The sequence below is a fragment of the Myotis daubentonii genome, chromosome 1 (genome assembly GCF_963259705.1).
Source record: "Myotis daubentonii chromosome 1, mMyoDau2.1, whole genome shotgun sequence".
Classification (NCBI taxonomy): domain Eukaryota; kingdom Metazoa; phylum Chordata; class Mammalia; order Chiroptera; family Vespertilionidae; genus Myotis; species Myotis daubentonii.
Window position 1 is genome coordinate 131,205,874 of NC_081840.1, and position 144,179 is coordinate 131,350,052.

Here is a 144,179-nt window from a genome sequence, read left to right on the forward strand (position 1 = left end):
GCAGGAGCCTCACAGTGTCTGACGGAGAAATCTTTCCCGTGGTGTGGACGTGCCGTCAACAACGGCAGCATTCACTCACAATTCAGCTTCCTCAGTCACACTCAACTACTTGGTCTCAGAATGTGTCCCACTTTCTCTTCCTACCTTGGAGGACCCTTCTGTGTCTTCCATAAACGTCTCACTCTCCTATCCCTGCCTTTCTCCCCTTTCCCTTCTTCGGACCTGTGGGACTCACATCTCCTGTCTCAGTTCATACTGATGCTTGCATAACATTGAGACTGTCAGTTCATCTCGCTCCCCAACAGGCTGAAAGCAGTACTGAGTCCTTGTTCATTATCTCAAATACCTACTACAGCAAGCATGTCAAACTCAAAGGTTAACAAAGGCCAAATAAACAAGGTTTAAGTTTATGTGGGCCACAAAAAAACAAAAGCTTTAATTTTCATAGAAACGTAGGTTTATTTTGATAGAGACATGTTGAATACAAAGGGCTGAAATAAATGAGAAATTGTTAACATAAAATAATAGAACATTTTAATAAAAATTAATATTTTTCTTGAACATTAACTTACCAGACAATAACTGCACAAATTAATAGGCATAATGCAAATAAACTTATTTTTCTTGTTCTCTGAAGTGAAATATTTCCTGTTGTGCACACCAAACAAGTCATTACAAGACTAATGACGTGGCAATCGGCTGCTAAAATATCCACTGCTGGTATTGGTGGAGAGAAATGGTGTGCCTGCATGTAAGGCGGGTACGGGAAATGAATGCACCACGGTTATAGTAATCAGTCATTAGCAAACATTGTAGTTCGTTATTAATAATTATGTATAACAGGATATTGTAAAAATTAAGCTACAACATTTTTATTAAAATGTTTCTTACATACCGTTACATTGGCTGGGCCACGAAAATATTCATTGTGGGCTGCATGCAGCCCACGGGCCATGAGTTTGACATGGTTGTACTACAGTGTCTCAGATACTGAAGGCAGTGGTACGTGTTTAATGACTGACGAAAAGAGGCACCAGCTGACATGATAGAGCGATATCCAATTCACCATCACTCACAAAGGTTTAAGCCTTTGTAAAGTAGGTTATGTCTTTTTATTAAATCATCTGGTTTGAAGGTAAAATAGAGTCCATATAGGTGTTTATATTTATTTCAGGTAATCTGAGACAACGGAATTTATTTCATGCAAATAATTTCAGGAACTGTTTGCTAGTTGCACATAAAGAGATGACTGAATTAGGCATTTTATTAAAACATTTAATATTTGATCACACTTTCTAATACTGCCTCCTATTTCTCTCTTTCAATTTCATTTATTCCAATAATTTTTCTAATCTGTCCTTTTAATCAGCATACTAAAGCTTTTTCTTTGCTCCTTTATTATATTAATTTTAAAGTAAAGTTTAATGTAATTGTATCTGAGGGCTAAGCATAAAGGAAGTGGTTCCTGAGATTACAGAGTAGTCTCTCTCACATCCACGGTGCCGAAAAGTGTTTTCTGTATTTGAAAACTATCTAAAGGGTTGTTTGACTTCTCCATCCCATGCATGCTGCTTGCTGGGTTTCTCACAAAAATATCCCTGTCATTAGTGATAATGTACAGATCAAGCACAAGTGGTCCTCTGCTTTGAGAAGCATAGCCCTGTCTATCATATTGGTTCATGCTGGCCTTGGGCTTGATTCAAAGGTACTGAAGTTGTAAATGTCTAACAGTTGACTAGGAATTTTATTCTTGCAACGTCTCAAGTATTTAGAATCACTGAACTTTAGGAAATGGATGTGGACACTTTGCATGGCATTCTCAAAAAGACAACACAATTTATTTCATGCAGGACTGTCCCCAGAAGATGTCCTCATACTCTTTCTTGGAGAAGGTGGAGTTACTGCCTGTTTGGGGACAGCACCAAGAATAAAGCCCCTCCCTTTCTCTGACAGAGATATAGGCCATAGTGATAAGTAATGAGCATGAGAGAAACATCATATTTTTTATGTACAAAACCCTCTACAGGTGAGGTGTTCAGAGTTAACTATACTGGCTTAGGAAACTGCCTGGTATATAGAATGAGCCACAAGTATGCTTTTCTAAAATGCTTTTACTCATGTATGTCTTTGAATATAGAATGAATATTCTTAGGGATGAAAGTCTTTAACCTGGGTTCATGCTGGGGCCACAGATTATACATAAAGCCAACACTGAGAAGGTTAAACCGCTGTGGAGATTACTAGTATGAGCTGCCTTCCTGGATTCAAACCTAGATCTACCACTCACCAATTTCATGATCTTGGGCAAATCACTTGAACTTGTGCGTTTTCAGATGAACACATCTAAAAAATGGTGGTAATAATATTACCGATATCATAGGGTTGCTATGAAGACTAATTTAGCTACCTCTAAAACACTGAAATGTTTGTGGAATAAAACGCATCACCTGGAAACTTCATGATGATCCAGACATGGTCTGAATACTGAAGAAAAAGTAATTAATGCCATTTTCTCTGTGTGTCTTTAGCAAATTGTTTTAGAATGTCTGTTTTTATATTGCAGGCCCTGCAGAAGTTGAAGGGTGTTTGTATGTGATTGTCTGTCGGTCCTCGTCTTGTGAGGCATGCACGTCCGCTCTTCTTGCCCACTTCCTAATGGGGCTACCACGGCAATGGGCATTTATCCTGGGGTAATGATTTTTCCTTGTATCAAAATGTGCATGGGTATTTAGAACTTTCTCTAATTCTATACAAGAGAATGCATAATAGCATTTTCTTAAGGACATCAGAAAATGCAAAATGGATATTTTACCACAATATTATAAGTATTAATATCCCAACATGTAAATATTATAAAGAGCATACATCTTTGTCGGTGCTAACTTTCACAGTGGTTATAATAATTTATGATTGAGGAATAGACTTTTTACCTACATCTGACTGTGCTGCTGAGAGAGCTGCTGGACCTCACTCCAGAGTCTGCACAAAGGATCACAGAGACATCAGCAGTGATCACCTGCTACTGTTTGTCTCTAGACCAGCGGTTCTCAACCTGTGGGTCGCGATCCCTTTGGGGGTCACCTAAGACCATCAGAAAACACATATATAATTACATATTGTTTTTGTGATTAATCACTATGCTTTAATTATGTTCAATTTGTAACAATGAAATAGGGGGTCACCACAACATGAGGAACTGTATTAAAGGGTGGCGGCATTAGGAAGGTTGAGAACCACTGCCTTAGAGTCACCCTAATCTGGCCTCACACTGACAAGGGTCCCTGCAATTCCCTGAGTCCCCACGGGTCCATGAGCTCCTGTGAACATGAAGGGGAGGACAGCATCCCTGTTTCTCATGTCTTCTCTCACAGCCACAGGCTGTCCTAGAACCTTTTTGGTCCGATGGCCACCATCCTTATTCCCAGCTGACTCTTCACCCTGGTGCGTCTTTAGCCCCTGCCCTGCTGGCCAGCCAGTGGATGATGTCCCTGGAGACACCTCCCCCCCCCCCCCCCCCCCACATGCAGAAGCCGGTGAGCAGGGCTGGAGTCCTCCAGCTCCTGCCACATTCCAGTCCGGTCCACCCCATTCAGCCTGGAGTTTCCCCACCAAACATTCGGGCCTCCAGGGTCCTGTGCGGATTCTCTGACCCACGGCTTCTAGGTCCAGGGAACAGCCGTCCTCTGTCTTCAGCCACAAATCAAAGCTGGTGTCTCCACGCTGTTTACTAGTATAGAGGCTCCACAGCTCTGCAGGGACGTTCCGATGAGTGTGGGCGACACCCGCGGAGACAGTGTCCTGGTGGAGGCGGCTCTCCTCCTCAGGGAGCACCTTCCTGTGGGGGACCCCTGAGGGGATCAGCACGTCTCCCAGGGACAGAGGGCTCTGTGAGACCCCTTCCTGCATCCATCTGGACCTGCCTGCCAAGCCCTGCACCTCCCGGGATGTTCTGCGGCCACGCCTCCCCCCCTGGAGGCTCTGAGGACCCGCCCCGGCCCCGCCCTGCGCAGTGGGTCTCTGGCCAGGAGGTCTTGGCTCTCACCCCCGCCCCGCCAGGTGCCTTCGGAGCTCCCTGCTGAGGCGGCCTGTTCACCTGCGCACCCAGCTCAGGACTAAAGCAGCGAGGAAGAGGCCGCCCCCTGCCCTGCTGGGGACAGCGGGGCGGGGATGGTCCTGGGAAGCCCACAGGTCTGGCCCTTTCCACCCTGCCTGGCACTCACGATGGGGTGGGGACCCCACAGCTCCCGCTGAGGACTCGGTCCTCGGAGAAGCCTGCAGGAGGGTCCCAGGAAACGGAAGCCTCACTGTCCTGATTCAAACTGGGTCTGAGATGTGGAGCAGCTGCAGGGTAGGTCCCTGGTCCTCCAAGGGCACCTGGCAGCCAGGAGCTGGCTTTGAACTTCAGGCCCCAGGGCCTTAGTGCGGCCGCAGTACTGAAAGTCTCCGCCAGGCGCTTCCCATCGCATTCCCAAGTTCATGGCTATTGCTGGCTGACAGCACTCAAGGACCACATCACAGTGACTAGATTCCCCTGCGGAAATGGGGCCCATGAATCTGCGGGGAGAGGGGCGAAGGGCAGCTGCAGCCAGAGGTGTAGCACCGCCAGGAGCAGCAAGGGCCCAGCAGCACCAGCCCTTGTAGTGTTGGCCACAAAAAGCCCCACCCGGAACCCCCATCGCGCCCTAGGCCCTCCCTTTTCAGTTCCTGTGGAGGGCAGGGGCCGCTCCAGGGGCGCCCACTGCTGTCCAGGGGCCTCGGGTTCCCGGCCCGCACCTGGGCTCCTCAGAAGCAGGGGCGGCAGCTGCGGAGCCCCCCTCGCTGACCATGTCTAGTGTTATTAAAAAATATAAGACAAAATTAGCCCTGGCTGGTGTGGCTGGGATGGTTGGAGCATTGTCCTATGTACCAAAAGGTATCTATCAACCTATCTGTCTATCTACCTACCTATCATCTATCTATCATCTATCTCTCTTCCCCCTCTCTAAAATCAATGTTTATCCTGGGACGAGGACTAAAGTGTATCTAAATAAATACAATAAAAAAAATAAGCCGTAGTTGGTTTTGCTCAGTGGATAGAGCATCAGCCTAAGGACTGAAGGGTCCTGGGCTCAAGTCCAGTCAAGGGTACATGCCCCGGGTTGAGGGCTCAATCCCCAGTAGGGGGCGTGCAGGAGGCAGCCCATCAGTGATTCTCTCTCATCATGATGCTTCTAACTCTCCCTCTTCCTTCCTCCCAGAAATCAATAAAAATGTATTAAAAAGAAAAGACAGAATTCAAACATAATGCAATACACATAAGTTTGGAGAAGTATAAATGGAGATAAAGTATTTAAACTTCCTTGTATTATCATTATCCATGAACAAAGAGGAAAAAGTAGCAATGTATAAAACAAACCAACAACAAAAATATCATAACCAAGGTCAGTTTATCTGAGAAACACAAGGTTGGTTTAACAAGAGCAAATAATGTAATTCACATGGACACATTTTTAAAGATTGATTTTAGAGAGAGAATGGGAGAGAGAGAGAAAGCGGGAAAAATAAACCACAACATTGATTAGTTGTTCCACTTATTTATTGGTTGAGTCTTGCATGTGCCCTGACCAAGGATCAAACGCACAACCTGTGGGAAACTGTTTATTGCCTTCACTATCTGATAAGCATAGACAGAGAACTCCCGGAAAACCCCCAAAGGCTGGGTGCCTTTGAAGCCCTAGCAAAGTTCGGAGCTAGGCGCCACCTCTGTTAGTCCAGACAGTGGTAGCTGAAACTACTCCCCCACTTATTATTATGTAAATCCTTGCTGATGGGCTAGTCTGCCTGTTAATGGGGGGTTGCCTGCCTAAGGGCTACTCCAGATCAATAAAAGATTGGAGCAGCCTGAGCATGGGTGGAAGTCCCTCTCCTGGAGTTGGATTTGCCCGCCTGGTCCTCCAATATTGCAAAATTATCTCGTGTTTTTTTCTCTCATTTGTTGTGCGGCTCCTCTTTCAGGTACCGAACCCTACTCCACGCAGGACGTGGAAGGAAACACTCAACACAACCTTCTGACCAACTGAGCTATCTGGCCAGGGCCCACATTAACAAAGTTAGAAAACAATTAATAGATGCAAAATAAGCATCCAGTAAAATTCACCATTCATTCATGGCAAGGCTCAGGGAACTTCACATAATTGTAGCAGACAGACTCAGAAGAGGATGACCTCATCATATCTGCCTTTTGGTGTCTCACCCTTTACAATTCTTTTCCCTTGAGTGTGGGCAGGATCTGCGATTGGCCCCTAGCCATTAGAATGTGCAACTGTAAAGGGATTTTGCAAATGTAATGAATTCGGTTAATTTTGAATTACTCAAAAGGTGGATTATTCTGGTGAGGCTGATTCACTCAGATGAAAACCCTTAAAAGAAGACTGAGGACACCAACCCCAGCCCGGCCAACCGCTCCCCGAGGCCTGAGAGACACAATGGGGCGACCACCCCCAGGCAGCGGGCTGCGTGGGGGCCGGGCGCTGGGGCCCCGCCAGGTGAGTGAGGACATTGCTGGGGAGAAAGCACGGAAGGAAGAAATCAGACCAGGACTCGAGTGGGCGTCGCATGGGGCACCCGCGGGGTGTCACCGCAGAGGCCTCCAGCCCAGGAGGGCCCGCGGAGCCCAGGAAGCGCCAACTGGCCTCAGAGGAAAACCTCCTTCCACCCCCTCTCGAGGCCTGGCCCCGCCCCGAGGACCTTGATCCGGATCCCCTCTTTCTCCGGGACACAGGCGCCCACAACCAGGCACCCTCCCCCAACACCCCGCCCTTTCCAGAGGTAGGGGCTGGGGAGGGGCGACACCCCGTGGCAGAAGGCCTGTTCTTGGGGGCGCGGTGGGCAGACCCCAAGGGGGCGCGGTGGGCAGACCCCGGGAGAGTGGACCCACAAAGGAAGCGCGGGGGCGACATCGGAGGGTGGACGTGGGAGTCAGGAATGGACCTGGACGGCCCTGGGTAAACAAGCGGGGTTCACACCCCACAGACACACAGGGCGGCCCCGCCACGCCCACCACACCCACCGCAAACCCCGCAGGGGCCCCCGCCAGGCCCAGCAGGACCCTCCCCAACTGGAAGGGGAGGCGCAGGCCCAGGTCCTCAAGACACCACTGCATCTTCGCTGGGCCACTCAGAGCCCAAACAGAGGGGCTCCCCAACGCGCTTCCAGGGGGCGGCGGCTGGGGTCCCGGCACCCCAAGGCACCCTCTGGGATTGGCACCCTAAGGCACCCTGTGGGATCAGTACCCCAAGGCACCCTCCGGGATCGGCACCCCAAGACACCCTCTCGGATCGCTGAGAAGCCTTTCATATGGAGGGCGCATCCTCCCCACTCACCGGAACACCCCTCCACTGGCGAAGGCTGGAGAGTTCCGAGGAGCCCGCGGGGCCAGGAAGCTCCATCAGGACCAAGGCAGCACAGGGACACCCCAGCGCCCCGACATGGCCGTCAGGAGGGAGCGCCCGGGCTGCCTGGGCTCCTCCTCTGGCCTCGCTGGGCCTTGTCCACAGTGAACTAAAGAGCCGCCTGCTGCGGGGGCAGCACCGGGAGGACGCAGGACAGAACCCACCACATCCACGGAGGGCAGAGGAGGAACCCGCAGAACCCAGGGCCCACGCCTGTGTCGCTGACTGGCCCCATCCAATCACTCACGTCCAGGCCCCCCTCACGTGAGGGGGAGGGCGCGCCTCCCCTGTCTGGCCAGAGCCCCCTAGACGCCTCCAGGGCACCTGGAAGCAGGGACCCCAGAGGCTCATGGGGAACAGGAACCCGCACCACCAGCTCGGCCTGGGCACTGAGGGACATCCCAGAGTACTCCAGGGGCACCACCAAGGGCCAAGGCCAAGCAGCACCAGCTCATCCAACAGGGAGGCGCGACCGAGGGACGCCCCCACCCGCTGCGGGGAGGGGCGCTCGGGAGGCACAGCGGGAGGCGGGCGGACAGTGCTGGCTGCCTTAGACCAGGGGCCTGTAACCCAGGTGGGGGGGTTCCGCAGCCCTTCCCCTCCACACACCGCCATCCACGGAGGGGAGAGGGCCTGGGGCAGAGCAAGAAGAGGGGTCCCATTCGCCAGGAATGCCCATCCTGTCTGGCGGGGGCCCAGCCCTTCACCACTTGGTCTGCAAGAGGGCATGGGGGCCACCACTGGCAGCCGCCCAGAAGGGAAGCAAGGGAAGGACAACAGAAGGAGCCTGCACTTCAGCCTCGCTGGTTCTGCAGGTCCAGTCTCCCCAGAAAGGACCAGGCACCCACACACCAGCACCACCAGCAGGATCCCCACAATAAAAGCAGCCGCCAGGTGGCTCCCGACAACCATCCAGAACATCAGAGGGACCAATTGGGATCCCAGGCAGCAAGGGCGTCCCATTTGGTCCTGGAGGGCCTGTTGTGTGTGTGTGTGTGGAGGGGAGGGTATGGGGTGTGTGTGTGTGTGGGGGGTCTCCCCTCCGGGCCAGCACAGCTCCACTGACCAGGCAGCAGAAGGGGGGCTAGGAAAATCTTTTTCCCTCCTTGGCCGGAACAGGGGGCCAGCTGGGCCACTCACAAGTGAAAATTCCCAGGAGTTGCTGCTGGCAGGTCCAACATGTCCCAGCCTCCTGTCCTCCCAGCCTTCCTTCCTTCCAGGGAGGACATAACAAAAATCTAAATGCGGCGAGTACTCATGGATCATCTCATTCAATATAATAAAAGCCTAATATGCAAATTGACCAAACTGCACAAAGACTGGTCCCTATGACAAACACTGAACACCAGGGGAAAGACACTCAATGCAGAAGCTGCCCCTGGTGGTCACTGCACTCCCACAGGGTGAGCACTGCTCAGCCAGAAGCTGGACTCACGCCAGCGCAGCTGTGGTGGAGGGAGCCTCTCTCACCTCCCCTGAAGCAGTAAGGAGCAGCAAGCAGGTGAGTGGTAAGGAGTGAGGAGTCCCACACTGCAAGAGGGAAGCCAAACTTCCGGCTTGGGGAGTGGGCCTAAGCCAGCAGTCGGACATCCCCTGAGAGGTCCCGGACTGCAAGAGAGCACAGGCCAGGCTGAGGGCCCCCCAAGTGCACAAATTTTGTGCACCAGGCCTCTAATCTTTTCATTTCTTTCTATCTTTCTTTTTCAATCTCTCTTTCCCTCTCTCTCTTGTTGAATTTATTGAGGAGACACTGGTTTATAAAACCATATGGGTTTTAAAATAAAAAGTGAATAAGTCAAATATTAAAAAAAAAGAAAGAAAGAAAAAGAAGACTGAGCCCACCCTAAAGTGAGATATTCTCCTTGCTGGCCTCATGAAGTAGGCAGCCATGTGTCTAAGCCAGCCGTGGGCAAACTATGGCCCGCGGGCCGGATCCGGCCCTTTTGAAATGAATAAAACTGAAAGAAAAAAAAAGACTGTACCCTTTTATGTAATGATGTTTACTTTGAATTTATATTAGTTCACACAAACACTCCATCCATGCTTTTGTTCCAGCCCTCTGGTCCAGTTTAAGAACCCATTGTGGCCCTCGAGTCAAAAAGTTTGCCCACCCCTGGCTAAGCCCACATGGCCAAGAACTTTGAACAACCTTGATATACACCAAATGCTTGTGTCCTCCCCCTGCCCAAATTCATGTAAATCCTCAGGCCCAATCCTATATAATAAAAGCATAATATGCAAATTGTCCCCTCAAGAGTTCCACCGGGAGTTCCACCACTTGCTATGATGTGCGCTGAACACCAGAGGGCAGCACGGAATTGGCAGCATCTGTGATGTGGTGCTGGCAGTGGACAGCAGTGGAGGTGCTACCAACCCCTTGGGACCCCCGATGAGAGCAGGACCATGGCAGGATGGTGGAGCAGGTGAGTGGGCAGTGCCAGGCTGAGGCAGGTGCAAGTGGGGGCCCAATTGCCCCACAGACGGTGACCATTCTGAAGCTAAAAGAAAGCGGTGGTGGTGCACAGAGGTAACAATGGTGATTAAATATGATTGTAATAGTGATCCAGGTAGATATAATCATCCCCATGTAACCGAAGTTGCTGTCATATTCAAAAAGGAAAATGGAGGACCTCCTTTTGAAAGGGACTTACTTGCTCATTCATTGTAAACCAGATCCCAATACTCCAAATGCCACTGAAATGAAACAAATCAATATCCTGTTTCCTACATTAGATGTAATGATGTATCCTATTCTTTTCCCACATGGTGAAAAAGACTGGGGAATGGATATTGCATTAAGACTCAGAGATGATAGTGTAACTGACAATAATAGTAGATTCAACAGATGATGCTCAAAAGGAAAATTTTCCCATCAAATCTCTTAAAAGTATTACTCCTTCGGTAGTGCTGTGTCATAAATTAGAATTGAAAGTAGGTGCAATCACCATGATAATGAGAAATCTTAATAGTAGATGGGGTCTTGGTAATGGTACTAGATTTATTATCAAAAGATTGTGACCTAACATAATAGAAGCTGAAGTATTAACACAATCTGCAGAAGAGAGGTTGTTCTGATTCCAAGAATTGATTTGTCCCCATCTGACACTGGCCTCTGTGTCAGAATAACTATATCAGTCATTATTTTTATCACTTGTTTTTATATCTTGTTTTTGTTTTTTTATGCCATGTGTTGGTTGTTTTTATATCATGTCTTTGTTGTTATATCATTTTGTTATTTATATTTATTAATCAATTTATATATTCTTTTCACATACATTTTACTAATTTTCTTTTGTCTCTGACACTTCTATTATAAAGGGCAAATAGTGCTATTAAAATATTTCTTCTAATTAATTTCCGTTCAATGTACAATGAATCCATGCACCGGGCCACTAGTGATGTTATAAATATCCAAATGGCCCTTGGCAGAACAGGGGTTCCCCACCCCTGAAACAAAGGTGCTCGCTCGCTTGTGTTCTGGGCTGTCTTGGGACTTGTGCGACTCCTGGCTTGTGGGGCCCTTTTGTTCCATGTGGACCCCCCACAACCTGGACCAATGGACTGTGACTAACCTGACACTGAATGGGACCCAGCTCCAACATGGAAAGGAAACTCTGGGCAATGGCTTCGCTTGCCGCTCCACTGCAACCTCAGCTGTTCTTCTCCTATGACTGGACTAAGGGAAATGGGACTTTGGAAACCCAGGGGTGTAATTCCACAGAAATAAACCTTTCTACCATATCTCATTCTCCCCTGGGGATCTCGAGAAATGCTTCTTCCAGCAGCACCCTAAGAACTCCACTTCCGCTGATAACAGTATGTCATACAGCAAGAGAAACAAACACACTAATAAGGGATGTCTACTTTTAAAACCCTGCTATCTACATAATTACAGAGAGAGATTCTGTTTCTCCTTTGGAATTCCTCAAGACATGATTATCCACTTTTTTGAGACCATTCTTTCAGTGAGAAAGAAAAAGAAAATTCTAAGAACAGGAAAAGAAGAACCAAAACTATAATAATTTATAGATTACTGGTACAAGTCTATTCATATAGAAAATCCAAAAGAATCTGCAGATAAAATATTCACATAAGAAAAAACAAGAGTTTAGCAAGGTACTGAATTCTAGCTCAAAATGCAACATAATTTTATTTCTAAATCTGGCAAGAAAAAGAAAATAGAATTTTAAAATGATATTTATACTAGGATCAAGAGCATTAAATGATTGAGAATAAATCTAAAAAACAAATACAGCATCTCTATGGGAAATATTTTAAACATTGAGAGTTAACCAAACAGACTATTAAATAGTTTGGAAAACTCAGTTTTATAAATGTCTTTTCTCCACAATTTATTTATAGATACAATACAATTCCAGTCAAAATCTTTGTGGTGTATTTGCAGTGCTTGACAAGGTGTTTATAAAAGATTTTTGGAGCACTTCCTGCTTTCTTCCCTTCTCAAACATTCGGTTCTAAGGCATGGGGACAAAATCAGGGAGGTGTGGTGGCCCAGAGTGAGGTGCTGGAGCCTGGATGGAATGATGGGCCGAGCCAGCACAGCCAAGGGTTTGAAAGCCTGAGGGAGGGTGGTAAAGGATGAAGAAATGACAGACACAGAGAATAAGCTGGGTCTAGGTGGATCTTCCTGTGCCTAGCTGAGGTCACAGAGAGAGATCCAAAGGCAAGCTGAGCCTTCATTTTATAGCCAGAGATAAAAAGGTAGTGGTCACCATAGTTACAATGTTCTTGTGAGTTTCACTTGTTTTGGCAGGGTTTGCTGCACTTGCCTCAGCCCATTAGCTACACAGATAAGATCTAGGGATCATCATAAGGTCAAGCCTAATTACGTTAAGAGGACTGTGCCCTCTATGGTGGGACTTGTTTGTGGCTTTGCCAATAGGCCAGACCGAGGCTTAACCCTATAGCCCCATCCTACATCTCACCCTTTTTCATTTTTAAGCTACTATAATGAAAGTAAAACTTAAGCTTCAAGAACAAAACTCCGTCTATTAAAACAATAATAAAACACTGCCAATGCAAAAGCCAAACTACAGAATTTTAAAACTTAAAAATAAAGCTCTGGCTATTAACAAAACAATGCCAATGTGTTCACATTTTTAAAACTAGTAAGAATAACCAAATAATGCCAATGCAAAACAGAAATAAGTGAGTTTCTACTAAATGGAAGTTTCTTTTGCTGATTTACTTAGAGTCCTCAGACTTGGCTGCACAAGACTTTGCAGAAGATCGGCAGCTAACCAACGCTAGCATAGCCAGAAACATGATTGAGGGAGTAGCTTCCACATCTTGTTTTTCTACCATCTGCTGGGCCTCCGTTGTTAATTTCTTCAGCTGACCACATGTTGGCACCTCAGACCCTTGTGTAGCCTTCTTTTTCTTCTTCTTTCTGCTTTGCTGTCATCGGGGCAACTCTGTCTTTTGAGCGAAGGGACAAGGAGCGTCTCTGGGTCCACGTAATGCTCTGGCACCCAAATTGGCTGCGCTGCTCCATCTGGAAAGATACAAACACAACCTCTGCCCCACATCATTACTGGATCTTGACCAAGCCATTGTCTAGTTTGTGCAGCCTTTCACCGGGCTAAGCCTGAGGAAGCTGTTGTACAGGAGGCCCGATGCATTTCAGCTGCTGTAGGACCCTCTGCATCGCAATTCAAAACATTTAAAGTATAAAGAACATGACTGAATTTGTTTTGAGGTGACACAGAACATCTGTCTCCCCTTTCTGTTTTAGTAATTGCATTTTAAGAGTACGATGGGCTCTTTCCACTATTGCTTGACCTTGAGAGTTGTAAGGGATACCGGTTTTATGACAAATTTGATATTGCTGCCAAAAATGCTGAAAAGCAGAACTAGTGTATGCGGGTCCATTGTCTGTTTTCAGCTCTAAGGGAGGACCTAGTACCACAAAGGCAGCTAAGCAATGATTACATGCTTGGCACTTTCCCCTGTTTGGGGAGTCGCAAAGATAAAGCGGGAGCAGGTATCTATATTAACATGTACTCATCTGTGCTTACCAAATTCCGGTATGTGGGTGACATCCATTTGCCCCTAGGACTAACCCCCAGTGATTGTACAGGGCAATGAATTACACACTGAGAGCACTGCTTAACAATTTGACGAGCTTGCTCCTGAGAAATATGGAATTGTTTGCGCAAGGCAGCAGCATTTTGATGATGCAAAGCATGGGAGGACTGAGCAAGAGAAAATGGGGTAACCTCTTGCATTACAGCAAGGAGGCGATCAATAGCATCATTGCCTATAGCTAATGGACCAGGAAGACCTGAATGAGATTGGATATGACCAATAAAGCAGGGAAATTGTCGTTCTCTAATGATTTTTTGAAGGTTGAAAAATAAATGAAAGAGTTCCTCCAAATTAGTGTGCCCTCTAGTAGCCGTTTCAATAATTTTGGCCATACTTACCACATAGGCACTATCACTATATAGGTTAATGGGCTCCGTAGCAAAATCTGTCAAGGCATAGATAAGAGCTTGTATTTCCACCCATTGTGCTGAAATATAAGAGGTTTGAAGGACCTTTGCACCTCTGCTGCAGTAGTATCCAGCCTTTCCAGAACTGGATCCATCTGTAAAAATGCTTAATGCCTGAGGTATAGGTTGTGACTTCACTATCTTTGGGAAGGTAAAGGTAGTAACTGAGAGAAATTGTAAAACCTTATTTGCTGGATAATGGTTACAACCTGTCTGGAGAAATTAGCAAGTGCAATTTGCCAATTTGTTGATTGTTGCCAGAGCCAGTCTTGCTGTATAGCTGTAAATGGCACTACAATAAGGTTAGGGTCTCGGCCCACTCACTGGTCTGTTCAAAGGCGGGCTCGAGCTATTAACTGGGAAACTGAATCATGGACAGGAGTTAATACTTTAGTTGGAGAATGAGCTAAATATAGCCATTCAACAACTCCAGGAGCTTGCCAAATGACCCCAGTGGGTGTATGCGTAGTAGGGAAAATCAAAAACTGTAAAGGAAGGGAGTAATCAGTTCTAGGAAGTTGTGCTGAAGTTTAGGCATCCTCAACTTTATGAAAGGCTGTCTTGGCTTCCTCTGTCAAGCAGCGTGGGGATGATGGGGATGAATCTCCCCTGAGTATATGAAATAAAGGGCTGAAGTCAGCAGTGGTTAATTTTAAAGCAGGTCGAACCCAGTTAATATCTTCTAATAATTTTTGGAAGTCATTTAATGTAAGTAAAGTGTCAGTCTGAATTTGAATTTTCTGAGGTTTTATTGTTTTTCCCTCAATAATGCTGCCAAGATAAGAAAAAGGAAATGTCCTTTGAACTTTTTCAGGTGCTATGCATAATCCAGCACAATGCAGGGAATCCTGTAAATCTGTATAGATATTATTTAGATGCCTTTCATTTTCATGAGCTAAGAGAATGTCACCCATATAGTGAATAATATAAGCCTCAGGATTTTTTCCTTATAGGAAGTATGGCCGAATCCACAAAATCCTGACATAAGACTACTGGCCATGCCCTGAGGCAATACTTTCCATTGGTACCTCTTTATGGGCTCCTTAAAATGTGCTGCAGGGACACTCAATGCGAATCTTTTGCAATCCTCAGGATGGAGAGGAATAGTAAAAAAACAGTCCTTAAAATCTAATACCAATAAACGGTAGTTCAATGGGATACCTGTTGGGGATGGTAACCCTGACTGAAGGGGCACCATAATCTCCATGGTTTTATTAATTGCCCTTAGGTCATGCAGTAGTCTCCATTTACCAGACTTTTTCTTTATTACAAATATGGGCGTGTTCCATGGACTATGAGTGGGTTCAATATGCCCTACCTCAAGCTGTACTCAAACCAATTCTTGTGCCAGCTGTTAACTTCTCTCCTAATAGGGGCCATTGATCAACCCAGATGGGGGTATCTGCAAGCCAGGTAATTTTAGCTGCTGTACGCTGGGTCGGAGAGACAATCAAGGCCCCTGTTGAAAATTCTGGTAACCTAATCCATGCCTCCCCTTTTGAGTGGACATTGGGATAGATAAATGCCTCCCTTGCTGATTCTTTCCTAGTCCTCTTAGGGGGTGAAATCCTCGAGTAAGCATTTGAGACATCACAAGGGAACTGGGACTTGTTATTAAAACTCCCATCTGCTCTAGCATATCTCGGCCCCATAGGTTAACAGGCAAATGTTGCAATACATAAGGTTGAAAATAGCCTGTATTTCCATCTGGATCTTCCCATCGAAGGAGTTGAGCACGCTGCAAGGGTTGAGAACATGCTCTACTCCTTGCAATTCAGAAGCCGGGGGATTTAAAGCCCAGTCCTGCGGCCAATGTCTGAAAGCAATGACTGACACATCAGTTCCAGTATCTGTAACCCCTTTAAAAGGTTTCCCATTAATCCTTAGTTCTAACTCAGGCCGGCCCTGCTTACCTAATCTTGCCCAGTATACCGCGTCGCTGGACCCAAAGCCCTCTGTACCACGGGGCTGACCAGTTGAGGGCCGCCCTTCTGGATAGTAGGGCAGAAGGAGAATTTGTGCTATTTGTGTTTCTGGTAAGATCTGAATTATAGTATTAATTGTGCCATTACTTTAATTTCTCCAGTATAGTCCTGATCTATCACCCCAGGCAGAACTTGAAACCCTTTCAATGTTAAACTACTCCTCCCTAAAATTAGTCCCATCATGCCTGTGCGAAGGGGACCATACACTCCCGTGGCAATGGCCTGAGGCCCCATCTCTGGGGTTAGTACATATCGGGAGGTGGGACTGAGGTCCAATCCTGTGCTTCCTGGGTGGCACAGTAGAGGTTTCAAACAGTTGGTTTTGGGACCGAGCTGGCTGGAAAGGCTGCAGTGGGGTTAAGGATACGGCCCCTACTGTTTGGCGGGGCCGGCAGGGGCTGGCCTCTGAAGTTTCCCTGCCTAGGGGGTATTAAATTAGCATCAGGATCAGTGTTAGAGTGGCATTCATTTACCCAGTGCTGTCCTCTCCTGCATCTTGGACATAGTCCGGATGGCTTGATTCCACTCCCTGTAGTCCTTTGACTTCTATTTCTAGTATTATAGTCTTTAGCAAAATGCCCTAGTTTGTAACAGTTAAAGCATCCCCCTCTCCTTTTCTGCTGACCAGTGAACAACATCTCCTTTAATGTGGCAGCTAATACGGCTCCTTGAATGTAGGCTGGTCCAATGTCAGCACAAACACGGATGAAATCATGTACAGCACCATTCTTCCTGTAGGGACGTAAAGCCTCTTGACATACTCTATTTGCATTTTAACAGCTAATTGTTTCACAAGTATCATTCCAGCCTCAGGGTCAGCCACAACCCTGCCTACGGCTTGAACAAATGATCCACAAAATCCTGATATGGCTCCTCAGGGCCTTGCCTAATTTTGCTTATGTCTAAAGCAGCAGTTCTCAACCTGTGGGTTGTGACCCCTTTAGGGGTCGAACGACCCTTTCACAGGGGTCGCCTAAGACCATCAGAAAACATATATATATAATTACATATCGTTTTTGTGATTAATCACTATGCTTTAATTATGTTCAATTTGTAACAATGAAGTTGGGGGTCACCACAACATGAGGAACTGTATTAAAGGGTCGCGGCATTAAGAAGGTTGAGAACCACTGGTCTAAAGACTTTTCCCCTTTTTTTGGTAGTTGCCTCCAGGCTTTGGTGGTACATATATTTATTTGCTGATAAGGTTGCATGAGGTACACTAACTGAGCCTGCAAAGCCCCATGAGGTCCGGTGCCCATGAGCATATTAATTATAATGGGTACCCCATGACCTTGGTTTCTTTTAGCCTGCTCTGCACTAAGCTCTGCCCAATTAGCTTTCCATAATAAGTAATCTCCAGGTGAGAGACAAGCCTTCGGGACAGTACTCTAGTCACTAGGAGCCATAGCTTCCTCAGATACTATATCTAGTAACCCCAGCACAAAGGGGGAGGTTGGTCCATACATAGAACAAGAAGTCTTCAACCCCTTCAAAGTTTTAAAAGGTATAGACTGATGGCCACAAAGCATCTGACCTGGATTCTGAGGATCAGGCTGCTCAAATACACGATATAAACTGAATCCTGAAATATCTTCTCCAGCCTGCCTGGCCTCATACAGAGTCTGCTGGAGTAGAGACAAAGGCACCATTCTTGTTTCTGCTTGTTTAGGGGGTAAAAAGGAGAGGTGTATGAGCAACAGTAAGCTCCCCAAATGTTTGCATGAGACCCCCATCATCCCAAACCTGCTGGCGCTGTTCTCTTGCTTCCTCCAATCCTCATTCATATTTGGAGGAAGCGCATTGTCCGGAGGGGCTCTCTCCCACAGGAGCTGTAGCCCCAGGGACTGGAGGAGGCAGCAGAGGCACCGATGGTAAAGGTAGAATCGGAAGCTTCTGGTAGCCTTGCCCCTTCTGTCTTGATTCCCCTGCCACATTCATCCACTCCCTTTCTGGAGTGGGCTCTAGGCAGTCCCTAATTAGGGAACACAGACTGAAAGCAGAGGCAGACATTTCCTCCGGACCTTCAGTTATATAATGATCTCTAAGTTGTTTTCCTACCTTCTTCCATGCCTCTATATTTACCTTTCTTTCCTCAGAAAACCAGGGGCAGGTTTTACTTACAAAATCCAACAAATCGAAGAGCTGTTGATACCTCACAGAACAGCCCTGTGCTTGGAGCATAGCCTTCAACATGGATACATATAAATTCTTTTCCTGAGATCCTGAATTTCCCATGTTTTACCCCTAGTTATATCAATGAACTTCACTTCTTACTTTCCTTCTTGTTTTCTGCTTCACTGGAGCATCCTTTCACCTGACAACCGAAGTTCCCCCTAACTCAGGCCCCACGTTGAGTGCCACATGTGCCCAGCCAGCTCATCCTGAGGGAGCGTGGCGAAGGATGAAGAAATGACAGACAGAGAATAAGCTGGGTCTAGAGGTGGATCTTCCTGTGTCTAGCTGAGGCCACAGGGAGAGATCCAGAGGCAAGCTGAGCCTTTATTTTATAGCCAGAGGTAAAAAGGTAGTGGTCACCATAGGTACAATGTTCTTGTGAGTTTCACATGTTTTGGCAGGGCTTGCTGCACTTCCCTCAGCCCATTAGCTACCCAGATAAGATCTAGGGAGCATCATAAGGTCAAGCCTAGTTATGCTAAGAGGACTGTGCCCTCTAAGCTGGGACTTGTTTGTGGCTTTGCCAATAGGCCAGTCTGAGGCTTAACCCTACAGCTGTGCCCTACAGAATGAGGAAGGTGGAAGTCTGGGAGGGGCCCCCTGCATAGTGCTGGAGCTCAAGTCAGAGCATCCTTGAAAGGTAAATGACATAGGATGAGAGATCAAAGCCTGAACAAGTTCAGGAGGCATCCATACAGCGGCAAAAGGACAACCCTGCTTGGATTTTCAGAGCCCGATGGGAGAAATCTTCTGCAGAAGAGGTGTCACAGCGGTCTGGCAAAGGATGGGGTGCAGAGGGCATACAATTGGAAGGGACTGCAGTGGAGACAACCCAATGTGAGGTGTTAAAGTCCAAGTGGGGGTAAAGAGGACATGTGCATAGGGGCAGGGACAACAGAGACTGGTTACAAACAAGAAGATTGAACTATTAATCAAAGATACTGATTATGGGAGACAGCTTACTGTCAGAAAGGAAGTTAAAAATTAAAAGGGAACAACTGGAATGAACATTGTTGGATTAGATTGGAAGTATTGGTAAGAAGTCTTGCTTTTCAATATGTTTTGATACAGAATTAGAGATTAATGTATGCATGTATGCATGTGTATATATGTACACACATGATTCCCTGCTGCTCACTGAGGGCTATGAGCAATGACTACCCCAGTAGCAATATGCACACCTATCACCATTTGTGCCCAGATATTGGTTTCTAAACATCGCTGGCCCCTGAAAGGAATCAGGGCTTTTATGAAAAATGGCTGATTCTAGGACTGGGGAAGAAAACTACAGGATGAGCTTGGAACATCTTGTTGTCCAGAGAGGAAGGAGGTGCCCAAACAATAATGAGGACAGGTCAAAACACATGTACTCACCTTGAAATGCTACCGCTGGCCAAATCAGGGGAAATTAAGCACCAAAATAATAAGCTTTCTCTTTTCCCTCACTTGTTTGTTTGTTTGGTGTTAAGCATTTATCAATGTAGAAGGAATGAAATAATAAGAATATCATTTGGCAAACAACATAATAACAGATTTATGCAAGGATAATCAATGGATGCTAAATCTAGTATGTGAAATTTTGGTGAGTAACAAAATATTCACAGACACTCAGAGTACCTCCACACAAGGTATTTGTGACACACAAAGGTAAATAGTACCTTTACTGTGGACTAATGTGGCAGACACTTTGTAACCACATGATGATAGTCAACACTGGCAGCAATGGAGCCGAGCATGTGCCTGCAAATTTGCTGCATGGGAACAAGTCAGCATTCCTGACATTCCTGCCGACATGGCATAACATGAAGCTACATGAAGAAACTTCAGACAGACCTAAGCAGAAAGTCTACAAATAACTGGCCTATACTCTTCAAACTGTAAATGTCATTCATGAAAAGCAAAGGAAGTCTGCAGAACTGTCCCAGATTAAAAAAAGACTAAGGAAACAGGACATTGGGCATAACACATCATCCTGAATTTACTTGGACTATAAAGGATATTATTGAGATAATAGAAAATATCTGGGTAAGATCCAAGATTAAATATTAATACTGACCCAATTTTAATTCATTGATTTTGATCATTATACTACAACTAGAGGCCCAGTGCACAAAAATTTGTGCACTCGGGAGGGTCCCTCAGCCCGGCCGGTGCCCTCTCGCAGTCTGGGACCCCTCGGGGGATGACCACCTGCTGGCTTAGGCCTGCTCCCTGGGGGATTGGGCCTAAGATGGCAATCAGACATCCCTGTGGCAGCCCAGGAGTCCTTGGGGGATGTCCCCTTGCCAGCAGGGAGCAGGCGTAGCTGCAGTCAGACATCTTTAGCGCTGCTGAGGAGGCGGGAGAGGCTCCCACCACCACCACCACAGTACTGGCAGCCATCAGCCTGGCTTGTGGCTGAGCAGAGTTCTCTCTGTGGAAGCACACTGACCACACTGACCAGGGGGAAGCTCCTGCATTGAGCGTCTGCCCCCTGGTGATCAGTGTGTGTCATAGTTATCAGTGATTCCCAGTCACTCTGCTGTTAGGGTCAATTTGCATATTACCCTTTTATTATATAGGATAGAGGACTGGTGCATGGGTGGAGGCCGGCTGGTTTGCCCTGAAGGGTGTCCTGGATCAGGGTGGGGGTCCCACTGGGGTGCCTGGCCAGCCTGGGTGAGGGGCTGATGGCTGTTTTCAGACTGGCCACAACCCCTTCAGGGTGGGGGGTCCTGCTGTGGTGTCTGGCCAGTCTGGGTGAGGGGCTGATGGATGTTTTCAGGCTGGCCACAACCCCTTCAGGGTGGGGGTCCCCACTGGGGTGCCTGGCCAGCCTGGGTAAGTGGCTGAGGGCCATTTTCAGGCTGGTCACAGCCCCTCAGGGTGGGGGGTCCTGCTGGGATGCCTGGCCAGTCTGGGTGAGGGGCTGATGGCTGTTTGCAGGCTGGCCACAGCCCCCAGCCACCCAAACTCCCAGTGGAGGCTGGCTAGAAACAGGTATCTGGGATTTATTTAACTTATATAATTGAAACTTTGTTGCCTTTTGCAGAGGCCACATTCGGCCAGAGCAGGCTTCCTCCATCTCCGGGGCAATCAAGACTCCTGTTTGCTCCAGCTCTGTGGCTGCCAGCCACAATCTTGGTTAGGTTAATTTGCATATAGTCACTCTGATTGGCTGGAGGGCATGGCATGGGCGTAGCAGAGGTGAGGTCAATTTGCATGTTTCTCTCTTATTAGATTAGATAAGTATTTATTTTAAACTATAATAGTTTTTAAAATTTTTATACAGCACTACTAATAAGATACCAAATGCACTTTTGGACTGCTGTGGTTCTTTTGCTTTAATTAGCATATTTGTCTTTTATTAGTGTCGATTATGTAAGATATTTCTATTTTCTTAGGAAATGCACACTAAAGTATTTAAAAGTAAAGAGGTATCATGTCTGCAACTTACAAATGGTTCATATATTATATCTAACAGACTTACATTTACATTTATTTAGTTAATAGACAAGAAGGGAGAAAGGATAAAGTAAATGTAGTAAAATGTTAACATTTGGGGAATGGTTTTAGGAATTTTTTTGTGCTATTGTTGTAACTTTTCTATAAGACTGAAACTTCTAATACAAAATATTTCTAAAATAAAAATTCTAAAAATAATTTTAACAAATTATAACCCATTATATGAAATAAACCACGAATTCATATTGATAAATGAATAAATTAAAAGTTTAATGAAGAAGAGATATTTACACTGACTCTAAAAATTTCCCTATAAAGCAATAATTGTGAAGTGAAAAAAGAAACATTATAGTGGAGAAACCCAGTAGATACTGCCTTCACTGATCAACATTAACATCACAAAGAATGACAAATCAAAACTGTAGATCACATCACAGGATGCAATGAGAAGAGTATAGGACTACTTCTGTGATGCTCTTGCTAAAAATGTCTGATCTAAATCCTACAGAATAAAAGCCTAAAATGCTAAGTGTCTGGTCATCTGTTCAACCAATCAAAGTGTAATATGCTATGGTAAGGCCAACCACTTGCTATGACATGTACTGACCACCAGGGGGAAGACACTCGACCCAGTAGATTAGCTTGCTGCTTGAGTCTGGCTGATGAAGATGGGCTGGACATGTCCTGGAGCCCTTCTGCGGTCCCTCCCCTGCTGACCAACCTCCCGCATCCCCTCTCTCAATCCAGGACCACTCAGGGGATGTCAGAGAGCTGGTTTTAGCCCAATCCTGCAGGCCAGTCCGAGGGATCCCACTGGTACACAAATTCATGCACCGGGCCTCTAGTATTATCATAAGGAAACATCAGAAAAATCCATGATCTGAAATTGAAGGACGTTCGACATACATTAGTTGAACTTCCTCTTCAAAGGATTCAATGTCATGAAAGTCAAGGAAAGACTAAGGACCTGTTCTAGACTGAAGGAAAAGAATAGACACTACAGCTCAATGGAACCTATGGATCTGAACAGGGTCTTCATGCTATACAGACAAGTGGCAAAATTTGAAAAGGGTGTGAGGATGAAACTATAGAATGCATTAGTGTGAATTTTCTGGTTGTGAAGGTGGTATGGTAGACAGGTGGAATGTACTAAAGCATGGTGGCACAGTGTAACAATTTACTCTCAAATAGTTCAGGGCAACAGAGTTCTTTGAACTAAAACTTGGAACTTTCTGTAATTTTAAGACTCTTTCTAAAAATTCATTCAATAAATGGAAAAGTAGAAAAGCCTTAGGCAAACTTTATTTCCCCCACAAGGAAAAATTTTTAAATCTGTGTTTAAAATCGCATAAGTCCAATGCCACTATAACAATTTTAATATAGCTAAATAGGAGCCATAGCAGCAGATACCAAAATTATCTCTGTCTAAATCTTTAGGACCAAATATTGTGATAAAATTGGAATATGTAAAAAAATCTATCAACTAGCATCACTAAAATATGAATGACAAGTTGTTTGCTTTGATGCTGTTTAAACAGTTGGTATTTGGGCAATTTGAATATGTATAATTCAATAGTGCTGGCTTTCATTTACAAAATCTGCTTAAAACTTACTTAGATGCCCCCAAAATACCCCAGTTTAAAATACTATATAAATTTTCATCAAACATATGATCAAAAAATTTTTTCTTTAATAAAAAGTTCATGTCATGTGTCTAATGGAAAACAAAATGTTATGTAAACAGTACAGTAAATAATTTTTTACTGTTTATGTTTCAGGTCATGTAATGTTTCAGCAAAATCTCTTTATACTCTTTTTGTGCTTTCAAAAGTAAATCTTGACATGAACTTGACTAACTGATCCTACAGATCCTACAGGACAAACTCTGTAGGATTCAGCTTCAAATTTAGCAGCACCTGGAAAGAAAAAGAATTGTATTCTTTAAACTACAACTAAGTATAAGTGTTAAAAACAATAAAGACATCTATATCTGGGTATAATACACAACACAAGAATACTATGAAACATAATTATTAATTCAGTTGTTGCACACTGTATTAATTGGTATCATGGCTAAGTATCAGAGCTTCTGGTTTTCCCCATATTCAACACCATGCACTAAGGTAGTGTGACAAGCACTGGAGTTACAAGATGAAGATGACACAGCCCACCCCTGAATAATCACCTATATATATAAATGGCTAATATGCAAAGTGTCCCTTCAGGAGTTTGACCAGGAGACCAGAAGTTCGAACGCTGCTATGACATGTGTTGACCACCAGGAGGTGGCGCAGAATGAAGCAAGGCCTCGGCCTGGAGCTGGAAGGCCCCAATTGGCCCTGATTGCCAGCCAGGCCTAAGGACCCTACCTTTGCACAAATTCAGGCACCGGGCCTCTAGTTTACTGTAAACTGAAAAAACAACAAATGAGCAGGCAATTTCCACTCAGAGTCACAGAAACCACCAACCAATATAACACAGGGCCCTATTGGAGCACACAGAGGAGACATCCCAGTTTTGTGTCAATATTGTCAGCTTTGTGGTGGAGGTGATATGTAAGTTGATACCTGATGGACCAAAAACAAAGTATGCCAGAAAGAGAAATGAAGCAGATGCCAGAACTAGAAATGAGGAAGAACATTTGTGGAACTGGCTGCTAGAGCAAAGGGGCAGAGTAGCAAAGAGAAGGCTGCATTATTTGGCAACAACTAAATGGATTTCAGTGTTTTTACTCCACACAAAGGGATTTGGAGTTTTTCATGAGGGTAAAAGAATGCCAATTCAATGACTGGAGTTTTGAATATTGCCCCTCAGTTGACAGTTACATGAACTGTAACTGCTTGACAGTATTACTAGATGAGTCTGGTTACTTGGCCTTATATCACTAGTAAAAACACGAGAAGTGATGAAGCCAGTTTTCTGATCATAGTTTCAGTGTGCAGGCCGACAGTCCACGGCAGAGGGAAGGAAGAGAATAGCCAGAAATGAAGAGAGATGCATACGGGTAGACTTTTGAGGTCTTTAAAGAGCTGTTGAACATGGTGATTACATGTGGGATAAGTATATTCTTCCTTATGACTGTTTATATTTCACATTTTTCATTCACATGGAAAAAATAATTAATGTAGTATATGTTATCCAAACATAGAAACAGATGCCATTTCCTATTCTCAGTTTATTTACAAAATCAATGATACCTAATAAATTTTGGCAACATACCTTCTTTTCGTTCTCTAGTTAGGGTTTCTCCATACTCCTGCCATATCTGAAATAGGTCAAATATTATTTTTAGTATTTAAGTTAAATAAGAGACATTATTAGAGGAATGATATATAGCTTATGAAATGTGTCCTTTAAATACTACTTTTAGAGGCTGGAGCATTAGGGATTGCACAAATAGAAAAATAATCACATAAACAAAATTAATTCAGACTCATTTTAATTTTAGATAATAGAGAGCATGCATATATAGTGATATTTAGATAAATCTGATAAAAATACAATTATTATTGGTCCATTGAATAACCATAACTTCAGAAAAGTAATATTTGATACCATTGGTTTAAAGAAGTTTAAACAAGTCATATTTAACACTGAATGCATTACTTTGCGATTCCAAGAAACACTGCTATTTATAAAAATTTAGGTTTTTGTGAGTTTTTTTATTTTTTTTTACTTAAATTGATTTTTCTTTTAAATGATCTTTACAGCCCCCTTTGGGCCAGGTGCTGCTAGCCTACAGCCCCCCTGAGTTGCCTTTCCCTGCTGGGGGGCGGACGGAGAGGGCTGCCCATGGGGGCGCTGAGGGGCCACACAGGGTTCTGTGCCTCGCGGCCATGTTGCTGGGTAGGGGTCTGCTCCTGGTGGCGCTTCAGCTTCGCCTGCCCCTCTTGCCACTCCTTCCTGATCCCCAGGCCCCAGCCCAGTGGTTGGTCCTGGCACAGCCCAGGCCAAAGCAATGGGGACCCTTCCGCGGTGTACCTGGAGCAGAGGCCTTTGTTGGGAAGAGGCGGTGTCTGGTGTCTTCCAGGAAACCGGAAGTGGAGCCCGTGGTGACCCCTGGAGACCCTGTTCCCAGCGCTGGGGATCCAGAGGCAGCCTGACTCGGGCTGTCATGGATATGCTGGTGGAAGTCTGTGTCGTCATTCTAAATCATGAAAAAGCCCATAGGAGAGATAAGTAACTTCGGTCTCAATATATTCAGATGAGTCTGTTGCTTCACATTTTGCCCTTGTCACTGTTTTTTGATGAAGACATCAAAAACGCTTTAAGGATTCAGAGAAAAAAACCCCTTTCCTAAAGAAAAGAGTAAGATTTTCGGAAGAAAAGCTTACAGGCGCTCTATTAGATCAAAAAACATGCTCTGTGGGCCGAGAACAAGTAAATAAGGTTTTATCATGCATGCTGAGAGGTTTGCGTTGATAGAGATAATTTAAAAAGAAAATTGGGTAAAATGAACAAAGACAACCTGAATGTTTAAAAGTATTGAAGGAACAGCAGCAGTCTAAAGAAGCAGAAGTCCTCAGGCTAAGAACAGAGATGGAAACAGTGCAGGTGATAGGGAATTTAAATCCACCTTCATCAAACTGGGAGGTGGAAAAGCTAAGTTGTGACCTGAAGATCCATGGCTTGGAACAAGAACTAGAACCGATGAAAAAAGAATGTAACTCTCTCAGAATAGAGCCTCAACGAGCCAAACAAACACATCCGTCTCAGGAAGACAATCTGCAGAGCAGAGCTCTCCAAAGACTAAGCATTTTAAGTGATGATACCCAAAATGTATACTGGGAGCTGAAGGGACAAATATCTAATTTGCATCTGGTGACTCAAGTACAGATTGAACTGAAAACCCCAACTGCAATCAAGAAAGCCTGTGCCCCGTAGGATTCCCGTAAGACCATGGCAAAGACAGCACAAAACTGCACTTGACAAATTTCACTGCAACAAACAAAAGACACCCCCCTCTCTCACCAAATGGCAAACTCTTTGTCATACCACAGCTTCCCCTTTACCAGGAGATGGAAAGGTTTTATCAGAGAAAGCAGTTCCCCATCATGCACAGATAATGAGAGACCCATTCCTCATGACTGCACAAACTCTCAGGAGCATTACTCACATGGCAGAAATACCCTGGAAGATAATCCCCAAGCCCTCCTAAATCAAGTGAGACAGCATTTGGGGAGACTAAAAATGAAACGTTGCCTTTACCCATCCTGCCACCACCGCATGACTTGGATCAACATAATCAAAACTGCCTTTATAAGAATGAATTCTGAAGAGATCTGTGACTTGGTCATGAGGTTGCTGCACCTCCCCCAAGGGCACTCTTGGGAAATTCTTTAATAAACTGAAAGCGGGATTTGCTTAAACTTTTGCCAAGTTCCTCAATGTACACTTTGCACATACTGTAACGTATTATGTAGTTGATTTGCCAGTAGGAGAGAGCAAACTTTCATCTTCACATTCTGTCTAACAATCATATATATATATATTACTAACAAATTAATAAACTTGTTTCAAAAAGAAAAAAATAATAAAAAAATGAGCTTTCTATTCTTATACTTTTAGAAAATTAAAAGCTTAAGATATGTTCTATGCTATTAATTTTTCAATCTAAAATTACAAAAGTGGTACTGTCATAAGGTCACATGAAAATTCTACTGGCAAAAAATAACTGAAACTATGCTACTGTATGTATTATGACTGAGACATTTCTTTATTCATATGGACAACAAATGTTTTAGAAAATCTTTGATTTGAGGAATAAAAAAATCAATATATGGCTGGGTCACGTACCAGGGTCGCAGGTTTGCTCCCCGCCCCCAGTAGGGTTGCATGAGGGAAGCAACCATTAGATATTTCTATCTCTCATGGATGTTTCTCTTTCTCTCTCCCTCTCCTCCCTCCCTGCCACTCTCTCTGAAAAGCAATGGAAAAAGTATCCTCAGGTGTGGATAAACAACAGTAACAAAAATCAATATATAATCCTATAATTGTAATAACCTTGTTTTCTTTCTAAAAATTAGAGCTAAATTTGGAAACAAACGATTATAATTATAGTCTACTTAATAATGAAATGTGTGGGAATACTTCCAATTATATTAAAGGGGTCCTGATCTAAAGTGTTCTTAATAAACTTCTTCTTAAAAAAGGTATCTTTTCACTCAATGCCTGAAACAGGGTTGAAAATAGTATACTGAGCATTAAACACTGTGGTGATCATTATCATGTGATACCCAATGCCAAATTTCAGGTGTGAAGACAAATTTGATGACTAACATGTTCCCCAGTATTTTTGGAGGCTGTATCTATTAACACTTATGACAATAGCATGATAGACAGGCTTTATTAAATGGATAATGTGGCAACATTACTAGACAGACTTTGTAAAATAAATAGGTTGATACTAGATAAAGACCAAGGCCTTTATTTAATCAATTTTATGTCACCATTAATAAAATAGGTATTATATGAATCACACTTTTACACAACTTGAATTAAGAAACTACCCATGGAACATTATTATCTGTTCCCACAAAAGCTCCTTTCCTAAATATTTACTTCTGTGATGTTTATGCTTATTTCTAGGTGAGGATTGTGTCTAGACGGTGGAAGGAGCTTGAAGTTCCAACATTAATAAGGAGAACACATCTGCCATTTTATTCCTATTGTGTCATTTTCAACAATATAAAAAGGTGGGAAAAGTATACACATTAAAACAATGTATCAGCAACATTCAATTCAAAGGATTTGTCATTAGACGGATTTTTCTCAGAACTGGTAGTTCCCAAACTCCCATAGGAATCTGTTTCTCCTGTGGACACCTGCAAGATTGCAGAGCTTCAGAGTCTCCATCCCCCCTTAGTTAGGCAGCTCGATTTGTCTGTATTATATAAAACATTTCACGCAAATTCTAAAAATAAAAGTTCTAGTCTAAAAAAATATTTAAGGTATGAAAATCACTGATTTGTTTTTTTAATTTTTTATCAAGCATATATATGTCATATTTCATGAAAAGTTCCATAGATTTCTGCTTTCATACAAAAAGCATAGTGAAGGTAAACATGAACAAACTGGAAGAAACCAAGATGGCGGCATAGGTAAACACCAGAAATTGCTGCCTCGCACAACCACTTCAAAATTATTTTGATGATGTCCAACAAAAATGGACATCATCCAGAACCACAGGAAGGCTGGCTGAGTGGAAATTCTACAACTAGAAGGAAAGAGAAAAGCACACTGAGACTCAGAGGAGGTGTGGAAGTAAAGTGCAGAGGTAAGGAGGCGCACTCGTAAAGGGCTGGCAACTGAGGACACGGTTGTCTTTTTCAATTGGGAGGGAGTCTCAAGTTCCTGACTGCTCTGAACTCCAGTTCTGGGTGAGTCTCTGGGGACCCGGATTCATACAGGGAGAAACTGGACTGTCTGGCATCGGTTGGAACTCGAGGGCGGCTTTCTTGGAGAGGTGCTTGCAGCGATTACCTCAGGACACTGAGATGCGGGGCCTCTTAGGGTAGGACTGAGGAGCAGCCATAGCTGCTTGCTCTGCCCTGTTGATCCCCTGAGACCCCGCCCCACCCAAGCTGTGCGCAGAGGCTTTAGCATATGAAAGGCCTGGCCCTTTGCAATCTGAAAATTACCTAACGAACTGCAGCTGGGTCAGAGAGACTCAGAACTTCCAAAAGAAGGCCCAAGGCTCCACAGCAGCTTGCATTGCTTCACAGCTGGGCCTCATCTGGGCACCTCCAAACCACAAACAAAGAAGAGGAATATGCAGATCTCTCCATAGCTCCTGCTGGGTAGCCTCTGGCAGAGGCTAAATTAGCACCTCCTTAGAGATCCAAGAGCCAGTGTACCCATTGGTCAGATTTGGACCATCCAGATTACAACTTCTCAGATTCATAAGGGACACACTCAGGGTGCAGACTCAGTGAGCACCAAAGCCCCACTGAAGCAAGGTTTGCCCCAGAAGGGTGTCTCCAGCACAGAAATTCTCCCACTGCAGACACTGTTGATTCTCACAGCCAACTGGCCTAGAGGTCAATTCCTCCCAGTGATACCTACAACAATCAAGGCTTAACTACAACAAGACTGTGCACAAAGCCCACAAAGGTGTGCACCAAGAGTGTCCACCTCAGGTAACTGGAGAGGCTGAGCCACTGGGCCCTATAGAACACCTAGCACAGAAAGCCACTCTATCAGCACAGGGAAGCAGCCAAAACACAGAGACAAAGAAACAGGTCACAAAAAGAAAAAAGAATCCAAAAATATCAAGATAGTGTAAGGAGCCTCTGGGACAAATTCAAGCATACCAACATCCGAATTATAGGGGGGCCAGAAGAGAGAGAGGAAGATATTGAAAACCTATTTGAAGAAATAATGACAGAAAACTTCCCCTACCTGGTGAAAGAAATAGACTTACAACTCCAGGAAGCACAGAGAACCCCAAACAAAAGGAATCAAAGAGGACCACACCAAGACACATCATAATTAAAATGCCAAGAGCAAAAGACAAAGAGAGAATCCTAAAAGCAGCAAGAGAAAAACAGTCAGTTACCTACAAGGGAGTACCCATATGACCGTCAGCTGATTTCTCAACAGAAACTTTGCAGGCCAGAAGGGAGTGGCAAGAAATATTCAAAGTGATGAATAGCAAGAACCTAGAACCAAGATTACTTTACCCAGCAAAACTATCATTCAGAATTGAAGGTCAGATAAAGAGCTTCACAGAGAATAAAAAGCTAAAGGAGTTCATACCACTAAACCAGTATTATATGAAATGCTGAAAGGTATTCTTTAAGAAGAGGAAGAAGAAGAAAAAGGTAAAGATACAAATTATGCACAACAAATACACATCTATCAACAAGTGAATCTAAAAATCAAGTGAATAAATATTCTGATGAACAGAATAAACTGGTGAATATAATAGAATCAGGGGCATAGAAAGGGAGTGGACTGACTATTCTCGGGGGGGTGGGGAGGCGGGGTTTGCAGGAAGAGAATGGACAAAAATTGTACACCTATGGATGTGGACAGTGTGGTGGGTAAGGGCAGAGAGTGGGGTGGGAACTGGGTGGAGGAGAGCTAATGGGGGAAAAAGAGGAACTACTGTAATAATCTGAACAATAAAGATTTATTTAAAAAATATATTGTAATAATTATGTATGGTGCCAGGGGGTGCCGGACTTATGGGGTGATCACATTGTAAGTTATATAAATGTCTAATCACTATGTTGTACACCTGAAACAAATGTAATATTGAATGTCAACTGTAATTGAAAAAGAAAATTACAAATATATCAAAAATAAGTATGAACAGAGACCTCTGAGCCCAGAGGGTCGGAGGGAGACCGCGTGGCAGACAGCCGGGTCCCTTGGGACAGGCACAGCCCCTGACGAGGGAAAGGAGAACCTCGGGATTCCTGGCGCCGCCAGGGAAATTGAGAGCTGGGTTCTGTGATCACGGAGGACTGAGCCTAAAGGGGGCAGCCTGAAGAGCTGACCTGACCATGCAGTCCCGGTAAGAGAAGAAGCTTACAGAAACCAAGCCTTCCCCGTTTCCGTGGCAGGAGTTTGTTTGTTTGTTTTCACTGAATCCTGTTCATGGGACATTTCGGATACAGACACTCACCTGTGCTGAAGAGAGGGAGAGTGTGCTGAGGAGTGGAATCTGGGGAGAGACTGGGGAGAGAGCGGGAGCCGGGAGAGGTGGCAGCGAATTGAGTGCTGAGACACCCCTGAGCCCAAGACTGGGGCAGCCACTCTCTCCAGAGAGTGAGACTCCTTCCCCCAGCCCCCAGGCAAGGAGCACAGCCACACCCAGATTCCACCCTGTACGAGATCAAGGATTAAAATAACCTTATCAGTCCCTGGGAGTTAACAGGGTCTGGCCTATAGAGGGATTTTCAATCCCAGCAACAACACAGCACCAGTAACTAACTATTACGCAGTCAGCTCTGGGCAGTGAACTTCCACTGGACAGAGAGGCCCTATAGCCTCAGAGGCCAACCCCAGAACACTGCCACCCAGAGGCTGACCCACAAACTGACTCTGCAAAACACAAAATAAGGCAGTCTGGGAAATAAATGCGGCCTGCTTTACAATAAGGACTGTGGTTTACAACACAGAGGAACAGTATATCGCAGGGAAACTCAACACTCTCCTGAATACCTGGCAGGTCTAAGGCGAGCCACACTGAAGAATAGAAGAACCGAAGGACCTTCACTACTGCAATTTTTTTTTTCTATTTTCACCTTTTAATTAAGAAACCAATTTTTTTTCTTTTTCTTTTCTTTTTTTTTTCTTCTTTTTCCATCAACTGATTTTACCCTTTTAATTACTACCTTCTTATTTTTAACCAGTATTATTACTGCTACCATTTTACCATTTTTTAAAGTGCCATTTTATTTTCTCTTTATTTTATTTTGGGATTAGTGTTCTCCATTCTATTTTCATCGTTATATTATTGGTTGTTCCTAGTTTGCATTCATCTCTAGGGAACTGTTGCTGGAATTTGTTGGGATTAATGGCTGTTCTATAGGAGTATTCTCCTCATATAAAAAGTCTCTTCCCTTCTTCCACTTCATTCTCTCTTTTCGCTCTATTTTTTTTTCTTTTCTTTTCTTTTCTGGCTTTTATTTCCCACCCTCCTTTTTCCCAATTTTATTTTTGCACTCCTCTTTTTGGACCCTACTTTCCTTTTCTTTTTTCTCTTTTATCTTTTTCTCTCCCTTCTTCCTTACCCCCTAATTCTCTTAATTCGGGTGGTCACCTTCATTTGGGATTATTAATATCGTGAATATATTTGTGTATAGTGCCTGGTACGTGGTGCCTTGTTGTGTTGTATTTTGTGCCTTTAAATCAACGCAGCAGATCCAAGCAACAGCAACCTCCTGAACACCACATCCTCTGCTGAGGAACAGCAGCTGTAAGTGAAACCTCGCCCCACCAGCCAGAAGAGCCACCACAGCTGTGAACAGCACCCTCCAGAGGAGCTGCTGCCAACTGAAGAGCAGCTGCTACCGCAACCGCCCGAAGAGCAACCACAGACCAAGGAGTCACTGCCACCAAGGGAGCAACCCCTGAACGACTCAACGTCTAGATATGTCAGTGAGATCAAACATGGGTAGACAAAGAAACCCCCAAAGGAAAGAGAAGGAGGACTCTCCAGAAAAGCAGCTAAGTAATACAGAGGCATGCAATATGACAGAAAAAGAATTCAGAATAAGGATCCTAGAGTGCATAAACCGGATGGAGGAAAAAATCAACAACCTCCACAAGAAGCAGGAAGAAACAGATGAAAAAATCGACAACCTCTGCAAGAAGCAAGAAGAAACATGAAAAAATCGATAACATATGGAAGAAGCTAGAAGAAACAGATGAAAAAATCAACAACTTAAGTAAGACCCAAGAAGAAATGAAGAGTAATATAGCTGCAATGAAAAACTCCATTGAAAGTATCAACAGTAGACTAGGAGAAGCGGAGGACCGAATTAGTGAATTAGAAGACAAGGAAGCAAAACACACCCAAAATGTACTGCAATTGGAGAAAAAAATTAAAAGACAGGAGGAGAGCCTAAGGGAGCTTTGGGACAACATGAAACGAAACAACATACGAATAATAGGAGTACCAGAACAACAGAAGGATGAACAAGGATTAGAAAACCTAATAGAAGAAATAATATCAGAAAACTTCCCTGAGGTGGGGAAGAAAAAAGTCACACAAGCCCAGAGAGTCCCAAACAAGGTGAACCTGAAAAGACCCACACCAAGACACATCATAATTACCATGGCAAATGTTCAGGACAAAGAGAGAATCTTACAGGCTGCAAGAGAGAGACAGAAAGTCACATACAAGGGATCTCCCATTAGATTGTCTAACGATTTCTCAACAGAAACACATCAGGCCAGAAAAGAATGGACTGAAATTTACAAAGTGATGCAAAGCAAAGGACTGAATCCAAGAATACTCTATCCAGCAAGGCTATCATTCAAACTTGAAGGGGAAATAAGAAGCTTCACAGACAAAAAAGGCTAAGGGAGTTTATCACCACCAAGCCAGCAATGCAAGGAATGCTAAAGGGACTGGTATAAAAAGAAGAAATAAAAAGCTCAGAAAGAAAACAGCCACACACACACACAAAAAAGAAATGGCTACAAACAAGTACCTTTCAATAATAACTTTAAACGTAAATGGACTAAATGCTCCAACCAAAAGACATCGAGTGGCTGAATGGATAAAAAAACATGACCCATACATCTGCTGTCTACAAGAAACCCACCTCATTAGAAGGGACTCACACAGACTGAAAGTGAAAGGATGGAAAAATATCTTTCAGGCAAATGGAAAGGAAAAGAAAGCTGGGGTAGCAATACTTATATCAGACAAAATAGACCTCAAAGTGAAGGCCTTAACAAGAGATAAGGAAGGCCACTTCATAATACTAAAGGGATCAATACAACAAGAAGATATAACCCTGGTAAACATATATGCACCCAATGTAGGAGCACCCAAATTCATAAAAAAACTCCTGGAAGATATCAAAGGAGAGATCGACAACAATACAATCATAGTAGGGGACTTTAATTCACAATTGACAGCACTGGATAAGTCCTATAGACAAACAATCAGCAAAGATACAGCAATCCTAAATGACTCACTAGATCAGATGGACTTAATAGACATCTTCAGAACACTTCACCCCAAAGCCAGGGAGAATACGTTCTTCTCAGGTGCTCATGGGACATCTTCAAAAATAGACCATATATTGGGTCACAAGCAAAGTATCCCCAAATTCAAGAAGATTGAAATCATAAAAAGCGTCTTCGCAGACCACGATGGCATAATATTAGAAATAAACTACAATAAAAACAACCCAAAATACTCAAAAACCTGGAAGCTGAATAGCATGCTATTAAATATTGATTGGGTTACCAATGAGATCAAAGAAGAAATTAAAAACATCCTGGAAACTAATGACAATGAAAACACAACAATCCAAAACCTATGGGATGCAATGAAAGCAGTCCTGAGAGGGAAGTTTATAGCTCTACAGGCCTATCTCAAAAAACAAGAAAAAATGGTAATAAATCATCTAACTCTACAACTCAAAGAATTAGAAAGAGAGCAACAAGAAAACCCCAGAGTGGGCAGAAGGAAGGAGATAATAAAGCTTAGAGCAGAAATAAATGACATAGAGACCAAAACAACAATACAGAAAATCAATGAAACCAAGAGCTGGTTCTTTGAAAGGATAAACAAGATTGACAAACCTCTAGCCAGACTCACCAAGAATCAGAGAGAGAGGACCCAAATAAACAAAATCAGAAACGATAGAGGCGAAATAACAACAGACCCCACAGAAATACAAATGATTGTTAAAAAATACTATGGACAGCTCTACTCCAACAAACTAGACAACCTGGAGGAAATGAACAAATTCCTAGAAAAATACAATATTCCAAAACTCAATCAGGAAGAATCTAAAAATCTCAACAGGCCAATAACCATGGAAGAAATTGAAGCAGTCATCAAAAAGCTTCCATCAAACAAAAGCCCAGGACCAGACGGCTTCACAGGGGAGTTTTACCAAACATTCAAAGAAGAACTAAAACCTATCCTCCTCAGACTACTACAAAAAATTCAAGAGGAAGGAACACTTCCAAGCTCATTCTATGAAGCCAGCATCACCCTAATACCAAAACCAGGTAAAGACAACACAATGAAAGAGAATTACAGGCCAATATCCCTCATGAACATAGATGCCAAAATCCTCAACAAAATCTTAGCAAATCGGATCCAGCAGTACATCAGAAAGATCATACACCATTACCAAGTAGGATTTCTCCCAGGGATGCAAGGATGGTACAATATCCGCAAATCAATAAACGTGATACATCACATAAACAAATTGAAAGAAAAAAACCACATGGTCTTATCAATTGATGCAGAAAAAGCATTTGACAAAATTCAACACCCATTTTTGATAAAAACCCTCACCAAGGTGGGAGTAGAAGGATCATACCTCAACATAATAAAAGCCATATATGACAGGCCCCCAGCCAACATCATACTCAATGGACAAAAACTAACACCATTTCCCCTAAGAACAGGAACAAGACAGGGATGCCCCCTCTCACCACTCCTGTTCAACATAGTACTGGAAGTGTTAGCCATTGCAATTCGGCAAGAAGAAGAAATAAAAGGCATCCAAATTGGAAAAGAGGAAGTAAAACTGTCCTTATTTGCAGATGACATGATATTATACATACAAAACCCTAGAGATTCCATCAAAAAGCTACTAGACTTAATACATGAATTTGGCAATGTAGCAGGATACAAAATTAACCCCAAGAAATCTGAGGCATTTCTATACACCAATAATGAACTTTCAGAAAGAGAGATTATAAAAACAATCCCATTTACCATTGCACCGAAAAAATTAAGCTACCTAGGAATAAACTTAACTAAAGAGGTAAAAGACCTCTACTCAGAAAACTACAGGACGTTGAAAAAAGATATAGAGGAAGACATAAACAGATGGAAGAACATACCGTGTTCATGGATTGGTAGAATCAACATCATTAAAATGGCCATACTACCCAAAGCAATCTATAAATTCAACACACTACCCATTAAAATACCAACAGCATACTTCAGAGATCTAGAACGCACTTTCCAAAAATTCATCTGGAATAAAAAAAGACCTCGAATAGCTGCAGCAATCCTGAAAAAGAACAAAGTAGGTGGGATCTCAATACCAGATATCAAGTTGTATTACAAAGCCACTGTTCTCAAAACTGCCTGGTACTGGCACAAGAATAGGCATATAGATCAATGGAATAGAATAGAGAGCCCAGAAATCGGCCCGAACCAATATGCTCAATTAATATTTGACAAAGGAGGCAAGAACATACAATGGAGCCAAGATAGTCTCTTCAACAAATGGTGTTGGGAAAATTGGACAGATATATGCAAGAAAATGAAACTAGACCACCAACTTACACCATACACAAAAATAAACTCAAAATGGATAAAGGAGTTAAATGTACGACAGGAAACCATAAAAATTCTAGAAGAATCCAAAGGCAACAAAATCTCAGACATATGCCGAAGCAATTTCTTCACTGATACAGCTCCGAGGGCACTTGAAACTAAAGAAAAAATGAACAAATGGGACTACATCAAAATAAAAAGCTCCTGCACAGCAAAAGAAACCATCAACAAAACAACGAGAAAACCCACTCTGTGGGAAAACATATTTGCCAATGTCATATCTGATAAGGGCCTAATCTCCAAAATTTATAGGGAACTCATACAACTTAACAAAAGGAAGATAAACAATCCAATCAAAAAATGGGCACAGGACCTAAATAGACACCTTTCAAAAGAGGACATTCAGAAAGCCAAGAGACATATGAAAACATGCTCAAAGTCACTAATCATCCGAGAGATGCAAATCAAAACAACAATGAGGTACCATCTCACACCTGTCAGACTGGCTATCATCAAGAAATCAACAAACGACAAGTGCTGGAGAGGATGTGGAGAAAAAGGAACACTTGTGCACTGCTGGTGGGAATGCAGACTGGTGCAGCCACTATGGAAGACAGTATGGAGTTTCCTTAAAAAACTGAAAATGGAACTCCCATTTGACCCTGTGATCCCACTTCTAGGAATATATCCCAAGAAACCGGAAACACCAATCAGAAAGGATATATGCACCCCTATGTTCATAGCAGCACAATTCACCATAGCTAAGATCTGGAAACAGCCTAAGTGCCCATCAGTAGATGAATGGATTAGAAAACTGTGGTACATCTACACGATGGAATACTATGCTGCTGTAAAAAGGAAGGAACTCGTACCATTTGCAACGTCATGGATGGAACTGGAGAGCATTATGCTAAGTGAAATAAGCCAGTCAATAAAGGAAAAATACCACATGATCTCACTCATTCATGGACAATAGAGACCATTATAAACTTTTGAACAATAATAGATACAGAGGCAGAGCTGCCTCAAACAGATTGTCAAACTGCAGCGGGAAGGCCGGGGAGGGTTGGGGGGCAGGAGGTAGGGGGGTAAGAGATCAACTAAAGGACTTGTATGCATGCATATAAGCATAACCAATGGACATAAGACACTGGGGAATAGGGGAGGCTAGGGGACTGTCTAGGGCTGGGGGATAAAATGGACACATATGTAATACCCTTTGTAATACTTTAAGCAATAAAAAAAAAAAATCTAAGGGGGAGTTGGGGGAGTGGGAAAAGATTGACCAAAGAACTTATATGCATACTAGTAACCCAGTGCATGGATTTGTACACATTGCAAGGAAATTAATTAGAAGGTGGCCAGCGGGGTGGGACTGGGTGAGACGGGCCAGACACACCCTGGAGCCAACCTCCCTCGGTCCCTCCCTGGTGTCTGGAGAGAAAAAAAAAAATAAAAAAAAATAAGTATGAACAAAGTGCTAGGATTTGGAATTGGTATATCTTCCTTCATGCTCTATTTCTTTCTTGTATTCCTTGCTAATGTCAATTTGTCTATCATTAGCAGCCAGTCTTTCCTACCTCCCCTTAATTGTCATTTCTAATATGTTAGTAATTGAGAAACCAGATAAACAAACTTTGAAACTTTGTCTCCAAATACACAATTCTGCTTGAAGGGTTTAATGTCCCCTGAATAAACTGCACAATATTTAATGTTTTTATTTCGTGGCAGCTCTTTTGGTTACTCAGAGTTTCATTTACTTTCTGGGTCCTGTCTCTCTTTTGGATAGTGGAGGACTTGTTGTAGGCGTATAAGCATAACCACTGAAAATCACTTAGTCCAAGTTCCTAATTTGTCCTAAGAGGCAACAAAAGCTCAGAGAGATTACAGGTTGCCTGAGGTCAGAAAACCAATTAGCTGCAGGCCCAAAGAGGGCTCTAAGGCCTAAGGTTCTGAGCCAGCTCCTTCCTCATATTCATGGAAAAATAAACAAAACTTTAACTATAACTCAGAGAAAATGAATCTGTAAAACTGTCATGTAGCTCAATAATGTTTTAGCATGAGACACAAAATAATAGCGTTGTAACTCAATTATCGATTTTTAAGCAATGAGTAAAAATATAGGAACAGAAACTAATATCATAAATCCTATTTGTAGCAGTCATGACACTCAATTTATAAAGCACAGATTATTTAGCCACAGGACAAGAAACATGAAGGAGACAATCTTTAGTTAAACTAAGAAAATTCTTCCTTAAAGGAACTATCCATTCCCTCCAAATAAAACTTGGTTTACCAAAATTAACCAACAAATGAATTATCTGTGTTGGGGGTTATCTATAGCAAAATTTAAAACACAGAACAGATTTCTCTTTACTCTTTGGCATACTTCTGCCCAAGCTCTTTCATCCTTAGTTGGTCTGTACACAAGACATGAACTGAATTTCCATTATGACTTAACCCCATCAGAAATCATAGGAACACCTTCACTTCTCTGCCTTTCAGTCTCCACATGAGGCCTTAGGCTCTCTCTACCTTCCTCAAGAGGGGACAGAAGAGTTATCTGATGTGTGCACTTGAGAGAAGGAACTGAAGATGCTTGCTTAGCCCCAAACACTTCTTTGAAAAGACATGGCTGCCCACAGTCACATGACCTTGGGCCTGCTCTCATCTCTTCAGGGAGCTGCCTGCCCAGGGACAGGTGTCAGGTATTTCTTCCCTCCACTCACAACTGGGTGTGAAACTGCCTGATTTGGGATGAGTGTTCAGAGGTCCTGTGACCCCACATCTAAACCACATTTTCCAGTTCCTTACTATGTGTGAGTAACCAAGCTGGTAAGTCCATTTCCATCTGCCTGACTCTATGATCTAATCTCAAAAGGGAAACAGGGCTGTCATTTGCCATCTACCCCAGCACAGCTCCAACAAGAAAGATGACCACGCTACACTTACAGAAATGTCTTCTCCTTCCTTGACTTTACACTTAATGTACATTGTTCAAACATCCCCCGTTTTAAGGAGGGGAGTTACATTTTTGAAAGAAAAATGCAGAGAAGCCAACAGCAACAGCAAAACACAAAAAATGCAAATATATGTTCATTCATTTAACACTAATTTATTGATAGGCTACCATTCTATTACATTTGATATTACAGGTTGAAAAATAATGTTGCCTTCTCTTTTTGAGACCAATTGATACACATATACAAACAACAGACACATCTACATTCCCATGTGTGATATATGGTCAGTAACTAATGATATTTATATATATATATACTAGGGGCCCGGTGCACAAAAATTTATGCACTCGGGGGGAAAGGGGGATCCCTCAGTCCGGCCTGTGCCCTCTTGCAGTCTGGGATCCCTTGGTAGATAACGACCTGCTGGCTTACGCCTGCTCCCGGGTGGCAGAGGGCAGGCCCAATCCCTAGGTGCAACCCCAGGTCAGGCTCAGAGCAGGGCTGATTGGGGAGTTGGGACGTCACCCCCTGTTATGCACAGAGCAGGGCGGATTGGGAGGTTGCGATGCCACCCTCAGTCACGCTCAGGGTAGGGCTGATTGGGGGGTTGGGGCACCGCCCCCTGTCACACTCAAGGCAGGGTCGTTGGGGAGGTTGCAGTGCCACCCCGTCACGCACAGAGCATGGCCCATAAGGGGGGTTGGGGATCCGTACCCTGTCATGCACAGAGCAGGGTCGATCAGGGGGTTGGGGAGCTCCCCGCTGTCAAGCACAGAGCAGGGCCCATCAGGGGGTTGGGGAGATTCCCCTGTCACGCACAGAGTAGGGCTGATCAGGGGGTTGGGGAGCTCCCCCCTGTCACTCACAGACTAGGGCCGATAGGGGAGTTGGGGCACCGCCCTCTGTCACACACAGAGCGGGGTGGATCAGGGGATTGGGGTGCTGCACCCTGTCACACTCAGGGCAGGGCCGATGGGGAGATTATGCCTCTACCCCGTCACACACAGAGCAGGGCCCATGGGAGGTAGGGGGTGGTTGGGGCGCCGCACCCTGTCACACACAGAGCCACAGGGCAAACAGGGGGTTGGGGAGCTCCCCCCTATCAGGCACAGAGCAGGTCTGATCAGGGGGTTGGGGTGTCCTCCCCTGTCATGAACAGAGCAGGGTGGATAAGGAGGTTATGGCCCCGCCCCCTGTCACACACAGAGCCGCAGGACGATCAGGGGGTTTGGGCGCTGCCCTCTGTCACGCTGATCCCGGTGCCAGGAGGCCTCGCAGCTCCCCTGATCCTGGTGCTGGGAGGCATATTACCCTTTTACTATATAGAATAGAGGCCTGGTGCATGGGTGGGGGCCGGATGGTTTGCCCTGAAGGGTGTCCTGGATCAGGGTGGGGGTCCCCACTGGGGTGCCTGACCAGTCTGGGTGAGGGGCTGAGAACTGTTTTCAGGCTGGCGGGTGACTAAAGCTCCCAACTGCTCCTTTTTTTCTTTTTTCTTTTTTTATTCTGGGCCAGCTTTAGCTCTGACTCCAGCTCTGAGGCCTCTGTTGCTGAAAGCAGGTATCTGGTTTGTTTGTGTTCTATAATCAAAACAATGTATCAACTCCAGCTCTGAGATCCCAGCTCGCTGCAAGCAGGTTTCTGGGGTTTTGTTTACCTTCTTTATTTCTTACAATGTTTCAAACTGCAGGCTCAGAGGCCGGCAAGGCAGGCGAGGAATGTTGGTTTCCTCCGTCACTGAAGCAAGCAAGCCTCATGTTAGGTTCAAGCTGCCTGGCTGCCGGCCGCCATCTTGGCTGGCAGTTAATTTGCATATCTTGCTGATTAGCCAATGGGAAGGGTAGTGGTCGTATGCTAATTACCATGTTTCTCTTTTATTAGATAGGATATTTTATTGATTTTTTAACAGAGAGGACGGGAGAGGGATAGAGAGGTAGAAACACCGATGAGAGAGAAACATTGATCAGTTGCCTCCTGCACACCCCACACCAGAGATGTGCCTGCAACCAAAGCACATGCCCTTGACCAGAATCGAACCTGGGACCCCTCAGTCCACAGGCAGATGCTCTATCCACTAAGCCAAACTGGTCAGGGCTGATATTTTTAAGTTAAATTTTGATATCATCCTTATTTTAAATGTTATAAAAATAAGTGTAATTTAAACACAATAAAATCAAGTACATTTGCACATTTAAACTATAGCAATTCATTATCTAATTGTAAACAGGTTAATGTGAGAAGGAAATACATTATCAGTTTGTAAATATCAAAAACATGTTTTTTATTGCAGAAAAAAACTGAGGAAAAATTTGCTGATCAAGGAGCTGAAACATTAAGTAGAGAGAAAAATGAATGAAAAAATGCATAGGAAGAAGTTGAGCAATTATCTGTTGCCTTTAAAAGATAAAATGACTACAGGGCAATTGTCTAAGTGGAAAAAATAAAGTGAAGACATGAGGAATCATATAGAGCATATAATTCATGTGATAAACAAGTTTGTTAAGCTCTGTTTCTGCCTTCTGAGAAACCAGCATCACCACTGTGAGAGTTTGAAAAGAAGTAAAATTCAGAGTAGAAAGGCACTGCCTTGTTGATGTAAACACGTGGTCTGTGTTTCATGGGGAAGCACTGAGACTCAACATTTTGTGGAGACACAATGTTCTGTCTGCCATGTGCAAAGCTAAAGTCTTAGGAATAGTAACTGTTTTAGTTTTTATGTATTTGTATAGCAAGAGTTGTTAACTGAATACACATTTGAGAAATAGAAAAAATTATTTACATAAATTATTAGAGTTCTAATGTTTTCTGAAAGTCTTAGAAATGAGCTGAAAGTCCAAAATCAATCAATGTAAAATTGAGCCTCCCTATTTAACACAGATTGTAAGGATAATGAGGAACTATGTGACATGCATTGTGTTAGGAACACAAATATTGAAAAACAGTTGAATATAAAAAATTTTGAAATCAGAGAAATTCTATCCGTTATAAAATTATCAGGAATAAATTTTTAAGTTTTCAGTTCTAAGAAAACAATTCCAAGTGCAAGAAAATGTAGTAATATGTATGTTCAAGCTAATTTTAACTTTTGTAACTTATCATAATAAACTAAATAACACAGTTATATAAAACTGTGAAATCACTTCTGATGTATTGGACAAACATCCAGAATTAAACTAGAATTTGAAAACTGATGGTAAGAATTAACAAATCAGATATGTAGCAATCTATACCAGTACAATGGAATGAATTGGGCAAGGCTCACCTCCATGTAATGACGCCAAAGGCAACAAACCTAAATATCATGAACGTGAAGAGAACTGAAATCACAAATTGGAGCAGTACTTTGGGTCGGGTGGCGGGGGCTGGCAGCCTGGGGGGAACCTCAGCTCGACCTGCACCCTCTCCAATCTGGGATCCCTCAGGGGAGCCCTCTCTAATCCGGGAGTTTCTGTCTGTCTTTGCAATCATATGAGCGAATTGTCTGAGACCCCCAACCCAGTTTGGTTTGTTGCTCACAGATTAATAGAGGCATTTTTTTTTCTTTGCTTCATTGGTGGAGACTTCCAGGAAGTTTTAGGATATCTTCCCTTTAATTTTTCCTAGACACTCTGATTTTACTTATGTCTCTCGCCTTTGCTTTACCTCCATCCCCAGCCTCAACAGTAACTTGGTCCAGGCTCACTTTGCTCTAGTGCAGCAGTTCTCAACCTGTGGGTTGCGACCCCTTTGGTGGTCGAACGACCCTTTCACAGGGGTCGCCTAAGGCCATCCTGCATATCAGATATTTGCATTACAATTCATAACAGTAGCAACATTACAGTTATGAAGTAGCAAAGAAAATAATTTTGTGGTTGAGTCACAACATGAGGAACTGTATTTAAAGGGCCAGAAGGTTGAGAACTAATGCTCTAGTCTCTAGAAGAATTAGGATTCCTAGCATTCTTGGTGCTCCCTGCCCTCTGGGCTTCCACTTCTGGTCCTGAGGCTGCCATCAGAACTACAGTTCCCAGCATTCCCGGTGCTTCCCTTGCTCTGGGCTTCCACTTCAGGTCCTGGGGCTGCCTCCAAAACTACTATTCCCAGAATTCCTGGTGCTTCCCAGGCTCTTGGTTTTCCCCAACTGAGGGAGCCACGTCCCCCCAAGCTGCCAGCTCTCCCACTCTGTTCTGTGTATGCAAATTACGCGCCATCTTTATCAGGTTAATTTGCATACTAACTCCTCATTGGCTGGTGGGCATGGCTGCTGATTGTGGATTGTGAGCATGGCTTTAGCATAGCGGAGGGATGACTAATTTGCATGTTTCTCTTTTATTAGAGTAGATTGTGCTTAAAGTTAGAAAAACAATGCCGGAAAAGACAGAGCACTACAGTAGGAATAGTTCAAAATGTTTAAACTTTGCAAATAAAGGGGATTGATAAACACATTCAATATTGATGTATTTGTAACATTTATTCTTTAGAATCATAGTTCAATAATCTTTAGAAGTCTGTTGTTTTATAATGCCCCATCCCAAAACCCACCCCTTTCTATTATTTTAGACATGTTACCATCTCTCATAGAATTAGTTGTTTTCCTAATGGCAGTAATTACCTTCCCAGTGACTCTACAAAGCACCTTCTTTCCACAAGTCTAAGAATTTTGTAAACCCCAACTGCTATAGAAATTTGGTGACCTATCTCTATATCTTGATAGATTGGTGCTTCAGACTCTCTCTTCCTGAGTCCAGCATGATTTGGTGAACCAATGCCCCACAAGGAAACTATGTATACCTTGAAAATACAATGTTAAGTTTAAAATCAACTATTTTTTTCAATTTATATAGAAATACTAAGAGTAAGCACCTCATTCCTCCCAAAATATTAATTAAACAAAAACATTTCCACAAATATCTTCCCTTGCATTGCTTCTGCATTAACATTCTTTTACCTCTCCATTTTGCAAAATGAGACATTTCCTGATTTTCTGGTGAGGACATTTCAAGTCTGCATCATAGTTTTGCTTAACAATTTACAAAAGCATTTGATTTTTTTGTACCAGTAGCCCAGTTTTACAAATTTGTAACAATTGAGACTGTATTTGGCCTAAAGGCTGTTTAGAAATTCTTAGCTTTGCTCTTCTATGTTGTGTTATGATGAAGCAAACTGAGAAAAAGAGGTTGAAGTCTCATTTAGCACAGGCCTGTGCTACCTTTCCCTGCATGGAAAACACCATAAAAACATAATTAAAACCATAAACCATCGTGCATTGATTGAAATGGGTATTTCAGTGTGTGACGTCAGCATCATGACAAAGTGTGTCTCCTCTTAAATCTACAACAAGTGGAACACCTAGAACCCAACAAAGGCACCTCTACTCACCTCGATAGTGGGCGTCTTGGGATGTGCAGGAGAGGCAGGATGGAGAGAGGAGCAGGGACAGGCCCCTCCTGCAGTTCTCCAAGGACAAGGCTGAACTTACAGCCCTAGCAAACACAGTACTGGTGGGGGAGGCAGGGTGCTGTGCCCACACCACTGCCCAGTAGAAGTCCCTCCTCCACCCCAAATCCAGATCCCTCCCCAGTTGCAGCTGTGCTCACACCATCACAGACCAGTAGCAGCAGCAGAGCCAAGTCTCCAGCCTCCAGGCCACAGAACAATGCTGTCAGTGGCCAAAGGGAAGGAGGCAGCAGCTCAGTGGGCTCACAAACGGGCTCCCCTCAACTGGCCGCACCCACACCTCCCCCCATGGGGTGCCCTGAGGCCCAGGCGACCAGGATACAGCATTGGCACCCACCACCCTAGTTACCCAGGCTGCCACTCCCATGTCCAAGGGTAAGCCTCATACACCTTGACTCACTGCACACCCTCCCCAAGCTTCAGTAGTACAGGTAAGAGAAAAGATAAACTGCGCTATACCACCATCTACTGGAAAACAAAAGAAAGACCTGAAATTATCAACCTGCTGAACTGTGAAAATCACAACTTTCCTAAGAAAAGTGTTTCAGCACTTCAAATGTGCCAGCAGAGGAAAAACCCATCAAGCAGCCTGGACCACCATAGTAACACTAACACAGAAAGAAAATGATAATTCTCCAGAAGGAAACTCAGAATACTGGATGATTATGATCTAAATGAACAGAGAAATCAAAATAGCAGTCATGAAGGAACTCAGCGAGATACAAGCAAACTCAAAAGTCAGTTCAACGAGCTCAGGAATGAAATGAATGAACAGAAGGAGTACTTTACCAAAGAGATGAGAAGTATAAAAAAGAACCAAACAGAAATTCTGCTGCTGAAGAAGTCAATAATAAGATGAAGGAGGAATATTTTAATAGCACTGATACACAATGAAAGCTAGTTGCTATTTCAAGACTCCCTATCATTACCTTCTTAGTCATCAATTATTCTAGTGCTGTCCAGATAAACAGACATAAGTACACATCATTTAAAAATTTAAATATTAATACATAAATTTAAAAATAAAAATTCAAATATTTGCTAAATTTAACTATTTTATGAATGTACAGCTGCTCAGCAAGACATTTTATAACAATTGGAATAAAAATGCTGAAGTAAATAGCAATTAACACTGTCCTTTGACCTAAGAAGATGACAAACATTTTCACTTAAAGAGAGAAATTTAACCTTTTAGTGCTACAAGTTTATTTAATTCATTAAAATGATTTATCTCCATTTCATTTAAGTAGCAAACATCCATAAATGGTTAAATATTTAGATGTTAATCATTCACTTATGCGTAGGGGTGGAAAAGTTGGGGTTCAGCAAAACTTAAAAATGGTTATGAGCCATCACCAATTTAAAATCAATTAGAAAGTAAGCCAAAGCATCTCCAAGTACACCACTGGTTATTAGACAAGAATATATAATTTCTAAAATCAAACTGACATGCAGCTTTTTAAGAAGTTTAAAATGTGTCACTTTAGGCATATTAATTGAATAAAGTTAATGATAGGTATCTCTTGCAAATTAGAGATCCAGGGACTTAAAAGTGATTGTAAAATTTCTGTCTCCTTTCTACATTAGCACAATAATTAAGACTTTTTATTAGTGTATACTAGTCAATTAAGAAACTCGGAATTTCACCAAATGAAACACAAGAATTATATCAGAAATCTGAAACCCAAGAGGAAAAAAGAGAATATAACTAACCTGTGGTAAGTTGAAGTGCATGGACTTGAGGTAGGAATCCCCAGGCTTTCTCTTGGAATAAAATTTCTCTTGCTGAGCTCTTTCTCCCAGAAAAGTTTGTTGCTAACTTCTGCTAGCTTCTCCTTAGTCCTAGGAAAACTGTAAACAACAAATGCTTAGTATTTATTTTTCTCTAAGTGACTTGCAATTTTTTTAAGTCGCCAGGATAGTAAATGGAATTGCCCATTAAATAGCATTTTAGCAATGAAAACGTGTCAGAACAGATCTGCTCTATTCAAGTATAGGTTCTTAATTTTTCTAAAAAAGTACTTATGTTTCCAGGCAGTGGGGGGAGGGGGTTCCTAACTAAGTACTTAATCCAAAGTGGGGAGGCTATCAGTGATGCAGACGGCTTATCAGGTAATACTTGCTGCCTCTGGAAGGGCTGTACTTACAAGACCTTTTAAGGTGCCCTTGGACATATTTAGTAGCAACTTCAGAGATTTAAAAAAAAAGTCCTCAAAGACATTCTCAAACATTTGCCTTCACCACCCTTGTACAATACACTCATTACCTTGGAGATATTAATCATTTAACACCCAGGCATTATTTAGAACAACAACCTGTAAGGGAGAACAGATATCCTGGCTGGTGATCAAATGAATGAAAACAGCTCCAGCGGCCATCTATCTATGTTATAAAAGGCCCGTGGCCATAATGCTGGAACGCCAGAACAGCCAAACAACCTGTCACCAGGAGGTGCATGGAGCACCTCTCACTCCCTCCCCCCAGCCTGCCAGTCACTTGGCACAGAGTCGGGGTCTGCGGCCTGCGCGGCGGAGGCAGCGAGCTACTCTCACACGGCGGGCCTGGGGTCTTGCCGGTATGGTGGGTCTGGGTTTTGTGTGATTTTGCTTGCTGGGCCTCTAGTTATGCAAAGCGTCTCCTTGGGAGTTCAACTGAAGACTGGGCATTTGATCACTTGCTATGATGAGTGCTGACCACCAGGGGGTGGTGAGGAATTAAGGGAGGCCCAGGCTGGAAGCCCAAAAGCCTGATAGGCCCTGATCGCTCTGGCCAGGCCTAGGGACCCGATCTGTGCACCAATTTCATGCACTGGGCCTCTAGTCTATTGATAATAACAAAGTTCACAAATCAAGAAAGTAAATATACCAAGTACCAGAATGTGTTGGAGTAACATAACCCTTTGTGTTTTAGTTTTTACCTTAGCTATTTCTATTTAGGGGACTTCTGACAAGCAATTATACTAACAAATAGTAATATGCTAATTAGACCGGAGACCTTCTGAAGACCTTCTGACAAAGCCAGAGGCTTGGCTAGCCTGCAAACCACCCCAGCCACTCACCCAGGCTGGCCACGCCCCCCAAGGTGACCCACATCGTGATTTGAGATCCCCTTCAGGGCAGACCAACCAGCCCTCACCCATGCACCAGGCCTCATTCTACATTAATAAGAGGGTAATATGCTAATTAGACCAGGAGACCTTCTGGATGTCTGTCCGGACAGAGTCATAGTGGTGGGGCCAAGACAGAGGTGGTTAGGGGCAATCAGGCCAAAAGGGGAGGGCAGTTGGGGTTATCAGGCTGGTGGGGAGGGGCAGCTGAGGGCGAGCAGGCCGGTAGACAGAGTGGTTAGGAGCTATCAGTCAGGCAGGCAGGTGAGCAGTTAGGAGTCAGCGGTTCCAGATTGTGAGAGAGTTATCTGACTGCCGGTTTAGGCCTGATCCCTGTGGGGATTTCCCACAGGGATCGGGCCTAAACTGGCAGTCGGACATCCCTCAAAGGGTTCCCAGATTGGAGAGGGTGCAGGCTGGGCTGAGGGATAACCCCTCCTCCCCTGTGCACCAATTTCGTGCACTGGGCCACTCGTTTTATAATAATATCGCTGTTTAAATTTTAGAGCTTCAAGAGACTCAGCTTAAAGACTAGTAGCAGACCCAGATAACTACATGGAAATATTAAGTGGGGAAAATAAAGGCAGGTAAAAGCAAAAAAAGGGGGAGAGATGAAACTGTCTTAGAGGGACATTTGAAAGGTAAGTTTATTTACTAACATCACTTTCCAAAGTTAAACGACCTAGTTGGCTTTCCCGCCCTACTAATCTATGAACCTGGCCCAATAGTAACTATGTGTAAAATTTAGAGGCTAATTAATGAGTTAAATTTATTTTCTCTGATTCTGCATTTGACTTAGTCAGTTAGCTGATTTTCCAGTAACTTTCTGCCTTCCAATTCTTCTTGGCAGAGTCGCACATATTTCTCCAATTCTCTTTCGATATCATCTTGAGAAGTTTGCACTTTAGAGATTTCTGATTCCAGTTCTTTATTTCTGAGTTCCAAGTGACTTGTTGAAGCCTGATCATTTATCATCTGCTCTGACATTTCTTGAGATGCTCTTTGTCTCTACAGCAAATAAAAAAGATACATTCTTAAAGTAATTATAAGCTGAACACTTATATTTGTTTTCTTTAGCTTTGAGTCATCAACTCAGAGATCAGCTTTAAGTGTGAAAAAAGCTGAAATTTAAAATAGTTGTCATCAATGTCCACTGAATTAAATCTGAGTTATAAAGTTAATCATTCTTCTATTAGTACGCATGTAATCTGATAATTCAAAGAATAATAGAATCAGTGTAAGATATTAAAAGTTAAAAAATATAACTTAATTCAAGAGTATGGTACAATTTTAAAATCATGTTTTTTACCTTTTCTTCCTAATAGTCTTATTTTACATCAACTGGTCTTAAAACTAAAATGAAGGATCATTTGGAAAGATCAATTTAGTGATAATGTTGGAAACTAAAATAATGAAAAGGAAAAACAAATGCCACCTTCCTTCCAGAAATCTACAAAATAAATTGCTATTAAAGGGAGTAAAGGAAAGGCAAAAATACTGTATTTATCCGAAAGGTAATTTGCAGTGAAATGAATTAAAGCAAAATAAATAAAAAAATTAACCTGTAAAAGTGAATTGACTTTTTCTGCTTTGTCTTCTACATCCCGCCTTGCTCTTTCTTCAAGCTTCTTTTTATAGTCTTCTAATTCACAGATTTCTACCATATTCGTTTCTATATTTCTGAGGTTTACTCTTTCTTGTTTCGCCTTCTTTACTCTATCCTTCAGTTCTTCACGTCTCTTTAGAAGTGCTTCCATTGATAACTCCTGTTGAGGTGTCTTTTCCTCATCAAGACATATGCATTTTGAAGATGACGGTTGCAGTTTTGCTATAAGCTCATCATTCTGCATGAATAAAAGAATATAGTTTGGTTATGAAGGTGTGGACACCAGTATGAAATTTTGCAATGAATTCAGTGGCAATAAAATGTTACCTATACTCTGGTAGGGTCTTAGAATGTGAAACCTTCAATTACTCAGAATCAAGACCAAAGTTAAAACAACCAGGAGTCACAAAAATGTATTTACTGTTGTCATCTTTGCCACACAACATCTCTTCTGCCCTTGATTTTATACTCTTTTTTTCTATGACTGTTTCATGTCTTTCCTCCACAAAATGACTATGCATTGCTCCTGAATAGAAAGTCTCATATCTCTTCCCCCATCTTAACACTTCATAATCTTACACAAAAGTTTTAGGGATATGGTATTCAGATATTCAGGACTGAGTCAACAAATGCCTCACAAAATAAGACTTTCGAAATGAGACTAATTAATTAATCTTATAAATATAGACTCTAATGTCATATGTCTTTTATTGAACTATGAACGTTTGATGCTAATTTGAATTGCATTCCAAAAAGAAATTATTCCCTGCATTACTGAGAAATTACATCTCTCACTGTAAAAGTTTAGCGAGATGAGCCCTACATTTTTTAGAATAAAAAAAAAATGGGGATGGGGGCTTGATCCAATAGTGCTATCTTGAAATTCTTTGTTACTTCCCATACAATAAGAGAACATATTAAGCAAACACAATATCATCAACAAAAACAAACTTGCTGGAATGTCTGTGATCATGACTTGGGAAGAACTACTTTCCTTCAAATACAATGATTATTTGGTAAGACAAGGTGAGGGATGTCGAGTTTTTGAAGCACGTCTCCAGATTCTCTGGCACTTGTCCATGAAATAGGTGCTGGCCTCAGTGCTACCTGGGTTCTGGTGAATAGGAGATGGTGACTGCTGTGTGACTGCTATGTCTGGGTGCCATCGGACTCTCTCCCCAGGGAAGCTCACCCTGGGAACCCAGCCACCATGTTGTGAAGAACGAAGCAGCCCAAGCCACATGGTCATCCTCACACAGGTGTCCAGCTGAGACTGCCCCAGCGAGCGTCCCAGCCAAAAGCCCGCTGCACCTGAGAAACCCGTGAATGAACAAGCCTTTGATGTTTCCACTTCCCAGCTTCAAGTCATCCCAGCTGAAGGCAAGTGGAAAAGCAATGAGCTGGCCTCACTGCCGATTTGTGAACAAGTAAATGCTGCTTTAAGACACGAGGTTTGGAGGTGGTTACTAAGCAGCAATAAGTAACTGGCACAGATACTGACATTAAAAATAGAGTGCTGGTACTAAAAAAGAAACACACACATATGGGAGCACCTCTAAACAGGGACAGGTGGAACCTGACATAATGTAGAGAAGCATGAGCATGAAAACCAAAAGGGCCTCCAAGAAAGGATGAGTGGAGGCCTGATGGCCCCTGAGGAGGCTGACAGCAAGGGCTTCTGGGCAAGTGAACACAATGACACTGAAAGGAAGATGACAGGGATTCTCGCTAGGAAGCAGCTGAAAGTGAAATCGATGAGAAACATAAGCTAAAAATAGACAAATAAATATAAAAGGACCCCATTTACCGGTTTAAAAATATCTATTTCCCGTTTATACCTTCTCCCACATGTCCAATTGTCAAATAATCCTAAAATAAAGAAATGGCTTGTGGGCTAACATCAAATCCAGGGTGTCCAGAAAACATGTTCGAAGGATGAAGCCAAGACTTATAAAACCCTTAAGAGCGAAGAAATATTTATGTGGTGCTTCAAAGGATTTTCAGAATGTAAGAATTTTAACGGCACTGTCCTACAACACCTTCAGGAAGCCCAGGTGAAGAGCTGATCTGAAAACAAGTGGTGAGGTGGCTTTTCTAATGCCATGAACCCCAATAAAATTAACTGGACAGACACTCGAAGTTCCTAAGAGAATGCTAGCTTGGCCTCCTGAAGGGAGACAGAGACAGTACACAATCAAAAGAGCCTGTGGGCCTCAGATGTTCCGCAGGGAGGAAGCAGGCTGTAAAAAGAGCTGCAAGCACAGGCCATTTCTTATGAAAAGGACAGAGCAAGTCTCAGAGGGAACAGCCAAGGGCCACAGAGAAGCACTCCAAGGTCAGGACTAAGCTTTCCTTTCCTCAGTGAGGAGACAGAGAGGATTATGAAATCATTTTAAATCTCAGTGGCAAAACAACTGCAATGCCTTTTGGCACCATTTAAATACAATATCTCTAGCTTACTTCAAGCTTGCTTGTATGTTACACCACAGTGTTTCTCCATAGGAAACAAATTGGCTTTAAACTTTTGAGATTTCAGCCCTAGCTGGTTTGGGTCAGTGGATGGAGCAGCAGCCTGCAGACTGAAGGGTCATGGGTTCCATTCAGGCCAAGGGCACATAACTGGGCTGTGGGCTCAATCCCCAGTAGGGGGCACTTAGGAGACAGCCGATCAATGATTCTCATCACTGATGTCTCTCTCTCTCTCTCTCTCTTTCTCTCTCTCTCTCTCCCCCCTTCCTCTCTGAAATAAATAAATAAATAAATAAATAAATAAATGTGTGTGTGTGTGTGTGTGTGTGAATATATATATATATATATATATATATATATATATATATATATATATATATATATTTTAAAATAAAATAAAATTTGAGACTTCAAGTCAGGCATTTCTAAAGAGGAAAGGCGACAGTCCAGATTTTAATCTTCTCCTCCCCAGGCAGTGACACCTACCAGCGTCTATGAATTATGAGTTAAACACAATGAAGGAAATGGCTAAGTCAGCAGATCCTGTTACTAGGATTTCATGGAAATGGAAGTGAAGTGGGAGGCACTGGGTTAGACGTTGAAGGTTTGAATGCAGAAAATAAAGGAATGGGTGTTATCTTTGTAAGCCTACTTTCCCATCATGTCACAGAGTCAGCAAAACATAAGCTGGCCATAAGCTTTATCAAGAAACAAGAAATCTCCATAAAAGTACAGGTAAAAACATTCCACTACACTGACTTTTTTTTTATTACATAAAACAGCTGGTACTATGCAAGATGACTGGGAAAGATACTCTTAAAATTTGATTTGGTACTGGCATAAGGACAGACTTATTCATCAGTGAAGTAGAAGGGAGAATCCAAACCTTAATCCAATTTCTGGCCAACTGCTTTTTGACAAGGGTGCCAAACAAATAAATCAGATATGAATAGTTTTTTTAGCAAATTGTCCAGGGACAGCTGGATATCCACATGCAAATGAATAAAATTTGACCTCTATCTCAGACCATACATAATAGTTAACTTAAAATGTAAATGCTAAGACTATAAAAGACTTAGAAGAAAACATAGGTGTATATCTTCATGACTGGATTTGGCACCGTTTAAATACAATGTCCCCTCTGCCTTACTTCAAGTTTAGATGTGAAACAAAAAGACAAAAATAGAATAACTGGACTTCATCAAAATCAAAATCGTCTGTGCTATCAGGAAACTCAAAGGGTGAGCTACTGAATGGAAGAAATATCTGGAAATCCTTTATCTAATAAGGGATTTGTATGTAGGACATTTAAAGCACTCTTGTATTCAATAATACAAAAACAATTCAATTAAAAATGGGCAAAGGAATTGAATAGTTTTTCAAAGAATATATACATGTCAAAAGATGGTGAATATCACTAGTCATTAGAAAATTGCAAATCAAAACCAATAATAAGATGCCACTTCACACCCACTATAATGGCCACAATAATAAAAAAAAAAAGTAATGACGAGTGTTGGCAAGAATGTGGAGAAATTGGAACCCTCATACACCATCAATTAAATGCAAATGGTGCAGCCACTGTGGAAAACAATCAGGCAGTTTCTCAAAAGGTTAAAGATCTGATCAATCAATTCCATTTATAATTATATTCCCAAGAGAATGAAAACAATATGTTCACATAAAAAGTTGGACATGAATGTTCATAGCAGAATTAGTAACACCACCAAAAAGTGGAAGTAACCCAAAGGTTCATCAAATGATGAATAGATTTTAAGAAATGTGGTCGCTTCATGCAATGAAACGCTATTCAGCAATAAACCGGCATGAAGTACTGGTGATACGTGCAACAAAAGAGATGTGCCTTGAAAACATTACGCTACATAAAAAAGGCAGTCACAAAGGAGCACCTACTGTGTGATTCCACTGATATGTAATGTGCAGAACAGACAAATCTAGAGAGACTGAGAGGACAGTAGTGTTCCTGAGCGCCAGGAAGAGGGGGGAAGTGGAAGCTGGCACAGGGTGGTTGGTGAAGGGCACTGGGCTACTTCTTAGGGGGATGAAAATTTCCCCAAACTGACTGTGATGATGACTGTGTAACTCTTTGAATACAGAAAAAGGCACTGAACTGCACACTTTATTTATTTTTTAAATATATTTTATTGATTTTTTGCAGAGAGGAAGGGAGACGGATAGAGAGTTAGAAACATCGATGAGAGAGAAACATCGATCAGCTGCCTCCTGCACACACCCTACAAGGTACATGCCCTTGACCAGAATCAAACCTGGGACTCTTCAGTCTGTAAGCCTACGCTCTATCCACTGAGCCAAACCAGTCAAGGCTGAACTGTACACTTTAAATGAGTGAACTGCATGGTATGTTCATTATGACTCAGTAAAGCTGCCACCAAAAATTTTTTGGACTTGGTGCTGGTGCCAGGGTTCAAGACATAGAGCAGTGGTTCTCAACCTTCTGGCCCTTAAAATACAGTTCCTCATGTTGTGACCCAACCATAAAATTATTTTCATTGCTACTTCATAACTATAATGTTGCTACTGTTATGAATCATAATGTAAATATCTGATATGCAGAATGGTCTCAGGCGAACCCTGTGAAAGGGTCGTTCAATTACCAAAGGGGTTGAGAATTGCTGACATAGAGAGTTAACAGTAGGCCCTTTTTATAGAAAAGTGACAAAGAAAAAGCTGATACCAAGTCTATAAAATTAACAGAAAAACCTATATTTCACTACTTAAAGCATTGAATGATATCTATTTCCCCAAATTAGGTGAATTTTAGGTCACAAAACTGATTTAAAATTACCTTCTGTTTTGGCTTTTCAGACTGAATTTCCATGTCAGCTGGACTTGGTTTTGAATCTCCAGGGAAACTAAGGTCTTCATGATCACATTCATTTAATTTCTTTTTTATAACTTTTAAATGTTCCTTAATTCTGAAGAAATACACAAAATGGGTATGTCAAATTCTTTAAGAATAAATATTTAATTATTATTTAAACAGATATTATGTTTATAAAATCATATAAAATAAGCAAATCTATAAATTATGATGCTATCATTTGTTCTAATCTAATATTGGCTGAAAGCATACTAGCTAAATTATAATCTTCTGTAAATAAAATGAAAAAAGTCATGACATATGTGATATGGATATATAGTTAATATTGTAACTATATAGAGTCCTTATAAATAAGTTATTAATATTCATTTGACTATGTTAATATAAAACATTAATCTATTATTAAAGATCAACTAGGAACCAGAAATCAGTATCCAAGGTGAAAAAGAAAACCATAATTACATGTGAATGTTTTGAAAAGACACAAAAATACCTTTTGGTACCTACTGACAATAGTCTACAAGGAGGAAGAAAATTACCAACATCAAGGATATCATTCAAAACAGAAGGAGAAGCAGGAAAGAAGAATCTCTGAAGTGTAAGTGGAACGGGAAACCAGAAAGAGGTAGGGGTTTAGAAGAAGGGAAATCAGAGAGATAATGTGAAATAGTCTCTTCAAGACTGTTTTAAGAAGAGATCTTTGCTAGCACAATGTTAAGAAAATGAAAGGGTTATAATATAGAGAAAGACAGTAAAGTGAGAGGAAACACACTGAGAGAATCAAGGAGCAAACTTAAGAATTCAGCCAATAAGCAGAAAGGAAGCCAGGTGGGGGCTCCCCAGACATGGGAAAGATGCCATTGTGTTTCTATGAGTGATAAACACAGGATTACCCAGCTTCTTCTTTAAATCATACAAACATTTTGTATTTGTGATATCTCTTATAACTAAAAAAAGAGAAAGAAACATAAGCCAAATCAAGATAATTACTGGCATCATTAAACAGTGACACAGATAGGCTTAGTTATTAAATTACTAGAGGTATGGTGCACGAATTCGTGCACAGGTGGCATCACTCGGCCTGGCCAGTGATTGGGGCTGATTTTGGCCATCTTGCCCAGTCCCAATTGGGGCCGATAGGAGCTGGCCAAGGGGAGGGACTGTGGGAGATAGGCCAGCAGCGGGAGGTTGGCCGTGGGAGTGCACTGACCACCAGGGGGCAGCTCCTGCATTGAGCATCTGCCCCTTGGTGGTCAGTGGGTATCATAGCAACCAGTGGACCAGTTGTTCAGACAACCAGTAGTAACAGTCACTTAGGCTTTTATATATACACTAGGGGCCCGGTGCACGAAATTCGTGCACTGGGTGTGTGTGTAGGGGTTAGTGTCCCTCAGCCCAGCTTGCCCCCTCTCACATACTGGGAGCCCTCAGGTGTTGACCCCCATCACCCTCCAATCGCAGGATCGGCCCCTTGCCCAGGCCTGACGCCTCTGGCCTAGGCGTCGGGCCCGGGCAGCGGGGACCTGCAGTGGCAGCGGGGGGCGCTGTGATCGCGCGGGCTCTGCCCCTGCCCCTGCAGGATGCCTCTGTCTGAGGCGTCCGGCCCGGGCAGCGGGGACCCGCAGCTGCAGCGGCCCCACGATCGTGGGCTCTGCTTTAGGCCCAGGCAAGGGACCCCTAGCTCCTGGGACTGCCAGCTTTGACCTTGCCCAGCTCCCATCGCAGGCTCCACCCCTACTTCCTGCTATCAATGGCCAGGGCGGAAAAGGCACCTGATTCTCCGATCATGGCTGGGGGGCAGGGCAAACGTGGCCCCAGGGCTGCCTTTGCCCTGCCCCCCAGCTCTTAGCTCCCCCCTGGGTTTCCGATCACTGTCAGTGGCAGGGGGGTTCTTCCTGCTTTCCCTTTCGCCTCCCTGCATTGTGCCTACATATGCAAATTAACCGCCATCTTGTTGGCAGTTAACTGCCAATCTTAGTTGGCAGTTAACTGCCAATCTTAGTTGGCAGTTAATTTGCATATAGCCCTGATTAGCCAATGAAAAGGGTATCGTCATACACCAATTACCATTTTTCTCTTTTATTACTGTTGATAGATTTGAGTGCAGAAGGGATGCATACTATGAGAAGAAGGGAATATCACCAGAGAGAGCAGATATGTTGCAGAATTAAAAATTCAAGGTAGATATGAAAAGAACAATTGACAGGATATGCAAAGGCATCCTCATTATGGTTTTAGGAATCATAAAAGAGTAAGTACAATATCATGGCCCTCAATGAAGTTTCAGATTGTGCTGTGTGTTTCTCCAGTAAGTTTTTAAATAGGATAATTTAATTATAGAAATTACAGAGGAAATAAATTTGTATTTCAGTTTTAATAATGTAAAATGACAGTTAAATCTTAATTCATGGCAGAAATGCTCTGAAATATTAAAATCTTACCCGGTAATCTCTTTTTCTAAATCACCAATTTCATTTTCTTCTTGCTGCAACCTCTGTTGCAGAAATATGTTTAAGTCAATATATTTCTTTAACTCTTCTTTTTTGTGCTGAAACTTTGAAAAATATTTGAAAGAAAATTATTTTTAAAAATCTAGAGACTTATTCTTCTTTTTAAAAAAATATGATTTCTAATGAATTCATGAATAACATGCGTAGACAAGTTTATAAAAGGTAGTAGACAGGTTTATAAAATCTAGTTTATAAACTTGATGCCAATAGGACAGATTTCAAAAATAATGACTTCTTACAGCACCTTAAATTGATTTTGCATTTTCACCACTTTCTTTCTGGAAATTAAATTGCCAAAGTTGGTGAAAACAGAGGTTTTGATATAAAAAATACTAAGGGCTAAAATATATTTTAAGGCTACATTGACCTTTTAGTTTCTAAAGATGCCCTAGATACATTTTCATCAATAGTTCAAGATATTCCAGGTTCAATTAAATCACATCTTACTAAGGTAATCTTTGAAAACTTCCCATGCAGTCCCCATTACCTTATGGTGGTAATCTGACTTTAGGATGAGGTAGAATCTCATTCTCTGTAAGCTTTCTTTCATAGGTTTCATTTTCTACTTTTGTATTAAACACTTTCCTCTTTAAATAAAATGTCTTCTCTATATTACATAAAAACATAACTTTTACTTGATTTTTGTAGCTTTTTCTGTCATCCTGTTGTCCCCATCCATTAAAATATAACATTTTTTAATGCAAGGTCTCACCCACATATCCATATTTTCACCATTCAATCTTATTTATTTTTTTTTACATAAGAAGCTGACTTTCAATCCCATAATTTCACTAAATTTTTTTGAGAGTCATCTTATTTTAGTCCTTTAATGCTTCACTTCTCAGCAGCGACTGATAACAGTGATCACATACCCACTGTCCCTACAGTCCCTCAACTGCACTTCATTTCTAAACAGTAAACATGATGTACAGTCTTCTACTCTGTTTATTGCTTTTTTATTCATTTATTTTTGTTGGTTTTGGGGGGGAAGGAAGTGGTACCATGTTTATTTTTCTTCACCCTGCTGAATGCCACAGACTAGAACTACATTGAGGTTGAAGGGAGATGTAACAAGTTTAAGAAACTCAATACCTGGTTTTATAACTTGATGACCTTTGTTTTGAATACTTAAGCTAAAGATAAGGACTAGAGATTATGTACTTAGCATAAGAAAATAAGTATATAATCAATACAACCAAAATTATGAGGAATTTCAAAAGGACAGAAAGATAATAGCATCTAACAAAGAATCCCTAAAAGACCGAAAGCTGATAGGATCAAATCCCAGACATACACAGAAGAGGAATACTCTGAAGAATAAATTAGGGGAGCTCCAGTCCAGCAGTGGATAGAGACAGTGGTCACCAAAGACAATGGGGTGTTTTTTTCACCTTTTAGTATGGAAAATTTCTAACAAACAAAAGAAGGTAAGATATTATATTGGCCTCCCATAGGTTCAGCGCCCAGGTTCACAATTTTATTTTTAATTTCTTTTCTACCTTCTTTTTTATTTTCTTTCCATCACGATGTATCCCCACTATGGCCTTTTCCATCTCCACCCAATTCCATCACACACCTGGAAATCACCAGTTGTCCATGTCCATGAGTTCTAATTTTTTCTCTTTTTGCTCCATCCCTACACCATCCCCCAACACCACCACCATGAGCAGCAGACAAGTACCATATGATTTCACTCATACATGGAATTTAATGAACAAAGTGAACTACCAAGCAAAATAGAAACAGACTTCCAGAAAGCAGTCTATTCCCTTCTTAAAATTCTCTCAGAGATCCTTCAATCTCAACACTTCAAACCAGATTCCCTAATCAACATTTTCAGCCTTAACCCCGTTACTGAGATCATCTGTACTTTTCTTTCTCCCTTCTTGCTCCTCATAAACAATATCCTCAACCACACACTCATAAACCATGAGTGACCTGGATTGCCCTTGTAGATTGCTAAGCTTGTACGTTTTATGTTGATTCTTATTGGCGTTACTTTGAGTGTACTACTGCTGTGTTCTGAGTTTGGGGGCACCTTCACCGTTAGGATGTTGACCAGTATTTTCTGTCTTGTTTGCCTCTTATAATGCAAATGTTTGTTTGCAAGTGGCAGATGATCAATTATTTGCCTTTAAAAATAATAAATTCTTATTTCATAAAGACCTGACCAATAAAAGTCTGAAGTTCTTTTCACATGTTATCTCAATTATATTGTTTGAAGGCTTGGGAAAGCTAGAGCTATCTTCTTCTTGCCAATGCAGACTCTTTACCTCAACACTGTGTTGAACAAATATCTGGGTTTGAATTCCAAGACTGCCAGTGATATAAAGTATTTAGTTGTATCTTAAAAATAGTTAAGCTCCAATGTGTTCAATTTATACAAAGATAGGTACACTTATATCAAATAATATCCCCCACAGACAAATTAAGACATAGAAAGATAAGATTATCTCTTGGGAAGAAAATTAAGACAATGAAAAATTCAGGGCTAAAGCATTCCGCACAAATGAGATGACAAGTGCAGAAATGAATGAGGTCAGTGAGAGTTGAAACAGAGAATGCTTCATGGAGGGGAGATTGGGAGCCAGGTCCGAATAGATATAGGATGAGGCAGGAGGGAAAGAAACTGAAAAGACAGAATGGACAGCATGAGTAAAGGCTGAGAGATGCTGAAATCAGCCCAGTTATCTCAGAGGATAAAAATCTGATGAAAAGAAGAGAAAAACCTATGTTTACACAATGACTTGTACAATAGTGCTCATAGTTGAATTACTAACAGCCCAAAAGTGAAAACAATACAAATTTCCATCAATTGATAAATGGATAAGTGGAAGAGCCACGTGATGAAGTATTGTTTGGCAATAAAAAGAAATAAATAAAATATTGTTATGTGCCATAATATGGACATACTTTTAAAATATGACATTAAGGGAAAGAAGCCAGTCCAAAGGACTACAGCTTCTGTGATTGCATATATATGAAATATCCAGAATAAGCTAATCAATAGAGACAGAAATGAGACTGGTTTTTGCGAGGAACTGGTAGTTACTGCTAAGTGGTGTGGAGTTTGTTTCTGGAGTGATAAAAATATTATATAATTGACTGAGGTGATAGATGCGCAACTCTCTGAATATGTTTAAAATATTGAGTCATATAATTTAAATAGGCAAATTATACAATGTGTGAATTATATCAATATTTCTAAAATATCCATTAGTGGACCTAGATTTAATTTTTTTAGTTGTCATTTGTGGATGTACATATTACAATGATCTGAACATTTTCAGGCTTTCATAATATTTCCAAGTGAGAGAAAATGAAAGATATGCCTACTTCAACTGGTATGTAGAATGACCTTCCCGTACAAAACCATTCATCTCTTGCTCTCTGGAAAGTAAGTTGTAGGTCTTCTTTTGATGTCTGACAACGCTCATGATCCTGTTCAGCGGTAGCCAGTCCAGACCGGTATGATTCAACTTCTGCTTCCAGTCTTCCTCTCTTTTGTTGTTCATCCTCCAGTTTACTGTTTAGCACAGTATTCTCAGCTCTCAGAACTTCAAGCTGCTTATTGTGTTGAAATACTGTTTTTCTTAATGTCTTTTTAAGACGGTCATTCTTTACTTTGACAATTGAAATTTCCTCAAAACATTTTTTCCCCATTTCCTGGACCTGATTTTCTGCTGTGTCTATTTCTAGTCTTAGCTTGGCATTGTCATCCCGCAACATGCAATTTTCATGCAATAGACTTTCTTCTTTGTTAGAACTCTCAGAAACCTAAATAACACAAAGGAGACTTTTAGCTACAACATTGAAAAACATGCCATGGTAGCTTCTGAAATTAAAGAATAACTATGATTATAATTTTAAAAATTGCAATAAGTAGGTATCCCTTGGAAAAAATAGAGTTAGATCCAATTCTCTTTTTCCAAGCACATCATCTCTAAATTTCAAAAATTTAATATACAATTATGAATTTTTAAAATGAAAAATATCACAAGAGAATTATAAGAGTCTCAAATTGGAAAGGGTTTTCCTGAATCACCACAAATCCAGAATGCATTAATTGATTACTAACTCTTTCTACACTTAAAAATTGAGATTACAGTCTGAACACACAGCTGCTCCAAGGTAAGAGTATTAACCCTCCATATATTAGGATAAACTAAATTTCCTAAAATTTTTCCCCCAATATTATCCCATAGATATTCTATTTTTCTAATACATTCCTAGACAGTTATAAAGACTACCTCCATGAACAACTGATAACCAAGCATTTTCCTAAGCACTTCTACATCCATCAATGACCTCATTCAGTTATCACAATCTGGAATGGAGGGGTTAAAAAGATAAACAAGTTCAGGATTTTCCCCAGGTTTTCAGACTCCACAATTCGTGCTCTTGCACCAGTCCATAGTTCCTCTCCAGTGTGGATATAAAAACACAAAAGAAGCCTATGTTTCAAAAAACAAATGATGAATAAGGTAAAATGTACAGAGTCGTCTTAGAAAATCATGAGTTTTTTGTTGCTGCAATAACTTTCATTTCTTATTCATGATGTTTAAAGTAGTATTAAATGTGAAATGTGTGTAGGGGGGTGGTGGGAAGGAATACACTGAACTACTTTACTAGGAATAAGATACTTATCAATAAGTTGTCACTAAGTATATATTACAGCATGCCATTCTCTTCAGAAGTCCCTTGTATTAAAATGGGATACTACTTAGAACAAATTGTTACTTTTCTCAAAAGTAGAAGAATGACATCTAAAATATCATCTTTGAACTGGTTATACCCTCCTCCATTCCATCAGTGGAAGTGAAAACTAACCTCTCTATTGATATATCAAGGAAATAAAATCACTGCCCAAATTTGGAACATCTGTTGTTAGTAACAATATCTTTGAGATCATGACAACACATTGATTCCTACGGAAAATATTAGAAGCCTCCCCTTAAGATGAGGCCATTGTGAAGTCACTGCTTGACCGTTGGAGACAAGTGGATTTTAATTAACAATATCATTTTATCTAATGGACCCAAAATGTCACCCCTGTCTCACACACACACACACACACACACACACACACACACACACACACGCACACACACACAGACACACTTTCTAAATCCTCCTTAGTTTTCATATGTACAGTATTGTTTTTTTAAAATATATACACACCCATGCATACTCACACACATTTAAAAATGACTAAATAAACTATCTCAGAATTCATTTTCTTATAAGCTATTTCTATCTCCTTTGGTTTGCAAAGGTGTTTGGTCAGAATTCCATCTTGTAATATTCTGGCATTCTGTTCTTGAGAAAGTTGGCTCTGAGTGTAATCTCACTCTTCTACGACCCAAGGACACATTTCATTGAGTTTTTGGTCTCATACCATTAAAATATAACCTAAGCTTAAGAGCAGTACCTTAAACAAACTGTGAAAAGGAAGTAGCCTGTTTTAGACAGTGATTTTTCCTCTCCATGAAAAAGTCAAATTTTAAGTGATTGCCAGATTTGTCATAGAGCAAACATACAGTATTCTGAAATAAAATTTCTTTATGAACATTTGAATAGTTCCATCACAGTCTCAAGCAATTTAGCCTGTATGTTAACATTTTTTAAAAGCCAAGGTTAACATTTATGTTAATGAATAAGCTCAATTTATTTTCCATTTCTTCATTCAGAAAACATACACAGAGCATCTGTTACATGCCATGACTAGTAATAAAATAATAATTTTAGTCATAAATGTCAAAGTTCAGATTTTGAATGAGATGACATTTTTTGATTTGCTTTAAACATAATAATATACATTAAAATTAAAGGGATATAAATATTGATGAAGTACTGTTAGAAATAAGAGATTTTTTCCCAAAGATAATTTTACCTCATTCTCTGTTATAATCTCCAGTGTGATGTTTTGTGTTCTAATAGTGGTTTCAAGTTGTGGGTTCATTTCAACTTTTTTAATAGAGTGCTCTTCCTTTCTTGACTGCACCCTATTTTTTTCACATAACAGATCAGCTTCTCGCCTCCTCCCTTTTTCTTCTCTTATGGTAGATCTGCAGGTAAATATAAGCAAAGCTGTGACCATCATAAGAGAGCCTGTCACATTTACACCAGAGGCAAGAAGCACAAACTCTTGCAAGGGGCTCAGCCCTCGCAGCCCACGGCTTCCTCCGGAAGGTCGTCTGGACGGTCATTCTGCTATTTGGTCTAATTAGCATGTTAGCTCTTTATTATAGAGGATGATGTCTGCGTAAACCTCATGGTAACCACAGAGCCAAACCTCCAGCAGATTCACAAAAGATAAAGAGCAGAAATCAAACCACACTATGGAAAATCTTCAGTTCACAGAGCAAGGCTTCAAGAGAGGAAGAATGGAACAATGGAACTACAAAACAGCCAGAAAACAACAAGATAGCATTGTAAGTCATTACCTGTCAATAATTACTTTGTAAATGGATTGACTTCTCCAATCAAAAGGCAGAGGATGACTTGGGGTAATGAACACACAATGCAGTGGACAGAGAGTGTGCTATAGAACTGCATAACTGAAACCTGTATAATGTTGTTAACCAAAGGCACCTCAATAAATTCAATAAAGAAAAAAGGCATAAAATGTCTATATGGATTATAATAAGAACCAACTATATGCTGCCTACAAGAGACTCAATTCATTCATTTTTTTTAAAACCTTTTAATCCTCACCCGAGGTTATGCTCATTGGTTTTAGAAAGAGGAGAATGGAAAGAGAGACAGACAGACAGACAGACAGACAGGGAAACATCAATGTGAAGCAGCCAATGTATTCATTGGCTGCCTACCATTCATATCCAGACCAGATATCAAACTTGACTGGAAATCTACCTATAAACTTTTGGTATAATGGATGACCCACCAATCAACCTAGCCACACAGACCAGGGCTCAATTCATTCTTAAAGATACTTAAAGGCTCAACACGAAGAGATGGAAAGGATATTCCTTGCAAATGGGAACAGTTGTAATTATACCGGTATCAGACAAAACAGAATTTAAGCCAAAAACTGGAACAAGAGACAAAGAAGGTCTTTTATAAGGGGGTTACTTCATAAAGAAGACATAACAATTGTAAATATGTATGTACTCAACATTGGTTACCCTAAAATATTAAACAAATACTAACAGAACTAAAGGTAGAAATAAACAATACAATAATAGTAGGGGGAATCAATACTCTACTTTCAGCAATGAAAGATCATCTAGACACAAAATCAACAAGGAAATGTTAAACTTGAACAAAACTTTAGACCAAATGGACATAACAAACATTTATAGAACAGTCATACATATTTTATCACTGTCTCAAAGAGATAGCTGCACTCCCATGTTCACTGCAACCTTATTCACAATAGCAAAATTTATAAATTAAGTGTTCACCAATACATGAACAAATAAAGAGGATGTGGTATGTATGTATATATGTTTGTATGTATGTGTGTATTATATATATGAATATTCATGTATATGCATATATAATATATGTGTGTATACATACACACAAATATATGTACACACACACACACACACACACACATATATACAAAGGCATGAGAAAGAAGGAAATCCTACTGGTAAGGGCAGAAATAGAATAGTGGAAAATAATTATAATTATAACAAATATTAATCATGCTCTATTAACCGTGATTGTTTTGTTCTGATTAAAGACAGCATATTATCATCTGTCTGGGAATTCCCCCCAGCTCCCTTAGACTTGAGAGTTAACCTGGAAATGTGGTCCATCTTCCTTAACTGCCTATTATCATGGAAAGATTATTAACCTTGTTGGTGAAACTGGAGTCCCAGCCTGCATTGGTGTAATCTGTAACCATTATATCCAATTTTATTTCTTTTGCCTACTTCCCCATGCCTGTAATATCCGTTTTTATTGTTTTTGAATCATACCCATTCTTATTTTTTTTTTTGCCTCCTTAACCATGTAATCTTTGTCTTACTACCACATATAAGTTGGCTTTAGGTGTGGGAGTTGCAAAGCAGATTTTCTTGGATGATCTGCTGCTCTCTCATATTGCCAGCATTATTGGAATAAATGTCATATATCTTCATATATGATTAAACCCTGCCTGATGTAGAGCATAGTGATTATAGTTAACAATACTGTATTATATACTTGAAAGTTGCTAAGGGAGTAGATCTAAAGATTTTGACCACAAATAAAGAATTGGTAACTATGTGATGTAATGGAAATGTGAACAAAGAATCCTGTGGTAATCATCATCTACACTAATAAAAGAGAAAAATGGTAATTGGTGTAGGACGCTACCCTTTTCATTGGCTAATCAGGGCTATATGCAAATTAACTGCCAACTAAGATTGGCAGTTAACTGCCAACAAGATGGCCGCTAATTTGCATATGTAGGCACAATGCAGGGAGGCGAAAGGGAAAGCAGGAAGAACCCCCCTGCCACTGACAGTGATCGGAAACCCAGGGGGGAGCTAAGAGCTGGGGGGCAGGGCAAAGGCGGCCCTGGGGCCACCTTTGCCCTGCCCTCCAGCCATGATCGGAGAATCAGGCGCCTTTGCCGCCCTGGCCAGTGATAGCAGGAAGTAGGGGTGGAGCCAGCGATGGGAGCTGGGCATGGTCAAAGCTGGCAGTCCTGGGAGCTAGGGGCCCCTTGCCTGGGCCTAAAGCGGAGCCCACGATCGCGGGGCCGCTACAGCTGAGGGTCCCCGCTGCCCGGGCTGGACGCCTCAGCCAGAGGCATCCTGCAGGGGCAGGGGCGGAGCCCACGCGATCGCGGCCCCCCCGCTGCCACTGCGGGTCCCCGCTGCCCGGGCCGGACGCCTAGGCCAGAGGCGTTAGGCCTGGGCAGGGGCGGAGCCTGCAACCGCAGGGAGCTGGGGGTCCCCTGCCCAGGCCTGACACCTCTGCCGGAGGCCTCAGTCCTGGTCAAAGGGCCGATGCAGTGATTGGTGATCAGAGGGTGATGAGGATCAACTCCTCTGGCTGAGGCATCAGGCCTGGGCGGGGGCCTGGGGGTCCCCTGCCCAGGCCTGATGCCTGGGCCAGAGGCATCAGGCCTGGGTGGGGGGCGGAGCCAGGGATTGGGGGGGTATGATGGTCCCCTTGCCCAGGCCTGAAGCCTGGGTCAGAGGCGTCAGGCTTGGGCGGGGGGTGGAGCAAGCGATCAGAGGGAGATGGGGGTCCCCTGCCCAGGCATGATTCTTGGGCCAGAGGCCTCAGGCCTGGGCGGGGGTTAGAGCCAGTGATCAGGGGGAGATGGGGGTCCCCTGTCCAAGCCTTACACCTCTGGCGGAGGCGTCATGCCTGGGCAAGGGGCCAATCAGGCGATCGGAGGGTGATGGGGGTCTACGCCTCTGGCCGAGGCATCAGGCCTGGGCAAGGGGCAGAGCCAGCAATCGGAGGGGTCTGGGGGTCCCCTGCCCAGGCCTGACGCCTGGGCCAGAGGCATCAGGCCTGGGCTGGGGGCAGAACCAGTGATGGGGGGAAATGAGGGTCCCCTGCCCAGGCCTGACGCCTCTGTTAGAGGCGTCAGGCCTGGGCAAGGGGCCTATCCTGCAATTGGAGGTTGATGGGGGTCAACGCCTGAGGGCTCCCAGTATGTGAGAGGGGGCAGGCTGGGCTGAGGGACACTCCCCTCCTCCCCACACCCAGTGCACAAATTTCGTGCACCGGGCCCCTAGTCCTATCTAATAATAGACAAACATGGTAATTAACCATACCTCTGACACGCTGCCCATTGGCTAATCAGGGCGATATGCAAATTAACTGCCAACCAAGATGGCGGATGGCAGCCAGGCAGCTGAAGCGAACAGGAGGCTTGCTTGCTCCAGTGATAGAGGAGCAAGGGGCCTGCCACTGCCGGCCTCTGAGCTGCACTCTAAAAAACAAGGTTGCTATTATAGAAGCTAAACAAACCCCAGAAACCTGCTTTCAGCCAGCTGGGCCTCAGAGCTAGAGCTGCAACAGTGTTTCAATTATAGAAGCCAAATAAACCCAGATCCCTGCTTTCAGCAGCCGAGGTCTCAGAGCTGGAGCCGAGCCACAGAACTAAATCTGGCTCTCAGTTCCAGTGACAGCCATAGAAGGAAAATAAATCCCAGAATAAAAAAATAAAAATAAAAAAAGGAGAGGTTGGAAGCTTCAGTCCCCTGCCAGCCTGAAAACAGCCCTCAGCCCCTCACCCAGATTGGCCAGGCACCCCAGTGGGGACCCCCACCCTGAAGCGGGTGTGACCAGCTGCAAACAGCCATCATCCCCCTCACCCAGGCTGGCCAGGAACCCAAGCGGGTCCCCCACCCTGATCCAGGACACCCTTCAGGGCAAACCAGCCGGCCCACACCCATGCACAAGGCCTCTATCCTATATAGTAAAAGGGTAATATGCAAACTGACCCTAACAGCAGAAGGACTGGGAATGACTGGTCACTATGACACACACTGACCACCAGGGGACAGACACTCAATGCAGGAGCTGCTCTCTGATGGTCAGGGTGCTCTCACATGGGAGGAGGTCTGCTCAGCCACAAGCCAGGCTGATGGCTGCCAGTACAGCAGTGGTGGTGGGAGCCTCTCCTGCCTCCTCAGCAGCACTAAGGATGTCCGACTGCAGCTTAGGTCTGCTCCCTGCTGGCATGTGGACATCCCCCGAGGGCTTCCTGGCTGCCAGAGGGATGTCTGATTCCCATCTTAAGCCCAATCCCCCAGGGAGCGGGCCTAAGCCAGCAGGTGGTCATCCCCTGAGTGGTCCCAGACTGCTAGAGAGCACAGGCCGGGATGAGGGACCCCCTCTCCCCCCCAAGTGCCAAAATTTTTGTGCACCGGGCCTCTAGTCCTATCTAATAATAGACAAACATGGTAATTAACCATACCTCTGACACACTTCCCATTGGCTAATCAGAGCGATATGCAAATTAACTACCAACCAAGATGGTGGCCGGCAGCCAGGCAGCTGAAGTGAACAGGAGGCTTGCTTGCTCCAGTGATGGAGGAAGCCAAGGTTCCCCACCTGCCACTGTCGGCCTCTGAGCTGCACTTTAAGAAGCAATGTTGCAATTATAGAAGCTAAACAAACTCCAGAAACCTGCTTTCAGCCAGCCGGGTTTCAGCCGGCAGGACTGCAACAGTGTTTCAATTATAGAAGCCAAACAAACCCAGATCCCTGCTTTGAGCAGCTGATGTCTCAGAGCTGGAGCCGAGCCTCAGAGTTAAAGCCAGCTATCAGCTCCAGTGACAGCCATAGAAGGTAAATAAATCCCAGAATAAAAAAAAAGAAGAAAAGGAGAGGTTGGGAGCTTCAGTTGCCCGCCAGCCTGAAAAGGACCCTCAGCCCCTCACCCAAACTGGCCAGGCACCCCAGTGGGGACCCCCACCCTGATGCAACAAGATGACGACTAATTTGCATACTGATGGCGGGCAGCAGCGGGCAAGGTGCCTGTGAGATGACAGTGAGAGGGCGGAGTGGTGATGCCCTGTTCCCACGGAGGTCAGTGCAGCTATGAGATCACCTCTGGGGGATTAATGCAGGTGCTGAGGCAGGAGCAAGTGCAGACAGACACACCTGGTGGGCACGGGTGGCCCTCTCTGAGATGTCTTCGGTCAGCGTTCAAGATCAAGAACCCAGAGGCGGAGAGGAATTCCATCCTCTCAGTGAAACAGTGGGATAGTCGGGGCGACTGTAGAGGAGGAATGTGCACTTTGGGTTCCAGCACCCATGAGTGAAGGCTGCCCTGACTGAGCCTCAGATGCTTTGGGCCTAGCGCACTCCTACCGGGCAGTGGGTGACAGGACGTGCTTTTCTGAATTAATGAGAGAACACGTTGATTCTCCTGCTGCCCACGAAGGTGGAAAGTGAAGTGGGGAGACGTGGGGAGTGAGCGAGGTTCCCTGTCTGGGGGTTCCAAATCTGCTGTTGGTTTCTTTCACCGCTGACTAGAGATATACAGGGTGTCCCCCCAAAATGTATACACACATTGAATACCTACTAATTCCAATGGTTTTAAGCATAAGAAAGAAACAACAATGGAGCTGTCATCTGCTAAAAGTGTGGGCACAAACAGGTAGTTCGATATTCCCTGAGGGGTCTCAGATTGGAGAGGGCGAAGGCCAGACTGAGGGCCCCCTTCCCCCCTACCCCAGTGCAAGAATTTTGTGCACTGGGCTATTAGTAATATATAAAATGCCAGGGACATCACGACCAAACAACTGGATGGACAACCGAACAGGAGGCTGCATGGGGCGACCAGGCTGGCAGGAGGATTAGTAAGGGATGGCCAAACATCCGAAGAGCAGGCTGTGGGGGGCAACCAGGTTGGCAGGGGTGTTAGTGAGGGACGACCAAACAACTGAACAGCAGGCTGTGTGGGGCAACCAGGCCCACAGAGGGGGCAGTGAGCAGCAACCAGGCCAGCCAGGGGCCACCAGGTCAGCAAAGGCAGGCACTTGGGGGTGACCAGGCCTGCAGGCAGGGCAGTAAGGGGCGATCAGGCTGGAGGGCAGTCAGTTAGGGGCAACCAAGCCGGCAGGGGAGACAGTAAAGGGCAACCAGGCCTGTGGGAGGGGGAGCTGGGGGTGACCAGGTTGGGAAGGAAGGCAGTTAGTGGCGATCAGGCTGGCAGGCAGAGGCAATTAGGGGTGTTCAGCCTGGCAGGCAGGGCACTTAGGTGTGGTCAGGCAGGCAGGCAGGTGAGCGGTTAGGAGCCAGCAGTCCCAGATTGTGAGGGGGATGTCTGACTGCCAGTTTAGGCCTGATCCCAGGGATCCCGGATTGAAGTGGGTGCAGGCTGGGCTGAATGGACCCCCTTCCCATGCATGATTTTCATGCACTGGGCCTCTAGTCCTATTTAAGAAAGAGGTAATATGCAAATGGTCATCATGCCCCGATGCCCTCATGCCCTCTTGCCATTGCACCAGAGCTGTTCAGACACTGAACACTCGGGAGAGAGGAATGGGAACCACCCAGTCACAAATGAGCTTGGGAGAGAGGAATGAGGACCAGCCAGGCACAAATGAGCTTGGGAGAGAGGAATGGGGACCAGCCAGGCACAAATGAGCTCACAAGAGAAAAATGGGGACCAGCCAGGTTGGGGGTCTGGGAGAGTGACAAGCTGCCCTCCTCATGGTCCGAGGCGCCCGTGGCTGCCTCCCAGGCAAGGCCACCTGCCTACAGTCCCCTATGGCTGCAGCCAGCCTGGGTGAAACCAGCCCCGTTCCTGGGTGCCTGTGGCCAGTCAGAGGAAGGGAATTCTGGGTCCCAAGTGCCTACAACTGGCCAGATGAGGGAATCCTGGGTCCTGGGTGCGGGGACAAGGCAGAGGTGGTTAGGGGTGAACAGGGCAGCAGGAGAGCAGTTAGGGGCGATCAAGCATGCAGGCAGAGGTGGTTAGGGGTGATCAGGCTGGCAGGCAGAGGGGTTAGGAGTGATCAGGCAGGCAGGCAGGTGAGTGGTTAGGAGCCAGTGGTCCCAGATTGCCAGAGGCAGTTGGACATCTTCCAAGGGGTCCCGGATTGGGGAGAGTGCAGGCTGGGCTGATGGACCCTTCTCCCCTCCCCCGTGTATGAATTTCATGCACTGGGCCTCTAGTCTAACCACCTAAAAGTGTATAAAATGAACAGAATTGTATGCTTTCAACATATACAATGATATCTGTCAATTATATCTCAATAAAACTGGAAAAAATTAGAAATTGGAAAAAATAAAATAATCACATATCATTTGATATATATACTAGAGTCCTAGTACACGAATTCATGCACCAGAGGGGTCCCTCAGCCTGGCTTGCGTGAGCGGGCCAAAACCGGCTCTCCAACATCCCTTAAGGGGTCCCGGATTGCAAGAGGGCGGAGGCCAGGCCGAGGGACCCCCACCGGTGCACGATTGGAAATGTGAGAGAGACATGGGAAGTTGGCCAGCCAGAGAGGAATTGTGGGAGGGCTCCAGGGCATGTCTGGCCCATGTCACTCAGTCCCAATTGGCTGGACCCCAACAGCAATCTAACCTATCGGTTGGAGCTTCTGCCCCCCGGTGGTCAGTGCATGTCATAGTGAGCAGTTGAATGGCCTTAGCATGTCATTAGCATAGTATGCTTTGATTGGTTGAACAGATGACCAGTTGACCAGACACTTAGCATATTAGGCTTTTATTATATAGGTTAGTTAGAAAATGGTGATAATCCAATTAGTTATGATTTTCTTTGAAAAATAAATTATTTGGTAACTTTTAGGCTAGTATCTAATCCTATATAATAAAAACCTAATATGCTAAGTGTTCGGTCATCCAGAGACCTGTCAACTGTCAACTGCTCCAGACACACCCTGGAGCCCTCCCGCGGTCTCTTCTCAGCCAGCTGGCCCTGATGGGACTGGGCCAGACAGGTCCGGACCTGCCCTGGAGCCCTCCTACAGTCCCTCCCCGGCCCCATCATGCACTGGTGGGGTCCCTCAGCCTGGCCATGCCCTCTTGAAATTTGGGAACCCTCAGGGGGTGAAGGGAGACCCAGTTTCAGCTAGATCCCACAGGCCACACCCCTCAGGAGGGTGCCAGATGCAGGACTCATGGCTGCTGAGTGCTGCTGCAGCAGAGCAAGCCTCTCCCAATTGGGACTGATTGGACGTGAGCCCGCAGCAGGCACAGTGGGGCCGGGATGAGTGGGAGCAGCAGGTAGGAGCTGCAGGCAGCATTAGATTGCGGGTTTTGGCTGAATCCTGCAGACCACCCAGAAGGGCCCCACCCATGCACGAAATCGTGCCCTGGGCCTCTAGTTAGTATGTATTAGATAATACAAGTCATGAGAAATAGGATCATGGACTGAGTGCTGGGACACCTGGATGTGTAAAAGGTGGGAGATGAGGAGAAACCAAACAGACTAAGAAGGACAGACTAGGAAGGGCAAGGGGGAAACTGAGTTCGTCTGTTTGAACCCCCTGAAAACTCAACGTCCTGAAAGCCGAATGAAAAAAGAGTTTTCCTTTGGTTCAAATACTGCTGATAGGTAAGGTAAGGCCAGGTCTAAAACATTATCCCTAGATTTATTAGAGGAAAATAAGTACTAACCTTGAGAAAAACAATTTTGCAGAAGAAGTGGGACTAAAAATTATGAGAGTGGGTTCAAGAGTGCGTGGAAGGGAAATTAGAATCAGTGCGTACAGACCTTTTCTTTTTTCAGGACTTTGTAGCTAAATGGCACAATCTTGGATGATCTCATCATCTTCATGTTTAGCTGTCACTTTCAATCCTTTCATAGTGACTATGAAGCATTTTTGTAATACTTAAAAATTTTTTCATTACATACCTGTGGCACTATCTGGTCTAAAACATGCCAGGCTAAGTATTAAAAAAGAAATTCACAAAATTATACAACTAAAAGATCCCATGAAATGTTGCTAGGTATATAATATTATATAACCTGATTATCATGTTTCTTGCGTTTACAAAGACGACAGAAGGATTTCTTGCTAGATGAAAATCATCCAATCCTAGGACATGTTACACTACTCAAATGTACATAGTACACTGTAGTTAGTCATCTTAAAATCGTGTAACAGAAATAAAGGGGGAACATGCAGGTAATATTTTTACTTTACAAACTGAATTTTTGTCAATTGTGTATTATGATGTCCCTGTTGATAAATTGTGTGTGGTGCATACTGAAATGCGTTCTCCTTAAAAAGGAAGGATAAAAGTATGCATGCATACCTTCAAAAAGAATATTCACTACATTAGGAGCACCTTGGTTTATAATGCAAAGGTCAAAAAACGAATGCCTGCAGGCCAAATCCAGCCCAGAGCCTGTGTTTGTAAATAAAGTTTTATTGGAACACAGCCAATCCCACTCCTTTACCTAATGTCTATGACAGATTTCAGAGACCAGATGGGTCATAGAGCCTGTATTACAGACTATCTGGCCCTTTACAGAAAAGGTCTGCCAACCCCTTGTCTAGCAGATTAGCCTCTTGATGTGTTTTAATAGGTTTTACTCAATATACCGAAATCCTATATAATAAAGGCTAATATGCAAATTGACTGAACGGCCAAACGACTAGTCATTATGACATGAACTGACCACCAGGGGGCAGATGCTCAATGCATGAGCCTCCCCCTGGTGGTCAGTGAGCTCCCACGGGGGAGTGCCTCTCAGCCAGAAGCATGGCACATGCTGGTGAGCACAGCGGTGGTGGCAGGAACCTCTCCCTCCTCCGCTGCCGGGATAAGGATGTCCAACTGATGGCTTAGGCCTGCTCCCCATAGACGCAGGCCAGGCTGAGGGATCCCCCCAATCTGAGTGCATGATTTTCATGCACCAGGCCTCTACTTTGTAGATAAGACATGGAACAAACTGCCTTGTGAAATCCTTGGGCTTTCATATTAATTTGAGTGTCCAATATTTGAGCACTCAGGTATTAGGAACAAAACACAAAAAACCAGTCACTAGCAATTTAGGTAGAAACAAAGTAGAGTGACAGTGTTGCATATGACTTCCTTTTATACCTGAGCAGATATTAAAAGTATTCTCAAAAATTTGCTTAAGACATGATATAAACCCAATGCTTTAAATACATTTCAATTGTGAAACAATTATACTGTAGACCAGAACTACTTTCATTTTTTCCAATGGCTGCACACTACATTATTTTGTGGGTATAATAATGCATTTCCTTATAGATAGGTATTTTCACTATCTGCAACTTTTTGGTATGCAATGTTGTCAGAAATATCCTTAGCATACATACATATATTTGTAGCATTTATACACATATCCTTAATGTGTGTGTATATTATATATCTTTAACATCTATGTCATATTATATATATATGTATATATATATATTACAATGTCCTACTGTATGTTTTATATACATAATAATATATAATTAATGTCCTTTGAATGTGTATGTGTGTGTTTATACAAGTCATGTTTTCCTGTAGGATCTAGTTCTGGAAGTGAATCTATTGGGATAAAGGAATGAAATACTTGAAATTTCAAAACTAGTTCAATTTCCCTTAAAAAAAAAAAGTGCCAATTTCATCTACCGAGAGTGCATGAGAATGCCTTTTCCTCCCACGTGCCAATTCTGGTTTTCATTTTCTTTAATAAAATAATTATCATTATTAGTTCAAAAAAAGGTATCTCATTGTTCGTTGATTTGCATCTTTCTGATTACCAAGCAAGGTTCACTCTCTCTAGTAAAAATAAAAAATATGGTAATCAGGAATATTAGCTCAAGTTGGAATTTGTTTATAGGAAAAGAATAATTCCCTACTGTTAAGTACTGCTGTAGGCTTACCTGTCAGAATCTTGATCCTCCATAATAGAAACCTGCTGCTTATCAGTTTGTTCACTGTTGCTCTGCTGACTCAATCCACCATTGTCACTATCACCAGCACCATTATACATGTTTCTGGATGTTTCCTTTTTACTGCCTTTCTGCTCCTTTTTTTCTTCAACCTTTGATGAAAGTTTGATATTAAGGATATTGTTATTACTTTATTAATTAAAAAGACTTCATTAATTTGATCAATGGAATCTTAGTTTATTTGCTATGACTTGAATCAATAAAAATATTTTGTATGTTTAATTTTATCATTAAAATTGTTATAAATTCTGCTTCATTTCTTTTTCAATAAAGAAGCAGACTTTTTCAAGTTTTCTCAAAGGGCTTTTTTAATTTTGTGCTCCTATTCACATCATATCATTTCAAAACGTACCTCAAAACTCAGTTTTCTCACCCCAAATAGCTGCAGCAATCTTGAGAAAGAAGCACAAATTTGGAGGGATCACAATACCAAATATCAAGCTACATTACAAAGCCACTGTTCTCAACACTGCCACGTGCTGGCACAAGACCAAACATATAGACCAGTGGAATGGAACAGAGGATCCATAAATCAACCCAAGCCATTATGCTCAATGAATATTTGACAAAGGAGGCAAGAGCATACAATGGAGTCAAGGCAGTCTCTTCAATACATGGTGTTGGGAAAATTGGACAGATACATGCTAGACCTCCACATTATAGCATACACAAAAATAAACTCAAAATGAAAAAAGGAGTTAAACATCCAATGGGAAACCTTAAAAATCGTAGAGGAACCCACTGGCAGCAAAATATCAGGCATATGTCAAAGCAATATCTTTACCGACACAGCTCTTAGAACAATGGAAACTAAGGGGAAAATAAAGAAATGGGACTACATCAAAATAAAAAGCTTCTGCATAGCAAAAGAAACCATTAACAAAACAACACGAGAGCCCACTGCATGGGAGAACATATTTGCCAATGTTATATACGATAAGGGTTTAAACTCCAAAATTTATAAGGAACTCATACAACTTAACAAAAGGAAAACAAACAATCCAATCAAAAACTGGGCACAGGACCTAAATAGATACTTTTCGAAAGTGGACATACAGAGGCCAAGAGACATGAAAACATGCTTAAAGCCACTAATTATCTGAGAGATGCAAATCAAAACAACAATGAGGTAACATCTCACAACTGTCAGAATGGCTACCATCAACAAATCAAATGACAAGTGCTGGTGAAGATGCGGAGAAAGAGAAATCATCTTGCACTGCTGGTGGGATGCAGACTGGAGCAGCCACTGTGGAAAACAGTATGGAGTTTCCTCAAAAAACAAAAAATGGAACTCCCATTTGACTCAGTGATCCCACTTCTAGGAATATATCCCAAGAAATCAGAAACGCCAATCAAAAAGGATATATGGCCCAACCCAGTTTGGCTCAGTGGATAGAGCATCAGCCTTTGGACCAAATGGTCCTGGGTTCAATTCCAATCAAGGGCACGTACCTTAATTGCAGTATCCTCCCCGGCCTCGGCCCTGGTCAGGGCTTGTGCAGGAGGCAACCAATCAATGTGTTTCTCTCACATTGATGTTTTTTCTTTCTTTCCCTCTCTCTTCCACTCTCCCTAAAAATCAATGGAAAAATATCCTCAAGTGAAAAACAAGAAAGGATATATGCACCCCTATGATCATAACAGCACAATTTACAATAGCTAAGATTGGGAAACAGCCTAAGTGCCCAGCAGCAGATGAGTGGATTAAAAAACTGTGGCATATCTACACAATGGATTCCTATATAATAAAGAGCTAATATCCTAATTAGACCAAACAGCAGAATGTCGGTCTGGACAACCTTCCGGACAAAGGTGGGACTGTGAGGACTGAACCCCTTGCATGAATTCCGTGCATTGGACCTAATTCTATTTATATTTCTATAAAGCCTAAGTGACCAAACCACTAGTTGCTATGATGCACACTGATCACCAGGGGGCAGACACTCAATGCAGGAGCTGCCCCCTGGTGGTCAGTACACTCCCAGAGCCAACCTCTTGTGGTCCCTCCCTTCCTGCCCCACCATGGGCCGGCCTCCATTGGGGCTGGATGGCCAACCTACTGTGTCCCTCTTCTCCACCCCCAGCCAGCCAATCACCTGTGCCCCTACCCCACTGCCAGTGGCCACGATCGGCCCCTATCTCTGGCTGACCAACCTCCACAATACCACCCTCCCTCTCCACCCCCCCCCCCCCCCACACACACAGATGGCCCCAATTGCCCTGATTGGTACTGGGAAAGACAGCTCCAGTCAGCCGGCCAGGCTGAGGGACCCCATTGTGCATGAATTCATGCACCAGGCCTCTAGTGATGCTATAAAAAAGAAGGAACTTTTGCCATTTGCAACAGCATAGATGCACCTGGAGAGCATTATGCTAAGTGAAATAAGCCAGTCAGAGAAATATAAATATTACGTGATCTCACTCCTTTGTGGAATATAATGAACAACATAAACTTATGAACAAAAATAGATCCACAGACAGAGAAGCATCAAACAGACAGTATGACCTCAGAGGGAAGGCAGGGGAGGTGTGGGGGGGAAGGTAAGAGAGCAACCAAAGGACTTATATGTATGCATATAAGCATAACCCATGGCTACAGACAGTAGGGGGGTGAGGGTATGTGCTGGGGGGCTTGGGAGCAGCCCAGTAGAAGTCAATGGGGGGAAAAGGAGACATTTGTAATACTTAAAACTATTAAGAATTTAAATTAAAAAACCAACTCCGTTTTCTTTTCTCAGTTTTTTTTAGAGACAAATATTAAGTTTATTGCAAATAATATATGTGACCTATATGTTTATCTAACAGAGACAAAGAAATAAAAAGACAAAACATGCAAAATTTGCCCCTTTTGTCTTTCTCACTTGGGTCTTACATTACCCACTAGATTTAGAGGATATGACATTGTGCATCAGTAACAAATAGGAAGAAATCCTCTTTTTTCAGGATGCTATTCCTTCCCCCATTGCCTTTTAAAACTAATTTTTCTAAGATCTTTGAGGGTATCAAAAAGTGGTGGTATTCAAAACATATATGAACCAAAGTTTACCATAACACTGGAGGAGAGTAAAATCAATGAATTGTTAGTTAATGTACAATTCTGGAAAATAAGTAATTCTTTCATAATTTCACATACAATCACCATAAAATCTTATAGCTACAGGATATACAAGTAGATATCTACTTATGTTAGCCCCATATTTACTGATAACTGAAATGAAACAAAGGTTTAATGATCTGTCCAAAGTTCTTAAAGGTGCATTACCTAGAATTTTATGGCACCAAAAGAAAGGATATAATTCTATAATGCTGAATCAGATAAATAAACATAAAATCTCATCAAATATATCACATAAATTAAGTATAACTTTTGAAAAGTAATTTAATGCTTAGTGTAATGAGAGGTGGCATCCACTTTTCCTTATAAGGAGCATAATATCTCAATCTTTTTCCAACTCAAAACTCAGTTTTCTTCTTTAGAGACAAATATTGAATTTATTAGAGGCCCGGTGCACAAAAATATGTGCACTGGGGGGGGGGGGGAGTTCCCTCAGCCCGGCATGTGCACTCTCGCAGTCTCGGATCCCTTGGGGGATGTCCACCTGCTGGTCTAGGCCTCCTCCCCAGGTATCAGGCCTAAGCTGGCATTCGGACATCCCTCTGGCAGCTTGGGAGCCCTCGGGGGATGTCCACTTGCCGGGGGGAGCAGGCCTAGCTGCAGTCGGACATCCTTAGTGCTGCTGAGGAGGCGGGATAGGCTCCCACCACCACCGCTGTGCTGGCAGCCATCAGTCTGGCTTGTGGCTGAGCAGAGCTCTCCCTGTGGGAGCACACTGACCACCAGAGGGCAGTTCCTGCATTGAGCGTCTTCCCCCTGGTGGTCAGTGTGTATCATATTGACCAGTGATACCCAGTCATTCTGCTGTTAGGGTAAATTTGCATATTACCCTTTTATTATATAGGATAGAGGCCTGGTGCATAGGTGGGGGCCAGCTGGTTTGCCCTGAAGGGTGTCCCAGATCAGGGTGGGGGTCCCGCTGGGGTGCCTAGCCAGCCTGGGTGAGGGGCTGAGGGCTGTTTTCAGGCTGGCCACACCCCTTTCAATGTCAGGGTCCCCATTGGGGTTCCTGGCCAGCCTGGGTGAGGGGCTGATGGCTGTTTGCAGGCTTTCCAAGCCCCCCCGAGGGGACCCGCACCCCATGGGGTTGTGGCCAGCCTGGGTGAGGGGCTGAGGGCTGTTTTCAGGCTGGCCATGCCCCCCAGCGACCCAAGCTCTCAGCCTCTCCTTTTTTCTTTTTTTTTTCCAGCAGATATCTGGGTTTTATTTATCTTCTGTAATTGAAACTTTGTAGACTTGAGTAGAGCCCAGGCCTGGCCACGGAAGTCTGGAAGCTTGGCTTCCTCCATTGCCGGGCAACCCAAACCTCCTGCTCACTCCAGCTCCATGGCCACCCGCTGCCATCTTTGTGACGTAGTGACAGAAAGATGGTTAATTTGCATACTACTCTTTTATTAGATACTAGAGAACCAGCGCATGAAATTCATGCGCAGGTACAGTCCCAAGGCCTGGCCTATGATCCGGGCCATCTTCCCCAGCTGCCCGCAGTCGGCCACACCCCCCACCGCCACCCACTCCCGGTTCCCCGTTCACCATCAGGTGATTAGTGCCTGATGGCTGGGGGAAGGGACTGAGAGGTCAGCTGTTCCTGCCTGCTCGCCAGCCCCGCCCCTTCTGTGGGTGGCCATCAGGCAATTGGAGCCTGCTGGCCAGGGAAAGAGAACAAAAGGTGGTCAGTGTGCCTCATAGTGACTGGTCCAGCGGTCATTCTGGTTGTTCTGCTGTTAGGGTGAATTTGCATTTTACCCATTTATTATATAGGAGGATTGCAAATAATTTATGTGACCTATCTATATATATAAAAGCCTAAGTGACCTAATGACTGAATGACCGAACGACCAGTCAACCGGTCACTATGATGTGCACTGACCAACAGGAGGCAGACACTCAATGCAGGAACTTCCCCTTGGTGGTCAGTGTGCTCCCACAGCCAACCTCCCATGGCTGGCCAACCTCCCATGGTCCCTACCCCCTGGCCAGCCAAACTCCCATGGTCCCTCCCCCTGGATGGCCAACCTCCTGTGGCCCCTCCCATGCCAGCCAACCTCCCACATCCCTCCCCAGCCCTCATCATGCACTGGAGGGGTCCTTCGGCCTGGCCTGTGCCCTCTCAAAATCTGGGACCCCTCAAGAGATCTCGAAGATCTGGCTTCAGCTTGATCCTGCAGGCCAGGCCAAGAGACCCTATTGGTGCATGAATTCATGTACTGGGTTTCTAGTATGACAATAACATACATGTCAAAATGATAACTGCTCAAAGTGGGAATAGAGGGATCATACCACAACATAATAAAAGCCTTATATGACAAACCTACAGCCAACATCATATTCAATGGGCAAAAACTAAATACATTTTCCCTAAGAACAGGAACAAGACAGGGATGCCCGCTTTCACTACTCCTGTTCGACATAGTATGGAAGTACTCGCCATAGCGATCAGACAAGAAGAAGAAATAAAAGGCACCCAAATTGGAAAAAAAGAACTAAAATTGTCATTATTTGCAGATGACATAATATTTTACATAGAAAAAACCCTAAAGACTCCATCAAATAATTATTACACTTAATAAATGATTTCAGCAATGTAGCAAGAAACAAAATTAATGCCAAGAAATCTATGGCATTTTTATACACGAATAGTGAATTTTCAGAAAGAGAGATTAAAAAAAAGAATCTCATTTACCATTGCACCAAAAAAATTAAGATACCTAGGAATAAACTTTACTAAGGAGGTAAAAGACCTCTACTCAGAAAACTACAGGACACTGAAAAAAGTGATAGAGGAAGACATAAACAGATGGAAGAACATATCATGTTCTTGGATTGGTAGAATCAACATTAAAATGTCCATACTACCCAAAGCAATCTATAGATTCAATGCACCCCCCTCTTAAAATACCAACAGCATATTTCACAGAACTAGAACAAACTCTCTAAAATTTCATCTGGAATAAAAAAAGACCTCAAATAGCTGCAGCAATCCTTAGAAAAAAGAACAAAGTTGGAGGGATCTCAATACCAGATATCAAGCTGTATTACAAATCCACTATTCTCAACACTTCCTGGTACTGGCATAAGAACAGACATATAGACCAATGGAAGAGAATAGAGAACCCAGAAATCGACCCAAACCACTATGCTCAATGAATATTTGACAAAGGAGGCAAGAGCATACAATGGAGTCAAGATAGTCTCTTCAATAAATGGTGTTAGAAAAATTGGAAAGATACATGCAAAAAAATGAAACTAGACCACCAACTTACACTACACACAAAAATAATCTCAAAATGGATAAAGGACTTATGTAAAAATAAGATAGGAAACCGTAAAAATCTTAAGAGGAATACACAGGCAGCAAAATATCAGACATATACCGAAGCAATATCTTCACCTATATAGCTCCTATGGCAATTGGAACTAAAGAAGAAATAAAGAAATGGGACTACATCAAAATAAAAAGCTTCTGCACAGCAAAAGAAACCATCAACAAAACAACAGGAAAGCCCACTGCATGGGAGAACATATTTGCCAACATTATGGTTGAATCTCCAACATTTACAGGGAACTCATACAACTTAACAAAAGGAAGATAAACAATCCAATCAAAAAATGGGAAACAGACCTAAATAAATACTTTTTTTAAAGAGGACATACAGAAGGCCAAGAGACATGGAAACATGCTCAAATCATCGGAGAGATGCAAATCAAAATGACCATCTCACACCTGTCAGAATGGCTATCATCAACAAATCAACAAATGACAAATGCTGGAGAGAATGTGGAGAAAAAGGAACCCTCCTTCATTGCTGGTGGGAATGCAGGCTGGTGCAGCCACTGTGGAGAATAGTACGGAGTTTTCTCAACAAACAAAATGGAACTGCCATTTGACCCAGTGACCCCACTTCTAGGAATATATCCCAAGAAACTAGAAACACCACCAGAACCGGTTTGGCTCAGTGGATAGAGCATCAGCCTGCGGACTCTGGGGTCCCAGTTCAATTCCAGTCAGGGGCATGTACCTTGGTTGCAGGCACATCCCCAGTGGGGGGCGTGCAGGAGGCAGCTGACCAATATTTCTCTCTCATCGATGTTTCTGGCTCTCTATCCCTCTTCCTTCCTCTCTGTGAAAAATCAATAAAATATATTTTTTAAAAAAGAAACTAGAAACACTAATTAGAAAGGATATATGTACCCCTATGTTCATAGCAGCACAGTTTATAATAGCTAAGATTGGGAAACAGCCTAAGTGCTCATCAGCAGATGAGTGGATTAAAAAACTGGTACATCTACACAATGGAATACTATGCTGCTGTAAAAAGGAAGGAACTCCTACCATTTGTAACCACATGAATGGAGCTGGAGAACATTAGGATAAACCAAATAAGTCAGACAGAGAAAGATAAATATCACATGATCTCACTCATTTGTGGATTATTATGAACAAAATAAACTGATGAACAAAAACAGATCCAGAGACAGAGAAGCATTGATCAGATGCTCAAACCTCAGGAGGAAGCAATGGGAGGGTGGGGAGAAAGGGGAGAAATCAACCAAAGGACTTGTATGCATGCATATAAGCATAACCAATGGACACAGACACCAGGGGGGGTGAGGGCACGAGCATTGTGGGGGGGATGAAGGAATAAGGACATATATGTAATACCTTAATCAATAAAGAAATATAAATAGTATTTTTTAAAAATAATAATTGCTATGCTTTTATTTTGGAAGGTATTCTATGGTTGATGTTCTATGGTTTTATATATTTTAATCTTTCCATTACAATTCACATTCAACATTATTTGTATTAGTTTTAGTTGTACAGCATAATAGTTAGACAATCAGATACTTTACAAAGTAATCCTCCTGATATTTCAATACTCATCTGACACCATTCATGCTTATTACAATATGATTGACTATATTCTCTATGCTGTACTTGGCATCCCTGTGACTATTCTTTAACTACCAATTTGTACTTGTTGACCTCTTTACTTTTGACCCAGTCCACTGACCTCCTTCCCACTGGCATCCATCAGTTAGATCTCTGTTACCCATGAGTCTGTTTTAAGTTTCTTAGATCATCTATTCTACTCTTTACATTCCACATATACTAGTAAGTGAAATCAGATGGAACTTTGCTGGAGACCAAGATCAACAGTAATTGATATAACTGTGAGGAGTCTGGCAGAAGGCTGACCAGGACTCCTTTTGATATTCACGGGATGAATATCTACATTTTGTTACCTGCTGCTGACTCAATGGCCTAAAGCAAAATCCCCCCAAACCTGACAATCTTACTGTTTAATAACCAATTACCATTGATATGTCTGTTTGCATTCCTAAAAGCAATTGTGTATTCTAGCTAATAAAAGCAGCTGGGTAAGGAGCAACAGGGAGAACTTGACTGCTATGGTTAAGTTGTCCTCTGGTTCCCCCAATATTAAAAATATATTTCATCTTGTGTATCATTTGTGCGTCAGCTCTTCCTCCAAGCCTTTGAACCCGGGAAAGCCACACTGGCCATGGACTCTCGCAGAACTTATCTTTCTCTGTATGATTTATTTCACTTAGCATAATACCTTCTAGGCCCATCCATGCTGTCACAATGGTAAGGTTTTGTTTTTTTATGACAGTATGATACTTTATTAAACAACATAAAGGTTTTACTCAACAAACACATCTGAGAGTGGTGATAACAAATATACATGAAAGTATATATGTTTGTTATTAAAATATCTCAATAATATTCCAATGATTAGGTACAGTGCAGGTGGGTACTTCAAATTTGGGGGGACTGTGATGCAAAGTATATGAATAACCACTATGCTGTACATGTGAAACTAATACAAAATAATATTGAACATAAACAATAACTAAAAAGTAAAGTAAAAAAAAATATCTTGACGTGTTCATATTGGAATTCTAAGTTCCAAGGTTTTCAGTAAACCATAGAAGATTGCACACACTATAGCACAAAAATAGGTGAGTTTAGCTGGGGCTATTTGCTTATATCCCTTCTCTCAGTCATAGCTTCCTTCCATTTTATTGTTTCTGGGATGCAATTTATGGGTGTTTTTTAAGTTGATTTTGAAGAGAGCAGAAGGGAGAGGGATAGAAACATCGATGAGAGATAAACATTGATTGGCTGCCTCCTGCACACCCCCTACTGCAAATCCAGCTATAACACAGGCATGTGTCTTGACCCTGAATCCAGACAGGAACCTCTTGGTTCATGGGTCAATGCTCAACCACTGAGTCACACCAGCCAGGCTATGGGATATAATTTATATTTAAGCCAATGGACTTAAAACAAAACAAAACCCTAGTGCTTATTACATTTTTTTCCAGCAATCTCCTTTATACTTTCGCTGGTTCAGAAGGTCACATGTACATAACTAACTTAGTTTCCCAATTCATAGGGAAGACTGACAGAGAGATATAATTAAAAAACAAACTTGAGAATGTTTTCCTAAACTATTATTTAGTTGATAGAATCTACTTAAATATACAATTACATATTTAGACAAACTCATTTTATACACAAACTTTTTTTAGAAGTGGAAAATGAGAATGGATCAGAGAATTGGTAAAAAGAACAAAAGCAAGTGAAATTCTACTTCTTTTTGAAGTTGAACTTTCTCTTTTTTCCAAGCCAGGCTCTCTACTTTTACCATGTCTATGTCATTCTTAAGCCTTTGTATATCTTGCTGTAGTTCTTCATTTACATACCAGAGGCTTAGTGCAAGAAAATCGTGCATGGGGGTGGGGATCCCTCAGCCTGACCTGCAACCTCTCACAATCCAAGACCCCTCAGGAGATGTCCGACTGCCTCATTGCCCCTAACCATTCTGCCTACCTGCCTCATCACCCCTAACACCTCTGCCTGCCTGCCTGATTGCCCCTAACCATTTGCCTGCCTGCCTGACCACCCCTAACCCCTCTGCCTGCCTGCCTGCCTGATTGCCGTTAACCACTTGCCTGCCTGTCTCATTGCCCCTAACCACTCTACCTGCCTGCCTGATCACCCTGAACTGCTCATCTGCCTGCCGGTTCACCCCTAATTGCTAGCCTGCCTGCCTCATCGCCCCTAACCACTCTGAATGCCTGCCTCATCGTCCCTAACTGCTCACCTGCCTGCCTCATTGCCCCTAACCACCTCTTCCTTGGCCCACGCTGCTGCAGCTTCATCTGGAAGGACATCCAGAATGACATTCAGAAGGTTGTTTGGCTGTCCGGTGTAATTAGCATATTATGCTTTTATTATTATAGGTACTCCAGGTGTTCTGTCATTGTGCAATGCAGAGGAACTCTCATCTTTTGATTTAGAGTCCATGCTTTTACAATAATTAGCACTGCAATTATCTGCACATAATGGCTTGTGGAACAAGTTGTGATTTGGCTTTGTTTCCTTGTAAGTATTTGTAACAGCAGACATACCATGGCTTTTTAATTGAATCATTGCCACAGACAAGCTACAAATGAAGATTGCTTTTCAGATCACTAGACTGAGGTGTAGGTACAATGCCCAATTACCATGAACAGGCCAACAGCAATGAAAACTCTACCAAGGCAGGCTCACCTAACACAATAACACATACAAGTGACATTCCAGGAGCACCTAGCTCAGGTGATCAGAAAGAATATGCCAATGAGCCTCACAAGACACCTAATACATAAGGCCATTATTCCAAGAATGAGATGCAAAGCAGATCTACCCAATACACAGAAACAAGTACAGTGAGGCAGCTAAAATGGGGATAAAAAGAAACATAACCCAAATGAAAACAAAACAAAACAAACAAAAAACAGAGAAATCTTCAGAAAAAAAAAAAACCAAGCTAAATAAAAGGAGGAAAGATGTGCACCAGATACAGAGTTCAAGAACATGGTTACAACGATGATCAAGGAATGTAGTGAGAACTTCAACAAAGAGATAGCAAGTATATAAAAGGACAAAGAAACCATATAAAATAACCACTCAGAATTAAAGTATATAATATCTGAAATGAAAAATACACTAGAAGGAATCAGTAGCAGATTAGATTAGATGAAGCAGAAAAGAGAATCTTTTTAAAAAAATACATTGGATTGATTTCAGAGAGAAAGGGATAGGAAGAAAGAGATAAAAACATCAATGATGAGCCCTAGCCTGTTTGGCTCAGTGGATAGAGCTTTGACTGAGGGTCCTGGGTTTGATTCCAGTCCATCCTCAGTAGGGGATGTGCAGGAGGCATCCAACCAATGATTTTCTCTCATCATTGATGTTTCTGCCTCTCACTCCCTCTACCTTCCTCTCTAAAATCAATAAAAATATTAAAAAAACAACCATCAATGATGAGAGAGAATCATTGATCATCTGCCTCCTGCATGCCCCACATGCCTAATTTCCAATCCATGGTATTTGGGGTCATATTTTTTGTCATCTGCATAGCAAAGTCTTGGTCTCCTTTTACTTCAGACATAACTACTGGGGTCCTTACTTTTTTATTTTCTGTATCATTATAAAAACTCTCCTCATTTTTGTTTAAAACATGTTCACAGCCTGCAGCCCTGGCATAGATCCTGACTTGGATTGAACCATGACCTCCTGGTTCAAAGTTTGACACTCAACCACTGAGCCATGCCAGCTGGGTGAAAATAGAATCTTTGATTTAGAAGACAAGGTAATATCCCATTAGTGCAGGAAAAAAATATTTTTAAATGAGGCTAGTTTCAAAGACTTCTGTGACAACACAAAGTATAGCAACATCCACATTATAGGAGCACCAGAAGGAGGAGCGAGGGAGGAAACAGGAGATAGTGTTGACCCAGGAAACAAGAGGTCGCTGGTTTGATTCCTTTTCAGGGCACATGCCCATGTTGTGGGCCCAATCCCCTGCAGGGAACATGAAAGAGTCAGAGGATTGATGTTTCTCTCTCATCAATGTTTATATCTCTCTGTCCCTCTCCCTTCCTCTCTCTCTAAAATCATTTTCTTCAACCACAATGGTACCAAACTAGAAATCAATTACCAAATTAACGCTGAAAACACACAAACACATGGAGGGTAAATAACCTGTTACTAAAAAGTGAATGGGTTAACAATGAGATCAAGGAGGAAATCAAAAGATACCTAGAGACAAATGAAATGAGAATATGACAACCCAAAATCTATGGGACATATGAAAGCAACCTTAAGAGGGAAATTCACAACAGTATAGGCCTACCTCAAGAAACAGGAAAAATCTCAAATTAACAATGTAACCTTTCACCAGGAAACATGTTTTAAATGAGTCTATTGGATTGTTTTAAAAGGGGTAACATGATCTTCATTTGACTGATTGATTGATTATGACAGTATTCTTTTTTAGTGATTAAAGTTCACCAAACATAAAGTAAACCAGTAAAAAATTCATTAGCATTTGTCACATGTACCATGCTATGCAATGATCACCTCTATTTAGTTCCAAAACCTTTCAATCTCTCCAGAAGGGAACCTCATTCCCATGAAATAGAGACTCCCCATTCCCCCTACCCAAGTCTCTGACAACCACCTGTTTGATTGATTTGTGTCTCTATGGACCCACCCTTTTGTGGACATTGTATATAAAAAGAACCACGCAATAAAATAAATATATTTTCCACTCTGGCCTGTGGGGCTTGGTGGTTGGAGTGTTGTCCCATGCTTGGAAGGGTCACGGGTTCAATTCCCAGTCAAGGCATATACACAGATTGTCAGTTCATTCCCATGATTGGCCATGCAGGAGAAAGCCAGTCAATGTTTATCTCTCACATCAATGTTTCTCTTTCTCTCTCTCTCCCAGTCCATTCCTCTCTCTATATATAATCAATTCAAAACATATTTCCTCACTGAAGGATTTAACAATAATATGACTAATTTTGCCTTACAAACATAAAACAGTGATAGGGAAGCCACTAGGAAACTTTAAGAGTAGGTGATACACATAATTCAATTCAGAACAGGAAAATTAATTTCACAAGAGATCACTTTACCTTCAAGTCTTTATGGTCTGATGTAGGGCATGAATCAATAATGCGAGATTTGTAGTAAAATATACAACACAAATGAGTGAATCCATTTCTTTGAAAAAACAACAAAACAATTTAAGTGAAAAGTCAGCTATCTATATATCAAATGAAGATTCTTAATATAATTAACACTGGGCCTTAGTGGGTTTTTTTTTTTTTAAATACTTTTATCTATTTCTGCTGCTACCTCTCCCAACCTGTGAGCTATTTAATGAAGACACACTCTGCCTGAGACTAATTTGTTTTCACCAATTAATGGCAGACATAACCTTTATTTCCTAAACTGGAACACATCTGATGGCCTAAGTCAAGGTAGGAAGATACACTGTCCCTTCCTCATCATCTGTCTCTGGTTCAAAGACTAAACGATATCAGTCAAAAATGGCAGTCTTGCTTCTTTAGCATGGAAACCACCTATTAAGGAGAACCCATTCCTTCCTTTTACCTTAAAACTATACAGGAAGTTCCTGAAATGGTTGAATGTTATATGTCCAAATGTCAAAAAACAAATGCTTATGTTGCTACCTTCCCACTCCCAGATCACCCTTCTGCAGGCTCCAGAACATTTACATCTTCAGCTTATGAGGGCACAGACTCCTGAAACAAGGGTGGGAGCCCAGCGTGGGGTTGAGGCCACATGCTCCTCAGGGGGACCATTGCCCTGAGACTTGCCTCTCAGCCACCACACGTGGATGTGAGGCCAGCCCTTTTGGAATCTCTGTCCTTCCTGCCAGTGTAGCTGAGGCATCTTCTGCAGATCCTTGGCTATAAGACTAATGTTGAGCTAGTCTTCAGGTTGGTAGTTATATGATTTAGTTGTCATTCCAATTTGGCCCAGGGAGGAGGTGAGTGTGACTTTCACCTCTTTTGCCTCCATCTTGGAGCACCCCTAACAAATTCTGCACTTTAGGGGCTCACTGCTAGGATATGGTGAGGTGAAATATTTTAAGTGAGGAAGGAAGCATCTGTAATGTTAAAATTCAGCTAGTAATTTAATTTTGATAGATTTGACACCTAATAAATTATGTAATTCCAATAGTGCCAAAATTAGGTGTGAGGGTTCATATTTTCATTTTTATTTAGACCAAGGCAAGTTATTATTATTCTTGACTTCTTAGTTTCAATCCTGTGATTGGAAGTAACTAATCATAGATTAAGAATCCTAACAGTTAAATTTTAATTATATTCTAACTTATCTTTGTCCATACTTGATTACTCATGGATAAAATATTTCAAAAACACATACCCCAACAGCAAAGACATCTGAAAATCAAAGCAAGCAGATTCATCTTCCACCTTTGCATTTAGAAAAAATGTCTCAAGAATCACAAATAAATAGGGCATGTGACAAAGAGGATACATCTGCATATTCAGGACACCCTTCTGTGCAAAAGGATGAGGAAATGTGCATCAAACAAGGCACATCAGAGCAGAGGAAGAATTTACAACTTTCCAAAGATGAGTCACTGCATAGGTCACATGAATTTTCTGTAAAATTCAAAATGGCTGAGTGCCCTGAGGAAGAGCCACTACGTGATAACTCTAAAGAAAGAGCAAGCTTAAGACAAATGCCTTCTAATTTGACAGGTATAACGCTTGATTGTGAGGGGAAAGATGCATTTGGAAAGTCTGTCTCTGCAACATTACAAACATTTCCTGAAGGAGAAGAAGCCTCTCTCAAAATTGTTCCTCCATCTCAAGCAGACCCTGGGTCCCTGGTAGACTCTCCCTGGTCATCTTCTGAAAACGATCACAATGCCCTGGAACCAGAGCCTGGAAGAGGAGCTCACAGGGCATCTGGCTGTGAAAATCAGCGGGGCTTCTGCCCTCCCGGATGAGGTGGGAGTCTGCTAGGAACCCAGGAGCCCTCTGAAAGGTCCGGTACACAAGGTCCCACCACTCACCCTGGGCCTGTGAAGAAAGGGTGGCTCAGAGGGCACTGGGAGTCATGTGAGGAGAGACTGCTTGGTGTGGCTCTGGGAGAGAGCTGAGGGGATGGCTTCTGGGTGCCCTCCCTGTGCTGGGTCCCTCTCCCAGATGCCATCACCCCTGGGTCAAGCCCTCCCTTCCTTATCGCCTCAGCCCAGGGAACGTACATCCGGAATCCTTGTCCCCGACCCTGTAAGCTATACAGGGCACAGGAGCCAGCTGCCAGGGCCCATGGTGTAGCCAGAGGTCCTCAAACTTTTTAAACAGGGACCAGTTCACTGTCCCTCAGACATTCCACACATGCGCACTGCAGGCCCGGGGCGAGTCGGCTGCTAAGCAGGACAGGCAGCGGCGGCAAAAACACCCGGCCTGGCCGGATAAATGTTTTCAGCGGCCGCATGTGGCCCGCGGGCCGTAGTTTGAGGATGCCTGGTGTAGACTTTCATGGAGGTCTCTTAAGGAGGTCAGGATGGACTCAGGGGGTGTCAGAGACTGAGTTGGGTGACTTTGGTTTGGGGCTTTCATTCCCTTGCTGGTCTAACTGAGGTCACCATTCCAGTGCTGAGCCCTCTCTTCACACAGCCAAATCTTGATACCTGGGGCCTGATGAATTCTGCTGGCCCACCCTAATGACTCCCTGAGGCCCATCAAACACAAAGGTCCACAGGTACCTGGTGGGTGATGACTGGCATTTGTGTACCCTGGGACTTTTGCTGACTGGCCTCACACCGAAAAATGAAGCCAAGTTTGAATCTGCAACAACATGGTAAACACCACTGGCACCTACCTGATGACTCACTTACCTCATGCAACTCACATACCAACAGGAGCTCTTTCAGTGACTGACCCCAACAGAAAGCTGGTAGGTGGAGGTGGATCTCGGAGTGACTTGGGCTTTTTGCTCAGCTGCCCCATGGGCTTGGTGCTGGTAGAAGGAGGCATTGCTCTGCAGCTTGGTCCTTCCCAGGCGCACCCAGGCCCAGCAGAGGCAGTCACAAGCTGGATCGCTTTGTTGTTCCACACAGGTAGCCCAGGGGAAATCACAGGCAGAGACTGACATTGACTTGCAAGAGAGTCCCGCCCAAGAGACCCCAGAACCAACACACTCAGTGGGGGGCTTCAGAGCATGACCCAATTAGAACAAGCAGAACACCCAAACAGAAATCTGGGCAGGCACCCCACCCAGCTGGAATGAATTACTTGACATGGGGTCAGCCTTTGAACAGCAGCTTGTATACTGTGTGTAGCAGCATGAGGATCAACCCTAATTAGCTGATGTGCTTCCCATGTACACAGAGTGTTGGGCAGGGGAAGGACTAGATGATGTCACATCAGTAATGGAGTTGGGTAACACGCCTATGTAGTGAGTGGATCACTCAGACTCCATTTAGTTTGTTTGCCAGGGAAATAGAGAGCTCCTTTTATTTATTTATTTTTTTTCTCCATTTGAGCCCACCCTAGGACTCAAGGGTACCTAAGTCCCACTCTCTGAGTCAGAGTTCAGGTTGATGAGACCACAGTCCTATTTGTGATCAAAAGAATCTTTCCAGTGGCTCCAATGTTTTAAATATCTTTGTAAAGAAACCTTGAATGGTGCTATTTCCTTCTATTAAACAAACAAATAGAAGAGTAGCAATCTCTTCAGGACTTCCTTGAGCCTCATGTTTTAGTCTGCCTTTCTAGAGAACTCCCAACATCCTATGGCCTTCCTTATTAAAACTTACCTTTAACTTGTCACAAACCCCAATATTCTCATCTTCAATCCCAACCTAGTGTCGTTCCTCTTGAAACTTGGGATTCTCCAGCTAATTCCATTTTTACCCTCTATTGACTGTGTTCACTACCACTCCCCATATTTCTATTATGAAACTCTCCTACAGATTGACAAAGAAGGTAGCATATTACACTTAGCAACCTGAGTTTATAAGTCAGTTTCACCACCTTATATATCCCAATGAGTCACTTTAATCTCTTTTCATTTCCAGTATTCTATGCCAACAATCAGTTAGCCATGATATTAAACACAGGTTGAATAGCTACAGGCAGTTTTGTTTAATTAATTACTAGGCTTCCTTAAACTACTGAAATTCTATGTGCCTTTGATCCTGTCTATAGAAAAATGGAGAACACCATAGCTGGCAGCATTGGAAAAGAAAAAAACACAATGAAAGAAACACTAAAAAAATCAGAGAATAAAATAAAATAAATCAAGAACTCATGGAAGAGGGAAAAAGACTATAGGATCAAGGAAAATACCTCATACAACTAGGCAAAGGTCGTTGCCTAAAGAGAAAGCCAGACTGGGAAGTCAGTAAATAGAGGAATCAATTAGAAATATCCTCTAAATACACGCTAAATTTAATTTCTATAACATGAACTATACATAGATATTCTTTACTACTTACAGATAAGTACAGTGGGGCCTTGACTTATGGGTGTCCCGACTAATGAGTTTTTCGAGATACGAGCCGTCTCTTGGCAGATCTTTTGCTTTGAGTTGCGAGCTAAAATTCGGGTTACGAGCCAGCTTCAGATACCCCCACTGCTAGTTGGCGCAGCGAATGTCAGAGTGAACACCACAGTGAACGCCACAACATCAGCCCAGCATCACGTGTCTCACTCGTTCACAATTGATTTGACATACGAGTAATTTGAGTTACGAGCTCCGTCATGGAACGAATTAAACTCGTAAGTCAAGGCCCCACTGTAATTCATTCCAAGAAGAATAGATATCATTTTACCTAACAACGCTTGACTGATGAGGCCTTGCTTAGGTACAACCTTTGTTTCTGTGGCCATAGCTAACTGAGAAGGGCCCTAAAAGCTTTGGTAGGAAGAGCAAGGTCCTATTTACCACTACAATTGTCAAGGAGAGTAAGATAAATGCTCAGATTAATTAAGCCTCTTAGAAAATCTCTAAATCAGAGTTAGCACACAATCAGACTTCACTTTCTGAGTTGGTCTGATTCACATTTATATCTCAATGCCAGCGCTACATAGGAACTTATCAGTGTATGTTGAGGGACAGCAGAATAGATTGGGGAGTCCAGCAGGTTGACAGTCAAATCATGGGTTGGCCACTTGCTAACTATAGAATCATGGGTCAATTCATCCACCTCCCTGAATTATAGTTGCCTCATTAATAAAAAGTAGGCTACAATACACAGCTACATTGACAGCTATTGTGATGATTATATAACACTGGTTATATATAATATAGGGTCTAGCACACAGTAGAACACTCTAGAACGTTTAGTTTCTTTTCTCTGCTTTCCCTTAGGTAATGTATAGTTTTTAAAATCCCATAAAATCCTACCTGCATAAAGAGTCTTCTTCAGAGAGCTCATGCACTATTAAGGAAAAAAGTAAAATACATTTTAAAACAATAGAAAAATACAAGACACTAAAAGTATCAGAGTAATGCTTTGTTATAAAGTATTCCTTTAGGACCACACACAAAGACTATACCAGAGGGACTATTAATCATATTATTGGTAGGCCATTAACAACACTTACTTTCTCCTTTTAAATATATCAAATCCAAGAATAAAAGAGAATGGGCTCTTTCAACATTTGATATCTACCTATCAACTGCTATTTACAATGAACATAATCCCAATAAAATCCCATAAGGCTGACAGAAAATGGCAACATTAGTAGAAGCAGAATCCTATATAATAAAACCTAACATGCTAAGTGTCTGGTAGTTCGGTCAACTGTTCAACCAATCAAAGCATAATATGCCAATGATATGCTAATGCAGCTCAACTGCTTGCTATGACATGCACTGACCACCAGGGGGCAGACACTCTGACCAATAGGTAGCTTGCTTCAGGGGTCCGGCCTGTTAGGAATGAGTGAGATGGGCCAGACACACCCTGGAGCCCTCCCGAGGTCCCTCCCAGCCCTGATTATGTACCTGTGGGGTCTCTTGGCCTGGCCTGCGCCCTCTCATAATCCGGGACCTCTTAGGGGATGTTAGAGAGGCAGTTTCGACCCAATCCTGCAGGCCACTCCACTCAGGAGGGCACCAGATGCAGGGCTCAGGGGTGGCAAGCACTGCTGTTGGAGTACGAGCCTCTCTGGATAGGGAATAACTGGGCCCAAGCCCACGGCTGGCACAGTGGGGCAGTATGAGCGGGAGTGGCAGGTAGGAGCTATAGGCAGAGTTGGACTGCGGGTTTCAGCCTGATCCCCGCAGGCCACCCAAAGGAACTCCTCCTGTGCAAGAATATGTGCATGGGGCCTCTAGTCATAGAATAACAATGTCAAACTTAAATAGCATTAGTTTTCAGGACTCATTCCCTTAGGAGCAGTTACATGAGAGTATACTTATTTTGGGTAACACAGTATGACTTATCCAGCTCTTCAGTGAAAACAGCCAGTTTAGAATGGAATACTCCATCAAAAGGAAGCTTGGTCACTAGACACTACACTTTCCAGCACAGCAAAACATAGGAAGCAGACTCTTTCTGGCTCCATTTCCAATCTATAATAATAAAAGCGTATTATGCTAATTAGACTGGACATCCAGACGTACTTCCAGATGACCTTCCGGATGAAGCCGTGGGGGCTGTGGCCGAGGCAGAGGCAGCTGTTGTGGTGGGCGGGGGCCGAGGCAGCCTCCACAGCGGCGGGAGCCGGACCCATTGCACCAATTTCATGCATCGAGACTCTAGTTGCAAGATAAGTAAGAGAGACTTTGTGAGTCCAATTTGATAAAGTAGAACCCATGAGACTATTTCCTTCCATTGCTACAGTGTATCTGTCCCCAGCTCATAGAGCAGGGTGGTGCAGACAGTCAGTGCTCTGCAGTAGAGCGTGAGGTCATTTTTCTCAACCTTCAACATTAGGTGGCAAATGCCTACAGAAATCATTCTCTTTCAGCTTGTACCGCAGATGTCATCATAGCCTATGCTGATGAACAACAACAACAAACCACAAAGTTCAAAGAACATCTTGGATAACTACATCCAGTTACATTAGCATTTTAATTTTTTAATCAAAAAGATACCCACTGCATAATTCCTGCTATACAACACTCAGGAAAATACAAAACTATGGACACAGTAAAAAAAAAAAAAAAAAAAAAGAAAAGAAAAGAAAAGAAAAAGTTCAGTGGTTTCCAAGGGTTAGGGAGAAGGTAGGAATGAATAAGCAGAGCAGGGAGAATTTTTAGGACAATGAAACAATTCTATACGATACTCTTGACTGTGGATATATGTCATCATACATTTGTCAAAGCCCATAGAATGTACAACACCAAGTGTGAATCTTCAGGTAAACTATGGGCTTTCGTTGATAATGATGTGTCAATGCACGTCCATCCGTTGTAATAAATGTTCCTCTCTGGTGCAGGATGTCAAAAATGAGCAAGGCTGTGTGTGTAGGGGCTGTGGGGTTGATGGGAACTCTGTACATTCAGCTCAATGTTGCTGTGCATCTAAAACAGCTCAAAAAATAAGGCTTATTAATTTTTCTTTAAAAAATGTATCCGCTGAATCTGCTATTAATATATATCAACATATTAATGCTATTGTCAAGACACAGTCACCTTAGAAATTAACATAAAGATCAGAATATGGGTATTATCCCAAATTGAGTGAAGCATATGGAAAGACATAAATAAAGCCAGTAATCTTAATTGTAAACTAGGACAAGAAAATAATTGGTAAGTATACCAATCTTACTTGATAATTATAAGTGGGGATTTAGTGCAACACAAATAAAAAGTGATTTTTTATTTGTAATTAAAAGGCACTTTTTATTTGAATTTTAAATCAGAAATTATTGCCGAAACCGGTTTGGCTCAGTGGATAGAGCGTCGGCCTGCAGACTGAGAGGTCCCAGGTTCGATTCCCGTCAAGGGCATGTACCTGCGTTGCGGGCACATCCCCAGTAGGAGATGAGCAGGAGGCAGCTGATCGATGTTTCTCTCTCATCGATGTTTCTAACTCTCTATCTCTCTCCCTTTCTCTCTGTAAAAAATCAATAAAATATATTTTTTAAAAAATCAGAAATTATTATGCTGATTTTATCTAAAAATTATCTTGAAACGGTAATTGGATAAAAAGAAAAGTTTATCATTCCCTAATATTGCAATAGTAATTTATGTACAAATACCTGTTAAATACTCACCAAGAGTCACAAATGTAATCAGCATTGCAGGCAATTATGGATGATGCGACTGAAACTAGTGCCATGTTATATTACTTGCTTTTAAAATAAAATTGTAGGTGAGAGCCAAAGATTCAGTCAGGGCTACACCTGCTGTGCAGAAACATTTCATGCAGCAGGCTCAAGTCTGCTATCCTTAGAAAGTCCTGCTTACACGCATCGCCTTCAGTTGGTGTCTGAAAACCTGAATCTGAGCAGGGTTTTCACATTTTCTAAACTGATACTAGAGGCTCCCTGTGCCTAAACACTTTGTACAACCAATGGTGTTCATGCTGAACACTGGCTTTCCTTTTGGAAATCTGGAATTTTGGTACATGCTGTGGGGAAGATGCCTATGTGGTTAGCATGACATAAAAACCTTGGCACTGAGTCTAACCAGACTGGTAGATGGCACAGTTCACGTGTGTTGTCAGAATTTGACCCTGGAGTAATGAAGACGTCCTGGTAACTCCACAGGGAGAGGACTCTTGGAAGCTTGTGCCTGGTGTCCTCTACCCTTTGTCACACACACACCAATTCTCTTTGCTGATTTTACTTTGGACTTTCACTGTAATAAATCTCAGGTATGAGCACAACTATATGCTGGGTCCTATAAATCTCTCTAGTGAATAAGCAAACTTAGGTGTGGGTTTAGGATCTTTAACAAAATTGCATTATGTGAAATTGTTATTATTTGATTTGAGGTATTATACATAATTACAGTCAGAAGCTGGTTGCACAGAATACCTGTCTTTGATTTTGTTTTGCTCAGTGCTTGTTTTGGAGATTCCTGTAGATCTGTAACTATTGGAAAAGAGGTATAGAAAGGGATAAATAAAACAATGATGTAAGAAAACAATGTGAAACAAGCAACAACCCTATTTACTCAGAATAGAAAATACAGAGCCTTAATGATTGGCAACATGTTCTATAACATGGAAGTTCCGCTCAAGAAAAGGAAAACATCACACTGACAATTTTCTTCAACTAAGCAGGGCTTAATTTCTTTTTAGAATAGTTATGAATCAATCAAGTAACTGTGATAACTACAGAAAAACAATAATTACCATATTAGTATAATAGCATCCTTGTGCTTACAGAATTCTTTCCTAATTTGTTCCTAATTTCTTATAAAACTAAAATCATGGTTCACCTATTTAAGGCAGTTATTGGCAGGCCAAGTCAAAGTCAAAGAAATTGTATCCAAAATGTAGGGATATCCATGGATATTCCACCAAACTCAGCATGTATGGAAACTTACTGCTCTTTCCAGTTGAACTGTTGCTCTTTCCTGCTCACAGGGAAAGTCCTAGTCTTCATGTCCGACCTAAATGCCAGTGCACTGCCTGGAAACCTGTCAGTCACCTTAGATTTCTTTCTCCTCACCATTTTTTACATGCAATCACCAGGAAATCGTATGAACTTAGCCTCCTACTGTCTTCACTTACTTTGCTACTGTCAACTGCTCTAGTCAAACATGGGCTCTTAAGAAATGGCTCTCATAGGGAGGGAAATACCACCAACTATTATTGTTCCATCTTAAATTAATAAGATTTTTTAAGCAGAAAAAGAGAGAAAGACATAGACCTAGAAAAAAAACCAACATTTCAAATGGAGTAAATATAGCTTCCTGACTCATTTCTGCATGGATGGGTGAAAACTTCATAATGGACTGATGCTAGTCCAAGGAGGCAAAATCTTCCCTTGTCTCCACGTTTCTTTATGTGGTTTCCTTCTATGAACCCACTACATGTGGGGTCAGTCAGCAAAGGAGTGCTCACAGGCCAAATACAAGCTGCCGTCTGGTTTTACAAATAAAGTCTCACTGGAACACAGCCATGCCTGTTCACTTACAGGTTCTCTAGGACTGTCCTCACACCACAATGGCAGACTTGAGTAGATATGGCAGAACACATGGCCTAAAATCAGGCCCTTTACAGAAAATGCCTGCTGATCCCTCCGTCCTATCACAACCAGAGGGCCATAATTAAGTCTAATCTTGTTCCTCTTCTGCTCAAAACTCCCATGAATCCCTGCAGTAAGCAGTGCTGGTTCCCCACCTCAGTCTTCATTCTTGCTGGACAACTACAACTGTATTCGGACATTTACTGTCCTGATACACAAAGAAGGTGGTGTCTCCCCAGCTCCAAAAAGGGAAATGATTATACTAAGCTCATCACAGTACCTAGTTGATCAATAACTGGTTTAGGAATGAGCACGTGATGTAACTCAGGCCTATAAAACTTTACTCTAAAGTGGTTCTCAACTTGTGGGTCACGACCCCTTTGGGGTCAAATGACCCTTTCACAGGGGTCGCCTAAGACCATCAGAAAACACATATATAATTACATATTGTTTTTGTGATTAATCACTATGCTTTAATTATGTTCAATTTATAACAATGAAAATACATCCTGCATATCAGATATTTACATTATGATTCATTACAGTAGAGAAATTACGGTTATGAAGTAGCAACGAAAATAATTTTATGGTTGGAGGTCATCACAACATGAGGAACTGTATTAAAGGATCGCGGCATCAGGAAGGTTGAGAACCACTGCTAGAGGAAGTCAACTGAAAGTCTGTCCATTTTCTCCCTATTTACAAGAAACACATAGTCCAGGCCAGTGAGGTTCAGAGGCTTGAGCATTGTCCCATGCACCAAGAGGTCGCTGGTTCTATTCCCACTCAGGCCACATGGGTTGCAGGCCTGATACCCAGAAGGGGTGGGCAGATTGCTATTTCCATCTCTCTCTCCCTTTCCTATCCTCTCTCACTAAATATCAATAACACCATACTGTTTTTGATGTGTAAACTAATTTCTCAAAACATTTTTAATCACATAAAGAGTTCAATTACATTTCAATCTTGGTTATTATTCTTTTTTAAAAATTTGTTTTATTGCCTAAAGTATTACAAAGAGTATTACATATGTCTCTTCCCCCCCCCCTTGACTTTCCCCCAGCCTCCCCTACCCCCCAGTGTCTTGTGTCCGTTGGTTATGCTTATATGCATGCATACAAGTCCTTTGGTTGATCTCTTACACCCTCCACCTCCAAACCTCCCCGGTCTTCCTGCTGTAGTTTGACAGTCTGTTCGTATTTTTTTTTAAGTTAAAGAAAGCACATATCTCAGCATCACTAACCAGGGATATGCAGATGAAAGCCTTAATGAAGTACCAGCTCACTCCTCTCAAAATGGCTGTCATCAAGCATAAATAACTAACAAGTTTTGGCGAGAATATGGAGAAAAGAGAAAGCCTCGTGCACTGTTCAAGTGATTGTAAATTGGCACAGTCACTGTGGAAAGCAGCGTGGACACTCCTCAAAAAACTGGAAATAGAACTGCCATTCCACTTCGGGGTATGTATCCAACAGAAACGTGAGCACGAATTTGAAAAGATATTCACACCCTTAGTCACTGCAGCAAGATTTACAATAGCCAGGATATGGAAGCAGCATAGATGTTCTTCCATAGATAAATGAATAAAGAAGGTGCAATATATATACATATATATGATTATATATGTGTGTATATACATGTATACTATTACTCAGACATAAAAAAGAATGAAATCTTGCCATTTAGGACAACATGCATGGACCAAAAGGGTGTTTATGCTAAGTGAAATAAGATAAAGAAAGACAAATACTGTTTGATCTCACTTACCTGTGCAATCTAAAACAACAAAACAAACAAAACAGAAACACACCCTGTAGCTACAGAGAACAAATGGATGGTTGCCAGAGGATAGTTGAGGAGAGGGATGAAATAAAGAATATGAATAAGAAGTGCAAACTTCCAGTTATAAAATATGTAAGCCACTGGGATCTAGTGCACAATACAGAGAATGTGTTAATTATTGTAATAACTTTGTTCGGTGACAGATGGTTACTAGACTTTTCATTGTGAACCCATCATAAGATATGTAAACGTCAAACCACTATGTCATACACCTGAAAGTAATATATTGTGTGCCAAGTAGACTTTAAAAAATTTAAAAATGAACAAAGCAGTGCTTTGGCCTTCACATATTGCCATGTGAGAATAGGATGCTTTGGAGCCATAGCCAATTACTGACCAGGAAAGCAGGCATAAACACTGACAACCTCACAGCTGCATAAGGGACAACACCTGGGATCCTTATGTCATCACTGAGCCACCCAAACAATCCTGGTTCCTATTGTTTCAGCTTCTTAATTAGGCCACCTATTATTATCTGAAGCTAACAGCATTCTACCTGATAAGTTCCCAAGATCTACAAGATAAGATCTAGTCCTTTCTGTAGAAAGGGTTTCATAAGCCTGCCTTAGCTAAGCACTCACCTCATTCCCAACCATTCCCGTAGCGCACATTTTCACATTGAAACGGCACTGCTCGTGAACCCCATAAACTTCACGTGTACATCTTAGTTCTTGCCCTGCTATTCCTGCTGCCTAACGTGTAATCGCAATACCTGTTTCCCCCGCCAAACATAACCCCTCTGCCCCTTTACCTGGCAAACTTCTCCTCCATCTGCATGCTTACTTTAAATCCCACCCACATTTTTATTTGTTTTAATTTTTGTAGTGTGTGTGTGAACTTTAGAGGACATTTATTAAAGTTGGGGATAGTGAAACAAGAAAGGGATGGGGAAATGAGCCTAGGCTCACTAAGTGGTCAGACAAAAGAGGGTCTTGGGGACAGGTTTAGAGGGTTTGCCCGGGATAAATTGCCACTGACCATTGTTGCTCTGGCTGTAAGCCTCCTGGGGTCCCTCAGAGTTTAGGAGATGCATCCCTGTGGGAAAAGAAAGGGAGGAAGGCTTGGGCGTCCAAGCACGCCTTTATTTTTCTTTGATTTTTAACTACTTACAAAAAATTGATTAGAGAGAGAAAAGGAGAGAACTTTGATTTGTTGTTCCACTTATTTATGCATTCATTGGTTGGTTCTGGTGCGTACCATGACCAGGGATGAAACCCACAACTTTGGCATATTGGTAACAAAGCTTTAAGAACTGATGTACAGGGCCAAGGCCTCACCCACGTTTTTAAAACTAATTATCATCATGGACTTAAAGAGGCTAGCACATACTACACATCAATAAAAAAAAATGATGATAATTATAAAGTCCTAGTGCATTCTACCACCTGGTAAGCACTGAATAAAGTATAGTAAGTAATAGGAATGATAATGACAATAACAAATTCTTAGAGGGCAGGGACTGTGTTTTTAAAATATTTCAATTCTGCAATATAAGAATAGCATTCAGTACCTAAAAGGAAGCTGAGAGTTAAATAGTAGACCAGTAAGCAAACAAATTAATAATTAAATTTTTGGGGGAAAAATTGAAAATTCTGATGGAAAAACACACACAAAAAACCCCAGAAATAAACCAGGGACAGCACTCTCATATTATGAGAAACTTCAAGGTCAAAACATCATTTCATCCTTGTATTTCCTAAAAATTGCAAAACCAGCCTACACAAGTCCTCTGATGAAGGTCTACCAAGTCCAAGGTGTCCTCATACATTTCTGATTGCACAATGAACTAGGTGCCACATCTGGGTAGCACTATGGCATTTTTGTCATTGTGAAACACTTTTGTATTTTAATGTAATTTGTAGAGTTCTGAATTGGGTTATTTGAATACTTATTATGATTACCTTCTGACCAATGGTAACAGAGCATCTTGTTCTAAAGAAATTACAGTGTCCTGACAATTATCCAACAAACAGAAGGAAACATCTTGTTCTAATGAATCATCATATCTCATTCTGTTTTGACCTCTGAGGAATGAAGGTGATAATAGTGAGATCTTGTTGTCATTATATATAAAATACTCCATGATTCTCAACAGGTTTGGCCTTTCTGACTTCTGTGCTATTGGTAGGTATCTTTGAAAAATAACCTCATTGGGCCCTGCCAGCACAGCTCAGTGGTTGATCACTGACCTATGAAACTGGAGATCAAAGTTCGGGTCATGGTCAGGGCACAGGCCGCTTTTGCAGGCTCGATCCCCAGTGTGGGGTGTGCAGGAGGCAGCCAATCAATGAATCTCTCTCATCATTGATGTTCCTATGCCTCTCCCTTGCCCTTCCTCTCTGAAATCAAGAAAAACATTCTCATCGAGATTGTCGCACACTAAGTGCTGCAGTTCTTATTGTTTGCCATTTGTTTGTGGTACCAGGAAAGTATTGTTGAGTTTCCAGTTTTAGTGACTTTTTTAGTGAGACAAATCACTATGTAAAAACAGGTTTTCACTTACTAAATGTAATCCACTGGCTGTAAAAACTAAACAAAAGATTCATTTTTAAAACAAGTCCAATTAGTTAGAATGTGAATATAGAGGAAACATACAACAACATAACTTAAAGTCATTTTTCTTTTTTACATAAAGATATCATATAGGATTTTAGGGTTCGGGACTAAATAAATGAACCTCTTTTCAAACACTATTGCCCCAGGTTTTAGAATTACCTATAATTAACTGTTTCAATAATACTGAATACTATTCTATTAAGGAAGAGATTAAGAAAAACTATACATGCAACTTACACATTGTTTGGTGGGTTTTTTTTATTGCTCTTTCATTAGCAAAACTTACTCTTAATTCATCCATGGTAGGACCACCAAGAGTAATTCAATATCAGAAGTCTTACCAAGATTGCTACCGTCAGAAGATCTTATAGGTCTATCTTCTTTATATTTAGAAGTTAGTTTTTTGCTATCAATAAAAAAATGGTGATAAATAATATTACTATGTTAATACAAACATAAAAATATTTCCCTAATATTGTAAATTCTTAGAGTTTTTCAGTTAACATCAGAGTCAAGAGTAAAACTTTAAATCTACTATACACTTCAAACTTGTAAGTTCTGCAAACTTCTTATGAAGCATGTAATTTTTTTTTTTAAAGCACGAAACAGTCATGATTTGAGGGTAATATAGTTTGGTGAATTAATTAGGGTTAGCTTGACATAATGGCAAGTCTCTTGAACTCAGACATCCCTGTTCTATAACCAACAGCTATTTGTTCTCAAACAAGTCACTTTTCTGTGGCTCAAGGTCCTCCTCTACAAAATACCAGTTTTACTGCCTTATTCTCGAAGGTTGTTTCGAGAATTAAATTAAATACTGCAGCAAAAAGAGATGCTTGGAGAAACAGCAAGGCAAGGGAAAAATCTCTTCATGAGCTTTATTTTTTGAAACTATTTTAGAATCCCAATGAAATCTCAATGTGGGTTTTTCATAGTTTCTAACATTCAAATGTTGCAGTTCTCAGAAAATATTAACTAGAAGCCCGGTGCATGAAATTCATGCACTCGGGGCAGGGGGTCCCTCAGCCTGGCCTGTGCCCTCTCACAGTCCAGGAGCCCTCGGGGGATGTCCGACTGCCAGCTTAGGCCCACTCCCAAGCTGGCAGTCGGACATCCTTAGTGCGGAGGTGGGAGAGGCTCCCGCCACTGCCACTGTGCTTGCTAGTCATGAGCCCATCTCAGGGCTTCTGGCTGAGTGGAACTCCCCCTGTGAGAGTGCACTGACTACCAGGGGGAAGCTCCTGTGTTAAGCTTATGCCCCCTGATGGTCAGTGTGCATCTTAGCATTCGGTCATTCCACCATTCAGTTGATTTGCCTTTTAGCCATTTATTATATAGGATGGAACTAATTGACAGTCAATGTGCCCCACTGAGGGAGGGTGCAGGGCCAGGCAGAGGGACCCCACTGGTGCACAATCGGAGCCGGGGAGGGAAGCAGGAGTTTGGCCAGCCAGGGAAGAACCACAGGAGAGCTCCAGGGCATGTCCTGCCCATCTCTCTCAGTCCCAATTGGCTGGACCCCAGCAGCAAGCTAACCTACCAGTTGGAGCATCTGCCCCCTGGTGGTCAGTGCACATCATAGTGAGCGGTTGAGCGGCCTTAGTGTATCATTAGCATATTATGCTTTGATTGGTTGAATGGATGACCAGACAACCAGACATTTAGCATATTAGGCTTTTATTATATAGGATTTTGGTTATTATTCTTTCTTTGTGGTTTGTAATTCAGGGTGTTTTAACTACTATATAACTTGCAACTAAATGTATGTACAAATACATTACCTCATGAAGTCAGATAACACAATGCTCCCTTATTATTGTTGTGAATCATGCCAACCGCAGAAAACTAATAGAAGTCAGGACGTGGCCTGAACCACTACTATCTTTTCCCTATCTACTCACACTGTGAGCCAGCAGATCTTTATGAGAATGATGCTTAATATCCCTGTCCACACCCAATTGGCTTGGATGACAGAATCCTACTTGTCACTAATGGATACTGATGAGTCATGATGGGGTCTTAGCAATTGTAAGGACCCTTAACCTACTCTTGAGTCAGAGCTTTCTAACTGGCTTCCATGTGAGGCATAATTTAAAATATTTTGAAACCTGAGGTAAATTCAACTCACTTGGGAATGTTTCATTCTTATGGCAAAGAGGTCCTTTGAGGGGCCAACCTCAATTATGGAGTCTCAGGCAAGCTGCTGCCTACTTCTCTGGGAAAGGTGACATGGGACCTTCCAATGCCTAAACAAAGATGTTCTAGTGTCCTTGGGGGGGGGGGGGGGGAGGGACAGATCTGGTAACAAAGGAGAAAATCTGGTCTTCTCCTGCAGCTTTATTTCAATCTCTCTGGCAGCTTAGAATAGTTCCAACTAAGCCCTTCATTATTTCACTGGCCCTAGCTTTAATAAATGTACCCTCCAAATATAAAACAAGGAATGAGCAATTGTACCTTTCCATGTGATTGATTTTTGAAGCTCTAGTTACTAAAAATTCCACCATTTTCTCTTTGTTTTCATATTTAGCAAGTGAAAATGGTGTGAAGTCATCCTGTATAAACAGAAAAACAGTTTATAATTTATTAAATTATATATATATATATATATATATATATATATATATATATATATACAAACTGAACATTAAAACTTATGAACTTACACATATAATATAGAAAGTAAATAAAAAGTAGCCCCTTTTGCCCTGCCTGGTGTTCTCACTGGTTAGAGCATTGGCCTGCTCATGGAAGGATCCAGGTTTGATTCCCATTCCAGAGATTGCACCTGAGTTGCAGATTTGGTCCCCAGCCCTGGTCTGGGCCTATGCAGGAGGCACCCACACATTAATGTTTCTCTCTTTCACCCCTCATCCTTCTCTACCTTCCACTTTCTCTAAAATCAATGGGGGGGGGGGGAAATCCTCTGGTGAGGAGGAAAAATAAATAAAAGGATCCCCTATCTTCTCACCCCTGTGCAGTCACTGACTGTTCTTCCCTTTAATATGTCCTCCACTGCCTCTTCAACAGATTAACTGCAGCATCCTTCTCGAAATCTCACTTCCAACATTTACAGTACGGGTTCCCAGAATCTGTGTTCCTATCGTGGTATCCTGTTGTTATTTTGTTGCCTGTGGACTGGGGCTTCCTCTTCCCTCTTCCATTCACCCAGGTCCCCTTGCTGGGTACTAGGCCTCCTCCTCCCACCCATCCCCAGCAGCACCATTTCCTAAGCCCCTGGCAGCACAGCAGCCAGTCCCCAGCATCACTTCACTCCCCAAGGCCTTCAGCCTTAGTGGGTTCTGAGCCTATCTCCCACTCCCAGGCACTAACAGGAAGTTCTTTCTTCTGGGATGGAAGGGTAGCTGGAGACGGAGCTTCACCCCCTACCATGGACACTACATTTCTCCAGCCCCGACTGGGCTTTGGAGTGTTTCCATGGTGATAGGGCCTGATCTATTGTATTCAGTGTATGCATTTGAGAAAGAAAATCTTTGTGTGGAAGGAAGGAAGGAAGGAAGGAAGGAAGGAAGGAAGGAAGGAAGGAAGGGAGGGAGGGAGGGGGGAGGGAGGGGGGAGGGAGGGGGGAGGGAGGGGGGAGGGAGGGGGGGAGGGAGGGAGGGAGGAAGGAAGAAGAAAGAAAGAAAGTTCTTGTGCCCAGCTGGTGTGGCTCAGTGGTTGAGTGCTGACCCTTGAACCAGGAGGTCAGGGCACATGTCCAGTTTGTGGGATGAATCCCCAGACGGGATGGGCAGGAGGCTGCCAATGGATAATTCTTTCTCATCACTGATGTTTCTATCTCTCTCTCCCTCTCCTTTCCTTTCTCTTTAAAATTAATAGAACATACAATTTTTAAAAGGCTTGAAACTAAAGTGAAAACATGTATTTCAAATATTTTGTAAATAGAGTTACTTGATCTATACCTTATTTCTTGCTTCCATATTTGCCATACAGGAAAGTAGCTTTTCCACTATCACTGTATTGTGGCCAAGGACAGCATAGTGAAGAGGAGTGTTGCCGTGGATGTCCATTACATTTGGATCGGCACCATGGTCTAGAAGAATGGTTGCACATTCCTCTTGGTCATATTGTATGGCCTGTCAGTATTATGCCAAGAAATAGATTATAAGTTCTAGGAATTCAAAGTAAATATTCCACAAGTTTCACCAATGGCTTCTCGTTAAATGAGATAAACTCATTTTTATTCTAAGTAATTCAATTAAACCCCTCTCATGTTGACATAGTTGGCTAATACATACGTGAATGAGAGCCGTTTTGTTGTCAATGTCACAGAGGTTCAATAGGCAATGTCTACGTGTTAGCAGTCTCACCACTCTCGGATGGCCCTTGCCACAGGCCACATGCAGAGCAGTCCTATGAAAGTGAGAGGACTGCTTAGAGAATTAGAGGGCACCAGATGAAAGCCTACAATATCCACGTAATTGTAAACATTTCTCTCTATGCCTTCAAAGCAAATATTTAATTTTCTTCTGGAGACAGTACAATATTTATTAGTTTTTGTTACTCACCACATTAGTGAAGGAAAAGCCTGTTTGAATACAGAGAGGATGACCTGGGAATTCAGCTTAACTTGGTTCTGATCCTATTTTAATTGTCACTTATTAGCTGTCACTTGGCCTTTATGGGCTTCCATTTCCTCATCAACAAAATGGGGATAAAAATAATAGGCATCTCACAGGACACCACTGTTTGTTTTAATGAGAATCTATGCAAAGTGTTTACTGCAGTAACTTGCACATAAAAACAGCTTAATAATTATGATATTAGTATCATTATTACTATTACCACCACTTTACAAAGACAACATATCAATTAGCAAACTGATATCATTATACCTACTTTGCACATGTGTTTTAAGGATTAGGAAGAACACAGTATTTCAATTATTCTAAAATGCTTATATTCTCTCACTTTAACATCTCTGACATTGGAATCCAATTTTTAATTCAGAATGTCTTACAGAAGGCCAAGAGACATATGTAAAGATGCTCTAAGTCACTGATCACCCGAGAGATGCAAATTAAAATGAAAATCAGGTACCATCTCACACCTGTCAGAATGGCTATCATCAACAAATCAATAAACAACAAGTGCTGGCGAGGATGTGGAGAACTAGGAATACTTGTGCACTGCTGGTGGGAGTGCAGACTGCTGCCGCCACTGTGGAAAACAGTATCGAGTTTTCTGAAAAAATTAAAAATGGATCTTCCATTTGACCCAGCAATCCCACTTCTAGGAATGTATCCCAAGAAATAAGAAACACCAATCAGAAAGAATATACGCACCCCTATGTTCATAGCAGCACAATTTACAATAGCTAAAATTTGGAAACAGCCTAAGTGCCCAGCAGCAGATGAGTGGATTAAAAACCAGTGGTATACCTACACAATGGAATACTATCTATCTATACTAATAAAAGGGTAATATGTTAACTAGACCAGATAGACCAGACATCTTCCGATGTCCTTCCAGATGTCCTTCTAGACAAAGCCATGGTGGCAGAGGCAGAGGTGGTTAGGGATGATCAGGCTGTCAGGGGAGAGCAGTTAGGGGCCATCAGGCAGACAGGCAGAGGTAGTTAGGGGCAATCAGGCAGGCAGGCAGGTGAGCGGTTAGTAGCCAGTGGTCCCAGATTGTGAGAAGGATATCCAACTGCCGGTTTAGGCCTGATCTGTGCCGGTTTAGGCCCCATCCCACAGAGCCTAAACCAGCAGTCAGACATCCCCTGAGGGATCCCAGATTGGAGAGGGTGCAGGCTGGGCTGAGGGACCAACCCCCATGGACAAATTTCATGCACTAGGCCTCTAGTCCTATATAATAAAGAGATAATATGCAAATTGACCCTCACTCCATCAGGCCACCACAAGATGGCTGTGCCCACAGCAGAGGCAGGGTTCCCGTAACAAGCGGTAATGAGCGACCATCAGGGACCTGCGGCTGCGTGGTGCTGGGTCTGGGTGGGGGACCTGAGGCTGTGCCACCCGCCTGGTGGGGCTTGACAGGGGACCTTAGGCCGCACCCCCCGCCTGACAGGGGTAGATGGGGGACCTCAGGCCATGCCCCCTGCCCTGATGCCAGGCCTGGAGGGGCTTGATGGTGGTGGGGCTGGCTGGGTCTGGATCTTGCCCAGTGGGGGTGGGGCTGGCCGGGTCTGGGTCTCATGCAATTTCGAGGTGCAGTGGGTGGCTGGGAACTTGACTCTGGGTCCCACGGTGTGCTCCAGACTCTGACAGGAGGAAAATTTTCATATACATTTTACTAATTTTCTTTCAGCTCTGACACTTCTATTATAGAGAAAGGGCAAATAGCAATATTAAAATATTTCCTCTAATTAATTCCCTTTTAATGTGTACAAATTTTGTGCCCTGGGCCACTAGTCTATATTATAAAAAAGCCAGTGGACGTAATGCCTTCACACCATAATGACCAAATGACCAGTCACCAGGAGGTGCATGGAGCACCTCTCAGTCCCTCCCCTGCAGCCCACAAGCTTCGATTGGACCAAGGCTGACGGCCAGCGGGTGGCTGGGCGGTGGGCGGGTGGTTGTGGAAAGGTAGGCTCGGTGAGGCGGGCACAGTGAGGTTCACGCGGGTGGGTGGGGCATGTGCCGATTAGTGGAGTGCACGTGAGTGGGCAGGGCCATGCAATTTTGTGCACTGGCCTCTAGTATAAACATAAAAGCCTATGCGACTGCTCGACCAGTAACTATGATGTGAACTGACCACCAGGGGCAGACGCTCATCACAGGAGCTGCCCCTGGTTGTCAGTGTGCTCCCACAGCGGGAGCGTGGCTCAGCTGATGGACAGGCGCCAGATACAAGGCTTACGGCTGGCCGCCACAGCCCCGAGACTGCAGCAGAGCAGCAGGAACAGTGGTGGGGGCAAGTGCAGTGGGGCTGGGATGAGCAAAAGTGGCAGGCAGGAGCGGCAGGTGGTGTTGGACTGCCTGTTTCGGCCGATCCCCACAGGCCATGGTTCGCCTATATTTTCTATTTTATTACTTTTTTAAAGAAAAAAACCCAGTTAGAGAAAGAAAAACATCACATGATCTCATATGTGTAATCTAATGAAGAAAACATACTGATGAACAAAATATGTCCAGAGGTTTGGATGCATGGAATAGGTCAACAGATACCAGGGTGGTAGTGGAAGGACAGGAAGAGATCAACCAAAGAACAGATGTGCATAACCCATGGACGCAGAAAATAATATGGGAAAGTCACCTGGTGGGGTGGGGTTTGGGTGGAGGGAGGACAAAAAAGGAAAAAATGGGAGACATCTGTAATACTGTCAACAATAAAACAAAAAGAACATTTTTAAATGTTTTTTAAAAATTATTTTTAGTTAATTTGAGAGCGGGAAGGAGAGTTAGAGAGTGAGAGAAACACCGAGGTAAAGGAGAAGCATCAATTGGTTGCCTCCCATAGGCACCCCACCCAAGCAGTGATCAAACCAGAAACCTGGATAGGAGCCCTGACTTGAAAAGAACCTGAGACCTTTCAGTGTACAGGAGGGATACCAGCCGATGCTCCCACCAACTGATCCATACTAGTCAGGGCACTATTTTGAATTTTTCATTTTTATAACCACACAACTAAAAAGATTAAGCTATAATCATTTACATATTATATGTAATAAAGCTATATGAAGTAAAACACATATGGTGTGCTTACAGGCATAGGTGACAAACAACTCAAGTGCCCATCAGTAGATAAGCAGATGAAAAAGATGTCGTACATTTACACCATGGAATACTCGCTGCTATAAAAGGAAGGCGCTCTTATACCCTTTGCATGGATGGATCTGGAGGTTATTATAGTAAATGAAATAAGCCAGTCAGAGACAGACAAATACCATATGATCTCACTTACATGTGGAATCTAACAAACAAAATAAACTGACAAACAAAATAAGAGCAGAGGCATGGATACATGGGCCAGACTGACAGATCTCAGAGGGAGGGGGCGGGGGAACTGGAAGAGATTCGCCGGAGAACATATGTGCATATGTGCACAGCCCATGGACACAGACAGCAATGCGTGAAGGCTGAAGGGCGCTGGGTGGAAGGGCACTGAGGAGGTGAAATGGGGGACATCTGTAACAGTGTCAACAGTAAAAGTAAACATAAAAATAAAAATATTCTCTTTACTTCTGAAGAGGCCAATAGTTGTCAGAAGATACCAAGCCTCAAAACATTTTCCAAAAAATTCCCATAAACAGAAAGTGAGAAATCAATTCATATTACTAGAATGTCTGTATATGTTCATTAAAGAAATTATATTTTTTTAAAAAGGAAATGTTCATTCATAATACAAATGCCCAGAAATAAATTTTCTCACATTTTGCACATATTTTTTCCATAACAAACGATCATAGTCTGCTTGTATGTATAACCAAACTGAGTCTTTCTTATTAATACACTGCTATTTTAAGAAGTGCTGAGTAAAACAAATTGTGTAATTTATCTAATTATTTCATAATGATATTTTAGTATAAATAGAATTGATGGGTAGAGGGAATACATATGCTAAGTGTGGTGCTCAGCATCAAATTTCCTATTTCAAAATCAAAAGCAACTTAAACTTGAAGTAGGAATATAAAGACAATCGCTGGTCAACTTCACAAAGTTTTTGGATGGAAAATACTATTTAACTCCTCTTTTAACTTATTCCTTTCTTACCAGGACACTAAATATTTTTCCCTTTGTATGCTGGTCACTTATACTTATGCAAAAAGCACTTTGTCCGCTTTCAAATGAGAGTTTTTTCTTGTTGATTTTATGTATTTTTATTTTTATTTTTTTAATATATTTTATTGATTTTTTACAGAGAAGAAGGGAGAGGGATAGAGAGTTAGAAACATCGATGAGAGAGATTGATCAGCTGCCTCCTGCACGCCCCCCACTGGGGATGTGCCCGCAACCAGGGTACATGCCCTTGACCAGAATCGAACCTGGGACCCTTGAGTCCGCAGGCGGACGCTCTATCCACTGAGCCAAACCGGTTCGGCTCTTGTTGATTTTAAAGACTTCTCTGTAAAAGGAAGACATACTTTTCCCTCTGATACACATACATTGCAAATATTTTGCAAGCACATTTTCTTTGATTTTGATAATATTATTTTCTGATACACAGTGGGTTTGAATTTTTTATATTGCTCAGTCAATCTCCTGAAATCTTGCTCTTGAAGTCTTGGTCAACATTTTTAAAAAAATGTATAAATAATTTTTTGTGTTTTCTTCTGGTACTGTTCTCATTTTCTATATTTAAAATTTTTAATCGGGAATTTATTTTAATCTAGTCATTTTTCTCCAAATACTTAACAGAAAATTTCCACCATTTTTAACTGACCCTTTTCTACAAATATGAAATGTCATCAGTATCAATTTCTAAAGTCTTACATATATTTGGGGTGTTTGGAATTTCCCATTCTGTTCCAATCATTTATCTGTAAATAAATACTTTCTGAAAGTTTATAGCACCTGATGATAGCTAGAAGGGTAAACCTGTGTCTACTATACAAAATTTTCTTAATTTCATCACAACAATGAAAGATAGCATGTAACTGAAACAATTTTAAAACATAATTACTTGGTTGTAAAATTGATAAACATAGGAAGGCACACATTTTGAGAAAGTGAGTCTTCCTAATCAGGACCACAGCCATCTTCCCACTCAAAGTTCCTTCTGAGGTCCCGCCATTAGGAACATAGGTGCACACGGATATAAAGCGGTTATTGGATTTTATCCAAAGAACTTTTAGCTCAGAGGGTGATCGATTATGGGAATTATTTCTCTCATTATTCATTTTTCTATAGCATGTGACATTATAGTGTAAAAATGTGTACATCCTATGTAATAGAAACCTTATATGCAAATCGACCGAACAGCAGAATGCCCAGTCGCTATGATATCACTGACCACCAGGGGGAAGACGCTCAACGCAGGAGCTAGCCCCTGGTGGTGAGTGTGCCCCCACAGGGGGAGTTCAACTCAGCCGGAAGCTGTGTTCAAAGTTGGTGAGGGCAGCGGCAGTGGCAGCAGCCTCTCCTGCCTCTGCGGCAGCACTAAGGAGCAGTGAGCAGGCTGGAGGTAAGGAGCGAGGGGTCCTGGACTGTGAGAGGGTGCAGGCCTGGCTGAGGGACTCCCCCCATTCCCTCAGCGCTTGAATTCTGTGCACCAGGTCTCTAATCTAGTACAAAATGCTGTATATACTTAATTTTGTTTCCATTATTGATATGCAGTTACATCACTCAAAAGTTGTCAGTACAGTGTTCTGTAAGAGGCACTGTGAGCGGGTCCTTATGGTGTTGTCTTTGCTCATGAAGTTGGTCTGAGGGCTAGACCCCAGGCCAGGTGTCCACCAGGGAGGAGCTGCAGCGCCCTGGCTGACAGGAGGCTGCTCCCACCTGCTGAGACCCGCAAGGGGCGTCTCTCCCAAGTCCACCCGCCTCCTCCCAGTGGACCCCGGGCCCCCAGCCGCCCAGTCCCCATCACCTGCTCATCCTGTCCCTATCGTTCAGGCCACTTTTCCTGAACAATAGGATTTTTTTCACTTTCCGCACGTTGCCCACGCTGGCAGCTTTGTGGATCGCTCCCATATCTGTGTCTCGAAAGAGAGGCCTTCGGGCTCCCACGCCACTGCTCCCAGGATTGGTGGGGGAGTCCATGGCCGCCACCCTGGGACTTTTCAGAAAAGAAAACACCTTCTTCATGGCGGAGAGTCAGGGCTTCAGAGAAGCCGCACCTTCCCTCCGCTTTTCTCGCCTCCTGAGCTCAATACTAGCTCTCTAGCCAACCACCTCACGCCACAGCATTCAAGCAGGGCAGTTTGGCAGTTTAGCATCTCTCCCCTCGGAATCACAGTAACCAGGCAACGGCCTCTGACATCACGAGGCATGTGCAGAGGGCCTTGTGGTCAAGGGCAGCCAGAGCCCATGTGCAAAGCCCAAGTAACTCAAATCGCGGAGACTGCCTGGTGGATGTGTCTCCCTGGTTAGAGCTTCTGCCTGAGCACCAGAGGGTGGCGGGTTCCATAACTGGTCACGGGCATGAACCTAGGTTGCAGATTAGATCCCTGGTTCCATCAGGTGCGTTCGGGAGGAAGTCAACCAAAGTCTCCTTCACATCGGTGTTTCTCTCTCTGCCACCCCCACCCCTCCTCCTTCCCTTCCTTCCACAAAGAAACAATTAATGGAATAATATACTCTGCGAGGATTAACAAAAATTAAAATTAAAAAAAAATCTCAGTGATTGCCTGTGGGCAGGTCTGGGTTCAGTTCAAACATCCCTGGCAGTTGGCCAGGTGTGTCCAGAAGCTTGCAATAGTTACCCCGTGAAAAAGCAGTCTTTGCTTACGACCAGGGCTAGGGTGGTGTGGAACTTCAGGATGCTCAAGGTCTGGTCCCTGAGAAAACTCACGTTAAAAACACCTCTACATCTCCCAGTGCCCCAGTTTATATCTGTTCCACATCCCTCTGGCCCCAGCCAACCTCTAGGGAATTTAGCAGATGCAACAACAGAAGGATGTTTTCATGGTTTCAGAGATTGTGGCAATATGTGTCTGCAGGTGCAAATTTAATGAGAAACCAGTGCCCGTTCTCCAGATGAAAGCACCTTTCCGCAGGCCTCTTAATCCTCCCCCTTTGGCCTACCTCTTACATTTAATTTGTGTAAGAGGTGGGCCAAATAAATCTTTAATCAATCCAAGATTTATTTTGGAGCATGGTGTTCACATTTAAGAACTTCCTTAAAAAATGGCTATTCACCTGTCCCAAACCAGCTTTTCTCGTCTAGTTTTAAATGTCACTTTACTGTGCATTAAACTCTCAGATTATGTTTTTTTGTTTTGGGGTGGTCTGTTTTATCCATTGAACTGTCTGCTTCTTTTTGCATCAGCACTGCACTATTTTAACTTCTTTATAAAACGTATTGTAGTGTTTTACAGTTTCAATGTTCCCCCTCTTTATTATTCTTTTTCAGTCTCCTCCTGGCAATGTTTACCTTAAAGTTATTTGAAATGAAGTTCTAATCAGTATTCCAAGTTTTAAAAGAAATCTTAGTGAAGTTTTAATTAGCTTGAGAATTAATTTTAACTGACAATCTCTTAAATCAGTATATGCTGATACATATGATGTCTCTCAATTTATTTAAGTCCTATTATATGTTCCTCTTAGCTTTTGGTAGTTATTTTTTAAACAAATCTTTAAAAATATTCTTATTTATTTAGACAGAAAGAAATATCTGTTGTTCCACTTATTTATTCTTTCTTGGTTGCTTCTTATATGTGCCCGAACTGGGATTCAAACACACAACCTTGGCATACCTGGACCATGCTCTAACCAACTGAGCTCCTAGGCAGGGCGATACTTTCATTTTTGGAGTTTTGGTTTGTTCTTGTTGTTGACACGATTAGCGATGTGGTAGTATTTTTTGCTTATGTAAATCCTGCCCACTTTAGACATATCAGGGATTTTTCATTCTTTATTGTGATGGAATATTTTCCATTATAATTATAAATGATTATTATATTAATATCTTTACAGTGACAATCAGACTGAAGAAGTTTCCAAGATGTACTTTTGTAACTGGTGAAGGAGTTGACAGTTTATGGCAGGTTCGCAGGGAAGGCAAACTGGACGGTAAAGATTTCACCGGAAAGATGTCATATTGAGGAAATTTTTTGATGCAGATGAAAAAGCAAGAAAAGTAAAATGCAAGCAAGAGAGGTTGTTTTTATTGAAGGGTAAAATTTTTTTTTAAAATGACATACAATACCTATTTTTTCCTCAAATCCCTTTAGCCAAATTTTTCAGTAATTTGCTTACTGCGCTTATCATCTTCACCAGTATGAAGCCTTTTGTGCTCCATACATGTTCCATATTCTTTAAGATTTACAAACTTAAAATCGAAATACTCATTTCCCCTTGCTTTCATCTTTCTCTATCAGCAACTCCTGTCTTTTCATCTTTATTCTATTTCTTAGGAAGGTAAAATAGGTTGACTCCATACTCCACAGTAACTGGTATAAACATGTGAGCACCAAGAGAGACTCCTTTTAGTGTATTTCTTGATCCAGCAACTCCAATAGGACCAAGCCTGCTATGGTGGGTGAAACGCACAGGAGCAGGAGCAGGCCCAAGGCAACAGCTAACACAAAACCAGCTAACTCAGAGCTCACCACATTCCTACTACATTTGCTAATGATTTCAGGAGCTAGCCAAAATGAAGAGTAACAGAAACCAACACTGCATAAAACGCACCAGGAAAATGTGAAAGTTGGGTACACAAATCTTACAGCAAGACAAACACATAGATTTTAATTTAGGGAGTTATTCTTCTGAGGCCATTTATTGCCATTTTGTTCTTTGGTTCAATAGTTCGCAAAATTGCTTGGAAATGGAAACCCAGAAGCTGAATGCCTGGGCCTTCCACAAAAATTGCTGCTGGTGAAGGGGTCCCTGCTGAGGGACAAGTGCCTTCATTGGTAAAAGAACAATTAACCAAATCAACAACAAAAAATTCTCAAGATGACTCAGCTTAGCTAGACCAACTGGTTTTTGGGCATGGGAATGGTTTCAACGATGATGACCAAGCATTTGCCTCCTTCAGCAGCCCAATTAGAAAATGATCTATTGTACCCTGTTTGCTCCTCAGATTTACAGGAGAGGCTCTCTGTAGTGACATGTGACGAGAAGGCTCTGACATTCCTGATTCAGCCTGCATTGAGGATCAAAGACATGACCCGGCTGCAGAGAGGTAGGAACCAGTCACCAGGACTCCAGGTCAGTGGACCCTGGAGTTTCTCTGTGGACCAGAGATAGAGTAAACGTTAGGCCAACTCTGAGTGTCTGCGTTTCCTTGGACAAACAAGCAATTGGAATTAAAAATTTCCCATTCCTAGATTTTTGTAAAACTAATTTTGTACCCAGAGCAGATGCCCTGTAGTAAGGAATTGCTTGGGATCCTCATGCCTATCTAAGACTCAAATAATGCCCTGGTTCTGCTTTCCTGCACACTCATTTAAGTTATGCTAATGGAATTAATAATGTGTAGACTAGTATTTATTTTGTAATGAAAAATGACTGAGAGATGGATGCCTTACCAAATCCCTTAGCAAACATTTTCCAATTCCAGTTCAAAGGCTGTCATTAATGTGTTTTCTCTGTAAGAGTAACCAAGAAACATGTGGAACACTCTTCCACAACTGATTCATTTGTTCTCTGGGATTTGCAAAACCAGGGGAGACTTGAAAATGACCTGAACTTTGAATGTCCTTGTGAGCCAACACACAGATCCATCAGCAGGTGGAAGTCCTAACTGAAGAGGTGTAAAGAGAACTTTGGTCCAATCTTTGGCTAAATGCTAAGCAATGCAGACCCAGTAGCAAATCTTAGGAAGCAAGATTTAAACATTTTATAAATGGACAGACACGAATGTCTGCACACTCCAAAAGGGACAAACTTCACAAATTTGCTGGAGGAAACTTATTAAACAAAACAAGGACAACCCTTTAAAAAGAAAATCAACTCCCAGGGATTAAAAATGGTGGCAGAGTAAGAGGATGGTGCATGGACATGCTCCCAGGAACAAACTGGAATTGTAACTAAAATACAAAAAAACTTCCTGAATAATCAACAGAAGACTTGCAGGAAAGAACCCTGATACCTAAGGACCGAAAGTGGAGACTGCATAGAGACTGGTAGGAGGGGCAGAGGTGGGAAAGGGCTGGTTGGATGCCTACAGATAGCAAATGAAGTTGCAGAGATATCTCAGCTGTGGCTCCGGGAGCGGAGGGGGGAGGGAAGGGATGCTGGGGGTGCCACTAAGAACTCTGGAATCTAATCCCCAAGCTGGGCCCCTCAGCAGAGAGCAACAAAACTGAAGAGGGTACCCACATACCATCTGGCTGTGAAAAGCAGCCAGGTTGCTGTCTGCCAGGGAGTGACAGCTGACAATTCAGGCTGTTTTCCTATTGGAAAACATCATACCCTGAGGCCACTTAAGAGACAAAAAAACAAAAACAATTAGCCTCCAGGCAGAAGCAACTGCCCCACCCTGTTGAAAAAATCTCTCACCACACCTGAGGATGATTGCCTGGAGGCAATCCAAGTCTACCAGTCTCTAGGTCAGTGATTCTCAACCTTCCTAATGCAGCGACCCTTTAATACAGTTCCTCATATTGTGGTGACCCCCAACCATAAAATTATTTTCGTTGCTAGTTCATAACTGTAATTTTACTACTGTAAACAATATGTAATTATATGTGTGTTTTCCGATGGTCTTGGGCGACCCCTGTGAAGGGGTCACTTGACCCCCAAAGGGGTCGCGACCCACAGGTTGAGAACCGCTATTCTAGGCAGAGGCAGTCTCTGGAGGCTTGGATTCTACCTGGTCTACTTAATCAGAAACAGCCTTTAACAGTGTTCTGCACCAGAGACTGAGAGGCATAGTTACAAACTCAGACAGACAGCCAGAATGAGGAAACAAAGAAACAACCCCCACATGAAAGAACTAGAGAATCATCTAGGAGAAGAGATAAATAAAGCAGAGATAAGAAATTTATCTGAAACAGAGTTCAGAGTGATGATGGTAAAGATGCTCAACAGCATGAAAAAAGATATAGTAACTATGAAAAAAGAACAGTCGGAAATAAAGAATGACATAACATAAATAAAGAACACATTGGAAGAAATACAAAGCAGATTAGGGGAAACTGAAGATCAAATCAGTGAATTAGAAGACAGGGTTGAAAAAATTCACTCAATCAGAGAACAACAACAATAACAAAGCATTAAAAAACAGGACAGTTTAAGGGAGTTGTGGGACAACATAGAATGTAACGATTTTAGAATTGCAGGTGTACCAGAAGAGGCAGAAAGGGAGAAAAGAATAGAGAACATGTTTGAAGAAATAATGGCAGAAAACTACCCTAACCTGGTAAAGGAAAAAGGCACATAAGTTCAGGAGGTATAGAGAACCCCAAGTAAGAAGAAACCAAACAGGCCCATCCCTAGACACATCATAATTAAAATGCCAAAATTTAGACACAAAGAGAGAATCCTAAAGGCAGCAAGAGAAAAGCAAACTGTTACCAAAGAGATCCCATAATGCTGACACCTGATTTCTCATCAGAAACCCTTTAAGCCAGATGGAAATGACATGAAATACTCAAGGTAATCGAAAACAAGGATCTGAAACAAGATTACTATATCCAGCAAGGCTATCATTCAATATAGATGGTCAAATAAAGAACTTCTCAGACCAAAAAAAGGCTAAGAAGTACATCACCACCAAGCCAGCATTAAAATAAATGCTAAAGGAACTGCTGTAAAGAGAAGGAGAAACACAGAGAGAAACCTAGGCATACGGAATTAAAATGGCAATAAATAAGTACTTATCAATAATAACCCTAAATGTAAGTGGGTTAAATGCTCCAGTGAAAAGGCATAGGGTACCTGAATGGATACAAAAAAACAAAGGATTAAAAAAAAAAACACCTAAATAATCCCTGTGAGTCCAAAGAAGCTGGCAGCAATTGGAACCTGAGAAACACTACAGTACAGAAGACTGGGATCTTAAGCCAGCCAAAGGAACACTTCACTTTTTTATTTTTATGTTTTTTAATTTTTATTATTTTGTTATCTATTTTTTTCTTTGTTTTCCTGTTTTTGTTTGTTGCTTTATTTTCTATTTCTTTTCACATTATTAGAAATAAACTACAATAAAAACAATCCAAAACACTCAAACACTTGGAAGCTGAATAGCATGTTATTAAATATTGATTGGGTTACCAATGAGAACAAAGAAGAAATTAAAAACATCCTAGAAACTAATGACAATGAAAACACAACAATCTAAAACCTATGGGACACAATGAAAGCAGTCCTGAGAGGGACGTTTATAGCTCTACCGGCTTAACTCAAAAAACAAGAAAAAATGGTAGAAAATCATCTAACTCTACAATTCAAAGAATTAGAAAGAGAGCAACAAGAAAAGCCCAAAGTGAGAAGAAGGAAGGAAATAATAAAGATTAGAGCAAAAATAAATGACATAGAGACCAAAAACACAATACAACATATCAATGAAACCAAGAGATGGTTCTTTGAAAGGATAAACAAGATTGACAAACCTCTAGCCAGACTCACCAAGAAGCAAAGAGAGAGGACCCAAATAAACAAAATCAGAAATGATAGAGGTGAAATAACAACAGACCCCACAGAAATACAAATGATTGTTTAAAAATACTATGAACAACTCTACTCCAACAAACTAGACAACCTGGAGGAAATGGACATATTCCTAGAAAAATACAACCTTCCAAAACTCAATCAGGAAGAATCTAAAAATCTCAATAGGCCAATAAATATGGAAGAAATTGAAGCAGTCATCAAAAAGCTTTCCACAAACAAAATCCTGAGGCCAGACAGCATCACAGGGGAGTTTTACCAAACATTCAAGGAAGAAGTAAAGCCTATCCTCCTCAGACTATTCAAAAAAATTCAAGAGGAAGGAACACTTCTAAGCGCATTCTATGAAGCCAGCATCACCCTAATACCAAAACCAGATAAAGACAACAATGATGAGAATCCTTGATCGGCTGCCTCCGCCACGCCCCACACTGGGGATCGAGTCCGCAACCCAGGCATGTGCCCTTGGCCGGAATCGAACCCTTGACCCTTTAGTCTGCAGACCGATGCTCTATCCATTGAGCCAAACCAGCTAGGGCTAATCTTTTACAATTTATGATTACAAGCTAAGAGAACTGCAGGAAAGTCATTAAATCTATTAGAATTCATAATGATAGACCAGTGAATTAGTAAGGAATGTTTATAAACCACTTGAAATACATGTAAATAGAGCCTTCATATGTACAGGGCAGTATTAATAAATGTGAATTAACGTTCCAAAATCTTCGGAATGGGTTGGAGAATGTTTACATTTGTAATTCCACATGAATGAGTTAGTGTTTTGGAAAGAATGTGTTTTAAAGTTTAAAATATCCTGTTTTAAAAACCAATAATACATTAAAGAAGTGTTCCCAACAGAATTCACAAGGATATGAGGGAAATGATTAAAAAAGTGATTGAAAACCCTAGCATAAACGAAAATAGACACTTAATATCTGTAAGGTCATGTTAAAACATTAGGATTTTGCCTTCAATCGGTGGTGCAATGGGTAGTATAGTGTTTTACATACATAATTCAGGCTCAGTGAGTTGGCGTTTTTGGAAGAATGTGGTTAAAATAACTTGAAATTCACTATAATAAACCAGTAAAATAGTATGAATGTGTATGAACCATTTGGAATACATATAAATAGAGCCTTAATATCTGAAGGACAGTGTAAAGTCCCTGAGAATTCATGTTCAAACAGCTGTCAAATGAGTAGAATAGTGTTAACATTCATAATTCCTGCTCAGTTAATAGGCAGTTTTTTAAAAAGGTGGTTTAATCTTTTAAAATTTATGATTATAAGCTCAGAGAACTGCCCGAAAGTCATTTAATCGATTAGAATTCACAATGATAGACCAATGAATTAGTAAGGCCTGTGTATGAACCACTTGTAACACATGTAAATAGAACCTTCATATGTGTATGGCAATATTAAATCAATGAGAATTAGTGTTCCAACAGCTTTGAGATGGTTTGGAGAGTGTTTACATTCGTAATTCCCCATGAATGAGTTAGTGTTTTGGGAAGAATGTGTTTTAAAGTTTAAAATATCCTGTTTTTAAAACCAATAATACATTAAAGAAGTGTTCTCAACAGAATTCACAAGGATATGAGGGAAATGATTAAAAAAGTGATTGAAAACCCTAGCATAAACGAAAATAGACACTTAATATCTGTAAGGTCATGTTAAAACATTAGGATTTTGCCTTCAATCGGTGGTGCAATGGGTAGTATAGTGTTTTACATACATAATTCAGGCTCAGTGAGTTGGCGTTTTTGGAAGAATGTGGTTAAAATAACTTGAAATTCACTATAATAAACCAGTAAAATAGTATGAATGTGTATGAACCATTTGGAATACATATAAATAGAGCCTTAATATCTGAAGGACAGTGTAAAGTCCCTGAGAATTCATGTTCAAACAGCTGTCAAATGAGTAGAATAGTGTTAACATTCATAATTCCTGCTCAGTTAATAGGCAGTTTTTTAAAAAGGTGGTTTAATCTTTTAAAATTTATGATTATAAGCTCAGAGAACTGCCCGAAAGTCATTTAATTGATTAGAATTCACAATGATAGACCAATGAATTAGTAAGGCCTGTGTATGAACCACTTGTAACACATGTAAATAGAACCTTCATATGTGTATGGCAATATTAAATCAATGAGAATTAGTGTTCCAACAGCTTTGAGATGGTTTGGAGAGTGTTTACATTTGTAATTCCCCATGAATGAGTTAGTGTTTTGGGAAGAATTTGTTTTACAATTATCAAGAATTTCTGTTTGAAAACCAAGGAAATTATAAAGAAGTGCTTCCACCAGAATTCACAAGGATAGATGAGGGAAATGATTAGAAAAGTGGTTGAAAAAGCTAGCATAAATGTCAATAGAGCCTTCAAACAGTTGTGCAATGGGTAGGATAGTGTTTTAAATTCCTAATTCCTGCTCAATGAATTGACGTTTTTGAAAGAGTGTGGTGAAAATAACTTGAAATTCACTATAATAAACCAGCCTAATTGTATGAATGTTCATGAAGCACTTGTTATACATATAAATAGAGCCTTAATATCTGTAGGAAAGTGTGAAATCACTGAGAATTCAGGTTCAAACTGCTGTGAAATGAGTATAATAGTGTTAACATTCATAATTACTGCTCAGTTAATGAGCATTTTTTTTTAAAAAGTTGGTTTAATCTTTAAAAATTTATGATTATAAGGTTTGAGAACTGCCCGAAAGACATTAAATAGATTAGAATTCACAATGATAGACCAGTGAATTAGTAAGGCATGTGTATGAACCACTTGGAATACATGTAAATAGAGACTTACTGTCATTGGGCCATGTTCAAATACTGTAAACTGACTTTAAACAGCTGTGAAATGAGGAATATACATTTATATTTATAATTCCGGTTAAATCAGTTAGCTTTTTAAAGGAAACCTACTTAAAACCCTTAAAAATTCAAATCTATAGACATCATAACAGTGTAACTTAGACTCAAGCTCTTAGAAATCAAAATGATAGATCCTGGAATTGTACAGGAAGGTATCTGAAACACTAGGACTACATAAAAATAGAGCCTAACAATCTGAGGGGCCGTGTTCAAACATGACAAATATACTGTTTACATTTATAATTCCAGTTCAATCAGTTGGTTTTTTTAAAAGAATCCTACTTAAAACCCTTAACATTCAAATCTTTAGACCTCAAAACACTATGTTAGTTAGACTGAAACACGTAGATATAAAAATGATTGAATCCGGAATTGTATAGGAAGGGATCTGAAACTCTAGGAATACATGTAAATACACCCTAACTGTCAATGCAGCCGTGTTCAAACTATGAAAACTGACTTTCCAATAGCTGTGAAATGATGAGTATACTGTTTACATTTATATATTCGTTTCAATGACTTGACATTTCTATAGGAACGTGTTTAAAAACCATAAGAATTCAAGTCTATAGACCAGGGGCCCTCAAAATATGGACCGCGGAACACATGCAAATCCAAATATTGTATTTGTTCCCTTTTAGTAATTTTACTTCAAAATAATATATGTGCTGTGTGCATAGGAATTTGTTCATAGTTTTTTTTTAAAACTATACTCCAGCCCTGCAATGGTCTGAGGGACAGTGAACTGGCCCCCTGTTTAAAAAGTTTGAGGAGCCTGCTATAGACCTAAGAACCCTATGTTGGTTCGACTGAAACACTTAGGGTCAAAATGATAGAAACCGGAATTGTTTAAGATTGGATCTGAAACGCTAGAAATACATGTATATAGAGCCTTACTCTCTGTGGGGCCGTGTTCAAACACTGAAAGCTCTTGTATAAAGAGCTGTGAAGTCACAAGGACACTGATTACATTTCTATTTCCTGTTCATGGAGTTGGCATTTTCAAAAAACGCGGCATAAAAGCCTTAAAAACTCAAGGCTATAGAGCTCAGAACACTATCTTAGTTAGAAGAAAACTCTTAGATATCAAATGAGAGGACCTAGAATTGTATAGGAATGTATCTGAAATGCTAGGAAATCTGTAAATACAGCCTTCCTGTCTGCGGGACCGTGTTCAGACACTGAAAACTGACTTTTAAAAAGCTGTGAAATGACGACTATTCTGTTTACATTTATAATTCTGGTTCAATCCATTCGCTTTTTCAAAGAACCCTGGTTACAATCATTTAAAATTCACATCTATAGACCTCGGAATACGATGGGATTTAGACTGAACCTGTAAGAAATCAAAACGGTAATACTTGGAATTCTATAGGAAGGTATCTGAAATGCTAGAATACATGTAAATAGAGCCTTCCTCTCTGCGGGGCCGTGTTCAAACACTGAAACCAGTCATAGAAACAGCTGTTGGGTCACGAGGATACTGACCACATTTCTATTTCCGGTACAGGAACTTGGCGTTGTTAAAATACCCGGCATAAAAGCCATAAAAATTCAAGGCTATAAAACTCAGAACACAAAGTTACTTAGACTAAAACTCTTAGAAATCAAAATGAGAGGACCTAGAGTAGTACGGGAATGTATCTGAAACTCTCCTAGAAATATAGCCAAAACAAATATATAAATATGTAACAAGACTGATAGTGCTAAATACCGTGAAGAAATATAAAGGATTGCTTCTTGGCCTTTTGACTAAGATCAAGTATAGACATATAAAGGCGATAGGAGAAAAGGAAATCTTGGCGAGGTCCGCACATGCCTTCAGAATGCACACAATAGCGGACATGTTTCAGCTCATGATAGGTTTGGGGGAACTTTGTTTCTCTAACATAACTTTGTTTCTGACATCATGGTGGGAAGATAGCAGGAATCTCTAATAGGACCTATATGTACAAAAGCCATTTCATGCTCTGACTCTATCTCCCCTTTGACTCCCTCACTCCCTTCCAAAGCACCCTCTCAAATCTATGGTCCATCATCAACAAAATCTGCTTCATCTCTAAATGTTTTCTTCATCTCTTGTTCTAACAGAAACCCAGATCTGCCCCGAGGACCTCCCTACTCCAGCAATCCTCACATTGTGACTATTTCCGTCTCATAGTTTCTGACCACAGAGTCGGATGGCGGCCCCTACTTCTTTACCATTTGCAAATCAAGGCCTGGCCCATTGTAGGAACTCTACCAAAACTGTTTTGGAACACATGACTGCCTTAAACTCTTTCCCTTCAGGTCAGAAGAAGGGATGTGGAGCATCTGAACCAGCCCCTTGGTTACAACTACAGGGGGCCTTGACTTACGAATGTCCCGACTAATGAGTTTTTCGAGATATGAGCGGTTTCTTGGCCGATTTTTTGCTTTGAGTTGCGAGCTAAAATTCGGGTTACAAGCCAGCTTCAGATACCCCACCACTAGTTGGCACAGCAAACGTCACAGTGAATGCCACAACATCAGCCCAGCATCACGTGTCTCACTCGTTCACTTCTTGACTTGACATACGAGTAATTTGAGTTACGAGCTCCATCACGGAACAAATTAAACTCATAAGTCAAGGCCCCACTGTAATTGGATTGAATCATGCACCTCCCTGAGCCAGAGCAATTGGATTTCTCTCTTAGGAGAGACAACCATTTGCAACGTGGAGCCAAGCTGGGAGGTCATGTGGACTTTCAGTTGTGTAGACTACCATTTGGATGCAGCTTTGTGTAAGCAAATGAATGAGCAGAGAGATGCTCTGTGGAGGAAAAAAAAAAAAAAAGAGGCAGAAGCAAATTAGAGATAAGAGACTCTGAAGGAAGAAGGAGGAGGAAAATAAAGGCTTGATGACTATCCATTTTACAGAAGGACTACAATTCAGTTCCCTGAATCTTAGGATTCCCATATCCTGAGGGAACAATGATGCTGTTTCACCCCTTTATTTTTGCTGTCTTGAATGGTTTTTGTTCTTTGTAACTGACCTACACTTGCTTGTGTGGTGGCTCTGCACACCAGCATTTATAGCAGCTTATGTTAATAGATGGAAGGCTTCAGTTTCCCCAAGCTCTGCGTAAATAATCTTATTATAATGTCATCTATGGCACCTAATCTTTAAGCCTGTACCCTCATTTTTCTCTAGAGATCCTGCCCTTTCTTATAGGAGTCAACAAACTCTGTCTGTAAATGGCCAGATAGTATAATTTTTAATTAAGACTTTGCAGACTATTCTGTCAGTTCCAACTCAGTTCTGCTATTGTAGCATGAAAGCATCTAGAAATAACGTGTAAACAAATGGAATTGATTGTGTTCCAATAAAACTTTATTTATGGCCATTGAAATTTAATTTCAGATAATGTTCATGTGTCATAAAACATTATTCTTCATTTACTTTCAACCACTTAAAAATGTATAAAAAATGTTTAGCTCACAGGCCTTACAAAAACAAGTGGCGGTTTGGACTTGAGTTATGGGCTGTAGTTTGCCAATCTCTGTGATCTATAGAACATGCAATACAAGATTATTATGATCAATTTTTACCGCCTTCTAATTGCATCTGTACAAGCTGTTCTTTTGTATTCTTCTAACCCTTTTGAAATAACTTTAAAAAATATTTAGGTGGCAACATCGTATTGTGGATAAGAGCAAGTGCTTGGAGTCAGGCTACCTGAGTTCAAAGGCTGAGTCCACTATTAATTAGCCATGTGATCGATGCAAAAGTAGTGACCTTCTCTAATATCTTCAGTTTCTTCATCAGTAAAGTGAGGATAATAATAGTAGCCATCTTATAGGATCATTGTGAAGTTTAAATGTAATAATGGTGGTAGAGTCCCTGGAATATTGCTAATACAGACGTTAAACATTCTACATTTCTTTCCTTGCCAACTTTTTTTTATTATTATTCCTTTACTAATTCTAGTGCATCCTTCCCAGAAGCATTTGTTTCTTAACCTATGAATAAGAGACTGAAAGTGCTTCATGGTCAAGTCAGATTGGAAATTTCTGGACTAAATGATGTTCAATCATACCCTTCTCTGTGCTTTTGGTTTGAGGAGAAATACATCAGAATTTCTCCATTATCTAAATGATGTTTATGTTAAAGCAGCAAAAGGAGAATATAATAACAAATGTTCCCAAACTTATTTGGACATGGAACTCTAAACCTGAGTATCTCAAAACATACTTTGGGAAAAGCTGTCCCAATAGTTCATGGACAATACTTGTCACTTTAATAGTGGTGTGCTGATCTTTCCGGCATTCCTCACCTTGACATTTGACAGTTTCTTGTTTCTTGTTTCCCGAAGCTCTCTTCTCTTTGCCTGTGTCCTGTTAGAGCAGCGGTTCCCAACCTGTGGGTCGCGACCCCTTTGGGGGTCGAACGACCCTTTCACAGGGGTCGCCTAAGACCATCAGAAAACACAAATATAATTACATATTGTTTTTGTGATTAATCACTATGCTTTAATTATGTTCAATTTGTCACAATGAAAATACATCCTGCATATCAGATATTTACTTTACGATTCATAACAGTAGCAAAATTACAGTTATGAAGTAGCAATGAAAATAATTTTATGGTTGGGGGTCATCACAACATGAAGAACTGTATTAAAGGGTCGCAGCGTCAGAAAGGTTGAGAACCACTGTGTTAGAGCATGCCCTCGTGATTCTTCCAATGTCCAACATTGCTTCTCAAGTTTCTTTGATGAGTTTTCTACCTCTGTGCACCCTTCAAAGTCTTTCCCTTGCCCATCTTTTCCTCAATGATTTCATTCACTCTCAGAGTTCTAACCTGTATTAAGCCTCCCACATCCATATTTCTAGACCAGACTTTTCTCCTGATCCTAAACCATATAGTTAGCTGACTGCTGATAGATGTTCATGCATTCAAAGCTAAACTCAATATTTTTGGCCAAGGACTTGTCTATCTCTGTTAATATCCTATATAATAAAAGCCTAATATGCTAAGTGTCTGGTCCTTTGGTTGTCCGTTCAACCAATTAAAACGTAATATGCTAGTGATATGCTAAGGCTGCTCAACCACTCGCTATGACATACACTGACCACCAGGGGGTAGACAGTCGACTGGTCAACCAGTAGCTTTCATGTGCATTGACCACCAGGGAGCAGATGCTTAACGCCAGAGCTGCCATCTGGTGGTCAGTGCACTCCCACAGGGGGAGCGCCACTCAGCCAGAAGCCAGGCTCACAGCTGGCAAGCACAGTGGTGGTGGTGGGAGCCTCTCCCGCCTCCGCAGCAGCACTAAGGATGTCTGACTGCCAGCTTAGGCCCCACTCCCCATGGGTTAGCCATCCCCTGTGGGCTCTCGGACTGGGAGAGGGTGCAGGCTGAGTGGAGGGACCCTCCTCTCAGTACACGAATTTCATGCACTGGTCCTCTAGTCACTAATAAAGCACAACTATAATAGTAATCCCTACACAGTCACTTCTAATTCAACCCACACATTTTAATAAATATATCTTCCTGCCTATTCTATCTCCTTAACTGTTTTCTGAGTTCTCCTTTCCTTTCTCTTCTATATCTGTACCTACTTGCCACTTTTACCTCTGTTTTTCACCTCCAGTTTTATAGCCCTAAAATCCATTCATCATTCTATTGGCTGGTTGATCTCTATAAATGCAAATCTGATCTTGCTACTTCTTCAGTAGCTCCAGGTTTGTCACATGATTCAGCCCAAGCTACTCAGCATGGTACACAAGGTTCTTAATTATCTCACTCTCAACCTATCACTACACTCCTACCACCCAACATGACTCTCCATATATCCTGTACAGTTTTTATAGTGCACCATAATTCTGTCCCATTTTCTAGATTGATCACCTCACCTGTCCCCAGAATAGTTTCTTAGTTTGTGTTCTCTCAGAAGCAGACTCTCAGACAAGAGTTCTTATTGTTGGAAACAATTATAAAAGTCTATGAAATGGAAAACAAACAAAAAGACTACTGAGTACCCTATCTAACCCTCCCAGTTATCTCTACTTTTTCATTGTCTTTGAGCTATTTCACAACTCTAAGTTGTAGAAAACTATTACCCATGAAAATACTTTCCACACACACATAAATTATGCCCAGTGGAATGTAATTGATTGTTGTCCTATAGATATTGACCAGTTCTTCCAGTTTTACACCTACTTGTAAATTTATTTCACAACATTCCTTATCTGACATCTATATATAGTAGTTTGAGTGCTCCTTTGAATAGGGTTGTTATATTTAGCAAATCAAACTAACAAGAAACCCAGTTACATTTGAATTTCAAATAAATAGTTATTTCTTAGCATAAGTATGGTCCCGTTCAAAAATGTAGACATATTTACACTTTAAAAATTTATCTAAAACTCAAATTTAACATCCTACATTTTATCTGGTAATTCTACCTTTCTTTCAGTTGTGACATTCTTCATTTTTCTCATTAAATAGTAAGTTAAATAAAACCATTGGTATGTATTTATTTTACAATTGTATGAAAGTCTTGATTTTACTTTTAAAAATCATCTCATAACAGCTTACAAGTAATTTATTTGGGTAGCAGGGAAATAAGGAAGTGAGACAAGGTAGGGAAGCCAGCTTATAAATACACATTATGAAGCCATTTACTACTGTGGGTAACTGCAGGTAACTCTCCCGGGGGCACTCCCAGTCAGTATGGCACACATTCCTCAGAGTTATCTCAGCCCTGGGTAAGGAAGGTGAGCTATTTATCCAACAACCGCTATACTTAACACTCCATCCCAGACCTTTCTTTTGAGCCTAGACCATTTACCTATGATGGAGGGCTGCTTGTGAGGGAGTGGGTAATTTCCAGAATGTCCAGCCTCTCATGAATGTGGCCAAAGAGCCAACTCCAATAACATTTGAGCCAGTGTACACTGCTGTTGTAAAGACAAAGAAATATACGCAGGCTACCAACAGCTCCCGTTACACCGGCCAAATGTACACATACTTCAAGATAATCACAAATGCCACCTTCTCTGTTACACCTTTGTTAGTTCCCAATAGTGGTTAACAGTTCTTGCTTCATGGACTCTTTATGCTTCATAAAGATGTCTCTAATGGAAGCTTTGACAACTATCACACTTATTTTTCTCACTATGTGAATCTCCTCCAAATCGATTTAAAACTTCTGAAGAATAGAGATCAAGTTTTATCTGTATTTATAGACCCAATTCCTGGTAAATAATATAGAAACGTTTGTTGAATGAATGAGTGAATTGAATAAATTGAATAAATGGAATAAATGTATAGCAATTTGAAGGAAGAGGTAAATCGGAGAAGGCTTTAGAAAATAGTTATATCTCAGCAGGGTCTTGAAGGTTGATAGTCTACCAAGACAGAGAAGTCACTTCAAGAACGAAAATCATTATAAGCAAATAAATGAAGAAAGAGGATTTATATTCAGGTAGATGTTGTTTGGCATTTTCAGTAGCAACCATTACTCTTTCCCTATATATGTTGGGTGCTTTTCCATTCTTGCTCCTGAAGCACTTTAAAAGTCCAACCTTCAGAGAGGTCTTTAAAAAGAATGACAGAGCTACACTGTGGTAGTCTTCATCACAGCTTCTCCCAGAATGAATACAACCAAAAACATCAGCAAATGTTTCATATGAAGCAATTCAGCATTGAGAGGCACTACCACCGCTTCCATTTTCCTCCTAGGAGGTCATAATTGCATTGTATCTCCTAATGCAATTAAAATTTTCACACCGCCGTCAAGATTGATGTATATGTAAACTAAATAACTTAAAATCATTCTCTTTTGAGTACTTAGGAGAAACATCTCAAAAAATTCTCTCTTTTATCCTAGTGTAGAATCAGATTTCCCAGCATATAAAATGGTTTCTTTGCCAAAACGGGCTTGGCTCAGTGGATAGAGTGCTGGCCTGCGGACTGAAGGGTCCCAGGTTTGATTCCGGTCAAGGGCATGTACCTTGGTTGCCGGCACATCCCCAGTAGGAGGTGTGCAGGAGGCAGCTGATCAGTTTCTCTCTCACTGATGTTTCTAACTCTCTATCTCTCTCCCTTCCTCTCTGTAAAAAATCAATAAAATATATTTTTTTAAAAAATGGCTTGTTTTGTCAACCTAATAATGAAAGCCTGAGTACCTCCGTCACTCATTCCTTGGATTCACCAATTTTTATTTTAAAAGCTTAAAGATGAAAAATAAAAACCTATGCAGTCGCCGTAACCGGTTTGGCTCAGTGGATAGAGCGTCGGCCTGCAGACTGAAAGGTCCCAGGTTCGATTCTGGTCAAGGGTGTGTACCTTGGTTGCAGGCACATCCCCAGTAGGGGGTGTGCAGGAGGCAGCTGATCGATGTTTCTCTCTCATCGATGTTTCTAACTCTCTATCCTTCTCCCTTCCTCTCTGTAAAAAAAAATCAATAAAATATATTTAAAAAAAACAAACAAACCTGTGCAGTCTAGCCAATTAAGAAATACTGACATCATGGATAATTACATACATAATTAAGGTAAGATCACTGAAAACAAAAACTTTAGCATAAATCAAGAAATGTTAATTGAGGAATTTAAGATTTATGAAATGTCTCTAATCACATAGAGTATAAGAAATTCAATGCCTATTCATGATGCAATAAGGGATGTGTAAGACATTCTGGGCTTTACCAGGAAGCAAACCTACCAGGTCATTTGGTAATCAGTTGTGACCAGTAAGACAAGACAGGAAGCTAGACTCTGTGCCCAAGGCTTAAGGAGAAAAACCCAATCAACAATAACAACAAAAATGATTTTTGATGGGTTAATCATCAATTTAATAAGCTTAACATGGGAATGTGGCAAATCCAGTCTTGACTGAGATGGGCAATGAAGAAGAATTGTTTGTGTATTGAACATGTGTATGTTTACTGGTTGTGGTCAAGCTCTGATGAAGAACCACATTGTGGATCTGGTAAATTTGTTTATGTTATAGCTTGTCCCCATCCAGTAGACATGTCCAAGATATCAGGATTACAAGTATTCATGGTAGGATTCATTTAGAATTTTAGAAGATCTTTTATTATTGGACTCAAACTGATCTGGGATAGCTAATCCATTTTCTCTCCTTATTCTATATTTGCTTGGAATTCAATTTGCTTCAGTGGAATTCTAATAGATTATAACACCTTATATAATTATTTAAGTCTTATATCAATCCCTGTATAAAAATCCCTTAGCTCAGTCTTTGGAAAATTGTAAGTGTTTGATAATTATTTTTTTCTGCTTCTCTAAATCCCTGAAAATTGAGGCAGATAAAAAGTAATATTGATTTGGCCAAAAATGATAAATTTGGAACCTATGGCTGGCTGAAGAACTCTGTAAATACATACTATAATAGGCCTCCAACCCTTAACAGCAGGTCTAATTTTATGCTTAATCCACACATACGGTTTGGAAGCACCAAATGCATTGCCTTCCCTAGCCAGAATTCTATTAGGAACTAGGACTGAGAATCCTGGAAAGAAAAGAGATATCTTAGAAAGTCAAGGATGCTTGAATTACTAAACTCTTTATCTAATAAGTTAAATGCACATGAGTAAAATCGCATTAAAAGGTAACCAAATAAGGAAAAAAATATTTTGTTGTTTCACTCTTTCACTTGGTGGAAAAAAAAAAGTTGGACTTAAATGATTTTTAATTATGTTTTGATTAAAAGGCTGAAAACAAGATATTTTCCAAATAACTCAAAGTGGTGGCTTAGAATTCAGGCTTTTATAGCATCTTCAATGAAAAACAAATTTGTAGAGACATGACAAAATAGAGGAAAGAGTTTTCAGGCTTCCAAGAACCACAAACTGGAAAAGTAAATATATGGGAAATTAATGGTAGATGAAGGCTAGTTAGCACCTTGTAATATAGATTCCTCTGGTGCCATCTCCACACTGATAAGAGTCTGAAGTTGTCTCCTCTGATAATTAACTTTTGTCCTTCCTGGTAGAAAGGGGAGGAGGGACACCTTTGGAAATGTATCATCTACTCCTAGAGAAATAGGGGGAGGACAGCGAGCTTTTCTCATATCTGCTTCTTAATTGCCTTTAGTCAAAATATTCTTTATGCCAAAGCGACATTCAACACTAGTGGATAGGGAAGATGGCGGCGATATAGGCAGATGTGTCCCAGGTCGTGTCCCGGAGCAAATGGAGTGAGCAGCTGAAACTAGTAACACTCACACCAAATTGGCGAAATTGCTCAGCTGGTGAGAGGGTTTACAGCCGGGAAGAGCAGAACTCCCCTGGAAAGGTAAAAAAAAACAGGGATTTGGGCAGGAAAGTTTGCCAGACCTCTGAGCCCAGAGAGTCGGAGGGAGACCGCGTGGCAGACGGCCGTGTCCCTTGAGACAGGCACAGCCCCTGACGGGGGAAAGGAGAACCGCGGGATTCCTGGCGCCTCCGGGGGAATTGAGAGCTGGGTTCTGTGATCACGGAGGACTGAGCCTAAAGGGGGCAGCCTGAAGAGCTGACCTGACCATGCAGTCCCGGTAAGAGAAGAAGCTTACAGAAACCAAGGCTTCCCCGTTTCCGCGGCCGGCGTTTGTTTGTTTGTTTTCACCAAATCCTGTTCATGGGACATTTCGGATACAGACACTCACCTGTGCTGAAGAGAGGGAGAGTGTGCGGAGGAGTGGAATCTGGGGAGAGACTGGGGAAAGAGGGGGAGCCGGGAGAGGTGGCAGTGAATTGAGTGCTGAGACACCCCTGAGCCCAGGACTGGGGCAGACATCCTCTCTGGAGAGTGAGACTCCTCCTCCCCCCAGCCCCCAGGCAAAGAGCACAGCCACACCCAAATTCCACCCTGTACGAGATCAAGGATTAAGATAACCTGATCAGTCCCTGGGAGTTAACAGGGTCTGGCCTATAGAGGGATTTTCAATCCCAGCAACAACATAGCGCCGGTAACTAACTATTACGCAGTCAGCTCTGGGCAGTGAACTTCCACTGGACAGAGAGGCCCTATAGCCTCAGAGGCCAACCCCAGAACACTGCCACCCAGAGGCTGACCCATAAACTGACTCTTTGCTAAACACAAAATAAGGCAGTCTGGGAAATAAATGCGGCCTGCTTTAAAATAAGGACTGTGGTTTACAACACAGAGGAACAGTATATCGCAGGGAAACTCAACACTCTCCTGAATACCTGGAATGTCTAAGGCGAGCCACACTGAAGAATAGAAGAAACGAAGTAAATGCCTTAATTGCTTTAATATTTTTACTTGAAAATTAATTTTTTCATATATAATGCTAATAGCAAGACACCCATGGAAAACATACGTGGTGTCAAAATAAGCCAAAGGAAAATCGTTTGGACAAAAATTAAAAGAATCCCAAGTCTAAATTATAGATATGATTCCTTTATTAACCTTTGGTCGAGAATAGATTTGTATATTTTCAGAAAACAACTCCAAGACCATGTGGATTCCTGCAACAGAGAGGAATTATCAGGACTGCTCCAGCCACAGAATAGCAGTGGCCCCATGAGACAATGAGAAGAGAAGCAGTCCAGAAATAAAGATGGTGAAGACGCCTTATTATGCTAGTAGTCAGCAGCTGTGCGTCGCTGCAGGTTGCCCAGGACCAAACCAGATAGGGTCGGACCTGCATTGCCACCATTTGTCCACCATCCAGAACTGAAATATTACTGCTGACATGTACACATAAGAAACTGTCGGACACTGAAACATGAACTTGGCCTAAAAAACAAAGAAGGGGGATCTTTTGGGGGCCAGATGTAAGCTGGCAAGGTCCTTGCACCTGTAAGGGCTAGCAAGGCTGGGACCCTTACCCACACAGTTTTCCCAGACTTGTTTAGATGGCGATTATCAGTAGAATGAGAGCAACATTTGTAGAATGAGAACAGCCTTTCATAGCTTACCAAGAAGTCTGTAACTATTTACTGAGATATGCTGTACTGAGAACTTGTCCTTCTGCTGTGTCTCTCCCTTAGAGATTAAGAGGAACAAAGAATACATTCTTCTTGACAGACCTCCTATTCAGTGTGTTATGTATAAGTAGGATTGTATAGCTAATAAACTCGCTTCAGTTCATCGAGAGAGCTGGAGTCCTCCCGACCCTGCTTTCCTGTCTTTCTTTCTTTTCTCAATTCCCACCTCCCTGCCTCAGCCCGGCTCAACCTGTCAGGCTGGCCCTGACAGCATTCCACACCCTGTATAACAGCAACTTTGCAGACTGCCCTCTCGCACTCCAGGACCCCTATCTATCTATCCTATATAATAAAAGGGATATGCTAATTAGCCCGGATATACTAATTAGTTATGACTAGTCAGATGCTTAATAGTCACGATTGGTCAGGTGCGGCCCAGGAGTGGCCCCTGGTGGAAGTGGCCACCTGTGGGGGTGCACACAAGTCCTCGGCGCTGCCCAGCCTGGAGGCCACCCAGCTGGGTCACCAGCAGGCAAGCTGTGCAGCCTGGCCTGGGAGCAGCCCCCAGCGGCAGTGGCCATTGGAAGAGGCACGAGCAGGCATGCTCTGCCAGGCCTGGAGGCTGCCTGGCTGAAAGAGTCACTGGAGGCTTTGGTAAAATTCAATAGTTAAAATCACTGTGCTTTGTGAGAGCTGAAATCCTCAAACACTCGGGACCCTAAATCATACAAATTAATAGGAAACAAGTGCATAATGCTTTGACCTAATTTACACACTTTAGTATATTTTACTAATTATTCTACATCCTTCAAGTAAATGCAGCAGCTGACTGAGGAGAGCAGGTGCTGACAAGCGACCTGCCGGGGCTCTGCTATATTGAGTTTGTGGTTCCCAAGGAAAAAGCCAGAAGGGATGATAAACCCTCCTCAAACCCAGCTAGCGCCTATCTAAGCTGCGGCAAGGGGAGGCTTGGTTTAAATCTAGCCTTTCCAGCAGTGAATGACGCCAGCCCTCCCTGGATCAGGCAGGTTCCTGTGGAGTGCAATCTCCACGAAATACAAGGGGGCCCCAGTTTCATCCCTGGCGATCTTGGGGAAGTGGGGAAGAAAGGGAAAAGGCATCATTCGGGCAGCTCTGGTGAGCAAGCAGAAGTAAACCATATCTGGAAGACACTCCCCTGCTACCCGCTTCAACCAACATGTAAGAAGAATCAAATAAACCAATACAAACACGCCACCCTGCCCTGGAGAGATCTGGGACTGAGGGGCGTCTGGTCCAGACATTGTGTACCTGCTTCCCACCCTCTTTATCCTAATGGACAGTTAACTCTTAGGTGGTTAAGGGGAGGAGGAGCCCGCAGGAAGGGGAATCTTGGAACCCGGGAACCGCACCCCTGCCCTCCATCCAGACCTGACCTCTGGGAGCACAGGGCCAGACCCCACCCTCAGCAGATTTGCATATCCCAGATCCTCTGGTACTTCCAGGCACTGGGCATTCCCGCCTCCATCTTCCCTGCCTCCTGGCTACTGACTCTCACTGTCTCCAGCCCAGAAATACTCTGTCCTCCCAACGTTTGGTCTTTATAGCCTAAATGCATGGTGGGTTTACTTGCTTCTCCACGGATTGTATTTGATAAGAACCCAGCGAAGTTGCTTAGCAACTGAGCTGCTCAGACTTCATCAGGGACAAGGAATGACACACCTTACTTGGCTTTGATAGCAAAGCAAACTTATTCTTTTATTTTTTAAAGTACATTCTTATTGATTTCAGAGAGGAAGGGAGAGGAAGAGAGATAGAAACATCAATGATGAGAGAGAATCATTGATCAACTGCCTCCTGCATGCACCCTACTGGGGATCGAGCCCAGGCATGTGCTCTTGACCAGAATTGAACCTGGGACCCTTCAGTCCTCAGGCTGAAGCTCTAGCCACTGAGAAAAACCAGCTAGGGCAAGCAATCTTATGCTTAAAGACTTGATTTTTGTCATAAACTAATGGATTTGAATCATATCAAACCAATATACATTTTTTAATGAAATGTCTCTTCATTTCTACTAATGAAATTCTATCTTGAACTTTATGTTGTATAATCTATATTAATAAAAGGGTAACATGCTAATTAGACCAGAAGTCTACCAGACATCTGCCCGGATGTCCTTCCACCCAAAGCCATGGTGGTGGGGGCCGAGGCAGCGACACTTAGGGGCAACCAGGCCAGTAGGGGAGGGCAGTTACAGGGCAAACAGGCCAGCAGGCAGATGAGCAGTTAGGAGCCACCAGTCCTGGATTGTGAGAGGGATGTCCGACTGCCTGTTTAGACCCAATCCCACAGGGCATCTCCAGAGGGGTCCTGGACTGGAGAGAGTGCAGGTCGGAGGGACATCCCCCGCCCCCCATGCATGAGTTTCATGCATCGGGCCTCTAGTCTATATATAATGGTAAGTGACTGTCCGTATGTCTGGTGATTTTTCTAATTTTCTTTCATCTCTGACACTTATATTATAAAGAAAGGGTGAATAGTAGTTCAATGTGCACTAATCCATGCCCTGGGCACTAGTGTTTTTCATATGTCTCTTGGCCTTCTGTATGTTCTCTTTTGAAAAGTGTCTATTTAGGTCCTTTGCCCATTTTTTGACTGGATTGTTTATCTTCATTTTATTAAGTTGTATGAGTTCCCTATAAATTTTGGAGATTAAATCCTTATCAGAGATAAAATTGGCAAGTCTGTTTTCCCATGCAGTGGACTTTCTTGTTCTTCTGTTGATGGTTTCTTTTGCTGTGCAGAAGCTTTTTTATTTGATGTAGTACCAATTGTTTATTTTCTCCTTAGTTTCTGTTGCCCTTGGGGCTGTATTAGTAAAGATATTGCTATGACTCAGATTCATCACTGGGTAATTGTAACGCTTAAGTGTAATAAAAATATGGAATTTAGGAACTGCTACTTTTTCCATAGTACCTAGATTTCTCCTTTAAATGCAATTTGATCATCCCAAAGATATTTGTCAAATACTATTCTCGGTGCATGGGATATGTTGGTAAACAGAAGAGACAAAGAGCTCTGCATTTGTGGAGCTTATATTCTAGTGAGGAGACACAGACAATACTTAATAACCATCCTATCTAATAATAGACAAACATGATAATTAACCGTACCTCTGACACGCTTCCCATTGGCTAATCAGGGAAATATGCAAATTAACTGCCAACCAAGATGGTGGCCGGCAGCCAGGCAGCTGAAGCGAACAGGAGGCTTCTTTGCTCTAGTGATGGAGGAAGCCAAGGTTCCCCGCCTACCGCTGCCGGCCTCTGAGCTGCACTCTAAGAAACAATGTTGCAATTATAGAAGCTAAACAAACCCCAGAAACCTGCTTTCAGCCAACCGGGCCTCAGAGCTGGAACTGCAACAATGTTTCAATTGTAGAAGCCAAACAAACACAGATACCTGCTTTCAGCAGCTGAGTTCTCAGAGCTGGAGCCGAGCCTCAGAACTAGAGCCAGCTCTCAGTTCCAGTGACAGCCATAGAAGGTAAATAAATCCCAGAATAAAAAAAAATAAAAATAAAAAAAGGAGAGGTTGGGAGCTTCAGTCACCCCCAGTCTGAAAACAGCCCTCAGCCCCTCACCCAGACTGGCCAGGCACCCCAGTGGGGACCCCCACCCTGAAGGGTGTGTGACCAGCTGCAAACAGCCATCATCCCCTCATCCAGGCTGGCCAGGCACCCAAGCAGGACCCCTACCCTGATCCGGGACACCCTTCAGGACAAACCAGGCAGCCCCCACCCATGCACCAGGCCTCTATCATATATAGTAAAAGGGTAATATGCAAACTGACCCTAACAGCAGAAGGACTGGAAATGACTGGTCACTATGACACACACTGACCACCAGGGGTCAGACGCTCAATGCAGGAGCTGCCCTCTGGTGGTCAGGGCACTCTCACATGGGAGGAGCTCTGCTCAGCCTCAAGCCAGGCTGATGGCTGCCAGTACAGTGGTGGTGGTAGGAGCCTCTCCTGCATTCTCAGCAGTGCTAAAGATGTCCGACTGCAGTTTAGGCCTGCTCCCCGCTGGCAAGTGGACATACCCCAAGGGCTTCCAGGCTGCCAGAGGGATGTCTGATTTCCATCTTAGGCCCAATCCCCCGGGGAGCGGGCCTAAGCCAGCAGGTGGTCATCCCCTGAGGGGTCCCAGACTGTGAGACGGCACAGGCCGGGCTGAAGGACCCTCCCCACCCCCCACTGCACAAATTTTTGTGCACTGGGCCTCTAGTAGTATATAAGTAAATAATATAGATATTATTAAGTTAAATGGGCTATAAAAACCACAAAGTTTAGCAAAGTACAATTATGATATTATAGAAGTTGGTAAGGCTTGGTCTCATGGAGAAGATAAGATTTGACCAAAGTTCTGAAGGAGTTCAGAGGCTCCCTGAGGTAACTCTTCCAAGCAGAGGAAACAGCCAGTGCCAAGGCTGTAAGTCAGGGGTATGCCTGGTATATTTGGGGAACACAGAGGCCCATAAGGCTGAAGGTAAGTAAGCAGGAAGAGAGGGAAGTTAAGTGAGCAGGAAGAGAGGAACAGGAGATGTGGCAGGAGGAGTAATAGGAATGTGAAGAGGTGGCAGATCTTATAGGGTCTTGTAGGCCATTTAAAAATCTTTAGCTTTTATTCATAGTGAAATTGAGGGACCATTGTGGGATTCTGAGAAGAGGAATAAACCTGATCTGCCTGATGTATAAAAGTCTCACCTCCACTGCTTGAGCATTAACTGGTAGGAGCAAGGATGAGAGCAAGGAAGCCATTAGGAAGCTTTGGGAATCAGCATATATTTTGAAGGTAGAACCAACAGAATCTCCTGACAGAATGGATGTTCAGAGTGAGGGAATGAGGAGTCAAAGCTTTTGGGCAAACACCTGGAATGATGGAATTGTCATCAACGTGGGGCTGTTGGGGGAGAGAAAACAGAAATTCACTTTTGAATGTGGAGATGATGCATCAACTGGTAGTAACTATTTGCTTATTATATAGGGTGTCCCAAAATTCACGCAAGATTTGCAATTGAATTTAATTGCAAATCTTGCGTGAATTTTGGGAAACCCTATATATAAGGCTAAGGTAGTCAGGCTAAGTTAACTACTTGAGAAGATGCTATTATTCTTCTCATTTTAAGAAATTGTGACCACAGAACCAGCTTAAACTGGTCCTATGCTGTTTCTAACTAGATTCGAAATGTTTAAACCTTGGATACACCACTCAAGAGTAACATTTGTGCACCAGTAACTACTCTCCACCCCCATGGATCTAAACTACCCATATTATTAGGTCCTGAATCCCAGAACCCTTTCTGAAGGAAAGTGTCTATTGTCCAGGATGATTTGGTGCTAAAGCCCCTTAAATCTTGCCACTTGACCAGCGGGACAGATTTGGCACTAGCCTACTATTTTCTTGGAAGTCAATTTGCAAATAAAATTTCTTTTACCTCCTAGGTTAATTTTATTCCTAAGAATCTTAATTTTTTTGTTGTTGTTGCAATGGAATTTTTTGTTTAGTTTCTCTTTCTATTAGTTTATTATCAGGGTATTAAAAAGCCATCGATTTTTCAGTGTTAATTTTGTATCCTGCTACATTTCTGAATTTATTTATTAAATCCAGTCATTTTTCAATGGAGTCTTTAGTATTTTCTCGTACAGTATCATGCCATCTGAGAATAAGGAGAGTTTTACTTCCTCCTTTCCAATTTGGATGCTTTTTATGTCTTCTTCTTGTCTGATCACGGTGGCTAGGACTTCCAGTACTATGTTTAACAAGAGTGGTGAAAGAGGACATCCCTGTATTGTTCCTGTTCTTAGGGGAAATGGTTTTCATTTTTGCGCATTGAGTATGATGTTGGCAGTAGGTTTGTCCTATATGCCTTTTATTATGATGAGATATGATCCCTGTATTCCTACTTTGCTGAGAATTTTTATCAAGAAAGGGTGTTGTATTTTGTCAAATGCTCTTTCTGCACCAATTGATATGATTATGTGATTTTTGTCTCTCAATTTTTTATGTGGTGTATTACATTTATTGACTTGTGAATATTGTACTATCCTTGCATCCCTAGAATAAATCCCACTTGGTCATGGTGTATGATATTTCTAATGTAATGCTGAATCTGATTTGATAGAATTTTGTTGAGGATTTTAGCATCTATGGTCATCAAGGATATTGGCCTTTAGTTTTTTTTTTGTTTTTTTTTTTTGTCATGTCTTTATCTGGTTTTGGTATTAGGGTAATGCTGGCTTCATAGAAAGAGCTTGGACATGTGCCTTCCTCTTGAATTTTTTTGAATAGTCTGAGGGGCATGGGTCTTCGTTCTTCTTTGAATGCTTGTTAGAACTCCCCTGTAAAGCTGTCCGGACCAGGGCTTTTGTTTGCTGGAAGATTTTTGATCATGCTTCAATTTCTTCAGTAGTTATCAGTCTTTTCTGTTTTTTTATTCTTCTTGATTGAGTTTTGGGAGCTTGCATTTTTCTAAGAATAAGTCCATTTTGTTGGAATAGAGTTGTTCATAGTATTTTTTTCATAATCCTTTATATTTCTGTGGGGTCGGTTGTTACTTCACCTCTTTCATTTTTGATTGTGTTTATTTGGGTCCTCTCTCTTTGCATCTTGGTGAGCCTGGCTAGAGGTTCATCAATCTTGTTTATCCTTTCAAGGAACCAGCTCTTGATTTTGTTGATCTTTTATATATATTTTTTTGGTCTCTATGTTGTTTATCTCTGCTCTGATCTTTATTATTTCCTTCCTTCTGCTTATGCTGGGCTTTTCTTGTTGCTCTCTTTCTAAGCCTTTGTGTTGTAGGGTTAGCTAATTTATTACCATGGTTTCTTGTTTTTTGAGGCAGGCCTGTAGAGCTATGAACTTCCATCTCAAGACTGGTTTCACTGTGTCCCATAGATTTTGGATTGTTGTGTTTTCATTGTCATTTGTTCCCATGATGCTTTTTATTTATTTTTTTATCTCTTTGGTAATTCAGTCATTGTTTAATAGCATGCTATTTACCCTCCAGGTGTTTGATTTTTTTAGCATTGTTTTTATTGCAATTGAGTTATAATTTTATGCCATTGTGATCTGGGAAGATGCTTGATATGATTTCTATCTTTTTGAATTTGAAGAGACTTTGCCTGTGTCCCAATATGTGGTCTATGAAAATCACCCATGTGCACTTGAGAAGAATGTATATTCTGTGGCTTTGGGATAGAATGTTCTGTAGATGTCCGTTAATTCCATCTGATCTAGTGAATCATTTAGGATTGATATTTCTTTTCTGTTTTTTTTTTTTGTTTGTTTAGAGGATTTGTCCAGTGGTGTTAGTGGGGCATTAAAGTCCCCTACTATGACTATACTGCTGTCAATCTCTCCCTTGATATCTTCCAGAGTTGTTGCTTTTTTAAAAATGTATTTTGGTGATCCTATGTTGGCTGCATATATGTTTACCAGAGTTATATCTACTTGTTTATTTGCGCCCTTTAGTATTATGAAGTAGCCTTCCTTATCTCTTGTTTTGACCTTCATTTTGAGGTCTAATTTGTTGGGTATAAGTATTGCTACCCCAACTGTTTTTTTTTTATTTCCAATCGTCTGAAAAACCTTTTTCCATCCCCTCATCATCAGTCTGTATGAGTCCTTTGTTCTGAGGTGGGACCCTTATAGACAGCAGGTATATGGGTCATGTTTTCTTATCCACTCAGGTACCCTATGTCTTTTGATTGGGGCATTAATCCATTTATGGTACATTTGAAGTTATTATTGATAGGTACTTGTTTGTTGCCATTTTTATTTTTTATGCCTGTGTTCCTTTTTCCTTTCCTATTTCTTCTTTTTATAGCAGACCCTTTAGCACAGCGGTTCTCAACCTGTGGGTCAAGACCCCTTTGGGGGTCGAATGACCCTTTTATAGGGGTCACCTAAGACCATCGGAAAACATATATATAATTACATATTGTTTTGTGATTAATCACTATGCTTTAATTATGTTCCATTTGTAACAATGAAAATACATCCTGCATATCAAATATTTACATTATGATTCATAACAGTAGCAAAATTACAGTTATGAAGTAGCAACGAAAATAATTTTATGGTTAGGGGTCACCACAACATGAGGAACTGTATTAAAGGGTCACGGCATTAGGAAGGTTGAGAACCACTGCTTTAGCATTTCTTGCATTGCTGGTGTATTGGTAATAAACTCCTTTAGTCCTTTATTGTTTGTGAAGTTTCTGATTTCACCCTCAACTTTGATTGATAGCCTTCCTGGGTACAGTATTTTTGGATTCAGACCCTTGTTTTGCATGACTTTGTATATTTCATTCCATTCCCTTCTGGCCTGATGTGTTTCTGTTGTAAAATCAGTTGGTAGTCTGATGGGAGATCCCTTGTAGGTAACTTTCTGTGTTTCTCTGGCAGCCTTTAAGATCCTTACTTTGTCATTGGTGTTTGCCCATTTAATTATAGTGTTGCTTGGTGTTGGCTTTTTGGGGGTCATCTTGTTTGGAATCTGTGTGCTTCTTGGCCTTGTGTGAGTTTTTCCTTCCCAAAATTAAGGAAGTTTTCTGTCATTATTTCTTCAAACAGGTTTTCTACTCCTTGCTCCACTTCCTTTCTTTTTGGCACCCCTATTATGCAGATATTGTTTCATTTTGTGTTGTCCCAAAGTTCCCTTAGGCTCTCCTCCTGTTTTTTTAAGTGTTTTTTTTTTTTTCTAGGTGCTACTCTGCTTGGATATTTTTTTCTACCTTGTCTTCTTGCTCGCTTATGTGGTCCTCCACTTCTTCTAGCCTACTGTTGATGCTTTCTATTTCGTTCTTTATTGCAGTGAAGTCATTCTTCATTTCTTCTTGTTTCTTCTTTATTTCCCCTTAGTTCTTACACATATTGTTGAATTTGTCTTCCATATTTTTCAGCATCCTTATGACCATTGCTCTGAATTCTTTCTCTGACATATTGCTTGCTTCTATTTCATTTACTTCCTTTTCCAGTGACGTCTCCTTTTTCTGTATGGTGACTATTTCTTTGTCTCCCCATGTTCACTTCTCCCTGTTTTCTGGTTATGTAGCTCTCTCTCTCCTGCATTGACTCTCTTTAGGGCATCTCTGACCTTTCCATCCATGGATTGCCGCATCAGCTGTGTTTATTTTGCCAATTCTGGGTGGAAGTTAATTCGATTCAGCTGTTCTTTTTATTTACTCTGTGAAAAAGGCACAGGATCCATCCGCATTTTTTTGGCTACCACCTTATCTACCCCTGGACAAACTTTTTAGGGATCCGTGGCCATGGAGGCTGGAGTGTTGGTGTTTGTGAGTTTGCAGCTGAGGCTGCTTGTCCCTGGGTGTTATGGTTGTAGGGTACCAGGAGGTATCCAATATCTCACCGGGTGAAGGTAAGGCTGGGCTTCCAATCACAGCCACTCTCCCCTTTAAGATGACATGGTCTCAGCCAACCAGGTTGTCTTTTTGACTTATTCATTTTTTTTTACTAAATTTCTCAGGAATGTTTAAAAAAATACCCAAGTTTCCCTTCCTGCCTTACTTTCTCTGGTCCTTCCTGGGACATACCAAAGAAAGCAAAACCAGATTTTGAGATAGCCAGAGGGTAATGAGCAAGAGGCTGGAAGACTAGCATCCCCCAGCCCGAATGAGCAGCCCCTAGTGAAATGGATATGTAGCCTCAGACTCAAAGCACTCTGCCTTCTTCCCAGGGTGATCAAGA

At 42.0% G+C, this 144,179-nt stretch overlaps 1 protein-coding gene, 2 long non-coding RNA genes and 2 pseudogenes across 3 annotated transcripts; 1 reads left to right on the forward strand and 4 right to left on the reverse strand.

Moving 5' to 3' along the window:
• Nucleotides 1-3,247: 3,247 nt before the first annotated feature.
• LOC132234805 (UDP-GalNAc:beta-1,3-N-acetylgalactosaminyltransferase 2-like) lies at nucleotides 3,248-4,826 on the reverse strand (annotated as a pseudogene).
• An 18,394-nt stretch (nucleotides 4,827-23,220) lies between these two features.
• Nucleotides 23,221-24,820, reverse strand: LOC132226750 (uncharacterized). Its single transcript, XR_009451073.1, has 2 exons — nucleotides 24,772-24,820; nucleotides 23,221-23,468 (listed from the first exon to the last, which is right to left on the reverse strand). It is a non-coding gene; the product is annotated as an uncharacterized LOC132226750 (long non-coding RNA).
• An 846-nt stretch (nucleotides 24,821-25,666) lies between these two features.
• Nucleotides 25,667-26,958, forward strand: LOC132226758 (5-azacytidine-induced protein 2-like; annotated as a pseudogene).
• A 21,889-nt stretch (nucleotides 26,959-48,847) lies between these two features.
• Nucleotides 48,848-102,817, reverse strand: LOC132234859 (putative coiled-coil domain-containing protein 144C). The gene is made up of 13 exons (XM_059696370.1): nucleotides 102,761-102,817; nucleotides 100,842-100,898; nucleotides 96,864-96,920; nucleotides 94,501-94,635; nucleotides 93,277-93,310; nucleotides 87,996-88,083; nucleotides 74,813-74,973; nucleotides 63,394-63,568; nucleotides 60,837-61,277; nucleotides 57,432-57,538; nucleotides 54,955-55,084; nucleotides 49,615-49,896; nucleotides 48,848-49,060 (listed from the first exon to the last, which is right to left on the reverse strand). Exons 2-13 carry the CDS (start codon nucleotides 100,894-100,896, stop codon nucleotides 48,848-48,850), a joined length of 1,878 nt encoding a protein of 625 aa, XP_059552353.1. The 5' UTR covers nucleotides 100,897-100,898; nucleotides 102,761-102,817.
• Nucleotides 102,818-104,849: 2,032 nt separating this feature from the next.
• Nucleotides 104,850-106,860, reverse strand: LOC132226769 (uncharacterized). The gene is made up of 3 exons (XR_009451074.1): nucleotides 106,676-106,860; nucleotides 106,340-106,513; nucleotides 104,850-104,971 (listed from the first exon to the last, which is right to left on the reverse strand). It is a non-coding gene; the product is annotated as an uncharacterized LOC132226769 (long non-coding RNA).
• Between the last annotated feature and the right edge of the window lie 37,319 nt (nucleotides 106,861-144,179).

Coding starts and splice junctions, on each gene's coding strand:
- LOC132234859 (XM_059696370.1), bottom strand. CDS start 100,896: ATGCATCTCCTAAACTCTGAGGGACCCCAGGAGGCTTACAGCCAGAGC. Junction 88,084..93,276: donor GAAGAAGACTCTTTATGCAG/GTAGGATTTTAT, acceptor GTTTTTTCAAAG/AAATGGATTCACTCATTTGT. Junction 63,569..74,812: donor GAGGATCAAGATTCTGACAG/GTAAGCCTACAG, acceptor ATTTACCTGCAG/ATCTACCATAAGAGAAGAAA.